Raw genomic sequence first — 137,872 nt, 5'->3', positions numbered from 1 at the left:
CAGTGGGGAGCCTGCTTCCTCCTCTCTCTCTGTCAACTTGTGATCTGTGTCAAATAAATAAATAATAATAAAAATCTTTTTAAAACATTTTTTAAAAAAGATTCTGCCTTTAAGTTCTCTACCCCCAATGTGGGGCTCGAGTCCAGGACCCTGAGGTCAAGAGCCGTACCCTCCACCACTATGCCCGCCGTGGGCCCCTCAACCTCTCCTTTCAATAACAACTCGTTTTTCTAATGACTCGCACCGTGGAGTGATGACTATACGGGCGGCTATGGGGAAACAATGACCGTGAAGTCCGACTGTCCATTTGCGTAGCTCGGTCTGTAAAAACATTACAGATCTTGCATGATTTGGGTGGTTTTACAAAACACCTGTGATACAGGCAGAGCCAGTAACAACGTTCCCATTTTCCAGAACCAGATGAGAAACTGAATGTTCCAGAAGTTGGGAAAGAACTGCTCCAGGCCCCACAGGCAGCATCTTGCCCGCTGGAAGACCCAGAGGCACTCCGAGGTCCTGGGCAGAAAACACAGTGGTCGGGTCCAGGTCCCGGGGCCCCGGCAGCTCCGGCCCCACCCCGGGGAGAAAGGATTTTCCACGGACGCCCTTACCTGACGTGTGGCTGAAGAAGTTCGTGGGTCTCGGGTGTTCTTGAGGCAGGAACACAAAATGCTCTTTTCTCTTTAATCAGAGAATGCTACCATCACGTACGTTAAAATGTGGTTTCATTTTGTTGGATATATTTTTTCAACTAAATTTTTTTATCTTGAAAAATGTCACACTCATAGAAAAGTTGAAATAACCGTACAAAACCTGTAAACTCTGTACCTACATGCCCCCATTTTAGACCTTTTTGTACATTTTCTCTCTCTCTCTCTCCCTCTACACGCGCGCACAGATTTTTATTTTTTTTAAACAAAGGCCAAAATGTCAGAGGACGCCCAGCCATGCACGAACGCATATACGTACTGCTTTAATGCAATATTTGACAAGAAATTGGAAGTGAAGAACTCAGGACGGGCCACATATCAGCAGGCTGGAGTGGGGCTACGGACCCCTTGGCCTCAGGCCCCCTCAGCATCCGGCACCGCCGCCCACCCAGCTCCCCGGGCCTCCGCCGTCCATCTCTAGGTGACAAGATGTTCCCACAGCTGTCCCTCGGGGCTGCATGGGACAGGGGCCAGCCACAGCCCTGGCCAGCCCAGCGTCTTGGCAGGGCCCCGGGCCCGGCGTGTTTCTCCTTGCGTCTCTGTCCTAAAGTGGACTTTTGGGAGACGGGAAGAGACGGGTGTGGGGGGGCTGTCGTGTCACCCTCCCGCACCCCCGAGGCGCCCTGGACAGTTGTGCCCCCGCCAGGAGACCTCACAGCCATCTCAGAGCGCTCTCAACTGTCGGTGGGATCCCCGCCTCACCGTGGCCAAGGGATTTTCCAGTTACTTAGATTTTCGGCTATTTTCTCTTTTTTCTTCCCAGAATCACCTGTGGGAACTCCCAGAGAAGACCAGACAAGTGAAAAATGCCAACTTTTAGGTCTTGGCCGTTTTTTATTTATCTGTCGCAAAATAACAACATCCGTGGGGGAGCTCTGAAAGCGGCGGGCGGGGAGGGCTGCGCCTCCATGAATTTAAAAATGAATGAGAGTAATTCGGTTAAACTATAAAATATGAATTTAGACAAAGAACTTCAGGCTGAAAGTAAGCATCTGTGGGTCCTTAAAACACCAGGGGCGCAGTTAGGGGAGGTTTCCTCTCTTAACTGCCGCGTTCACTTTCCAAAATAGAGACGCCCTGGGCAGGGCACGGAGCGCGCAGCCAGGAGCGCCCCTTCTGGGCGGCCTCCCCAGAGGGACAGATGCAGTGACGATCTGCGCGGAGCTCCCCGACAGCTGGGCGCCCCCCGGGTGTGCTGGGCACATGGCGGCTTTTACGCTTTGTACAGTTGGTGGCAGAAACTCTTTTTTTCCCAAATAAAATCTGACCCTCATCACACATGCCCGGTGGAGGGAGCGGCCTGGGCCAGTCTGAAGGGTCGCGGGCATCGCCTGTCCCCTCTGGAGTCCAGACGGCGGTCAGTGGGTCCTCTGCCCTGGGGGAGGGGCACGGAGGACTTCCCCGAGTGTGCCCCTGACCCCCCCCCCAGAAGCACCACCACGGGGAACACCCCTTCCCAGTATCCCCCCAGGAGCATCTCCCCCAGGGATATCCTCCCTCCGGAGTAACCCCCAGGGACATCTTCCCTGGGAACAATACCCCCCCTGGAACATTCCCTCCAAGTAGTGACCCCCCCCAGGAACATAACCTCCCTGGGAGTGTCCCCCAAGAACATCGCCCCCAGAAGCACCCCGTTCCCCTCTACAGGGGGGACGTGGGCCTTCCCACCTCTGGTGGTGACCACAGAGCAAGAGGCCGTGCACCCGGGTTCTCTGTGCATGAGGACGCCCGCCGGGGAGAGCAGATGACCCCGGGGCAGGGCGGGAGGTCCAGGAGCAGAGGCTGGTCCTCCTGCCCGCAGCCGGCCCGCACCTCCTGCTGATGTCCCCGCAGCAGGACGCCATGTGGCCTCTCTGGGGGCATCAAACGTGGGTCTCTCAGGCGTCCTCCTGGCTGTGGTCCGCCTTTGCTCTGTCTGTCCCGGAGCCCTCACTGCTCAGCACAGCCTCCCCGGCTTGTTCCTTGGGGGACCCACAGCATGACAAGCTGGGGGCACCAGGCCTGGCAGAGCCACCCCACTGGGTGGCAGCTAGTCTCGGTCTCAGGTCTGATGGGCAGAGGCCTCGCACGCACGGGCCGGCGGACCGACAGGAGAAGCTCCTGCGAACGGACAGCTGGGGTCCCCCCGTCGTCAGATGGCATCAGGCAGGGGCGCCTGGTGGCTGAGTGGGTTAAACGTCTGCCTTCGGCTCAGGTCATGATCCCAGGGTCCTGGGATGGAGGAGGGCGTGAGACAGGGCTGGTGTGCTCGTCAGAACAGGTGTGTGTTACGTGTGCGTGTGTGTGTGTGTGCACGTGGGCGTGTGTGTGAGTGTGCAGAGCACGCGTGGAGTCGCTGGTGTTTCTTTTCTCCCGATCTCTGTGGGCAAGTCTTCTGCGCCCAGATTTCTAGGCCCACCTTCTTCCAGAGGACTCAGGCCCCGCCCACAGCTTCCCGGCCGTGTCACCTTTTACCCTTGTCATGCGGGCCCTATCGGGCAGAAATCACTCCATATTTATGAAGCCAGAAGTATCAGGGGCCCCTGGACGCTGGTACAGTTTAAAAGCTTTCCAGTTTCAACGTTGTAAAGACGTCTCTGATTTTGAAAGCCATTGGAACTGCCTGCACAGAACGGTGTGAGGCTCCGCCCGGGTTCGTGCGTTCCCTTCTCCCGACGGCCTCGGTGACAGACCCCAGCCCGCAGTGAGCTCACCTTCAGCCAGGCCGCCCCGTCCCGGGCACACACCCCGGGGACGCCCGAGACCCTCTCTGCCACCTTCGGCAGCTTGGCCTGTCCTGCCTCCGGAGCGCCAGCCCTGCTCCCCACCATGCCCATCTCCCAGCTTCGGGGAAAGGCCTCGTGCACACTGGTTCCCCTACTTGCTGCTTCTGGAGGATTCTGGGGGCGCTACGGCTCTACCCAGGCTCAGGACATTTGCCCTTCCAGCCTGGCCCTCCGAGGGCCGCCGCATCTCTGTTATATTCACACATTCCCAGGACGTATGCTCCCTTTTATGGTGAGGAGTGGAGACCTCTGCTTTGTGTCTGGGGGCCGGAGCTGTCAGTGCGCGCGCGGGTCTAGGCTGGGCGCGAGTCTGGCCCAGACGAAAGGCAGCCCCTCTCCCTCACCCACCCCATCGGTTCCTTTAGAACAGGTGGAGGGGGTCAGAACCTGGAGGGGGACCCAGGACGGACACACAGATGCCGGGGGGAATCTGCGGAAGGAGGACCCCTGCCCCAGCCAGTGGTGGCGGGAGGTGAGCAGAGCGCGGGCCACCGGGATTTGCATTCTGGCCAGGGCCAGCTCTCCCTCCCCCGACCGCCTCTCTGCTCCCTGGGCCAAAAGCGTCACATGGCCTCTGGCTTCCCCAGCAAACACAAAGAAGGATTTACAAGCCAGTGACGAAGAAACCAGAGTCTGGCAGAAGCCCGTCGGCCTTCAGAAGGTGAGGCCGGCCCTCCTGGCGCCCCAGCTCCGGCTGGCACAGAGAGGACCTGGACCGCACGGCAGAGCCCTGGGGCGCATGCTGCCCCCCACGGCCCAGGACTGGGCCCCCACTGCACCGGACTCCAGGCTCCAAGAGCACATGGGTCCCGTCTTCTCTCACTTCCTCAGTGGCTTCAACGCTTGCCCCGTCCCGCTGGCTTCCTCCTCGGACGCCGACTCATTGGGACAAGCTGTGTTTTTGTTGGAGATCGTAACCACATTTCTTTTCTCCCGATGACAGAAATATGCGCCTTCGCCCCAGTCCGTCCTGCTTCGTAATTACTCTGTTGTTGAAAGGACTCCACCTGTGCTGGGACAAGGGTGTCAGGTCCCTGACTCCTGCCCGCCCGGGACGTTGCCAGGCAGAGCTGCGCCACATCTGTCGACCCCACTCTCTGTGCTCTCGGGGTGCAGCCGCTTTTTCCCGGACCTCACGTCGTCCTCTTGCCTGCCAGTTCCTTCAGGTCAGAAGGGACACATGTGTCCTGAGCTCTTGCAGGTCCAAACGCGGCTCTCCTTCTCCATCAGTCGTGCGGGACTGCTGGGCTGGGTATAAAACTCTGGGCTCCTTGTCGGGATTTCTCAGAAACCCCAAGGCCCTTCTGCAGAAGCCTAATGGCAGCAGCACCATTCTGTTCCTTCATAGATAGCTTGTTCTTCCTCTTGCCAGACTTCCAGAATCTTCTCTATGTGCTTGCGTCCAGGACGAGAGCCGGTAGACGGGGGTGGATGTCCTGTCCTTCACGCCATGTAAGGCACTTGGGCTTCGCCGTCTGTGTTCAACCCCGGGAAACTTTCTGGTACTCTCTGTCTGCATTTCCTTCCTGGGATCTCAGGTTCCTCACTCTTTCGGGTGGGTTTGGAATACCCAGACTCAGAAAAATGGACTTTTCCGTTTTTCTCTCATATACCCATGTCTTTGTCTATTTTTGTGCATTTTAGAAATTTCTTGCTCTTTCTCTCCCAGCCTTCCCACTGAGTTTTCACTTTGAAAACTACCTTCCAGATGTCAAGGCTTCTGCTCTTCTGTCCTTGTTTGCTGTGGCTTTCGGGGTCCAGGGTCTCTCCCGGTAACTATGGCTTCCCGACCTCTTCCAGCCCTTACACCTGCCGCGTCCGTGAGAACCCGGGCCCCGTCCCGAACTGCGCTGCCTGAGAGTATGTGGGGCTGTGTCGGGGGCTGAGTCTGTCCCCGGTCACTCTGCCTCTCCCGAAGACGGCTTCTCTCCCGCGTCCCTGTCAGCTCAGGGCCACACAGCCCTGGAGCCCTAGACTTCTCTCTCTCTCACACCACGTGTGACCTCAGCGGACCTTCCACACACACCTTCAGAGTGCCCGGGTCCCACGACCTCCCGCTACCTGCTGCAGCTCCCTGGACGGCCATCACCCCCGCCCCCGCACTCCTCAAAGCCTCCCCCACCCCCAGGCCTCTGCTCAGGGCCATGCTCTGCTCCGCAGGAGGCTGGTTCCCAAGCACTGGTGAGGCCCAGACCCTGCAGTGCCCAGCGTCCCTTGGCCTGTTCTATGACCCTCTCCCCTCTCCCCCTGCCCCCACCACCATGCTGCCCTGGCAGAGCCCAAGTTTCCCACTGCACTGGCCACCAGTCAACTGGTTTGGGGTACGGTTTGCTGGACTGGTCCCTGGCCTGGCCTGTAAGCTGAGAGGCCCTCACGGCCATATCCCTAGGGGAACCTAGGGGCTGCCCTGTCCCGTGCATGCTCTATAGGCAGCTGTCGAGGGACCCAAGTAAGCGAAGGCTGTGACTTGAGGACTAGAGGGGTTCAGAAGGGGCGGCCGTGAAACATAGAGGCTCATCATTTATGGAGAGTGTTGGGAGGAGGGACAGGCCGTGGGGAAGGAGTGAAGGAGTGAGTGAGTGGAAAAGACATTGGGATGACCTCTGTCTCCAGGGAGCAATCACAGGCCACAGGAAGTCCCCTGAATCACCCGGTATGGGAGTGCCAGGCAGTCTCCATGAGTGAGAGGAGAAGCAGCCTCCACGACAGCAGGTACCCGCACACCCCTGGGTGAGGTCGCAGGGCCCACCTGGGCTCTGGCTCGAGGTGGCCTCCTGAGGTCCTCTGTCCAGGTCCGTTTGGGGTCAGCACTGGCCGCATAGAGCCTGGGGCAGCTCCGGTGGCTGCATCAGGTCCCAGCGGATCTGACAAGGCTGCTCATTCCCTGTCCCTAGGTCTGTCTCCCCTAGCTCGTGCTCGTGTCCGCGGAAGGCCACCTCCCAGAAGGACGGGGCCATCCCAGAAGGCAGCGGCTCTGTGCTCCCAGGGACACCGGGGAGGCCGAGTAGTGCTGGCAGTAGGAGGAGGCTTCCTGAGTCCCGGCCCGTGCAGTCTTGCGTGGGACCACGTGATTTTCCCACATCTTAGACATTCCGTAAAACACGACAGAAAATGGCCGCGAACCCACGGGGACGGCGCTACTCGGAGCCTCACGGTGCAGCGCCTGGACCACACGGGCCGGCAGGGACGCTCTGTGGGTCCCGGGGGCACGGGCACCTACGTGGGCACTCGGCCCCGATGGACCCGGAGCTCCCCCAGCGCAGCATCCCCCCCGGCCCCTCTCCCCGGGAGCCTGGACAGCATCCACGGCCGCTGGGGGGAGGCTCCGCACGCAGGGAAGTGCGGACAGGCCGAGAGCTTCCTGCAGTGGCCCCCGACGGCCTGGGAACGTGGACGACCCGCCAGCCCGGTGGTCTCCAACACCCACTCCAGCCCCAAGACAGGCCCCAAGACACCGGGGCTCCTGGGAGCAGCCACAGCGCCAGGGCAGGAGGTGCCCAGGGTGGACCCGGCTGGAGCAGGGGGCAGGGTGGCGGGCGGGCCTGGTGTGACTTTGGACACACAGTGGGTGGGACTGGCTGCAGGATGACCAGAGCCGGTCCCCCTGTCGCCCAGAGCACTGGAGACCCTTCCGGAACACGGCGGGCAGCACAGAGGCTTAGTTTTCAGAATGACTTCAGACATTTAAAAAATTCGTTCTCTAAATTATGAAAATGTTACAGAAAATGTGGAAACCCCAGAGAACTAGAAAGAAGAGAGAAACCCCCAACGCCTAGCCGCAGCCCCCGACGCACCAGCGGGTTAAAGAGCATCCTATGAACAATGAACGGGGCGCCCGGGGGCGCGGTCGGTTAAGCGTCGGGTCGTGGTCTCAGGGTCCTGGGACCGAGCCCTGCATCGGGCTCCCTGCTCAGCCGGGAGCCTGCTTCCCTCTGCCTGCTGCTCCCCTGCTTGTGCTCTCTCTCTCGCTTACTCTTTCTCTCAAATAAATAAAATCTTCAGGAAACCAAACAAAGGCACACACGAAACGGAAGGCCCCCTTGGCTCTCCCGACGTGCACAGCTTGAGGGCTTGTTGCAAACAGAGACGAGCTCGTCCAGCACCTTTAAAACCATCCCATGCCGGGGCACACGAGCCCCCACGGCTCCTGCCCGTCCAAGCGGCAGCCTGGGGACCGCCCTCCATGGATGGGATTCTGCCCGGCGGTACCGGCGCCCCACAGGCCACATGGGAGCTTCGAGTGTTCCCCTGCTCACCTGCTCATCAACATTTATGAGCCCCTCCTGTGTGCTGGGTCGGGGGGCTCAGAGAGGACAATGGTGTCCTGGCAGGGACAATGGTGCTGGTGGTGGACAGGGACACCAGATCACAGAGAGGCCTTGGTTTCCACAGGGCTGCCTGGGAAGCCCCTCCCCGGCCGGCACTGGGTCCCCTTTCCTCTAAGGACAGGCAGCCAGGGCCATGCTGCTCTCCTGGGGCTTCACCAAGGGTCGGCGGGCCCCCATGAGCCACATGGGCCCAGCACACTCCACCTAATCTTGGAGAAGACTTTAAACTTCCCCAAATCCCAGTGAAATGGGGAAGAAGCAAAGCTGTTGTAGAAGTAAATGCCCAGAGACACGAGCACTGGATTTTGAATGTCAAAGAGACGCGCTGGCCCCAAGCCCGCAGAGATCCGTAGCAGATGCGGTGCACCCCACCCCCAACTGGAGAGAAAGGCCCAGCCACCTGCCTGGGACCAGGGGCCAAGGGCCACTCTCCGCTCTCTGCCAGGACGGGCTTGGGTCCCGCCGCAGGACCGCTGCCCCACCTACAGGCTCATCTCTGAGCAGACAGTCCCTTCGGTCCTAAACCTTCGGGCCCCAGGATGTGGAATGGCAGGGAGACCCCAGACGCCCCCGCTGCTGGGAACCGGTTTTCCCGGGAGCACTTCCTAGCCTTGCAGCCCCTAGGCACCAGCAGGAGGGGAAGCAGCAGGGGTTGGGTCGGAGCGACAACCAGGCTGTGGGCCTGAGGGGACTCCACAGGCCTGACAGGGTGAGGGTCCCATGCCTCCTGGGGCCCCTGACGCAGGCTGAGTCAAGGGAGGCGCCTTCTAGTGCCAAGCACCTCGGCTCCGGGAGACCAGAGTGCGCAGACTTAGCAGCGCCTGTCGGGGCAGGAGGGAGGGGCTAGAGGGAGCCCTAGGCAGGGGCCAAACCTGCTAAGCTCGTCCTGGGGAACCCGTTCCCTTCTCGGCAGGAGTTGAGACTACGGTGACTGTGTGACTTGCCTGGACAGTCGCTGGTGCGGAACCAGGACGCAGACCAAGGTCTCCACATCGAGGGCCATGTCTCCCCAACGTGCTGTGCTCAGAAGTGACCACCACGGGCACAGAGGCCACGAAGCTGGCAAGCCCAGCAGTGGGCTGGACTGGGCCTCCAGACGGGGGACGGGAGAGGCGCTAAATGGGGCGTCTGGACATGACCTGAGGGCTCAGCAGCCACGGCACGACAGGGACCCCTGGCATGGGGGTCTGGAAAGCTCCCGCTCTGGCTGTCAAAACCAGCCTTCTCCTGGGCCGTAACTGAGCCACGAGAGGGAGGTGCGCCTGAGAAGCAGGCCGCGCATCCCCGGAAAACCCGAGGGCCGGAAGGAGCCTGCGTGCTGCGGGCTCAGCCGTCCGCCCCAGCCGGCCGCCTTCCTAGGTCTGCAGCCCATCGCCCTGCCGGGGGAGGGGGGTCACCACTCCCAGAGAGGCCCCTGTCCTCCAGCCTGGAGACTTGCTTGTTTTCCTGACCCCGGGAGCCTGGGACAGTGACACAGGGGTCCGGCACACCAGGGACCCTTGGCGAGAATGTCCCTACAGGGACAGAGCACAAGACGGCTTGTGTTTTCCGTGTGGAGCCCCGGCCCTCTCTTAGCCTTAGGAGTGTTCCGGGATTGGCACGGGGTTAAGGGACATAGTTCTCATCTTAAAGTTGGCCCATCTCAAAAAACCCAAATAATATCAAGCATCACATTCCTGACGCTAAAAATAAAAGTGCAACCCAACATTTCCTAAGACACAAATGTCCTGGCCAAGAACTTTCGTGGCTGCAAATCCCACTGCAATGCACGGTTCAGACAGGAAAATAAATCACTGTGGTCCCAGGCAGACGTGCCGGACCGGCCGGGCGCGGCCGCGACCTCTGGTAAACTCTGCCTCTCCCCTCCACACGCGCTTCCGCACCGACGCGGTCCTCAGCGTCGCGAGGCGGGGGTTCTTGGGCGTCGGGCAGGCCTGGGCTTGACCGGACTCCCAGCCCCGGGGCCCGGGCAGTCCTGCCCAGAGCCGTGGAGCCTGCCAGCCTGGTGGTGGGAGTGTGGAGAACAGGGCCTGGGGCCTCAGCCGGGCCCCCTCCCTCCGCTCCCCGGCTGCTGCCATCACAGAGAGTCACGTGGGAGCCGGGGTGCTGTCCCACGGGAGAAATCAGAGTCTCTAGAATACACGCACAGCCCGGAGGGAGCTTGACCCCCCCTTGGCTCCCCCCCACACGGGGATGCAGAGGCGGTTGGTGGAGGCCCCAGCAGGGGTGAGGAGGGTCCCATGCGGGTCCCACCCACGGCCCCTTCCCTGGCCCAGGAGGTGCCACAGGGCGGTCACCCCGCAGAGGGGCAGGGCTGGCCTCGACCACCACCCGCAGACACAGACGGTGGGTCTGGGCAGCCGCTGCCCTCCTGCCCTCTGCCCAGGGGGGTCGGGGGCCCCCGAGGCAGACCAGCCAGCGGCAGGTGCCATCCACCCTCCCGCACCAGGGCCCTGGGAAAGCCACCCCGACCTCAGAGGAAGGAGGGGCCGGTCTGGGCACACGGGACCCCATCCTCTGCCCTGGCCCCTCGAGGACCCCGGGGGGCTAGAGGGCCCACGGCAGGGGGCCGGAGCTGCCCGGGGTGGGCCGGTGTCCTGGGGAGAAAAGATGGGTTTCTCGGCCTCAGACACAGTGAAAGTAGCAACGGCGGCTTGGGAACCCCCCAAAACGAACCAGGAATTTGGCGAGTTCGGGAACCCCCAGGACTGACAGACGTAAGGGACGCAAGTGGCCGGAGGGGCGGGGCTGGGGGCGGAGCAGGTGACAGGCACGTGGGGGGTCACAAACAGGCCTGGGACCTCTCCCCACGTTTCACAGACGTCTCCTGCCCTCACTCTGCAGGTCGCAAGAGCCCACAGGGCAGCCCCCGCCGTCCACCCGGCCGCGCACGCTCACGGCTCCCCCAAGAACCCGGCACCGAGGCCCTTTCTTTGTGCTTCGGTTTCTGCTATTGAATCTCCCCTTGACTTTTTGGGTGGGGGCGGGGCTCCTGGACACATGAGAGGCATTTCATGGGGGGTCACGGGCACCTGAGACAGGCCATGCTGGACGTTGTTTGGAACAGGAAGGACAAGAGCACCAGGTGGTCTGGGGGGGGGGGCAGGGCAGGGTGGGGAGGGCCTCGCGAGGGGGCCGCCGTCGCAGCAGGGGCCAGGCAGCTCCCCACCGCACCAGGGCCCCTTGCAGGGGTGCTGAGACCTGCTGTCCTGCAGACAGAGCGGCCTGGGGTTGTACTGGTCCGTGGGGGCCGGGGAGGTGGGGTGGGCGGCCGGAAGGCACAGGGTGACCCGGGCCGGGGGGGCCTCAGCTCCTGCTCCGGGTGCCTGGAGACGGGAGGCATGCACACTCCGACGGTGCCACGGGTGCAGACACGGGGCACCCCGCGTCCTCGCCTCGCGCAGGCGGCACCGTGACTGAGGCCCATCCGCCTCCTTGAGGGCGGGCGCCTCGCGGGACAGCCACAGGCAACAGTGCGGAGTCTGGGGCGCGCGGTGGAAGCTGCACACTCGTCCTCGTCTGCCAGCCGCCGAGACCCCGGCCAGACCAAGGGGACAGAGAGGCCCCGGCGGTGTGCCCCGGCATCTGCACGCCCCCGACTCCCCTGCGAGAGCTGGGCCTTGGCGCTCGGCTCTTCCACTATAAATACTCGTGTGAGTCAGAGAAGAGACGCTGCCAGCCGGCGGCCTCTCCCAGCGGCGGCCCCGCGCAGCCCGTGTGAGGGTCCAGGCACCCCCTCGCTCGCCAGGCCTCAGCCTACTTTCCAGGCCAAAGCGAGGTTTCACTGGAAAATGATTAACAAAGGAAGGAGTTCTGCTTCTCGTCTCCGGCTCCAGCCAGGCTGGGGGCTGGGGTGACCCAGGGCCCTGCGAGCTGGGGGTTGGGGGCCCCCGGGAGGGCCTGAGGAACCCCCACCAGCAGGCACTGAAGACGGGGACAGGCCAGCCGGGCTACCTCGCAGACGGGACCCCTGGAGGGCCCAAGTGTCTGCCTCCCGCCTCCCACCTCCCACCTCCCGCAGACGCCAAGTTCTTCCAACGAGTGAGTTCAGACCCGACTCCGTCCTCGCCAGGAGCCTGTCCTGCAGCGAGGGGTGGCTGCCAGATCCAGGGCAGACGGGGGGCCAGGACCCCACATGGGGCCCCACCTGTCCCACTGTGGTCTTCATTTCCTATCCCCTCCACCAACTCCGGCAGCGCGATGGAGCCCCCGATGTCCAGCAACCCTGACTCCAGCCCCTGACCCCTGAGCCCCAAGGGGGCCCGTAAACACAAGATGGGGAGCCCTGGTGGGGGGCTCCTGTCCTGGTCCTCTGAGGAGCTTTTCGCAGACTTTGGAGGACGCTCGAGGACTCCCCGTTAGCTGTCCCCCGTCTACGGGTCCCCAGAAACAGCTCTACTCCTGTCCCTCCTCTCCCGGGCCTCTGACCCCAGGGCCGCTGGCTCCAGCCCGAAGCGCACAGGGGCTCCCGCCTGGGTGGGACCCGCCTCTGAGACCGAAACGTCAGGGCACTGGGCCTGTGTTCGCGGGCCGGTGTGCGTGTGGTGGGCTTACCCCCTGCCCCAAGGCTCGGCCCCAAGAGGAAAATAAAGTCTGGTAAGTGTGTGGTTTCTTTACCTATCTCCGTGGGTTTCCCGCACTTTCTACGGGGAGCGCCTCTCCTTACAGCCCCAGAAGGAGCACGGGGGGCCCGTGGGATCCTCCCCACCCCCTCCCTTCCCGTCCCCCCACTCCCGGCACGGCAGCCCCACTGCTGCTGGACAGGACGGCGCGCGTGTCCCCGGGTCCCGGGACGCAGACCCTGCTGCATGAGAAGTCCTGGCGATTCAAATACCAAAACCCTAGACGCTTGTGCTGTTCTGGGAAGCAGGAAGTGAACATTTGGGGGGTAAAGACACACAGCACTTCCGGGGAACACTGGCCAGTATCCGAGTGGGGGCTCCCCTACCCCTACGGGCAACGCAGAGACCGCGGGTCGTGTGCTGCGCCGGAAAGTGTGTTTCATCCCACACGGAATTTCTCCCTCCGAGTCTGCTCTGTCCGCGGCCATTTCACGTGGGCCCCGGCCGCCGACCCCGCAGAAGCCCACCTTCGTCAGTGTTGCCGGGACGCCTGGACACGGCCTTTGCGTGGCCCACGAGTTCCCCGTTCCCGGGGCTCACACGTGGCTCTCGCTACACTCATGACGCGCGTGGAGTCCCAGGGCACATGGGGCGGCGGCAGGCTCCCCTCCCGGCACACACTCGAACGTGGGGCCTCGCACTCAGGGGTGAGACCTGTGCCCTCCCACGGGGACCACCCCCCGTCCAGCCTCACCGGGGGCACGTGGGGGGCCAGGGCGCCTGGGCCTGGCCATCGCACATGGGCTCTGTCTTCAGAGGGAGCCCCAACGCCGGGAAGATAGCGCCTGCCTGACCCGCAGCCTACTTGGGGGTCAGAGGCCCCGCGCTGCCCCTTGGTGATGGGGAAAGCCACTTCTGTCCACCCCGGCCCGGCCAGGGGGACGGAGCTCTCTGAGGTCAAGGGTCAGCCACAAGGTCCCCAGCGGCAGTGGGTTCTTATGGAAGGTGGGGGCGGCGGCCAGGGAGGCCACAGGGGCTCCATGAACACGGGCTGCGCCCCCCGGGCTCCAGGCTTGTTGAGGGGGGCAGGACCGGCAAGCCGCAGCCACCGGAGGAAACCCGCTGCTTCCCCACTCCGGACGCACCAGCCCCACCACACCCTCACGGCCGGCCGAACAGTGGCCCCCGCAAAACACACGGCACGCCAGGAGCCCAAGCGTGCGGAAACAGGATCTTTGCAGCTATGGTTGAGGTGGGGGTCCCGAGGTGGGCTTCGATCCCCTTGGGAGGCCCTGAGACCACGGAGCAGCGTCCCTGTAGGAACAGCAGTGTGAGGTGGCCCGTGGGGAGGGCGGTGAAGACCGCAGGCCCATGGTGAGGCCAGCGGGCAGGGTCCCCGGCACCCCCACCCCCGCCGGGCTCAGAGAAGACAGCCTATGGCGCCCGGCCGGGGCCTTCCTGCTTGGGGAGGGTGAGTCCCAGGTTCGAGTGGCCGAAGCCCCCAGCCCCAGGGAGCTCTACTCCTCAGCCCAGACTCTGAGCGTGTGCACCCCAGCTCGGGGTTCAGGGCCATGAAGGCACCTGGCGGTAGGAGCACACAGCCTATAGGAAGGAGGCAGCGGGGGTGCAGGGCAGCGGGGTCAGGGCCCCACTCACCCCATACAGCCAGCCGGAGGACCCTTCCCCAGGAAGACACTGGGTGTCAAGCTGTCCTTAACGAGGGGGGGCATCACAGAAGCCCCCAACAGGCCCCACCCCCTTGTGCAGGCGGCCCCCCTGGGGGCCGGACACCCTGGAGAGGAAAGGGCACGAGAGGACCCTAGTGTACCTGCCGCTGAGACCCACGGTCCTGGACACCCGGGCGGCCAGCTACGGACCTCCGTGGGCTCTGGTCTCGTCCACCCACAAGGGCAAGGAAGGGGTCCCCCAGGGGGCTGAGGGCTGGGCCACAGGGGCTGGGGCAGAGGGTGTGTGTGCACTGGTGGATGTGTTCTGCCCTCCCGCCTGTCACACGCGCGTGCAAGCCACGTGACCGACCGGCTGCACAGCGGGTCTTACCCTAACACGGGGCCTTGAGTCTTCGGTCTGACCCTGTGTCCTTCGCAGACTGGTGGCGCCCAGTCTCCTCCCAGCAGCCGCGGTGGGGACAGCCCTGCCCTGGAGAGCGCCTGTGGGCCCGTGGTCTTCACTGCCGCGTCCCCAGCACGGCCTCCCGGAGCTGGATGTTTGCGGCCCTCAGCCCCCGCAGACCCCACCCGCAGAAGACACTCGGACCCGTGCCCGTGGTCCTGCTGAGAGCCCCCCGCCCCGCACCCTGCCTGCGGGTCATGCTGGCCCCATCCTCCGGGCTCCTCCCTTCTTGGAGACGATCTCAGTCGGGGTCTGCTAGTCTGGGTCCCTCCTCCCTCCTGCTGCAGCCGGGGACCGAGCGTCCTACGGAGCTGTGACGGAGCTGTGACCCAGCCCAGAGCAGCTCCCGGCCCTTCCCCTGCTCCCCACACCTGCCCCTTTTACCTCCAGCTCGGAGCCCCCAGGCAAGGGGCAGGAGGAACTCGGCTGTCCTGCCCCTCCCAGCAACCACCCCTCCTCCCAGTAGACGACCTGATTGCTGCCCAACCCTCCCTGCTCAACCGTGTCCCCCGGGACTCTAGCTCCCCCTCCCCGCCACCCCATGGCATCTCCACTCTTCTCTGCTGATGCCCTGCACGGGCTCTGTCCCCAGCATGATGAGGTTCCAACACTCCTGAGCGCATGCGAGTGACCCCTGAGACCTTGGGGCTTAGGCTCCCTGGGGGATGCTGTCTGGACAGTATGGGGGCTGCGGCCAGTGCCTGGGCCCTGAAGGCACCTCTCGGCTTCTGAGGACGCACCGTCAGCTTGCTCCTGAGTCCTCGAGCTAAAAATACACTTGCTGAAATTATGACAAAACATAACCGTGCTCTGCAAAATTGCTAAACGCCCTCCTGCCGATACACAGATCCGGGCGGCAAACGGCTGTGCCAAGAGCCTTCTCTGCAGGTGACCGTGGGATGAGCAAGGTCACACAGCATCCCGCATCCCGGCCAGGGTCCTGCACCGGCTCTGAGTGGGTGACGGCTGCCCTGGCTTTCTCTCCTGCCTCCCAGGGGGCTGGAGCCTGGGCAGGCTGTGGACGGTGGGGGGTGGCTCCTGCTGCAGGGGACCACCTCTAGTCTCAGCCTGGGCCACCGGGTGCCCCTGGCTCGGGCTTTCCCCTCAGCCCGAGGCCCTGGGCCCACTCTCCACTTATTCTGGCCTCATGGCCATCAGGAGTCAAGGTCTGACCACATACTCTGGCCAGAGAAATGAAGGAGAAATAGTCGGGTGCCTCTCAAGTAACGTCCAGAGAGCAGACACGTACCTTTCTCAGGATGGCTGGAATGCAGATACAGGGCCTGGCACTCAGGCATCCCTCTTAGGCACTGAGTTAGCAACCAAGCCCGGAGGACGGCTTCTGCAGAAGGCTAAGGGGGTGGTGGGGTCTGAGTCCCAGCCCTGGGATGCCTACATTTAGGTAAGAAAATGAAAATTCTCTGTGTTGGAGCCACTGTTCATTTCTTTTCCAGTCTTCCCTGTGACCCTTCCTGGACAGGTATGACACGGTCTAGGATGGGGGCAGCGGGCATCTCCCCCCGACACTCGTCTTAAAGGGAACGCATGCAAGAGTTCACCACGAAGACAGGCTAGGAGTTGGGCGACACGGACTCACCGACTCACCAGGTCACCGCACACGCCTAAAGCCGACCAACACGTGTGTCCCATACACTTCAGTGTACAGAAGCTTGGGTAGATGACACAGACTTCTTAAAAAATCTTTTTATATACTCTGCAATCACTATTTCTTAATTCTTTCTTAAATGCTGGTAAAAGCCTTTGAAAGGTTTTTACCTGCTGATGCAATCTAATTTGTTATTGGATCATTCAAGTTAGTTATTTCTTCTTGACCTGCTTTTGTTAAGTCTTATTTTTCTAGAATTGCATGCACTTCACCTAAGTTTTCAGGCATAAAGTTGTTTGTGATGCCCCATTCTGCCTCCCGGTCGGACAACAGAGGCTTGTCCGTCCGGCCAGTCACCCCCAAGTCATTGATCCCCACACGTGTTTGTTTTGTGCTCGACACTTGTCTCCATTCCCGTTTTCTTTCAACACCCGTCTCACTGTCTCTGGACAGAGGCTGTCCTCTGTCCCTGCCAACATCCTCTCACGACTCCATCCTCGGTCGGTAGCTCGCCTGGCCGACATGCCGGGGTCCTAGCAGGGCTTCCAGCTCCACGTGGCCCTGTGGTATGGTGACCCTTCACGTGTTCCATGCTTTAGTTTCTACCAATCAGAGAGAATTCCTGCCGACCGCCTTCCACTTCTCTGGCTCTCTTTCTAACTACGTCTGTCGCGGAGTTGATCTGGCCGTGACTGTTATCTAATACTCTTTATTTTCTAATTCATGGGTTTTCAGCTCCACTTGTGTATTCCGTTTTTAGAAATTCTATTTGGTTGTTTTCAGTGTGGCTTGACTGGGTTTTCACAGTCACATGCTCCTTATTCAAGCCCTTTTTTACTTACTTAATTATCAGATATTCTGCCCTGAAAATCCCACCATGGGCATATCTGCGAGCCACGCTCTGCTGCCCGTGGTTTCTCTGGCTCACACGTGGTGCCTCGTGGCCTTTTCAGCGTGTGATTACTTGCCATGATTTCACGGGTCTTGGACTGTGCGTCCATGGGAGCCCCTTGAGGTCAGGCTGAACTTGGGTTTTTCCCACAGTCACTGCCCGCCTGAAAGCACTCCAGTCAAAACTCTGGGTTTTGGGTCCCTCAGGGAGTGTGACTGTGGGGTGAGGGTCGGGCAGGTCGGCCGGCAGCCACAGATCTCCAGGGAGGGCCGACATTAGAGGCCGGCAGCTCCCTGCGTGGTGGGGTCGGGCTGCTGGCGTGGCCTGTCTTTATATGGAGATTAGGGGTCTGGTGTGGGCCAGATCTCCCGCCGCGCTGCTCCTCTAGTCGGCCCAGGGCTGTGTCCGCCTCCTCCACGTGGGCCTCCAGGCCAGGCTCCGGCTCAGGCCCGGTTCCCGCCCACACCCCAGGACCCCGCTGGCAGGGCTCATTCCTCACCTGCACGTTCAAGTGTCTGAGGAAACACTCTTCATGTTTTATTCAGCGCTTCTGCTTCCAGAGGGAGTGACGGGCAGGGAACCAAGTCTCTGTCGTCCAGAAATAGAAGTCCTCTGTGTGTGTGCTAGGAGGGCTCCCCTGCCTGGACCGGGGTGGGGGCAGGGAAGGCAGGGACGCCTCCGGCTGCCTGCAGAGGAGCCTGGCATGCCCGGGGCAGGACTGGGGGACCCACGGTGCTCCTGGACCAGTGCTCTCGGCCTCTGCTGCGTGAGAACAGGAAAGGCGTGTCCCATGGTGTCTGCCAGGCAGGGCCAGCTTTGCTCTGGAAAGTGTCCCTTTCTGTCTGCTCAAGGGGGTGTTCCTGTCGCTGCCCACACCTCGCAGAGTCTGGGTGGCCTGCCCCCTAGTCCCACTGGCAGGGACAGGTGCTCCCCTCGGCCATTCTGTTCCCGAGATGGCCCAGTGAGTCACGAATGACCTCGCGCTGTCAGCCTAGACAAGGAGAACGAAGGCCCCACGGTCGGGGGGTGGTGGGCGACTCTGCTGAGCGGTGAGTGAGCCGAGGGGGCTCTTGCCTCCAGCGGACTCCCCCCTACTCTGCGGTCCGGTGCTGCACGGAGGTCTTGGAGGGCCCCCCCACCTGCGAAATCTGGGCAGAGCTGTCACAGGCAAGGACGCCACAGGTGACCTGCTCAGCGGGGCCCTCCCAGGGCTTTAGGTTTGCCGCCCCACCTTGCAGACGCCCCGGGACCCCAGGTTTGTGCTGGCCTCGGGTGGGCAATCCCGGAGGCGAGAGTTCTCTCCTCTTGGCTCCGCTGAAGCCCCGTGCGGGACACTCGCCAGCTGGGCTGAGCTTCGGCCGCAGGAGCCTACATGTGTGCTGGGGCTGTCCTGGGCGCAGGCCGCCTGCCGGTCCCGCCGGCCGCCTGTTGGTCCGGGCCATGTGTGCAGTGTCTTCCCCTCTACCCCGAGCCTGACCCTGGCCGAGGGGTCCTGACACTGCGTCTGGAGCCTCCCCCCCGGGGCTCCCAGGCTGGAAGAGGCAGGCAGAGGTCAGGGCTCAGGGCTGCACCTCCAGGCAGTGGCCTGTCCTCCAGGAACAAGCAGGAGCAGGCCGTGTGAGGACGAGGGGCTGTACCTGCTCAAAGCCCCGGAGCAGGCCCTTCCCCTGGGGCGAGGCACCCAGGCCCCTCCTGTAGGTCCCAAACCCCAATTCCCACGGGGCCGCTTCCCACTCTCACCGCGGTTCCCCTGGGCAGACCCACCCCTCCGCTCCAAGGGTCCCAGCCCGGCCAATCAGGGCCCTTCACGGCAAGCAGAGAGATGACCCTCGCCCAAGGGCCTGGTGACCCTGGCAAGAGCAGCCCATGCCTGGGCCGGCGGGAGTGGGGTGCCTGGGGTGCGTGTCCGCCGGGTGGGGGCTCGTGGCTCAGCAGTCAGCGGGCCGGGGCAGAGACACCTGTGTCCCTGGCCCTGCCCGGCGCTCAGCGGCTGCGAAGAGCTCTCCTCTGGCAGGAGCAGCACCAGCTTTTCTCAAGTCACGTAATTTCTGCAAACTCGTTACGGGAAAGCGAGACGCCCCAGGCAGGCAGACAAAATCACATAAACCACTGCCGCTCCCGGCAACCGGAGCTGGACGCTCGCCCTGCCCGGTTCCAGACGTCTTCCTGAGCCACACTCCCACCCGTCGGGGTCGAGGTGGGTCCCTACCCCATGCTGTTTCCCACCCACGCTCCTCCCTTAGGAAGTCGGGACATTCCTCTGCGGGTACACAGAAAACCGCGTCGCTGCTAACGGCGACGGGTGTTGCACGCGGAAATCATCGACGGTTTCGACCCACTGGTGCCTCTGGTTTCTCCGCTTTCCTTCGTGTTTGCTTTCAGTGTCTTGTCGTGCGTGGCTCTGCTTGCGCAGTGACCCGCTACCTGCTGGAAGACCACGGACGCGGCCTTCTGTGGCAAATACGTCCGTGTCTCACGGCGGCCGCGCGGCCCAGACCACGCGCGGGAAGGACAGGCGCACGGGCTCCCGCTGCCACGGGAAGGTGGGATTCTCGGAGTCCCCAGCCTCTCCCACAGACGGACCGTTGGTGTTTCTCTTTTGCGGACGTTTCCTCACTTTGATGGGGCTACGTCCTGGTCTGATTCTCTCCGAACCAGATCCGAGTCAAGGATTTGCGTGTGAGCGGTTTATTTGGAAGGTGGTCCCAGGACCGGCCCAGGGAGCCAGCAAGTGACACGGACAGAGAGCGCGGCCCGGGAGTCCTCAGCCACCTGCCCCGGTCCTTTCCCGAGACGGACAAGGCGATGGCCCCAGCTCCCTGCGTGGAGGCCGCCGGGCAGCTGAGGCCCAGTACAGGCCGCAGAAGAGGTGCGGGGAAGCTGGCGACCAGTGCGTGGGACGGAGGCATCTGGCAGGGTCGCCGCGGGAGGGACTGGTCTCTTGGTCACTTGAACCCTCTCTTAGTAGCTGGAAGCGCTGCCTACGTCACTGTGTCATGCGTCCTCGAAGCCGAAATGCCCGCCCTCCCCAAAGTCGTTTGCCATTCTGGTTTGCTCAAGAACATTTTTTGCTATTAAAAACAAATTTAATTCTTCCATTTTAAAGATTTTTATTTTTTTAAATGTTTCATTTATTTATTTGGCAAAGAGAGTGTGTGCACGAGCAGGGGGAGGAGAGAGAGGGAGAGCGGACCCTCCACCGCGCAGGAGCCCGACGCAGGCCTCGGCCCCAGGACCCCGAGATCGTGACCTGCGCTGAAGGCACAGAGACCCCCCGGGCGCCCCTGAAATCTTAATTTAGTTTTTAATCCTTATAGTTTCTGTCTTTGTGATATGCTTAGAGAATATTTCTTCAGTTTGTGAGAAAATAAACATTATATTCACTTACTCTTCATGTTTTAATCACTTTGATTTAAAAAACATTAATCTTGGGGCGCTTAGGTGGCTCAGTGGGTTGAGCATTGTCCAGGGATGTGAGGGGAAAACACACACAGAAAAAAGAAAGTGAAGTAAATCTAGACAAAAATCGACAGAATAAGAGACCCCTACGGCGAGTAATGACGGCAGACTTCCTACCAACCCGCTCACTTGCACAGGCTTCCGTGGCCAGGCCGTGGGCCATTGGCCACGTGGATGGGCCCTGGGAGCAGGTGGCCCCGGCTCAGGGGGACAGAGGCCCAGCGCTGCCATCGGCCAGTGCGGGGTGAGGGGCTCCGCGGGGGTGAAGCCAGGCAGCACCGGGCGCAGAGCACACGCGTGGGCTCCCGCACCGTGGGAATCGCCCTCTCGTGGCAAACGCTGCCTTGACCCCAGACTTTTCCTTCAGGGCAGAAGGTCAGGACATGGGACTCGGTCGGCCACGAGGTCTCTCGAAGCTTCTCCTCACATGTCTGCCGCACAAAGGCAGCTGTGCGCAGTGCACACGTGATTGTCCCCAGCGGGTACCTGCGTGGCCTCTGGTGCTGGGAGCTCCTTCTCCAGGGACAGACCCTGCGAGTGGGGCCCCCCGGGTCCTCTGCAAACACAGAACAGGCTCCAGGACACAGGGACAAGTCCTCGAGGGGTCAGCCCTCCTGTCCCCTCCTCACCCCAGCTGGATGTGCCATAGCTGGGGGGGCCTGGGGGCCCATAGGGCTGGCCTAGGGGGGTGAGGGGGGTGCCCCGCAGGGCCTGTCCCCACAGGCTGCTTGTGGACCACACAGAGCTCAGACCACAGGCCAGCCCCGTGCCATGACCCCCACACGTGTCCGAGAAACTGTCCGCCTCTCGGGGCTGCACGTGTCGGGGGCACTTCTGCCCGGGGTCCTCACGTCGATGATGTGGGCTCAGCCGCAGGCTGCTTCTCCTGGGCCCCGGCAGGTTGTGGAGCATCGGCAGGTGGGGGGGGACATCCCGGGCCCCAGGCCCCGCCCCCACTGCACACAGGTGGGCGCAGACCCCACGGGCGGCCGGGAGCACCTGTATCCTGGTGGCCCTGCAGACATGGGCGGCAGACTTTCCTGCTGGGCCCTTCCTCTGGGGCCAAGGCCACAACATCTGGGCCACATCCAGGGTTAGGAAGCTCTGCCCGGCACCTTCTAGAACTTGTTCGTTTGGGGTCTGAGCTACTTTCTGTATGTGGTGCTGGGCGAGGGTCCGGCGTCTTTCTCCTGCCTGTGATGCCCAGTTTTCCCAGCACCACTTGCTGAAGGGGCCGTCCTCCCCCAGAGAGTGACCCTGGCCCCCGGCAGAGGGTCACTGACCATACATTTGCGGGTTTATATTGGGGCTGCTCTAGTCCGTTGGTCTGCACGTCTGTCCGTGTGTCAGCTCCACACGGCTCTGGCCCCTGCGGCTTTGTAGTAAGTTCTGAAACGAGCGCGTTGGAGGCCTCCCAAACCTGTCCCTCCATGCACCCCAGGAAAGCCACTGGGCTGCGGGAGGACACGTGGGGCCTCGCCAGCGCTGGCTCGGGTCTCCCGGGCTCCTTACCCGGAGGACAGGGCGGCCGCGGGAGCAGAGATGAGTCCCTCCCGCCGTGAAGAACGGGCGAGCAGGTCTCCCGGGTCTTCCCAGAGCCTGTGTGGGCCCCGGCACGTGGGCGGCTCTGTCGGGCGCAGGGCGCCTGTGTCCCTTTGTCCCTCGCAGTCCGGCCGGGGCAGCCTCCCACGGTGACCTACTGCCGCCTTGTCTCTCACACCGTCATGTCCTCCCTCTCTGCTCCCCGGCGCGCGGGTGGACGCCATGGCCTCTCGTCCTGCGGGCTCCAGGACCTGGTTCCACGGCGCGGCTGCCACAGGTGGCCCGTGGCTCCCACGCCCATCAGGGTGATCGCAGGCGCCATCTCAGGGGCAGCCACGCGGCCGAGTCGGCCCAGCTCCGGCCCACGTCAGACGACTGCGGCCAGAGACAGGCAACCACGGAGCAGACGGGTCCCTGGTGGAAAGCCTGAGTGGGGTGAAGCGGCGGAGAGCGATGAGCAGGCGGGGTCCGTGCTCTATGCGGGGGGACGGGAACAGCCCCCACAAGACCACACTGGGGCAGACGGTGGGAGGGGGACAGGCCAGCCCCAAGGACCAAGGGGTACGGTGCTGTAGGTACCTGGCAGGCAGGCGTGTGGCCGGAGCAGGGGGAGGGCAGAGGGGTGGCAGGTCCTCGGGGGCCGGGACAGGGGCACCTCTGGCCGTGTGTCCAGGTTCAGACGGGGAGGCAGCCGTGGGGAGAGCCGCGGATTTGTTTTGGAGGTGGAGCCTGTGACCAGTGCATCTGTCAGGTGGTTTCCGAGGCCCAGCGACTGCCAGCCAGCGGCAGTGCCCCAAGATCAGGGAGAGGCCCCAGAGCGACCTGTTGGCCGCAGGTGTGGGGGCTGGTGGCGTCCTCGGGGCCCTGAGCCTGTCCACCAGTCCTGGCCGAGCTGTGCCGTCTGGCTGAAGCCAAGTCTCTGGTGCGCTCCGGGCCTGCCGACCCTTCCGGACCTCCGTCCCCTCCGGCCTCGCGGTGAGGCCTCCAGGCAGCTGTGCAGGCATTGCCCAGAGCAGGTGAGCCATGCGGCCCCTGGGCCACCACAGCAGAACCGGCCTGTCCCCTAGGGACCTGAGAGTTATGCTGGAGAAGCCTGGCTCCTCGCCGCCAGGAGCCTGCCACAAAGACTCCCTGGCGTCGGTGACAGGCTGCCTGTGGTCCCGGCGTGAGCAGCCCCCCATAGGGACAGGTGCGGCCTCTGGGTGCTGTTCACGCTCCTCCCCAGCCCACCACGCTGGGCCCTCTGCCAGGTCCCCCGGCTGGCCATAGTCCCGACATGGCACCAGGGGCACGTGAGGGAGCCCCCAGTGTGGGCAGTCCCCAAGATGCCCACGGCCCGATCCCTGTGGACCTATGCACATCTACATGCAGGCTCTCCTGCATTTCCCGGCCGGTCCCAGAACAGTCGTGGCGTCCTCGTGTGGCAGAGGGAGGCGGGGGGGGGGGGGACAGAGGGATGTGCAGTGAACTGGACAGCCGGGGGGCGATGTGGGAACAGCCCCCAGGGTGCGCCGCCTGCAAAACCAGAGTGGTGACCAACGGCACCGCCTGAGCCCCAGCAGCAGCGAGCCAGCGACGGGCCGCTTCCCAGCCAGGACGCCGGATGCCAGGAGCTTAGGGCCGAGAGCATGTCTGGGAACCGTGGGTGGCGGGCGGGGCCCCGCATTTCCAGCCAGCCAGGCGCGCGAGCCTTGAGGAAGCAGATAAGAACCCGCTCTGTCTTCCCAGGCCGGCGGCTGACTTTGGCACCGCTGTGCCCACACAGGACGGTGCAGAGACACGGGGTGGGGGTGCCCGGCCTCCCCCGTCCAGATCCAGCCTCCAAGGAGGACCGGGCCTCCTGCTCCTGGGGCCCCCGCGGTCTCCGGTGCCTGGCGTTCATCGGGGGGCAGAGACCTTGCGGACAGGCCAGCCCGAGTAGCCAGCGCAGGACAGACCCCAAGGGGTGGGTGTTCCCTGGCTTTTCCTTTCTTTACATTTTATTTTCTGAAAACCACTCCCTGTGGTCCCTGCTGGCCGTGGTCTCCCGCTGCCGCAGGGACAGCAGCCCCAGGGCGTGGGCCCTGAGCCCCTGTCCTCCAGGCCTGGATGCCGTCCGCTGGCCGGCTCAGCCCCATCAGGGCGCCGTGGGAGCACACGGTGCTGCTGCCATTCACCCCTGCCCGTGCGGAGAAGCGCCCGCATCAGCCGTGGGGACTAGGGAGCAGGCACCTCTACCCACTAGCTCTCTGGGCTTGGACTTTGCACCCCGGCCTGCGTCTGGGGACGAGCATCTCCGTGCACAGCTGGGGCTCCGTCTCTCTCTGCCCCCACAGGCACTGAGCAGGGGCCCAGGCAGCTGGAAGTCTCTGGGAGGTGGCCAGGACAACCCCGCAGCTGGGGCTGGCCGCGCACGTCGTGCCACTGCCGGCACTGCCCCCGGCACCATCCGGGGCAGCGGCTCCCTCCCACCGCCATCTCTGCTCCCGATCGCACAGGCTGTGTCTCCCGCTGCATCAGACAAGCACACAAGCACGACAGCTGGAGCAGGACACTGCCGTGGGCCCTGCCAAGCCAGGTGTCCAGGCCAGTCCCCAGGCCACTGTCCCTCTCAAACCCATGCTTGGTTCCTTTATGCGGTATCCGGAGGGGACCCACGGCTGTTGGGCCCCAAGAACGGAGGAGGACGCCCCTTTCTCCGGGTGGTGCTGATGCTTGGCTCGGGCCACAGAACCATCCCTGACCCGGTCCCTCAGCGGGAGGACGCGTGGCTCCTGGCGGCCAAGCCAGAGCCAGGGGCGGGGTCAGCCCCACCAGGCCACGTGCGGGCATGGGACCCCGTCAGGCGGTGGCCAGATGAAGGCACGAGGCCTCCACAGGTGTCCATTACTGTGTCCTTGAGGGGACGATAGAAAAGTGACCGAGTGACCCAGAAGGCGTTGGAGCCCAGAGCACGGAGCATCCAGTTAACATGGTGACACTGGGAGGAACACACAGAGGCTCCCACGCGGATGGAGAAGAGTGCAGAGCGACAGAAATAGCGCGGTCCCACATATCTGAGATGCCATGCGGTAAAGCAAACACCAGCGGCGCTTTATCAGAACACCAGGGAGTCGCACGGTCTTCCTCTCGCCGATCTGCACTTTCTCAAGCTTCTAAAAGAAACACGCATGAACTCCATAGCGCCGGGCAGCAGTGCTATTAATAACACATCCCGGGTGTTCCGGGCCCCGCAGCTCCGACGGGGCAGTGGGAACGGGGTGACCCCTGCTGAGCTCACGGTGTGTGGGCTGCAGGCCTGGGGGCTCGCCCCTGAGTGCTCAACTCCCGGAGCTCCCGCCAGCCCAGGGGCGCTCACGGGTCCCCAGCTCCACCGGCGGTGAGCCCAGGCCCTCACACCCGGGTCCGCTCCTGGCCTCCCTGAGTCACCCGGCCAGGCCCTCCGTCCCACCTGAACCTGCGGTTGGGGGCTCTCCTTACCCGCCCACCACCCATCAGCCACCTGGATGCATCAGCAGAGCCCGCCATCCGCGGCCCGCACAGGGCCGGACGGTCACAGATCCCCTGGTCGGTCACCAGAAACGTGCCCAAAGACACAGAGCGCCTCTAGCCAGGGCCCCCCAGTCCAAGAGGTAGTCACCCCACAACCTGGCTGGCTGCGGCCTTGTGCTCTCCAGGAGCGCCCCGTGAGCCCTGCTGCTCTCGCCTGCCAGCATTTACTGATCCTTGTAGAAAAACAAGAGCTCGGAAGCCAAGTACCAATCTCTTGGGATGTTTGGCCCATTTCCCTATGAATAATTCACTCTAAAGCAGAACCACTGCTTACAGTTAAGGCTTGAATTCCTCTGATCAAACATCCATTAAGCAAATGGATAGAAATACTTAATTTGAGCACACGTGCCGTCCGCGGGGACCTGTGAGCCGGGCCTCCACGTCCCCATCTGCCCACTGCACAGTCTGGGGGCTTCTCTGCCCGTGGGGTTCGCGGGGACGGTCGCCGCCTCTGCGGGGGATCCCCAGGTGCCAGCCTCGCGGCCCCCTCGCGTAGGGGCTTTGCTGGTCCGCGCAGCCTGCCCGCAAGCGGCAGGGAGAAGGGAGCTTGGCCCTGGCGTCACAGGCCCCCTTGCAAGAGCTCCAATCGGGTCCGGCCTCAGGAACCCCAGTGGACTCCCAGGGAGCGTCCAAAAAAGGACCACAATGTTTAACCGGCACCGAGATCCAGACACAGAGCGAGGTCGGTGGCCCCCGCCCCACCCGGGACCTCGATTCCGGCCTCTATCCCCACTGGGCCTCGCCCACCAGAGGGGGGTCACACACGTTCAGACCCGCGCAGAGGGGGTCACACTCAGACCCACGCAGAGGGGAGGTCACACGTTCAGACCTGTGCAGAGGGGGTCACACGCATGCGCTCCAGCCCCAGGCTCCCTGGCTGCATCCACAGGGGACCCACTCGGAAACCACCCCCGAGGTCTGCGAATCGAGGTCAGGGGTGACTGGGGAAGGGCGGGCTGGGCTGTGACCCCACATGTAGGACAGCGATCGCCTCCCTTCTCTGCCGTATCTTCCCTTCCAGGAACAGAACAGGAGACCCTCCTGGCCAAGCAGTCAGACTGGTCAGAACCGGGAAGCTCCGGGGATGCGGGGGACAGGCGGGTCTTCCCCCTCTGCCTGGCTACAGGGGTTCCATGCTGACTGGAGCCCAACCGTAACGTCAGGGGAAGCTCCGCTCTGCTGGTCTTAGGCCACTTCGGCAAGAATTCTGGAAAAATCCCGAAAGGCTAAAGGCAGCAGGTCTGGGGGCCTTCCAGACCCGACCGTGGGGCTGAGCGTGAGCTGAGGGGCCCTCCGGCCTCTCCCTCCCTTTCCCTGCACTGGAAATACGGATCGCTAGCGGATATATACTATTATGCAAGGCCAGACGTGCTCCCCCTTCTAGAACTTTCCAGGGGCTTTTGTGGCTCACAGAGGCCAGCCCAAACCTCCAGCGTGGCTCAGGGGCCCCACGTGGCCCTCTGCTCCTCCTCCTCAGGCCCTCAGTGCAGGCTCCGGCCACACCCACAACTCCCGCCAACACACCCCCAGAGCTCTTCCCAGATCCCCGGGGGCTCCCCCACCAGCCAAGGTTCTGCTCTCAGCTCCCGCCAGCCCCGCTCCTGTTGCCGTCACCCCCGCAGGTCCCTGTGCTTGTTCCCCTGTCCACCCCCAGGCTCCCCCCAGAACGGGGCTCCGAGTCCCCACCAAAGGACGGCGGTTGCACTGGACCCGGCCGCGCAGAGCTGGCGGCGAGCAGGGATGGCCCGAGAGAGTGAGGACCACCTGAGAGCCCCGTCACCTCCTGCTCCCACCGGTGCAGCCCTGAAAAGAAGCCATCCATACAGGGGGCCACACATCGCACAGAGCTGAGAGAGCACTGTGTCCCGTGGACCAAACACGCGAGGCCTGGCGCAGACCCCACAATACCAAGGCCGTCTGCTGCGGCTGTGCTGCTGAGACCTCTCCCCTGGTCACCTCTGTCCCCGGGCCCTCACCACCCATCCAGGCCCGCACGCCATCTCCCGCCAGCCAGCGGTCACATGCGCCGTGGGCATGGAAATCAGAGTACAAGGCACAGCTTGCACAGCTGTACGGACACTGGTCCCCTTGGGTCTGGAGTCCCCGGCCCCCCATCCTTGCTGTCCACGCACGGAGGCTACCGCCCACAGAGGTGCTCTGTTGGCACCCAGGGTCAGGGATGGGGCTGCAGACCCAGCATCCCCTCTGGGGAGAGGGGGACAAGTCAGGCTGTGGGTGTGTCCCCAGACCACCTCTCAGTAGCCTAGTCGCCTCCACTGAGGTCCTGCCCCACAGCTGTGGACCCAGGACGGGCCGGCCAGGGGGACCTGCATCCGGGGGAGGAGGTGTGGTTTCCAGTGGCAGCCTGGACTCAGAAGGGGGTGACGCGTCGGCGGGGTGCCCATGGACCACAGAGGGCCGGCAGGCAGAGCCAGACAAGGCCCAGGAGTGCGGTCTGTGGGGCCTGACGTACCCCACGCGCCCTCTGGCCTCTGAGCACGGCTGTGTCGTCTGCTGTTACATGGTCAACATGGCCACCTCCCCCGACGGAGATCTGCCCGAGTGTCTCAGCGATGCCCACGCACTCGGACCCAGAAATTCCACCTCGGGAGCCACTCTGAGGACAGACCACGCCACGAGACTCTCTGAGAGAGACCAGAAGCCGCGGACAGCTGCTGATCCAAGATCCACTCGGGACACCGTGCCCCCCAGGATTCCGCGGATCCAGCGGGTGGAGCCCTGCTGGTGGCTTGTCCCGAACTGCGGGGACCCTGGCGTCAGGGCCGGGCGGGAGTCTCAGCAGCAGCTGCAGATGGGGTGGGGGCGGCCCTCGGCCGGGCGGAGCACGGCAGGACAAGAAAATACCCAGCATCAAGGAGCCCACACGTTAGCCCCAAGAAGCTGGGCTGCGATTCTCACTTTGTTCCTCCTCTACGGCTGCATCGTCTAGATTTGTTCCAGGAAACACATAAAAACCCATACAGTAGACCTCCACGTCCAGCCCATGGACTACAGGGCCTGGGTTTGCTTTTCCCGCCAGAAGCAATGGAGCGCAGACAAGACACATGAGGCCGGGGGCTTCAAAGTGCTGGCGTGAGGGCACGGATGGCCCACGGAAGGGGACACAGGGCAGGTGGGCTGGCCGACTGCCCGGCCAATGGCCGGGAGGGGGCTTCCAGGCTGCACAGCTGCACGGAGACCCTGGGGACATCCTGAGCAGAGGGTGTGAGCGTTCCCGGGGCCCGAGGCAGCCACGGTTTGCCGGGCGAGCACCCACGGGGAGAAGCCGCAGGGAGACCCATGGTTGTCCCCAGCAGCCCAAGACTGATGAGTAAACAGAGTCTGTAAGAACCTGCCCGTGAAGACAACCCTGCGGGGCGGCCTCAGAGCGGGAGCTCGGCCTCCCAGGTAAGAACGGACAGCGGTTCCTCACGGCGCTGCTGTCAGACCGAGAAGGAAGGAAGGAAGTCATTCCATGAGGCCGGGGGTCTCCGGACGCAGAATCGGCCAAGATACACAAGAAAAAGAATACAACATCTTCCATAGGTGAGAAGTTCTATAAACATTTGTGTTTTTTTAAAGATTTTATTTATTAGACAGAGAGAGAGATCACAAGTAGGCAGAGGCAGGCGGTGGAGGGGGGGCAGGGGAGCAGGCTCCCCGCCAAGCAGAGAGCCCGACGCGGGGCTCGACCCCAGGACCCTGAGATCATGACCTGAGCCCAATGCAGACGCTTAACCCACAGAGCCACCCAGGCGCCCTCTATAAACTTTTGTTAAATTGAATTCAATGATGAATTTTTAAAAGTGCTACATTGTAACCAAGTGGGATTTAGCCCAAGAATCCGAGGCTGGTTACATTCAAAATCCAATCAATGTCATTCACCAGAGGAGCAGAGTAGAAGGACAGGGTTACCGCCACACACAGCAGACACCTGACACCGTCTGGCGTCTGTTCTGACAAGAACGGGGCAAACCCAACAGAAGGGAGCTTCCTCCGCGTGCCCAGGGCAGCTACGAGAACCCACAGTGGACACGGAGGATTATGATGAGAACAAACGCTGTCCCCTCAGATCAGGAGCCGGGTCGGGAGTGATGTAAAGTCAGGAGAGACCCAGGCTCACGTGGACAAAAATTTGACAAAAATGTGGTCAGCTCAGGGGAGAAGGGAGTTCCTTGAACAAAGGTGTCGGCAGGCGGCTGGCCACCTGGGGAGCATGGACACGCAGGCTGCGCACGGACTCACGAGCTTGCACGGGACACCGGGCACGAGAGGTCCACATCGCACTTCTACACGGAAAGCCTAGACTTAAAACTCCCACATGAAAACACAGAAGAAAATCATTGCGGCTGTGGGTTAGGCAAGGATTTCTTAGACTCAAAACCCAAAGAATGATCCACAAAAGGACAAATAAGTAAACGGGATTTCATCAAAATGTAAAATACCTGCTTCTTAAAAGACGCTGTGAGGAGAACTGAAAGAAGCCACAGGCTGGGAGAGAATATCTGCAAACTACACGCACGGTAAAAGTCGTAGCCACAATATATAAAGAGTTCTCAAAACTCAATAATAAGAAATTAACCCCTTTGAAAATGGGTCATGGATTTGAACAGACAATGCACCAAAGGCAGTTTACAGTGATAAATGAGAACACAGAACGTGATTCACCATCGTTAGTTATTAGGGAAGTTAAAACCACCAGAAGATACCGCTATCCACCAACAGGCCAGAAATAAAAGGCCCGACAACATCAAGAACTGGAGAGGTTGCGGAGCAGTTCCTACGCTGCCGGTGGGAATGGAAAGGGGTGAGCATCGCCCAAACAGCTGGACAGTTTCTTTTAAAATCACACACATCCCTTCCACACGGTCCAGCCATGTGTCCTCCTGGAGAGAGGAAAGCACACGCCCACATGAGGCTTGTGCAGGAATGTCCACAGCAGTTTTATTTTTTTTTTTAATAGCCAGAAACAAGAAGCAACCCACATGTCCATCGACAGGCATGGCTCAGCCAGCCGCGGCGCGTCCTTACAAGGGAACTGCGTTCGGCAGGAAACGGTGCGCACGGCCACGGAGCTCGGTCTCCGAATGATGATGCCGCCTGACAGGATGATCGCGCTGACATCAGACGGGAGACAAGCGCAGCGCATCTGCAGCGACAGAAAGCAGGTCAGTGGTTGCCTGGAGATGGCGGGCCGAGCAGAGGGCAGGAGGGAGCGCTCGCGGATCACACGAGCCTGGCGGGTGCTGGGGGTGTTCGCTGGGGCCACACAGACGTCAGACCGTGTCAAGCATGAGCTTCAGACGTGTCAACATTATGAGGCTGTTTCTGGAATGACGACCCTGATAAAATGGCAGAGGAAGGACATCTGAAAAGCCTCTTCTCTGGTTAAGCAATGACGGCGGCAGCCAGAACGCTCCGATGACGCCCTCAGGCCCCGGGGAAGGGCGTGGATCTGGGTGGGAACCGTGAGCTCGGGGCACCCTCACCGGCCCCAACCCCATCTGCCCACCCCGTCTCCATGGCAACCCTGGCAGCCGCGGGAGGGGGCAGAACGGAGCTGGGTCCCCCCGCCCGAAGCCCACCCCCAGACCCGTGGCTGGCGGTGCCCGGCACACCCGCCCGCTGAGCAGCTTCACGCGACACGACCCGGAGCTCACCCCAGGAAGGAAGCGCCGTTTCTCCACGGGAATTCGCTGGAAGAAAGGATCAGAGGCGGCTGTGTAACCCGGCGGCCGCCTGAGGCAGTGGACAGCGGTTGTGGCAAAAATAGACCAGCAACAAGCTTAACAGCAAGCGCTGGGGACTGAGATGTGCCGGGGGAGACCGGGGAGGCTCCTACACGTGCCCGGGAATCTGGGAGGCCGTGCGCGTGCCAGAGCTGTGCCCGCACTCCGTACGGGCCTGGGGAGACCCTGCACGCGGGCCACCTGGCCGGGGGTCACAGCCACACGAGGGGCCCCTGCGACAAAGCCTGGGGCACGCACGGGCTCCCAGAATTTGGGAAGCTCTCCTTCCAATCCTCGGCTGACCACCGGGCGAGCTGCAGACAGACAAGCTTCCCAGAACTCGTTCATGAAGTCACTGTACAAACAGCAGCAAAACCACAGAGACGGCGAGACTAGGGCTTCCACATCTTCTGTCAAGTGTCTAGTTTTAAAATGATAAAGACACGCAGAGAAGCGAGGGAAGCTCTCCCCCACGCACGCAGGGCAGATGCGATGCACAGACACCACCGGTCCCTGACCCACATTGGTCCCCGACCCGCACCGGTCCCCGACCCGCACCAGCCTTCACGGAAACCACGTCTGAAGAGCTAAGAAGCTGCCTGGGATCAGCGTGTCGGCAAACAGGGAGGGTCAGCAAAGACACAGAAGGCAGAGGAGATTGTGGAAGCCCAGTAACCGCGGGCAGCGGCCTCGGGTGGGGAAGGTTGGGGAAGGTCAGGGAAGGGCGTCGGTGGAGCCCAGAGCAGTCAGGCTCGTGGACACCTGGACCCCAGCAACAGGGAAGCACGTGTTTTGATATATGCCGAGAGGGTATTTGGAGACACAAGGCCCCGAACGCACCGGATGGGGTGAGAACACTCGTCTGCCCGGTGTAGCAGCTCACCAGAGCCCACAGAGGAAAACCAGGACGCCGCTGTGCCTGGACACGCTGGGGTTGAAGCCTGAAGGCAGAACACCGGGCGAGAGAGGGCCGGGCTCCCTAGGAGCCCCGGAGGACAGCTGCAAAGACCGCCAGGCAAGGACTCTGCACACGGAGACGGTCCCTCAAAAATGAAGGTGAAATCGGGGCGCCTGGGTGGCTCAGGGGGTTAAGCCTCTGCCTTTGCTCAGGTCGTGACCTCAGGGTCCCGGGATCGAGAGCCGAGTCCGGCTCCCTCCTCAGCGGGGAGCCTGCTTCCCTCTCTCTCTGCCTACTTGTGATCTCTCCTCTGTCAAATAAATAAATAAAATCTTTTTTTATTATTCTATTTTATTTTTTTATTTGTCAAATAAAGAAATAAAATCTTTTTTTAAAAAGTTTTTAAAAAATGAAGGTGAAATTAAGACACACGAATGAAATCCATAACAGAACAATCACGTGTAAATAAACGTATGAGAAAAAGAAGCCAGACCTAGCACATCCCTCTGGAGCAGCCCCATGTGGCCTCAGGCCACGTGGGAAGAACCCAGTGGGTCCCCTAACCTAGCATGCAGGGCAGCGGGCGGGGAGGGCGCTGGGCGCTTCCGCCGGGATCTCCGCCGGGTGGGCTCGGAGCCGCCGTGTGACAGGAGCGTGAGGACACACGTGCCCACGGCCCACAGGTGAGCGCACACCCAGCGTCCGCGGCCCGAGGAGTGGTCGGCCGTGGTGTGGAATGCCGCCCCTCCAAGACCGGGGACGGACGGCCTCCAACACCAGGCGTGGAGCTAGGCGGCCACTCAAGGTCACTGTCCAGGGTCCGCTGGAAGGAAATGCACAGAACAGGGAGACGCACAGATGGGCGGGAGCCGTGAGGAGAGGCCACGGGGGTAGCGAGCGCAGGAGGGGGCGGGGCTTCTGGTGAGGTGACTAGAACCTTCTGGACCCGACAGAGGAGACAGGCGGCGGCGCAGAACCGGGCCCGTGGACTCAGTGGGGCTGACCTTCATTTTAAACGGCAGATTTCAAGAAACACGAATTAAATCTCCATGCTCAGAAGTGCTCAGACGGCACGTGGGGCACACCAGGCTCGTCCAGCTCACCAGGCTCGTCCGGGCGACCGCGCCCGCGGCCCCAGGGGAAGGCGCCTGCCTGCCCTCAGGGATCCAGCCTGTGCGCACCCAGCGGAGACGCAGCCCAGCGGGGCCACTCAGGATACGGGGGACCTGGCCGCACCACTCCCCGCCGCGGGTCTCCCGGAGCAGCCCAGCCCCGTCCGGGCCCGGACACCCTGGGCTGGGCGCCCTGGGCTCTGGCCACAGCAGTCGGCAACCTCGGCCGGCTGGCAGCGCTCTCCCTGCGAGGCCTCGTCTTCTCACGCCCGCCGGGACGTTAAGGGTGTGGTTTGTGGTGCGTGGGCTGGGTGAGCGGGTCTCTACGGGACATTCTAGACGCCAGCCCTCGGGGTCAGAAAGCTGTGTGCCTGCTCTCGCCTGGCCCTTGGTGACCATGCCCGGCGTCCGTGTCAGGGCCAGTGGAGAGGCTCCAGGGACCGGATCTGGCACGCAGACCCCATCTCCTCTTGCTGGGAGGAAGCAGAGGTGGGCGGGGGGAGCTCGGCCAGGCCCTTGCTACTGGCCAGAGACAGCCTGGGATCCAAGCCCCAGCGCCCGCTCCCGAAAAGTGGGACAAGCAGGACGCAGCAGACTCCTGCCTTGTCACACCTCCCCTTGCTGGCTGTTGAACAGCAGGGTCATGTGGCTCCTGGAGCACTGGACCAACCCCAGCACGCGCGTGACCACCAGACCCACATGGACTTCGGTTCTGTGGGATACTGGACAGCCCCGCGACTCCCTCTCAGGACTCCCTCCGGGCCGTGCTGCCTCCCACTCCTCAGGAGGCCAGCTCAGGACGATGGGCATTCTCCATGAGCACCACAGGGCGTGACCGTGACGTCAGGGCCACTCCTGCACGAGTGCCAGGACGACAGGAGATCCCAGGGCCGGGGCTGCAGTCACAGATGTCCCCAGGTCCAGAGAACTTGGCGGCTCTGGGTTTCGGCTCCCAGGGGCGTCCAGGCGGAGCCCAAGCGCCGACCAACAGAAGCGATTCGCATCTACTCACCACCACCGGGAGCTCTGAATTTTCTGGAATGCCCCGTAACCAGGATCGCACGGTATCCACCCCGTTGCGTCAGGCTGGACACTGCCCTGGAGACCCAGAGCGCCACCAGAGTCACAGCTGGCTCTCGTCCGTCCCGTCTGACGGGTGCTATGGGTGCGCACGTCTGCCGCCGTTCACCTTGAAAAGTTCTTCCGGGGTTTGGTTGACCACGGAAAATGGCCGTGAACGTGAGCTTCCAGTTCCCGGGGATAAATACCCAAGAGGGAACCAACACATTGCTGCGCCCAGGGCCCCCTGGCTGGAGGCTGTGCAGGGGGCAGGCAGGAGGCCGGCCGCCCCAGGGGCTCCTGGACACACCTGGACAAGGACGTGATGCTCCCCTTCAGCCCTCACGGCAGCCACCCTGGAAACAGAGGCCTCCAGCGCCTCGGATAGCAACGAGGGTCAGGCCACGCCCCCAGCGGCCCAGGCCCCTCTGGCCACAGTGCTCAGCCGAAGCTCTTCTCCGTTCCAGGTAATCGGGCGCAGGCGGGAGGCGAGGCGCTGAGCCCGCCCCCCCCCCCCAAAGGTCTCCTGATTCCCTGTTCCCAACCTCGCGCCCTCCACCTGGGATCACAGGAGAGCCGGGCAGGGGCATCTCCCGCCAGCTAGCGGGCGAGCCGGGAAGGCCCTCCTGCGCTCCCGACGGGGTGCCCCCTCCCCGGAGGAGGCAAGCAGGGGCACAGGCCAAGGGGTGTCCTCTGTGCCTCCCCTCCGTGCACCACCCGAGGCCCCTGCCTCTCTCGCAAGGACCCCTGTGGCTGCCTTGGGGCCCAGCCAGACACACAGACCCACCTCCTTACCCTAAGGCCTTGACCCCATCACACACTTAGCCACACACGGGGATACTCACGGATCCCGGAAACGAGAACGTGAACACAACTCGGGGGGGGGGGAGGCATTTTTCAGGCGAATACCCAGATTTCTCTATTTTCTAAATGGATGACGTTGTTGTAGAGGAAACTTCTGGGGTAAGACACCTTCCCCGTGTCTCGTCTTCTGCAGGGGCTCCCCCGCCCTGGGTGCGTACGGGGCACCGCCGGACCCGAGCTGGACAGGACGGGTGGCTGCGCTGCCGTTGGACACGATGGAGGCCAAGAATCGGGGTGGACTTTCATGAGCCGTGAAGGGCGTCCCTCCATGTCCACCTTCCTAAGGTGGTTTGGTTTTGTTCTGCTGCACTTTTTTGGGCAGAGTGAAGTTACCGGGGCAGGAAGTCTCTTTACTGGGGACAATCCCGGGAATGAGCCCTTTACTTGCACAACCTTGAAACTGACACCCAGGGGTCCCCTGAAGACAGCTGTGAAGTACCCAGGAGCCCGCCCACAGACGCCCCATGCCCCGGCACCCCAAGGGCTGCCCTATGTCTGGCCTGAGGGGCACATCCGCAGGGCTGAGTGACCAGGTCACAGGGCCCGGGCATCGGCTGGGGGGACAGGTGGCCTGCAGCTGACCAGCTGGCTGCAGGTCCCGTGAGGACGCCGGGACAGAGCAGGAGCTCATGCAACGTCTTTCCCACGAAGAGCTCAGGAGAACCGCAGGCAGGCGTTCCCGGGATGGGGGCCAGTGCACCGCCGCGGCCCTGCTGCAGTGGCCTCGAGCCACACACATGAGGGCCGCTTCCTGCCACCTGCCACGTCTGCAGGACCCGTGTGGGCGAGCAGGGCACACACAGCTCCTGTTTACTCTGTGCCTCCGCGAGGAAGCAGCCAGGGCTGCTGGGGGACGGAATCACCAGGAAAACGTCCCAGTGAAGACTAGCTCGCTGCTGCGGGCTTTGCAAACATCACAAGAGAACCAGAACTGTCCTGGCAGACAGGAGGGCGCAGGGGCCCAGTGAGGGCCTGCAGGGTCCATGTGGGTCTGGCCCACAGCCCGGCCATCTCCAGATCGGAGGTTCAGCCTCCACACAGGTGCGACCCCCCTGAGAACCCCCAGAGCCCAGAAATGCCAGTGGCCGGCTGGGTGAGCAGCTAGGGCACACAGACCCAAGGATGCCAAAGCCCTGTCATGAACTGAAGCCCTGAACCCCAGCACCCAGAACGTGACCGTAGAGACGGGGTCTACATGGAGGGGACTGAGGTAGAATGAGGTCACTAGGGTGACCTTGATGCTATCTGACCCGTGTCCCGAGGAGATCAGGACACAGCCCAGAGGCCGCCTTGAGGACATGGGGCAGGCGGGGGGATGGCATCCATGCAACTGAGACAGAACAACCTGGGGAGAAGCCAGCCCTGGCCACGCCTGGACCATGGCCGTCTGTCCCCCAGCCCCGGACCAAGGACATCCATCTTCCAGCTCTGGACCCCAGACGTCCAACACTGACACTTGGACCCTCGGTGTCTGTCCCCCAGCCCTGGACCCCAAACGTCCATCCCCCAGCCCCGGACCAAGGACGTCCAGCCCCAGCAGAGCAAAAACAGCCACGGGGGCTGGTTCTCATCGTGACAGACAGAGCAGCCCCCACCCCAGCTGCTTGGGGTCCTGCAGGGAGAGGCGGGGGCGCGGGCTCGGCCTCTCACACCACATTTCGGTAGCTCAGGAGAGAGCATCATGTGGGCAGGAAACCCACACTCTCCCCGAGAGCACAGTCGCTGCACGACCCGATCCGGAGCTCCAACACGGGGCAGGAGGACACAGTCCAGCCCTGGAGATGTAGATGGCGAACTGTAGGCACCACAGAAGCATCGGGGACCAGGGCTGCAGCCCGCAGGGGTTAGGGAAACTGAGCTCAGAGGTCAGAGGGGGGACACCCCCCAACACTCCTTTCAGAGTAAGCCCCATCCTCCTGACCACCCCCCCCGCCCGCCCCACCGCAACTCACACCCCAGGGAGGCTGAGCAGCGGCCGACGGGAACCAGGGGCAGGAGTGGCTGGAGCCCCATGTCCTGAGAGCACAAGCCGGCTGGCCGGGAGCCGGAGAGCCGGACGAGGTCAGGCCCTGCCCCGGGTCATGGGGCCCAGGTCTGGGGGCTGTGGAGGAGCAGGGCCCGTGCCAGCATCCCGTGCCCACGTCTCTGCATGTCAGGACCCTTCCAGCTTTCCAGAGTGGGGGGTGCCCACGGAGGCCAGGCCCCCGCCGTCTGCTAGAGCCAGGCCTTCGGCTCCCTCGGCAGCCCCTCCCTCCCCAGCTCCCGGGACCCGGCCGGCCTCTGCTCCCCCACACTCCTGCAGACCTCAGGGTACTCCCTGTGTCCGGGGGCATGGGGACCAAGGGTGGCAAGCAGGAGGTGCCCAATTCCTGATGTCCCCAGCCTCGGGCAGGGAATGAGGGCTGCTGGTGGGTCCTGTGGGGGCCTCGCACAGTCAACCGCTGAGCTGGGGTGGGGGTGGGGGCCCTGCGGGGACAGGCAGCCCAGTCCCAGGGGCGGAGGTCACTCCTGCGTGGGGTTTTGTCGGTGACTGCCCCATCATCCAGTATGCGTGCACCTGTGCACACAGGCCACCCCCCGCCCCCTCGTCCCTTGGGGAGCAGACGGCTCCGTCCGCAGCAGTGTCCGGGGGAACTCACCAGCAAAGTTGAACCTGAAGGTAAGAGGGGTTACTCCTGCAGGTGACAGGCTAGTCCCGACCCGGGGGGACAGAGGGGCCAGGTGGAGGGGCTCCGGGGAAGCCTGTGACCAGGGCAAGGAACGTCCGATCTGACGCGGGGGCTGGGAGGGCTGGCCATGGACCCACCGCCCAGCAGGCCTTTCCTCTGCACCTGGGCCAGAGGGCCTGGAACCCCGCTGCCCCGGAGAATCACCTGGGAGAGGGGTTCGGATCTGCACTTCCACCCCCACTCCCGCGCCAGCAGATCGGGACCTCCGGGCTGGGCAGCCTGCGGTGCCGCTGGGAGCCAGGGCCTTAACCCTCTCTTCTTCCCCCAAGTGTGGGACTCAGCCAGAGGCCGGGCGCAGGGACAGGCTGCTGCCCAGCACCCCTGACCCAGGCTGGGCCGCCCCTCCCCCTTCCCTCCCTGGCCCCCCAGGAGGTCCCCTCAGCAATGTCCGCCCTGGAAACTGTGCGCGTGCAGAGCACCTCACTGTTTGCAGAGCCTACCCCGGGGAGGGGGGGTGGCCTGGCTCATCCTTCCCGTCTGTGCGGCAAGGAGCAGAGCTCCACCAGAGGCCAGGCAGGACAGGCAAGGGGCCTGAGGGTCCAGGAGGAGCTAGGACAGCAGGGGTGGAGGCGGGGCCTCTCCTGTTTCCACAGCCTGCTCGACCCTGCCCACCAAGGTGGCCTCAGTGGACCCGTGGCTCCTGTGCAGACGCGGGAAGAGCAGATTCTAAAAAGCCTCCTGGGGGACCAATGGGCACAGATGGCCCTCCCCTGTCCCACGTGCACGCCACCCCCACCAGAGCCTGCATGCAGGCCCCTGGGCATCCCCAAGGCTGGGCTCCAGGCCCCAAAAGCAGAGCTTGACGCCTGTTTCCAAGGGTCACTTCATGTCCCCGCCCTTCCTTCCTCCGGCCCCAGGGGACTGACTGGGAGAGCCCAGAGCCCAGCCAGGCCCCAGCCACACCCGTCCATGCCCCGCCACAGAGAGGCCCTTGGTGTCCAGACAGCAGGCCTCGGTGTACAGGCCGCTCTCCCACGAGGCAGCTCCCAAGCTCAGGCCTCCCCCAACCCGGCCCGCACCTGGGTGGCCTCCAGCTGTCCGGGTGTGGCCACCGGCACCCGCTTGTTTTCCTTCCCTCCTGGGAGACAGGCTGCTGCTTCCGGAAAGCGTGTCTGCTATGTGGCTCCTGGAAACACCATCTGATTAAGGCGACTCAGCCCTACGCGGCCGGTCGGGAGCTGCAGGCACCCAGGGCTCACCACCAGGCGGGAGAGGGAGGCCACTCAGCTCTGGCCCAGGTGAGGACCTGGCTCTAAACGGGACGATGAAAGAGCCCGGGGGCCCCTCCGGGAGTGGGCGGCCTCCCCGCACCAATCAGCCCCACGGCTGCACTCCGCCCGACACCAATGGACACCTTGGACACGAGAGTCCAAGACCCAGGGAGACCCTTCCACACACACGCACTCATGCACGCGCCCCAGTAAGACGCAACACTGGGAAAACACGTGCACACACAGCACGCTCATGTGCACATACATGGGACACGTATGCACGCATGATGGGCCGGTCTGCACCCACAGGCACAGGCGCACACACAGGCCCTAGTTGCAGCATGTGGTGCAGCTCAGAAACACCGGCTGAACGCCTAGTAATCAAGGAACTGAACTAACACGGAAATCGTTAGAACGTCCTGTAACAGAAGTCCCTGGAACTCAGCTTCCTGCGCGCAGGAGCACAGCCGCTCTAACAGACCCATCACCAACCCCTCTTCCCCTCCAGCCGCCCTGAGCCCTCCCAGCTCGCGGCCCGGTTTTGGGGACACAGCCCAAGATGGAGGACGGACCACCGGGCTGGGGCAGCCCAGGCTCCAAGGGAGGGCCCAGGGCTCCCCGGGGCCAGCGCCGTCCAGCCGGCCAAGGCTCCTGCGTGCAGTGCCTGGGCGTCTCCCCAACTCCTGTCATCACACATGAGGTCCTTGCTCCAGCCCCGGGGTTCTCCGAAGCGCTGTGTGGGGAGTGAGGTGTCCAGGGCACAACCTCTTTGCCGGCTCAGGACCCCGGACCTTCTCAGGACAGGGCCAGCTCGTTCCCTGGTGGCTCTTGGGGCTGCAGTTTCACTCACTGCACCTGCCGCCCCACTGCCAGCCACCTGGCTCAGGGACACGAACAACTAGGGTTGTGTCACCTGAATGGTAGCTACCGAGGGCAGACACCCGACACGTTCACCAGGGCTAGGACAGGTGTGTGGGACTAGGTTTGGGGGGTGCAACAGTGTCAGAGATGATAAGTGTGGGAAATGGGACAGGTGTGGGGGATAGGACAGGTGTGGGGGATGGGCCGGGCGGGAGGGGGGGGATGCGTGCCGGGCACGGGAAGGCAGCAGCGGAGCAGGGCACAGCCTGCACGGGTTCGGAACACGCCAGGCAGGGCTGGAATTCATGTATTATTTTAGGGTTGTTTTTTTTTTTTTAAGATTTTATTTATTTATTTGACAGACAGAGATCACAAGTAGGCAGAGAGGCAGGCAGAGAGAGGAGGAAGCAGGCTCCCTGGCAAGCAGAGAGCCCGATGCAGGGCTCGATCCCCTGAGACCACGACTTGAGCTGAAACCAGAGGCTTTGCCCCCCAGGCACCCCGTCTCCCTATCTTTACGTAGACTCATGCCCAGCATGGAGCCCAACACCGGGCCTGAGGCGGAGACCTGAGCCGAGATCAGCAGTCGGACACTCAACCGGCCAAGTGCCCCGGCGCCCCGATTTTGATACTCTCTGGGTTGTTTCAAGGCCCTTTAAGATGACCAGCTTTCCTCAGAGTGCATTTCTGGCCGCCTTCTAGAAGCTTACGTGGGCCCTGTCTTCTGCACTCAGCAGTCACATGCTATTGCCGACTCTGACTCAAGCTGGACGCAGAGCATTAGAGTCATTTCCCGCTGTCCCGCCAGCCCCACCGTGCCAGAGAGAAGCCTGCGTGCGCGTGGGACGGCGCGCGGCTCGCTGTGGCGGACACCTGTCGTCTCGGTCTCCGGGTGTTTCTGGCCTGGCCGAGGGATGGCAGCCAAAGTACTGCTGTCTGTTCCCTTGTCTTCTGGCTGGTGCGGCCGTCACAGGAAGGAACATCCATGAAGGGGCAGTGGTTTCCGCTGCGGTGGCCTGGGGCTCCCTGTGGTGTGCACAGTGGGAGCCCAGGCTGCCAAGAGGCCACCATCTGTGGCCCCGCCGGTCACCACACCAGCACGGTGCACCACACATGGACTCCGGAAGCATCCCCCAAAGTGGCACATGTCCCTCACGCCTGAGGCCAGACTGGGAGCATGGCTGTGCCCAAATCCAAGGGCGGGGGTGCAGGCCTACCACAAGCTGGGGATAGTGGGGAGGGTTAAAGCAGGGTGTCCCTGCCCTGGCAGCCTTGACACTGGGGATGAGGCCACTCGGCCCCAAGCAACCCCGGCGGAGCCAACACAGCCAATGTGCCCCCAGTGCCCCAGGCTTCTGAGAATCGGTCGTCAGGCCCCTGGGCCTCCGCTGGAGGTGGCCATGGGCACACGGTCCTCTGTGGGTCCTTCAAGGCTTCCCTCCTGGGGCTGCCCATGCCCCACGACTCTCCCCTTCCACATCCCCAGAGATCAGGCCCCTGAGCGGACACCTTTCAAGCACAGTTACAGTCAAGCCCAAGGGGAGGGTGGGGGGTGGCATGGGGGCAGGCCATGCCCACCACTGTTCTGGCCTTGTCTCCCGGGTGTCCTGCTCAGACGGGCTCAGAGGCCCCACAGAGCTTGCCAGGAAGGACAGTGCGACTCAGGAAATGTTCCTTATGCAGCGGGACTTGTCACAGATGGCAAGGAGACACCAGCAGGCTACAGCGCCAGCAAGGAGTGCAGGCCTGGCCGTTTAGGGACCAAGCAGAAGGCCCATGGCAGAACCCCAGAGAGGGGTGGTGGCCACAGCAGTGACCTGCTCCTTCTGGAGTGTGAGGAGCAGTACATGTGCGGGGCGGGCCAGGCGGGGCCCTGCAGGGCCCATGGTGGCCTCTGCAGAACCTCAGGGCTCCCTCCCCAGGAGATCGGGGCTGGAGGCTGCGCTGAGCCACCCCACCCCCACCCCCACACACCCGGAGCTGCAGCACCAGGCCTGTGCGGTGGGCCCCAACCTCGGGGACCCATGGCAGGGAACACCTGCCTCCTCCCGCCACCCCCCACGCCCCCCCGAGAGCGGAAGCTCAGAGACACTGAGCGGAATGCTGCCTGGAGACCCGCGGGTTCTCCAGAAGCCCAGGCTGCACCTCTTGCTCAGGGACCCCAGCAACAGAAACATGACCCGAGCCAAGCACATGACCCCAGGAATGCAAAGCTGAGCAGGCTGGGGAAAAGTAATCACACCTAATCACACCGTTCGCCCCCCAGCAGGAAAAATAATAACAAAATAACACAACACATGACTTTCGCAACAGGAGCCAAAAAGGAATTCAGTAACATTCATCCGAGTCGCTACAAGGGCTCCCGAAGCAGGAGTGACAGGAAGTTATGCGCAGGAAAGCACACGCCTACCGGGAACATCTGAGTTTGCACACGGAAGCTTGTATGCTGCACACACACACGCACGCACCACACTACACACACGTCCACCCATGCACGTTATGTGTGCACACGTGCAATATAACACATGCTGCGTGTACACGTGTGCCCGCACAAATGCACATAACATGCTATGTGTGTACACACGCGCACACGCACGCTCACAGTCCCACACATGTGCCCCACAGCAGGTATGTCCTTAAAAGTGGGACCAGGTGTTCCAGAGGACGGCCCTATCCCCCACCACCCCCAGGTTGTGACCCCAGCAGCAGCAGCATCTCCTGGGTCAGACCATGTGTTCCTGTGCTGCCTCCCGTCCAAATCTGGACTCACCAGTGCCCCTCTCCTGGGCAAAACTGACGGAGGAGTTTTGCTGACTCAAGGTCAGCAAAGTCTGTTTTTTGCTGAATTTGCTGAGTCAAAACTGACTCAAGGAGCACTTGGTCCTAGAACAGGAATGGCTGAGGGTCAGGGGCTGTTACTGCCCCTCACCCTCAGCCAATGCCATGGACTCGTCAGTACCCTCGGTCAAGCAGGACCAGGGTCACAGGGTCCTCTGAGGGCTCCTGGCCAAGCCCGGGAAAGTGAGCTGTGCCTGACTTCTAAAACCAGGGCCGTGCAGCTCAGCCCGCACTCTTCTGGAAGAGGGGAACCCTCATCTGCTCCCAGGGTCAGGCCTGTCCACAATGTGGGGCCCAAGCCCAGCCTCTGGTCCCCAGAGAAGGTCCCCACCCCAGGGCTGTGCTGTCAGGAAGGGCAACCCCCTCCAGGGTCTAGGCAGCTCTGAGAGAAGAGACAGGAGCACCGAGAGGGGGAGTGCGGACTGGCCACCGCCTGCGGCCCTGACAACGATGTGGGGCTGCGGCCGGCCGCCCGACCGCCTGACTGCCCGGCCCTCCGCTCCCCCTTTCACTGCAAGTCCTCCCGCGCGGTCCCACGCCGGTCCCACCCCAGCAGCCGGGGGGCCCAGCTGCGCAGGAGCCAGGCACGGTGCCCAGCCCAGGTCCTCCAGCTGGGCTGCCCTGCGGTGGCCTCAGGGTCTAGGGGCACTGGCAGGACAGAGGGCAGACGGCGGCCAATTCTAGAGGAACCTCGAGACACCCAAACCCTCCCAAACACCTCCCTCCCCAGCCCTCCCCAAGCCCTTCACACAGGAGGAAGACTCTTCCTTTTGAACGCCCTCTGAGCACGCGAGAGGGCCGCCAAAACAGCAGGCCGCTCACCAGGGGTTCCAGGAGGCCGTCCCCAGAATGCGCGCCTATCCGCACGCACAAACCCGCGTTGTCCACAAGCATGTGCCCGCGTGCGAGCACCATGTGTGCACCTACCCACACACGCGCGGGGCTCTGTGCTACTCCGGATAGACGTGCACAATACACACGAGTGTTAAAAGACGAGGGGCCCCGACCCTGCACCCATCAGGACGATCCCTGCCCGGAACCCAGGCGCTGTCCACCAAGGCTGCCTCCGTGGCTGAGCCGGGCCCCGCTCGGACCCTCCCCTCCTCCAGGGGAAGCTCCAGCGGAAGCCCGGGACCAGGGCGGCCGGGAGGCGACACGGCTGCCAGGACAGGGCTCCTCATCAGACACGACACGTTCAACGGCCCAGCTCCAGCTGTCCCCAACCCCAGCGCGGGGGCCCCTCAACTGACTTGGCTGAAGCTCCGGCCCCTCCCTTCCTGCAGCGCCTCCGCTGTCCCGCCGCCTCCGGGCTCCGGGTGCCTCTCCCTCTACCCACACCCACCCCACCCCCACCTGAAGGGTCAGAGCGACGTGGGCAGGGCTGAGCCACAGCAGGACCACTAGCTGCCTTCTTAGGGGCACCTGTTGGTCCTGCCCTTGGATGTCTGGCCTGGGCCCAGGGCCTGCGGCATCAGACCTGCAGAGGAGCCGTCCCGACCACCCGGCCACCAGCAGCCACCGACCCCTCCCCAGCGCTGCTGCGCGTCCGGTCAGCAACGAAGAGCTCACCGTGGCCCCAGGTCAGGGGGCAGCTCAGACCCCCAGGCAGCAGGACCGGCAACACGAGGACCTGGCGAGAGGACGTGCTGCACACATGAGCTCACTGGGGGACGTGGTGGACGGCTCTGCGCAGGAAGCCCAGGCCTTGCCCTGCCCTCTGCAAAGGAAACCACCATCTGCCCTCGGCCTCCCCGTTTCCTGACTGGAATGTGGACGTGATAGCTGGGGTGCTAGCAGCTGCTTAGCAGCAGGAGGAGTAAGAGACCGGGCTGCTGACCCAACATCTTGCATCCAGCTTCCTTCTGGGAGGGACAACCCACCCTCTTGCACATGATGAGCTGCTGTGACTTGCATTCTGTCACAAGCAGCACAGCAGGAACTAGCAGATGACCATCGCACTCCCTCAGGCCCCCCACCAGACGGCATCCCCAGCCTGTTCCGTAGTAATGCTGGGTCAGCCCCAGGCCGGCCTCTGTGTACCCCTCACCCACCCGCCCGGGACCTCCAGCACCGGTTTGTGTTTGGGACAGGAGCTCAGCCGGCAGGAGGCAGGAGCGGACATCTTCCTCACTCACACCTGCCACTGTCCCCTCCCCTAGAGACCTCCTAGTGCGGCCCAGGGCCCCCCACTGAGCTACGGCGGACAGCTGCCCCCACCAGACTGCGCTTCCATGGCACGTGCTGGGTGGGGCCCAAGGACCCGCCACAGATGGCGACAGAAAGGCTGGCTGGGAATGAACGGGGTGGGGGGCAGGCTAGAGGATGGGGCACTTTAGCCTGCTGGGTGGGGGGCATGATGGCCAGGTCCATCAGACCCAGGGGCATGTGTCTGCAGGAGGCAGAGGGAGGGCCGCTCACACAGGCACCCAGAGCCTGGGGGACTGACCAGGACAGATTCTCTAATTACACATGGTGATGTAATTAGAATCTGTTCCCAACTTAGGAGCCCAGAGGCGGGAATAATTACTGCTGTGCACAAGCCCTGGGCACCCAAGCAGGGAGACGGGCGCCCGACCCCCGTGCTGTCCTTGTCAGGCACTGACCAGAACCCAGAGTGGAAGTCAAGGGCCTCAGTGGGGGTCCAGGGGCGGTGGGGGTGGGGGCTGGAAGCTCTGCATTCCCCAGGACCTCAACCTCAGCAGGGAAAGCACCTGCTACCCCAGCTCCAGCCCCAACCTGGGGGCACTCCCCTCTCCGGGCTCTTGGGCTCCCTCCTCTGCAGACCAAGTCCCAACCCTCAGGGCCCCCTCTTCTGCCGGCAGAGACCAGGAGAACAGCAACAGAAACGGAAAAGGCTCCAGCCCGGCAGGAGGCCCCGCAGACTCCACGGCCCAGCAGCCTCTGTGGCACCAGAAGACATCTGAATTCAGATACAAGTAAGCACTATTTTCACCCCAGAATCTGAAAAATCACATTTCCCAATCTTAACAAAGCCTCAACACAAGCCAACATCACAAACACGTCTGTGATTATCACAGCAACCATGTTATTTCAATAATTTTAGAAGAAAGTGCAGTTTATTGAGTCTGTTTGACTTCTAAATAAGGAAGCTGTCCACGCAAGCCATGGGTCTCAGGTCCAGAAGCAAGGGACCAGCTGTCCCGGGAACCCGACATCAGAGAGAGACCGGAAGGCTGGCGTCTTGCTATCTCTGGGAGCCGACTGGCTCTCCCGGTGTCCTGGAAACGAGCACTGATAGCGGCACCCTGGAACCCGGGTCATGGGGTGGCAGCCAAGAACCCACTAGGGCCAGGCGGGGGCCAGACCCCAACATCTCAGCACAACGTGACCAGCCTAAGCAGCCGTCCCGAGCATTACCACCGCCTGAATGGTATTCCAGAAGCAGCCTGCGCGACACCGACTTCCACGCAACACGGGGCCTTCACAGGCAGCGCTGCCTGTGCCTGACTCACCATCCAGCGGAGACGGCCCCGCACGGACACTGGTCTCTGCCCAAGGAAAAGGCTCTGAAGCAGCCAGGGAGCCTGAGCCCACGTGAAAGCCCGCACATGGAGGCTGCGGGGCTGCCTCGGGGCCACCGGTCACCATCCGCCTGGTGCCAGACCCAGGCCCCTCTTGGTGCAGCCCAGACAGCAGAGACAATAAGCCAACGTGAGCCAGTCCTGCCGGCCTGCCTGGAACGGAGCGAGCCCGAGGGCCGTGCGTTGACACCAGCGCCTTCCTCCCCTGCAGGTGCTTCGGAGTCAGGGCCCCAGGAACCCTCTTCCCGCTGCACACTCTGTGCAGACACGAGGCCACCCCACCCAAACGCGGGGCTTGGTCACCTGGGTCAATGCAGGCCACCGTTTCCTGTCTCTGGTTTATTCACAGACTCACTGCCACACCCAACAGGGCAAATCACCCCCTGCCCTCAAGCGTTTCAGTCCTCAGGAAAGCCAGGCAGCTCTGAGAACATAAGGTTAACACCAGGCAGGACAAGGGCTGGGTGCTGAGGTCTGGGGGCACCAGGAGGCCCTCATCACCATGAGGGGACCCCCAGCCCACCGCCCAAGGCCCCAGCGCCGTGCTCTGCTGCCCACGGCTGCCCCACGCCTCCCCCTCCTCCTCCCGCATGGCCGTCCCACCGCACGAAGCCTCGGTCGCCTAGCGTCTACCCCACAGGCAAGGTCACCTCCTCCGTGCCTCACCTGGTGAGTAGCCGTGGACTCTGGATGTGGACCTGCGGTTCACCCGGGAGCTTCCGAGAACGCCACTGCCCTGACCCTCCCCAGACCCAGTGTGTCTCCGATGACTCCCGTCTACCTGGAACCTCAGAGCACGACTGTTTTTGGAAATGGAACCCGCGGCGGCATTAGCTGACGGGAGACCATCCTACAGGACGGCGGCCTGACCCAGTGACTCCCGGGAGGCAGAAGAGCGACGGGGGTGATGCAGCCACCAGCCGGGGACGCCAGCGCTGCTGGCAGACGGGACCGCCCTGTCTGGAGGCCTCCGGAGGCGGCGTGGGCTTGCCAGCAGGGACCAGACTCCATGGGAGAACGCATTCCCGGTGTCTGAAGTCACCTCATCTGCTGACGTATTGCCCAAGACACAACTTTGGTGGGTGCTGCAGGCAAGCGTCCGGCCCGGCCCACACTTGTGGGGAGAACAGGCGGCGGCACGTCCGGGGGGGAAGTCTGTTACACGGGTCCCACGGCGCCGGTACCGTGCACGTGCACATGCACACACACACACACACAGCAGAACGGGGACAGCAGACGCGGCAACCGGGACCCCAGGGGGAAGAGGAGAGGGTCCTGGGGAGGGAGCATCCCTGTGGGTCGCTGGGGTCCTTCAGAAGGGGGTCCTGACGACGTCAGGCTGGGACCGGGGGACCTGTAGAGGTGAGCCTGCGGGCCCCATCTGTGCCAGAGAACAGACCCACGCAGCCCTGCACGAACACAACTGTTCCGCTCACCGCTTACCCTGCCGTGCCGTCACGCCCACGCCGTGCACACCAGAAACCACGCACGCGCACACACGCTTCCCTGCCTGCTCGGCGGCAGGCGTCCGGCCATACCCAGGGGACACCCGGAACGGCCTCTCCCGCCACAGCAGTCACCGGTGTCCGGCACTCTGTTCTGGGGCTGAGGTCCCCACACATTCGAGGCCTCCCGGGGTGGGGGGGGGTTCTTCAGAGGTCAGTGGTCGGGGCAGCCTACCCTCCACGCACCCTCCCCTGCCCGGCACAGGCTCCCCAGGCACACCCTGGGGCCGCGGGAGGCCGGGAACTTTCTCCCTTCAGGTAACACGTAACACGCTCGCAGTCACTGCCACCAAACTCGGACATTCGGACAAGCGTGATGGAGAAACAAGACGGCGGCCGGGCCCCACTGGGGTTCTCCCGCACGTGTTTATTGCAAACGCGAGTCGATCACAAACACCACATTGTAAACAGCTCGTCTCACTTAAGGGGAACCAGTGTCCATGCTGAAGACAGGAGAGCACCGTCGCTCTGAGGCTGGCGGGCCTGTCCAGACGGCCGTGCGGACCTCCGGCCAAGGGGACTCAGGCTCCAACGCGCAGCCTCAGAGGCCACACCTGTCCCTTTCTGTGTCCTGTTCCTGGGGGGCGTGACGCTGTGTGCTATGGTGGCAAGAAGGGGTCCAGGATGCCCAATGGCGGCAGGGCACAGGCTTGGATTCCCTTCAGCCACCCGTGCCCGGAGAGTCCTGGGAGACGCTGCTCCGTGTCTGAGAGCCGCAGGCACACCAGCCGTGGCACCAGAGGTCGACGACCTTTCCAGAGCTCACGCCAGGTCGGCCACAAAGCCCAGAGCGCCTGGCTCCTGGACGCCCCGCCTGCACACCACAGCTAGGCAACGGGTACTGGGTATCCCGGCCTGGCCCCGCGGGTGATGGGGCTTCCCTGGGTCTGAAGCTGCTGCCCTGGGTGCCCAGGCCCACACACCGCACACACCCCGGACAAGCCCAGGCCCTTAGGGGTGAAATCTGCTCTTGCAGCCTGGCCTCCAAACCCCGGGCTTCGGAAGGGAAATGCCCATCTTGCTCCCAGGTGGGACCAGGTCTGCTGTCTCCGACCGCTAGACGACGGCGGCCCAGCTCACCTCGATGCCAGGCGCAGGTCGGGAGCGATGCGGGCTTAGAGCCCAAGGGTTGTGGCATGGGGGCCACGACCCAAGAGGAGCAGACAGGAGCCCCTGGGACCTGGGAGGGCAGCAGCCGCCCACAGAACCCGCCTGGACAGCATCTTGGGCTGCAGAGGAGCTGGGAGGCACAGAGCCAGCCGGGTGGGGGGTTGTGCCGAGGGACCCCAAGCAGCCCGAGAGCAGTCTGGAAGGAAGCCCAGGGACTGTGGGGAGCAGAGGGGAGTGCCCTCACCCCAACACCTGGGACCATGCCCTCCCTTCCGCGGTGGGCTCTCTGGCCAGGTTCGGGGCACGGACGGCAAGGGGCGGGTCCCTGGAGCTCCTGGGACACCTCCGGGCTGCGTCAGAGCTGGCCGCCGCCGTCCAGCTGCACCTGCCGGGCCAGCTGTTGCCCGATGGCCAGGAGGGGGCTGGCCCTGTAAGCTGGACTGGCCAGCAGCTCCCGAAACCGAGCCCTTTCTTCATCCCTGAAAGAAGCGAGATCAGAGCAGGTCAGCAAACCCCGTGCCTTCGCATGGGGGGCAGGGAGAGGGAGTGTATCAGCAGTACCCCAGCCCGGCTGCGCTGTCTCTGGGCACCTCGGGGCAAGCTAGACACTGGAGTGGGTAGGCCAGGTGCCAGAGGTTACACAGGGCAGAGTCCCTGGGGCCTGAGGGTGGCTTCAGGAAGGTGGGTGGGGGCAGTGGTGCCATGGGGATGGGTGGGGAAGGCAGCAGGGCAGGGAGGGGGCTCAGGAGCAGCCTGAGGCCCAAGGGGGACTGACCCCGGCAGTGGGAGAAGGAGTGGCTGCCCTGGGGCCCCTCAGGATCACACAGGCTCTGGAACCACTGTACCTAACCGCAGCTTTGAGGGACTGGCACCCCTGCCCAACCCCAGGACATGGGCTCCGGGCCCCCGACCCCCAACTCCGATGCGGAGCTGCTATTCAAGGCAGGAAAAAGAGGACACACGTGGGGAGGCAGACGCAGCCTTACGTAAGAGACGCCCTCTCTCCCGCGCTGCCGCACCTGGGCCCGAGACGGGCCGTGCCCACAAACAGGCGCCTGGCGGGAGCTGGAGGGCTTCCTCCGGCAGAGGTCCGAGCCCCAGTGGTCCACAGAGGTGGCCGCCACTAGCGCCACATGGGTCTCTATGCCCAGCCAGCCCCCAGGTGGAGCCTGGGGTCACGCCGCCTCTCAGAAGCACAGGGGCGGGGCGCCTGGGCAGCTCAGTCAGTGAAGCCATGGCCATCGGCCCAGGTCAAGATCCCAGAGTCCCAGGATCAAGCCCCACATCGGGCTCCCCGGCCCAGCTACAAACAGGCTGCTTCGTGCCAATGAGGAGCCACTGGCCAGAGGCCGGCCAGCCCCGGGAGCAGAGGGAGGACAGGAGCGGGTGCACGCAGGCCCACCGCGGCGGCGGCCATACTCACAGGAGCTGGAGCCTCTCCGCAGCGCTCATGCGGCTCAGCTCGGCGGGCCGGGGCCTGCGGCTCACCCTGCGGGGGGGCACAGAGAAGCAAGTCAGCATAGGCTCCCCCCGACCTTCTCCCAGTGCGACGCCACCGCCGCCAGCACAGTCGGCCCCCTGCGGAGCGGTCACCAGCAGGCACACGAGGCAGCAGGAAGGGTGAGAACACCAGAGCCCCGGGCCAACACCTAAATTTAGCCTCCTGCCCGGGAGACCTCGTCCCTTATTCATGGTTTCCGTTAAAATATGGATGAGAGACTCGTCTCCCGTGTCCATGCTCACCGCAGGCCTGTGGAGACAGCGGCTCAGAGCCACACATTTCCCTGGGCCACCGCGGACGCCCTGCCCGCGGCCAGCCGGTCACGCGCCACCCACAGCCCCAGGCACCGGGGCTCTGCTCCTCTCACCGCCGTCCCTCCCGTGCTCACCCCGAGCAGGCCCCTCTCGGCAGTGGCCGGCATCTCCAGGCCCTGGATCCGAGCCCCCACCCAACACCCCTGCACCCCATCCACAAAAACGTACAATCGGACTGTCTGGGTGGCTCAGTCAGTTAAGCATCCGACTCCGGATTCTGGCCCAGGTCGTGACCTCAGGGTCATGCAACTGAGCCCTGCATCGGGCTCCGCACTTGGCAGGAAGTCTGCCCCACCAGCACTGGAGGCAGTGGCTCCGGACACCAGCTGACGAGGGATGACCCTTGGGACAACCTTTGTACCCCTGAAACCTCAGCGTCCCTGTCACACCGGCAAATGCTCTCCTGCGGGAGCACCCAGGAAACTCCCAGCTTTGCGGCTCTCCCGCAGGCAGCGGACCCAGCCCCAGCACTCGCCCGCTGATGTGCGGGAGCCCACGTGGCATGTCCCACCCCCCGGGGCCTAGCAAACCAAGCAGGTAGAAACCCCAAATGATGCAGACTCATCCAAATCCACAGCTTCAAGTGAGGCCGTGACGTCCAGCCGGGGACGGCCCAGTGGGTCCCGTGGTACTATTCCTAGCCCGCTCTCCTTAGCCGCTGCTGGTCTGTAAGATCCGGGGGGGCTGAGCCGGCAGGAAGCACCCCCGACCCTGGTGGCCGACCAGGGGCACTCTGAGAATCCATGGCTGCAGCCTCAAGACGTGGCCAAGGCCACCAGGCCCACATGGGGTCCAACAGGTGGCTGGCCTGGTGGCTCAGCTACCCAAAGCTCCCCGGTCCAGTTTCAGAAAAGACAAGGTGACCTTGGCCTGATGCTCTTCGCAGAGAACGGGTTTCCTAGAGAACTAACCTCCCACCGAGGAACAGTGTCACTGTGTTGGTGCAACTGTGCACTGTGGTGTCCCCCAGATGGCAGGGACACCGCCTGGGAAGCTGTGCTCAGACGGCTCGGACCCCAGGCTCCCTGTGGCCCCCGCCCCACGAGGCCACATCACGGGTGTGGGATGAGCTTAGAGCGGCCCAGGGCCTTGGTCAGGGTGGCCCAGTAGGTGACTGGTGACCCTTGTGCTTGGGTCTGGGGGTCCAGGGCCACAAGGCCAGCCCCCTCCTGTCCCATCCCAATGCTAGGACACACCCAGAGGAGGGGGACAACACACACTAATCAGCAGTCACCTGTGCCGTCTGCCTGCCTCCTAGACTCAGCCTCTGCTGTGGCCCGCCCAGCGCGGAACCTCCCCCTGGCTCCAGGACCCTGCCCCGGTGAGGCAGGAAGGGGACCAAACGCTCCTGTGACCACACTGAGGGCTTGGCCTGGGCTCAGGTCCGCAGGGCTGAGGGGTGAGCGCCGGGGACTCTACCCCGCAAGATGGGGCTGGGGGCTCTCAGCTGGGCCTCAGCCGGCTCGGAAGCACAAGGGAGAAAACAGAAACGGAGGCCAAGCTCACCAGCCACCTGGGGAAGGGGGCACCGAGCTCGGGGAGCACGGCTGGTTCTGTCCCAGCACAGTCCCTGTATACTGCAGACGCAGACACGGGCTGTACCCTCACCCCACCCCGTGGGGACAGGATGGCAGGAAGCTCTGCATTTGGACCATCCTGGTCCCCACCCAAGGGCCTCTCCCGTGGCTAACTCTGGCCTGTTCCCTTCAGCCTGCTGAGTTCTGAGTCTAGGGAACGACTAAAACTAAGGTGATCCTGGGGACCCTCAGACTCCAGGCCAGTGTTACAGGGAAGCTGGTCCTGAGGTGCCCGGCTGGCTCAGTCAGTGGAACATGCGACCTGGTGTCAGCATCGTGGGTTTGAGCCCCACAGTGGGTGTGCACATTGCTTAAAAATAAAATCTTGGGAAAAAAAACAAACAAAAAGGTTGGTCTTGTAAACCACTGTGGTACTTTTGCAGGAACGCGCTGGGGGCACACAGAGCTCCTCACTCCCACCGCAAGACAGACCGGGCCGCTCGCAGAAACGCTGATTCCAGGATCAGGCAGGACCTGCCCCGGGGGGGCCCTAGAGCACCAGGCAGAGCCAGAAGGGAAGGAGCCCCCACCCTGAGGGGCGTGTCAGAGGGACAGAGGAGCCACCTGAAGGGGCTCCCGGTGGCCAGAGCCGGACCCGTGCCAGCCGCGGAGTGAAGTCGTGCTGGATCACAGCCCGCACGGTGCGTAACTACCCACGAGTCCGCACTGACATCGTCTGCGGCTCACGCGCGCTGCTACCGAAACGGCATTTCCTCCTCCGAAGGAGACCCCCCAGTGTCCGCACAGCCGCTCTGTCCTCGGGAGTGGAGTGTGCCTCCCCCTCCTCAGGTGTGGGCTGGGCCCCAGGGGACGGTGCAGGGAAGGGAAGGAGCCACGTGGGGGGGGGACACCCGGCAGACCCAGCCCCACCAGGTGACCACGGCCCACGTGAGCAGGGACGGTGCCCCCAGCGCCCGGTCCCCCTCCGCGCAGTGTGGATGGGAGGAGACGGACACTTGCCCTCTGCGGTCCTCCCCGCCACAGCCCCTGGCCCCGGTCCACCCACGAGGAACCGCCATGCGGACCCCAGCGAGGGGCGTCTCCCCAAAGGCCTGACTGGGCCTCCGCCCAACGGTCGGGGTCCTCGGAGGGACGGTCACAGCCAAGAGGAGACGGAAAGCGACGTGACTGATGTCGCGTGGTGTCCTGAAGGGATCCTGGACAGATGTTCGGGGAGACTGAGGACATCTGAATAAACCCCGAGCGTGATTCCATCGCTCTCATCCACGCTGGCTCCGTAGCGGCGCCCGGCGCATGCGGAAGCTGCCGCTGATGAGGGGCTGGTGTCGGGGCCGTGGGGCCTCGCAGTGTTTCTCTGTAAACCTGAAACTCTTCCACAGTAACGTTATTCCAACAAACAGCCTCCCGGTGCCAAGACACACTCGAGGAGGGACAGTGACCCTGTCCAAAAGGAGGCTCAGCGGGAGACCGGCTGGGGACCTTCCCACACCCAGAGTGCCGGAAGCCACCTCAGCTACGGCCCAGCTCGGCACCCAGGCCGCGCGAGGCCACGCGCTCTCCCCTCGGTGGCCGGCCGGGTGCTGACGCGGCTCTTCTTCCCCGCCGGGAGCCCCGAGCACACTTTTCAGAGAAAGCAGAAAGCAGGGAAAGGGGTCTCATTTTTTATGGAGAAATCCGGGGGGATTTCTCTCTCAGGCTCTGGCTCCATCCCTAGTCTCAACCGTGAAGGCCACTCCCTGACTCCGTCCCGACCAAAGGTTCTGGGTGCTTCCATCCCGGGGGCCGGCCCGGGATCTTCCGACTCTGTGGCCTAGTGGCCCTGAGCTTGTCGGACACCCCCCTACCAAGCCAATGCAGCGGGGCCCAGGGAGGGACCGCAGAAGGACTGGCTTCCCTAGAGCACACGAGCCCCCGGGAGGCAGGAAGCACTACAGGAGCGCGTGCTTCCGGGACGGGCAGCTGAAGGCCGCGGGTGTGGTGGCAGGCGGGGTCCCTGCGGGTGAGCCCCGAAGCTGGAAGGACCGCGGCCCTCCCGGCTAAGCCACTCCGAGGCCCGCAGCGGAGAAGGCCGACAGGCGCCCCTCGCCCACACGCCAGCCGGGCTGCTCGCCTCCAGAGGCCCCAGGGCTCCCAGCCCCACGCGGGGGAGTCACCACACCACATGCCTGCCTTGAGGCTCGGGCCACGGGAGCGAGGGCTTCTGTACCAGCAAGGAGGTCAGGCGCTTCAGCGGCCTCTGCCTCCCCCTGGCCCCCTGCCGGTTCTTCTCGGGGCTCTGGACACAGGTTAGCGGCTGCCACCCCGGAAGGGCCGGCCCCATCCTGGCGCCGCAATCCCCAGGCCGCAGACGGACACTCACCCCCGGGCTCGGGGCTGCCGCGCTCCTGCCTCCAGCTCCAGCAGCTCGGGGAGGGCGTCTCTCAGGGGCTGCAGGTCCCCCACCACCGCTGCGGCCCTCCGTCTCCGCTCCGCCTTGCGCTGCCGCTCCGCCAGCTTTATGGCTTCGATTTCTGGTGGGACGGAGGACAGTGGGTTAACGAGAGGAGCAGAGAGCAACGGATGAGCACACGAGCGACCGGCTTCTTCCCTGAGCAGGGCCGGGAGGTGGCACCTCCATTCGGCCGGGGAGGCCGGAAGCAGGCCGGCAGCCTCACGGCAAAGGCCAACACCGAGCTGCACACACGGGCGCTCCTTCTGAAAGGGACGCTGGCTCGGCGGCCTGTGCGTGGCTGCTGCATCAAAGGGGTCGAGGGGCGGACGACAGGAACGGCGGGTCACGGAGGGTCACGCACGCCCCTCTGGGGACGCACCAGCAAGGAGAAAGCGGGTCCCCACATATGGGAGCAGGCATCACGGGGCTCCCAGAAGCCGCTGCACGGCAGTCTGGGCCTCTGAGGGGGCAGCGCAGCCTCTGGGAAGGGGGCTCTGGGGTAGGCTGGGGGCCAGCACGGCTGAGTGGAGAACAGGGAGCTGGAGGAGGAGCCTGCACCGGCAGGCAGGGCATGGCCTCCGTGCTGGAGGAGGAGTGGGGGCAGGGCCTGTGTGGGGGCACGAGTGGGGCAGGGCAGAGGGAGGGGGAGGGGAAGGCGCAGACTCCCTGCTGAGCGTGGAGCCCGACACAGGGCCGCGTCCCGGGATCCTGAGACCAGGATGTGAGCCGAAATTGAAAGGTGGACACTTAACCGATGGAGCCCACCAGCTCCCCAAAGCCTGGGGATTTGATTTTCATTTAGAAATATCTTTATTTTACAACTGCTAATAAAGTACGTGCCCCAACCAGTGTGGCTGGAGGCCAACTCCCAGGCAAGGCTGCGCCCCAGTCACTCCCCCGACTCCCGTGTCCACACCTGCCGGCCGACGAGAAGCCCAGGGGAAGGTCCCCAGAAACCAGGTGTGCGGCGGACAGCACGTGACCGATGGCCCCTTGCATCATGCACAGCACAGCTGGGTCCCGGCCCCCCCACTCACACCCCTTCCATCACCGCTCCCCAGAGGCTGGAGCCCCTGCCCGACAACAAGAAGACATGAAACGTGAGGTGAGGAAGATGAAACGTCCTCTCCGTGTTTGGCGCCGTGATTTTCATGCAGAAAGTTCTAAGGAAGCTACAGAACAACTATCAGGACACACGACTTTAACGCCGTCAAAAGGACACAATATTCTTAAAAAGCCGTCTTACTCCCTAAGAGGGCTGCTGCGGGAGGGGGTGTGGAGAGGGCAGTTGGGGTCGGACACTGGGGAGGGCGTGAGCTACGGTGAGTGCTGTCAAGTGTGGAAGCCTGACGGTTCACAGACCTGCACCCCTGGGGCCGATAATACGCTATATGTTAACAGAAACAGTAACAAAAAAGCCAGGTTATTTACTAATAGAAAACTAGAAAATGAATCTTTCAAGAATCCCGTAACTATGACTATAAAACTGTCAGGAACAAGCTTAACAAAACAGGACAAAGACCCAGGCAAGGCCTCTACCGTGAAGACTGCGTGACGTCGGCAATGGAAATTAAAGAAAGTCCATGTTAAGTGGAGAAACAGACCGTATTTGTGAATGTGAAGATGCGGTTGTCAACACGGCAACGCTCCCCAAACTAACCTACACACTCAAGGCGCCGCAGCCGTAGCCGGCAGGGCTGTCGGTGGGGCGGGAGTCACGCAGCCGGGGCGCCCACGGCGAGCTCCACACGGAGCCACCACGGACGCGGCCCCGCACTGAAGAACCACGGAGGAGGACGTGGCCACGTGACCCCACGGCCTCCCCCACAGCGGCATCAGCCGACAGCGGCCGCCGTCCTGCCAGCGGCGAGGAGCGAGGAGCAGGCGTCCGGCAACAGGAAAGCGGCCGCACACGGCGCACCCAGATAAACCCTCCCGGCGAGAGAGGGGCCCGGGCCACGGCCACACGCGGCGGTGCGGAACCTCCAACCATCCCGCGGAGGCAAGAAACGCGCGCACTCACCGAGCACACCCACGAGGCCCGCTTGCCTGCCGTCTGCCGCCGTCACATCCCAACCGCGGACTCAGAGAGGCGGCAGCGGTCACCACCGGGGCCAGGGACAGTGGGGACTAGTGGGGGACGCAGGGGGCTTAGCGGGGCTGCTGCTCCGCCTCTCTCGGGGACTGCTGGCACCTGTGTGTGCGGCGGCCCATGGCCCAGCCGTCTGTCAGAGGCTGGCTTCTCCCCAAGGTGAAGAGAACCGCCAGCAGGGGCGGAGCTGCAGCAGAGTCATTCGGGACAAAGCGTCCTGACGTCTGCAGGAGTCCACGGAGCAACGTGTGGGAGGGACCTGGGTGGTGGACAGATGGGCAGGAACGGACAGAGGAACAGATGCGGTAAAGAACAGTGTCCAGGGGCGCCTGGGGGGCTCAGTGGGTGAAGCCTCTGCCTTCGGCTCAGGTCATGATCTCAGGGTCCTGGGATCGAGCCCTGCAGGCTCTCTGCTCAGCGGGAAACCTGCTTCCCCCTCTCTGCCTACTTGTGATCTCCATCAGTGAAATAAATAAATAAAATCTTTTTATAAAAAAAACCTTCAGGGAAAAAATTAATTCTAACCATGAGAGAACATACTGGATGTAACAATTTTAAAAAGTCAAGAAAACAAAAAATATTATAAGCAAATAAAAATAAAAGTGAGCAGAACCACACTAAAATGAGAATAACAAGAACAATTGCAAAGCCTCATAGGAAAGCCCTTAGCCAACCACCGGCGCACATTCAGCAGCAGGAAAACGCTCCAGACGGGACACCCGGTGCGGTGCGGCATCTGCCGGAGGCCCGGGACCAAGCCCCATAGACAGGCCGGGGGAAGGAAGGAGCAGGCCCAGGATGGTTCTGCCGGGAGACCCTCACGACAGCACTGTCCCCTGCGCGCTGACGAGGCAGCCCTGCACACGCGGAGCCCAGAGCCACAGTGCTTGGGGAGGAGGGGTCAGGGCATGGCTCCGGGCCATCAGCCACCGGCGCAGGGATGGGGGCCATGGGGACAGGGGCACAGGGGCTGGACACGGACTTACTCTGCAGCCACCTCTCACGCCGCAGCTTCAGCTTCTCCTTCTTGGGTAAAACCGCCCTGGGCTCTGCACCTGAGGACAGAGAACACACGGGGGTGAGCCGGGCGCTCCGTGCCCACAGCGGGGAGCTGGTGCTGTGCATGGCGGCCCAGTGTCAGGCAGGGCCCCTGACCCCAGGAGGACCTCCAGCAGGCAGCCCAGAGACCCCACACAACTCACCAGGAGGAGGCATGCACTCTCCGCTCGGGAGAAGCCTAGTGGCACGGAGGAGGAAGCCGACTGCCCTGAGCCCTGGCACCCTGGAGTGGAGGCTCACAGTTCCACCCCCCACTTGCAATTTCGCCCCCACCCATTTGCACGGGCGCTGCCCAAAGCCAAGGGTCTCAGGTGAGTCCTGTCGAAGCAAGAGATGGTCCCAGATCTTGTCACTGATTCTACCAAGACAGTAAGAAAAACCCACTTCCGGGGTGGGGGGTCGGGGGGGTTCAGCGGGAGGGCAGCACCTAACGTCCCTGACCCAAAGCGGACCCCCAGCTGGACAAAGCCGGTCGGGAGAGCCCCGAGGGTGCTCGGGCAGGGCCTGGGGGTGCCTCAGACGGCACTGCGCCTCCCCTTCTCCAGGCCCCTCCTTCTCCAAGGACAGGACGTCAGGATGGGCCTGGAACCACACGCCGGGCAGCGGGACCCCCACAGAAGGAGGGACCTCTCATCAGGTACCGAGCGCCTCAAGCCTCTGTGTTCGAGGGTGAGCTGGTGGCACAGACAGCAGGGCTGCTTCGGGCACGATCGGGACAGTTACGACGCAAACCCCGAGAGCCCAGCGGTTAGCCTCTGGGATTCTTCCAGCCGCGGGAAGAGAGGCTGCTCACATCGCCAGGGCTGCCACGTGTGAGACACGCAGGCGTCCCTGGGCTCTGTGCACCGGAGCCTGGCCCGACCTGGGTGGGGCAGGGGGCACAGCGTGGCTGCCAGGCTCCGGTGCACAGAGACAGAGTGGTCTGACTGCTGTGTGCCCCACAGCAGGGTCGTGGCACATGGAACACAGGCACGTCTGCCTCCCGTGCGCTCTCAACACAGTGCGGTCCCAGGCCGGCTCCGCTTCCTTGGCCTTCACGGGGCCTGAGCCCAGGGCACACGCCACCCAGGGCACAGACTGAGTCACGCGCGTCACCGATGCAGCTCGACTTCCGCCGCTCTTCTGGCTCACTCGGCAGATCTGTGGCGTCTGACGAGAGCACAGACCAGAGCCGTCAAAGAAAGGGGTGCGTCTGCTAAACGAGACTCTTCACCTCAGAACCCGGGGCTCCCAGGAGGATTTAATCCCTTCTCCAAGAGTAAGAGCCTGCACGCTCTGGCCTTGCGCCAGAACTTCCAGACTCACGGGAGCTGACCTACATTCCTCCTCGCGGCCCTGACACCCCCAAGCCCCTGCCGAGAGCGGAGGCATTGTGTGACTTTCCGGTCACCCTCAGCTGCTCAGAACAGGGCGGGTGCGACGGGGCGGAGAAGGGGCTGCAGGCGCAGGCCCCGGGTACCACTGCTCCTGAGATGCCCCAACCCTGCTGTGCTGTCCAGCCCCACATGCGGGCCTGCTGCGGGCCACGGAGGGCATCTCTGCAGCCCCATGCAGGCGTCAGAGGCCCCTGGGGGTGGGGGGAGACGTCCACATGTCCCAGTGCCATGTCGAGCCACAGACGGGTGGTGATGGTACCCACTGTGGGGTCAGAGAGCACCTGACTGGGGTGTAATCCTGGGCAATGGAGGCCAGTGTTGGGAAGAGCTGACGCACACATCCAGTGGGCAAACGCGGGCAGGTGGCCTCCCAGGGAAGCCTCTGACCGCAGGACGTGCAGACAGCTCACTCTCACACGACCACGGAAGACGGGGCCTCCCAGCCGCACGGCCTCTGGCTGACGCACAGGCCACGCACACGGTCCGGGGCGCCTGTGCCTCGACCCCACCCCAGGGGCCTCAGCCCAGCAGCCTGTCCCCACGGCACCACGGAAACAGGAACCAAACATGCCCTCACTGTAAGACAGCGGAGCACCTGCAGAGGGAGGCCCCCCAGGGCATCTAGAGGGTTCCAAAGCCCAAGCCCCCAAGGACTAGGCAACGCGCAGGCTACAGCCCTGGAATGACACAGACCAGAGCGCAGGAGGGGAGTGGTGGCCGGTAGGCCAGGGGGACAGACCCTACGGACAAGGCATGGCAGCACAGGCCTCAGAAAAGGTGGCATCTGGGGGCATCGGGATGGTCTGGGCAGCCAGAGCCCAAGGCTGAGGGAGGCCAGACAGCTGCCCGGACACACCTCGCTGCCCCTAAACGGTGTCAGACCTGGAGCAGAGGCTGCCCCGGAAGAAAGAGAAACACCGATCCTGGGGGAGAGGCCTCCGCGGCAGCCTTCTTACGGGAGACCGTCACACACGTGCCGGAGAGGGAGGCCGTGAAGAACCCTCGAGCGCCTCCAGCTGCGTCCACCCCGACCCGGTGGCTTACAGCACACCTCCGTCCCCCTCTCGTGCCCTCCGCCCCCAGGCTGCCGGTGTCTGCTCACCAGAGCGCCCCCGGGGGCCAGAGCCAAGAGCTCAAGGGGACCCACCCTCGGCACGGGCACCAGGGGAACCGGCTGAGACGGATCAGGAGACGCTCAGGAGGACACGGCGGCCTGTGCAGGCCTAGCACCAAAGCCCTACCACGGCCCCACATCGGGGCCCCCCTGGGCTCAGCCCTGGACACGCCACCCTCACGACTCCAAGCAAGGACACCTCCCCGGGCAGACGGGAATCCCCAGAGCTGCCTGGCTGTGACTTCTGCACAGCGGCGGGGCCTCTGCCACAGGGGCCGGCTCTCGGGGACACTAGCTCACATCCTACCAGAGCACCCCCGGTTCTGCTCTGGCTCAGTTACTCCTGCCCTCCTGCAGCCGCAGGGCTTAGAGGATGCCGGTCCACAGGCCCTGTCCCTCCTGACGCCCAGTAGGCTGCTGGGCCATGTCACAAAGGGAGACATGGAGGCCCAGGAACTGCCCAGAACCAGGCGAAGGGAGTGCAACAGGCACCCCGGGGCCCACAGACGGGAGGTGCCCGTTGCACGCCCTTTGCCTGGTTCTGGGCGCGTGACCCAGCGAGCAGCGAGTTCTCACCTCCAGGGTCAGAACCTCTCTCCAGACCAAAAGTCAACACTCGAAACAATCAACCTGCTGACCGTGCTGAGCAGGAGGAAGGGCAGCCTCCCGCCCTGCTGCGCCCCCAGCTGCCCTCCGGGCCTCGCAGCCCCAGGGTCGTGGCCTGAGCGACACACCGAAAGGGCTCTGGGCACCCCCGGGGACAAAGTGCAGGCACAAACTGGGGCAGAGGCTGCTCCGAAGAGAAAAGCTGACGGTAAGATGCGGCTGGAGCCCTGGGTCTCCGGCGGCAGAGACACGACGGTCTACTCGTCCGTGTGAGCCGCTCGGGCACCACGTGCTGGTGAAGCCCTGGGGCAGAGGCAGTAATGCCCGATGGGGAGCCCAGTCGGCCGGCCCAGCACTGCGCTGGCACCCGTGGCCCGCGCCACCGGCGGTGAGCTGAGGGGACAGGACACAGTAGTGCGTCATCCCAGGATGGACGTCCCAATGGAACCGGAAGCTGAATCGATACATAATTTGCTTCTCCACAAACGACATCAAGAACCCGCTCTCTCTCCACCGACAAGGATGTGCGAGATCCGGGCACAGGGTCCGCAGCGGCTGCAGCAGTGACCGGCGTGGCCGAGGCCTCGCACGAAGGCACCCGCGGTGGCGCGCACACCTCCCCACCTCGGCGCGGGCTGCCGACAGATGGGGGGGAGGGAGCGCGGCTCCCTCCGGTCCCTCTGTGCATCAAAAGAAGGTCCCAGGGCATGAAATACAGAAACCACAGCACCATGAAGGATCCATAAAGAGCACAAACGAGCCACGAAACACAAAGAAAACGTCCATCAGGCCACATACGAGACCCGTGGTGAAAAAGCTCTGTGACCTGCCGGGGCCACCTGCCGAAAACAGGCTGCGTCCTTGCTGTGTAAAAAGCTCTTCTGGAAAATAGGAAAGACAGATAAAGAAACGGGAGAGGTGCAAAGCGGGTGCCTGCAGAGAACCACGGCTCACAGAACCTCGAAGGAAGCGCACGTTTTACAGACTGGCCCCCGCTGTTCGCCCTTGACGTTAGCAGAGACCTACGCGTGCGCCCGCCAGCTCAGACCAGAGGCAGACGCCCACACGCAGAGCAGGGGCTCCCACGGGCAGCGCCTTCAGAGGGGGACGAGGCAGCGCCTAGTGACCTCCGCTGCTCTACGGGCTCCTCACGCGCAGGCTCCAATCAGAGACGCGCCCTCACACCCTGGGCCGCCGGCGGGGACTTGCAATGCAAACCCGGGGCCAAAGGGGCCATCCAGCTCCCAAAGCCACTGGCGGGTTTTCTAAATGCTGCACGTGGTCCCAGCAATTGCCTGGCTACATCTGCAGAGGGGGTTAACGAGCACACACCGTGGCCGGCAGACACGACACGCCCCGCAGCCCGGGGCCCATCATACGACAAACCCCGACAGCCTAGCACAGGAGTGGGCATGCCGCGTGCTGCAGGGCCACACGCCCACGCTCGAGGACGCGTGGGGCCGGGGCCAGCCACACGTGCAGACAGAACAGAGAAGCCTGCAGGGGGACAGCCACGCCAGAGTGCCTGCACAGAGTGTCCACGCTTGTGTGTGTCACGCCAGCCAGAGGGCAGTGGCGGGACACCAGCGCGAGGAAGGGCAGCGAGCTCTCGGGGGCACGGGCGGGTGGGCACTGGGGGCTCTGCAGGAGGGAGAGGACGGGCCGGCGGCGGGAGATGCAGCCGGACGTGGACCCGCGCTCCCCACCCCAGTCTGAGACAGGTCACCTACCACCGACGGTGAAGATAGATTCTGTTTTCTTCATTTTCCGTCTAATTAATTATTGACACTGCACTCTGCGAGCAGCTGGCCCTGTAGAATTCTTTTTAAAAAACAAAGATACAAAAGAACTGGGGACAAATTTCCCTCATCAGAAACAATGTCTGGGAAGAAAAGTGACAAGACTGTTCCCCAAACAGGCCACATCAACGTATTCTCAAAAACACCCCCTGCCAAGTTTTACTGTTGAAACACCCGTTTTATTGGGGAAAGCCGTCTCCCACGACGAACTCCCAGATGCCCCAAACTGTTGCAAATGTCAAAGAGAGACTCAAAACCCTTAGGACCAACTTCTACCCTAAAGACACATGGTGACGCGGCCGTCGGTGGCGTCGGGTCTGCAGCCGCAGAGCTGTCCTCCTTCAGGGATGACCCTGCCAGCCCAGAAGTCTGACAGGAGGGAACCAGGGCAGCACCCACGGGCAGACGGGAGAGGCTCCTGGGGGACTCGGGCCAACCTGCGGTGTCCCCTCAGGGCAGACTGTCCTGCCAGCGCCCGGGCCCCATCCCCGGCAGGACACGAGTCTGCTCCTCCGTCTGCTCCTCCCACGACCCCTTGTCCCACCTCTGCCAACCCGGCCCATGTCGCCATCACCTTCTGCAGGCCGCTGTCAGGGGAGACCTGGTGGGGGACCCTCCACATGACCAGGCGCCAGAGGGCCAGCGGGCAGCACGGCTGCGCTCCGAGGACGGAGGCAAACGGCTCCTCCTCATGGGCTCCTTTCTCTGCGGGAAGGAAGCCTGCAGGGGGGCCGCCACCCCGAGATGCTGCAGCCCAGCTCGGCCTCCTTCTGGCAGGAGCAGGAGGCCTCAACGTCTGCCAGGGAGAAAGGGGCCAGTGGGAGAGGTGCCCCAAGGACACCCCACGCAGCCCCCGCCCGACATGCTCCGGGGCGTCCCCCCCCCCCGCCTCCTCTCCACAATCTACGACCGTCCCACAGCGGGGACAGGCTGGGCCCGGTCCAGGCTCCTTGCCAGACAGGCCCAGCAGCCCCTCCCTGAACGTGGCGAGCACCGAGCCCGTGGAGCGGACGGGGACGTCACTCAGGCTCAGCGGTCACGGCACCTTCACCGGACAGTACCTCTCTCTGAGTGGTAGGGACATGAGGACCCTTCGGCCCCAGGAGACCAGGAGGGCCCCGACCTCAGCGTCCTACCTGAGCATCTTGAGTGGGCTTTGAAAAACCCAGCAGCGCGCAGGTGCTCACAGGGGGACGGCCGCCGGACCCACGGCTCCAAGCACTGACAGAGCTGGACGGTCCACACTCAGCCACGGGGACGTGAGTGACAGCAGACGGCCCCACGAGCAGCAGACACGGCCCCTTCCCACCAAGCGCAGAGCGCCGGGTTAGAAAGCGTGAGCCGCATGCTCGACGGCACCTCTCCAGCCCGTCTTTACCAGTACGCGACACCCCTCGGGACACGATGAACCCCCAACGGCCAGAGAGCCCCACATGCCCCAACGGGTCCAAAGACCATGGCCGGAGGGCGGCACCATAAAGACCGCGTCCCCTCTCAGTGGGAAGGTTCGGGAGTGGCGGGAGCAGAGACAAGGCTCTCAGGCGGTATCCGGTGACAGAGGAGCTCCGAGGACCCGCCGGCGACCACAGCCAACTCCGCTGACGGAGGAGCTCCAGGAGCCGAGGTGGCGCACCGTCCCGACACTGGGCCGCCACCGCTCCGCGGGCGCAGGCCAGCCCCCTGTGCCGCGCATGGAGGCAGCGGTGGGCGAGCCGTGCAGGGGGCGAGCAGGGCGATTCCGAGGGCCGCTCCCACAGACGGGGCCGGCGGCTCCCCCAGCCGACGAGGGACGGAGTGGCCCATGTGCTCAGAGAGCGGGAGACCAGCTCGGCCAAGCAGCCACCGGCCACGTCCGGGAATGGGGCAGGTGGCACCTGCTCTGACCAGGTCAGTGCGTGGGCACGGCTGAGTCACAAACACAAAACCCCCACAGGGACACAGAGATCCAGGGAGCGCGCGCTGGGTGGAGAAGGAGGCGCTGACTTTTCCAGAACGCACACCAGCTTCTCCCCTTAGGAAGCGTTACCGTTCACAAAAGCGGATTCAGAGGGAGGCCAGGCCCTGACTTGCGCGCCTCCGCCTGGGCTCCCCTGGTGGCTCCCGGGGTGGCTCCAGGCTGGGGATCGGGGCATTTGCTCACACATCAGCTCAGCTTCACGGAGCAGGGACCTCAAGTGGCACCTAGCGAAGGGGCCTCCTCTGCAGCCCAGCCCCTCCCGCTCCCCCCGATGCCAGAGTGAGCCCCAATCTGCCTTCCCGCCCGACTATCCACGCTCTGCACCCCCAGGCGTGGAAAGTCCCGGCAGCGAGACACTGGCCCCCGAAGGGCTGCCTGTTCTCCCCCCAGACACGCGTCAGCCATTCCGACGACGGACAAATCCAACAGCCTCCTCCGGGCCGACGAACGCTCAGCCCGCTGCGCTGCCGGGAGGGGCCATCATGACGCGCTCCGCGCTCCGGGACAGAGCAAGGGTCGTCCTCAGCGCTCCCTGTCACTGCTTGGGCCACACCCTGCAAGCTGAGCTCTGCAAGGATGACCTCACAGGGCCCCCCGGCAGCCCTCCTGCCAGTGAGGGAGCCCACCGCAGGAAGAAACCGGTGGGCAGGACGTGACAGAGCAGGCTGGCTCCCCCGACTGCCCGACAGCGGGTCACCGGAGCACGTGGGGGCCGGGACAAAGGCAGCAGCCCTACAGACGGCTGCCCAGAGATACACAGCCCCAGCCCCAGCACAGGCCGGCCCAGAAGCCGCGGCGCGCAGCCCACTCCCGCGTCCCAGCCCTGAAGGGACAGCCTCTCATGGCTGCCCGAGGAGATCTCGGCCTCCCAGGTCTGCGACGACGCGACCACAACAGCAGACTCCGGGCGCATCCTCATACCGGCCACTGCCCACTGGCACAGGAGGCGGCTCGGGCGCATGTCGGGGTGGGACGGACACCCAGAGCCTCCGAGGAGCACAAACACGAGCACCGCCAGGGCTGGAGCCTGATCCGGACCTGGACCTGGGGCCTCAGCCAACAGGCACAGCAAGGCCCCGCAGCGAGGCACCCCCGTGGCCCGACTGTAGAGTGGGGGTATGGTCCCCCCAGTCCCAATCCTGGTCCTCTTTCCCACTGCCAGGCGGGACCTTGGACCCTAGTCCTGCGGGGGGGGTGCCGGGCTCACCCCGACGGTGCCCTCTGCTTCCCCGAAGGTAGACACAGGGAGACACGGACTCCGGAGCTACACTGGGCCAAGCCAGGGACCCCTGTGACACGTGGGGCCTACACCCTGCTGTGGCTCCCACTGACTCTGGGAGCCCGGTGAGCCCAGCATCCCTCCCCCACCCGCTCTGTGGGCTGTGCAGCGCCGCTGCACTTGGGTCATCACGGCTGCGCAACAGTGAGGGACAGGGCTTGGGCTGGGGCTCTCCGAGAGGGACGCCCGCGAGATGGCCTGGAACCGGGCAGGGAGGTGCCAGCTGGAGGGCTACCCCAGCCACCTGCGGGGTAAAAACAGGAGCTGGCCAGGCCCTGCCCGCCGCACGCCCTGAGCCCAGGCTGACAGGCGTGGGTGTCCTGCAGACACTCACCGTCCCACACCTACCCTGCTCTGGCCCAGGAAAAACACCTCCTAAGGCTACCAGGCCTCCTCCAGCGCGGATCTCAGACCCCAACCCACGCTCAGGGCTGACGGGGTGGGCACAGAGGTTCCGGCCGCTCAGCCCAACACAGGCACAGCCCACCCCCCATCAAAGCACAGGAACTCAACGGGTGCAGGGCCAGCGGCCACTCCAGGCTGCTGGGACGCTGCCGTGCCCCCAGCCCCACACCTCAACCCGCTCCGCACAGACGGCGCACCAAGTCCCCGCACGGCCGGGCTGCAGGTCGTGGGCATCAGCCAGGCCCCCCACGCTTCGCCCCCCACGAGCAGCCCGTCTACAGGCTAGAAGGTCCTGGAAGTGAAGCGGCCGTGGCTTGTCCCAAACTGGGAAAAAGGGGATTCAAGCACAGCACCGAGGCCTCCCACTTCCTCCTCCAAGCACTGAGGACGGAGCGGGACGCAGGCCCCGGGCCCCACACCGTCTCCACGCCCTCGGAGCAGGCCTTTCCGGGCTGCCTCCTCGACCCTGCCCTTCCCTGCTTCCTGTTGTTGCAAAGAACGGGCTGGAGGCAGACCAAGCCGCGGGCAGCCCGACGGCGGGCCCCTTCCTGCGGCAGCAGTGCGCGACCGTGACCGCAGGTCGGGTGCCGTCAGCACTCCAGCTCCGTGGCCCCGTGGAGACCAGGGGGCCCAGGGCCGGAGAGCCTGCCTCCCCGTCCTCCGCACGGACAGGCACACAGACTTCTGGGCCCCGTGAGTCACGGTGCCTCTGGAGGCAGTGGGTGCCCCTCCCTGGGGCTGGGCAAAGGCGCTCCCGCCCCACAGGTCACGGGAGACGCGGCCGCACTCCAGACCGCCCACAGGCAGGCGCCACGCACAGCAAGGAAGCAGGACGGCCCTCTGGCTCCCGGACCTGGCAAACACCGCCAGCCCCTGCAGACCTCCGGGACGCCCCGCAACGGTCTTCAGGAGGGCCACAAGGTCACGGGGGAGTCGGACACCCCCTCGGCCAAAGCAGCCCCTGTGCGGCCACCAGCAAGGCCCCAGCCTGGCCCAGAGCCGTCCCACGCGGGCGGCGTGAGGCGAGTAATGAAAACCTTCCCGGGGGGTCGTCTCGCCCCTACCTCACAGCTGGACAAAAAGCTGTGAAAGTCTTCGAAGGGGAGAGCGTGACAGAATCCCGGAAGCCTGGGAGTCCGTGCACAGCCAGGGTCCCCGTCTCCCTAAGGCAGGGCCAGCCGCCCCGAGCCAGGCTCGGCCTCGGCACACGCGGCTCTGCCGCCCTCTGCTGAGCAGACCGCGCGCCTGCACCTGCTCCAGCCTAAAGCCAAGGTCGCGGGCCTCAGACCCACCAGCCCGCAGGCTGGCCTGGTCTGCTCACCACAGCCACCTCCAGACCCTCTCTCCGCCACAGGCAAGTGGGCCCCCAGAGCACGTCCGGGCAGCCTCCCCACCGCCCAGCGCCCTGGCCTTCCAGTGGGCTGACCGCGCTCTCCGGCGACGCGGACACCTTCCCCCCATCCACTCCCATCCCCGACCAGGCCTGCCCTCGGGCGCCTGCTCCCTTGGCTTGGGTCTGGGGGCCAACACCACCCACCCCAGGCCACACGCCCGAGTACTGACCCAACACTCTGCGCGCTGACGTGACAGCAGACGGGGCCTGCACCTGCACCCCTCCAGCACAGAGAGCTGCACAGGACAGAGAACCGGAGGAGCAGTGTCCTGTGCGGGGGAGGGACGCAGGAGCCAGACGCCCCGCCCCCCGGACCAGCCGTGGACCCTCAGACAGACATGGAGGAGCTTCGAAGCCACGTCACACACAGGTCCAGGAGCCCACAGAGCTGGACCCCCAGGCCACGCCGGGTTCTGCTACTGGCAGACGTGGGGTGCCATCTGCAGCAGGAACTGGGGTGACCTCTGGCTCTGCACCACAGCCTCCTGCCCCGGGGATGGGAGACGAAGCCACAGCAGCACAGGAACCCCACAGCCCACGGCACAGAGTCCGGGGGGAGCTCGGCATCCCTGCCGGGAATCACAGGGCGGCCCACGGAGGCAGGACCCGGCTCGCAGGCCAGCAGGGTTCGCAACGACGCCACGTACAGGCTCCGGGGAGGCGCCAGCCGCAAAGCCCCCACAGGGTCGAGGCCGCTTGGCTGTGAGCACAAGTGCGCACCAAGGCAGGGAGCTGCACGCGCGCACGCGGTGGGGACGAACGCGGTGGGGACGAACGCGGGGACACGGTGGGCCAGCCCCCCGCCCCCAGCGCCCCCCGCACGGGGACCACACCCGCCGCAGGGCTCCCGCGGCAGCCAGACAGGCAGCACTTCTGCTGGTGACTCAGCCCAGGGCAAGGACTCTGGAAGGACCGCGTCTGTGCTGATCCGGGCCGACAGGCACCCGTGCCCTCGCGGCCCAGCACGTGACTGAGCGGCAGCCGAGTCCTCGGATGCCACCTTCCACAGAACCCGCACTTGCCTCAGGCCACCAGCCCCGGCGCAAACCTGGGGAGCCACAGAGCGCGCCAGGACCCAGGGCGCCGGTCAGTCGGGAGACAAGGGGATTCAGGCCAAGACGGAAGAGCTGCCGGCAGGGAGGGAGGCCGAAAGCCGCCACCTGAGCCGTCTGGACGTGCCAGGCCGGCAGGGAAGGGGCCGCGGCTTCGGCAGCCCCAGCCGGGCGGCGACAAGAATCAAGCGCCCTGTCCAGCACTTCCCACCTGCCCACCTGCACCGAACCAGGCAGGACTCGGAGGGCAGACAGCACGGCCGCCTCCGGCCTACAGACCTGCAGACCCAGCGCCCTGCTGGAGGCCACCAGCTCACGAGGCCCTGAGCACACACCCCTGACCGGCAGCAGCTCGGCCTCAGGCGATGTCCACGTCAGGGTCCCAGGACCCGGGCTCTACCTGAGGCCCCCTCGGCTCTGCTGACTGCAAACACCGCAGAGCTCCCGACACAGCCCGAGCGCTGAGCTCCGCACCCCAGAGCCCAGGCCCTCTCATTCTGCTCGTGTTGCTTAGTTTCGGTGTATGAGGACGTGTGACATCCTAAAATGTCACCCTCCTGGCCGGGGAAAGGCCACGGACTAGCCAATGCCCGTCTTCCGTCTCCTAACCAACCCCCTCCCCAGCACTTCTGCCCCCGAGGCCCACTGTGCCGTGCCCCCGGCTCGAGGACCCGAGAGCAGAGCTCACGTTTCTCCCAAGCAACTCCTGCCTCTTCCTGGGACCCCATCTGACTGCCCGCCCCATAAAGACACGGCAGCACCTTCCCCGTGGTGTTCCGGCTCACACCACCCGGATGTGCACTGTGCTCTTTGCTGGGAAGGAACGTGGTGCCCTTTCTGGGTGGCCACGCTTTCCGCGTGGTCCGGCATTTTCTACCGAGCCCTCGGACTCAGCTCGAGACACGAGGTAATGGAGTTCTTCCCCGTGAGCACAGACACGAGCGCAAGGCCCCAGCTCTGCGGGCGGACCTGCGGACGTGCTAAAGGGCCGCCACTCTGGGGGCTCCCGCGGGACCCCAGCAGCTGCCAGGACCCCGTCAGGTCAGGAAGGACGTGCTCACGCAGAGCGAAGAACCGAGAAGACGGTCTGGGCTCTACGGTCTGCAGGAGGGCCCAGGAGAAGACGGGAGGGACTCCTGTGCCCTACAGCTGCCAAACAGGACCCAGAGGCTCCCGGCCAATTCCTTGATGTGGAGAACACTGGACGGCGGTGGCAGCAAGGCCCGGCAGGTCCGGCTGGGGTCCCCGTGATGCTGTTGGGCACGCGGCCTCAGCAGCTCTCGCTGCTCAGGGGAGGAGGAACACGGAGGGAGAGGCCACCGTGCCCTGCGGGGAACCCCAGAGGGAGGCGCTGCTGTCACTCTCGCTCCCAGATGGGGCTCGTCCCTCCGAGCTCTGCAAAGGGAGGGTCCGGCGCCCAGACCAGCACTTCACCTCCTCCTGTATCATCCACGAGGGGACACGGTACGCCAGCCCCTCGCAGGCACGGCAGCACCGCCTGGCCAGCACGGTGAGAGGCGCCCCAGACCCTCCCAGGCAGGCCACGTGGCACACCTGCCCGGCAGGTGCCACGCTCAGCTGACCCCTAAGTTCAACGGGTGCCCCGATCGCCGGCAGCCGCCACCGTGGACCGGCAGTGGCCGAAGCATGGACCCTCCTCCCGCCCTTTGCCCCGGGTCCTCACCTGAAGCCAGCCCCTCACAGAGCCCCCACAGAGCCCCCAGTACAGGCAGGCCGGAGGCGGGCGCAGGACTGGGGGCCCCGAAGAGCCCCGCCGACCACCCCCCCCCGTCTCAGGTCAGGGGGAGCCAAGGTGCGCGCGTGGACGCGGCTGCTGCTGACAGCGGTTCGCCCGCAGCCACGGGAACAAGAGCCTCCACCGTACCCCGGGACGGAACAGACAGGGGCCCAGGGCGCGTCGCCGCGGCAACAGGTCTGGCTGGGTCCAGCCGCTCCGCTCCAGGCTGAGTGCCCCTTGCTACCTCGGGCCGCTCCGCTCCAGCCACCGACGGGGCCGTGAGGAGCACATGAGGAGGTCACAGCACGCGCCGAGTGGAGCCCATCTCCCGCCCGCTGCCCGCCCACCCCGGAGGGCTCAGCCCATGCGGACCGGACTGGGGCCGGACCAGGACGCCTGAGCCCGCCCCACGGGCAGGAGGCAAGCAGCCGCACAGCCACCACGGAGGCAGGCAGAGCAGGGGAGAGGCCACAGGGTGGCACAGGGTGGGGGGACGTGGGAAGACCGCGTCTGTCCGCTCTCTGGAAGCACAGTCCACGCGGTGACTCAGAAACCCTGAGGAGCAACCCTGAACACAGAGCTCTCCCCCAGGGCCGAGCGAAGGGGAGAGGCCGTCCACGCAGACGAACGGGAAGAGAGCGGCGTACGCGCTGGTCAGCGACGAGGCCTGAGAGCCCGTGGCCCCCGCGTCCCAGCGGCTCACACCGGGGCAGGACGCGGCCCGGGCTGCAACCCACCGTGTGGCAGGCGTCCTCCAAGACAGCCGGGGGCCTGTGAGGGACGAACCCGCCCGTGGGCCGCCATCAGGCGTCCCGCAGCAGACGCGGAAGGGAGCCCTCCCAGAGCGCCTCTTCCCCGACTCAACGCAGAAAATCCTGAAAACGACTGCAGGGGTCCCTGTCCTGGGATGTCTTCTGGCTGCACCTGCACCAACGACCCTTCCTCCGCTAAGTTCCCCTGGATTTACCCCTCTTCTGTGCCCTTGGAAGCCTGAGATCAGCCTCCACGCTAAGACGGCCGAGAAGCCGCAGTTCCGACGGCCCCGTGGGGCCACCTCTCACGGAGGCTCCCCCGGGCGATACCGTCTTCCTCTCGTCTGTCGTCTGTTGGTTTACTCAGCTCCTGGCCGAGAACGCAGGGCCGGTCCCCCACAGGCGTCCGTGTACCGAGAAGCCAAGGAGATGGGGACGGCCCGTCTCCCCGTGGAACAGTAAGGACCACACGGCACGGCGTGCGCAGCCCCAGGCTAAGGGCCCGACACAAGCCACAGCTGCGCCACTCCAGCTCACCAGCCCTGGGAAAGGCGGGCAAGCAGGAGGTGGAACCGACCGCTGCTAAGACCCGAGGCCACGCGGTCACCCGACACGAGAAGAGTTCAGAAACGCGCGCGTCGAACGGACAGAGCACCGTGGGGCCGCAGGGACCTGCGCTGACCACGGCACGACACAAAGACCGGCAGCTCTCACGACCGAGGCAGAGCAGGACTCCAGCAAGGTGAACCGACGGGCGGACCCCAGCAGAGCAGGATCCGGTCTGCGCAGGCAGCCCTGCCCTGCACGGGTTCACACGCCGCCATCGCCCAACCGCCCCGCTGTGCGTGTGCAGCCCCCGGGGCAGCGGGGAGGCCTCCCTGCAGGGGGCAGCGGAGAGGCCTCCCTGCAGGCGGCGGCGGTGGCAGCGTGCCCTGTCCAGGCCGGAGCCCACCGCGCCCAAGGGCTGTGACCCGCAGCAGCCCGTCAGAGGACACCCAGCAAAGTCCCGCAAGGGGCAGCACGCTGGGGAAAGTGACCTGCCCCACGCCGGAGACACGGCACGATACAGCCGGGCAGGAGCTGGGACGGGACGGGGGTCCTCGGGCGCACCCACGTCTATACGGACATTGTGAGGACATCGCGAGGACGCGAGCACCGCGTGCTTATCTGAGGATGAAGGATGCATACCCGCCGAGGGACGTGTGTGCATCTCGACAGCCCTGCAAACGCGCGGAAAGAACGCAGGAGCAGCACCGCGCGTCAGCGTGCGGCGGAGAGCGGGGCGCACCGGCGTCTTTACATCGTCCTTCCTCCTTCGGTGCAGCTGAAAACGCTCCCGTTCCGAAAACACGCACGGCTTCGCTGACCTGCCCCTGGCCCACGCGTGAGTGTCTCAGACGTGGCCTGGGGCCAGAGCTCCGAACAGCCCGGCCGCAGCCCCGCGTTCTCACCTCTCCTAATGGAGGCCACACTCCTGGCGTCCGGGTCCAGCTTCTGCACCAAGGCACTGGGGTCTATCTTCGTCCCGGCGAAAATATCGGTGCTCACGAAAGCCCATTCCTAAGGAGGAAACAAACCCTAAGATTTCTCCAAGGCTCCCGAGTCCACGCGTGGCTGGTCACGCCGCAGAGAGAGCCCCCAGTGGGGTCTCCCAATGGACCAGGCCGGGCCAGCTCCTCCATGGAGAGCCTGGGGAGGGAACCCTCGCCCCCCAGAGCTGAGCCCTGAGCCCTGGGCCCCTAAGGCAGCACTCCCTCCCACCAGCCTCTAACAGGCTTTGCTCCTGCTGTGCGGACCCTCCTGGCCCGGGCTCCGGACGGGCACGGACTGTGGACGGAAGGTCACCATTCAGAAGCACCGTGCCAGGAGCCGGCTTTCCTCTGGACCCGCACCCCCCTCTCCCCACGGCTCCCTCCCGTTTGGCGACCACCGTCCCGCCGCGGCCGTCTCTCCCCAGGCCTGCCTCCCCCACGTTCTGGCCACAGGGAGACTCCAACACCTCCCAGTGCCTCCACGCACACGGTGCCGGCCAGAGCCCACCTCCCAGGCTCCCCCCTCCACCGGCTCATTCCAGGACAAGCATGGGGGGGGGGGCAGCATCGGCCCCCAGGGGAGTCACAGACCAAGACAGGCCTGTGGGGAACACTGACCAGCCTGAGCGCCAAGGTGCAGGCTGGCCTGCAGCCCAGAGCCGGCGCCTCGGAGCTCCCGGCGGGAGGGAGACCGTCCACAGGAGACGTCAGAAAATGCACAGGGACAGCGCCGGGGCCCGGGAGGCAGCTGGGAGGGGGGCACGGGACGGCGGCCAGGGAGCCCTCCCACCAGGGAGCCGCGCAGCCGGTGAGGGCCGCCTGCGGACCCGCGTGGCCGGGGCACACACAGCCAAGACTCCCGTTTTCCCACGCGGCCATCCGGACACCGTCACAGGGCAGCGCCGCGCTCACGGCCTCGGACGTCGGGAACACCCTGTAGCAGGCTCGGGCTGCGCGGCCGACCGTCCTCTGGGACCTGCGGTGCCGCCCAGTGACCGGAAACCGCGCGCTCCCCGCCGGAGCAGCCCCTGGAGCTGCGTCTCCACAGGCCCACAGGCCGCCCCGGGTCTGCCCACCGTCCTCCAGGTCTTGTCCGGCCCCCCGGCACACTCCAGACGCGGGCACCCACAGTCTGCACGTGACAGCTCGACGCTCCGCCGGGGGGTCCGGCTCCGAGGGGACAGCGGCTCTGGCCGGGCCCTGCAGCTTCCTTCCGAGCCGGTCGGCATCAGCAGGACTCGGCCTGCGGGGGCCCCTCCGGCCTGGCCATCGCGGGGGTGGGGGGTGGGGGGGATGGGGATGGAGCCGGGGCTGCAGGGGCGCCGCCCTCCGGCCCAGGTCAGCGGCTCCCGGCTCGTTGGGGAGCCTGCTTGTCCCTCTCCCGCCCCCTGCTTGTCCCCCCGCGCCGTGTCCCCGTCAGGGACGTAAGCAACAGGGCGCACAGAGCGCGACCTCCGCCTCCCCAGGCCGCGCGCTGCCCCCACCGCCCCCAGAAGCCCCTCGGGAAGGGCCGCGGCGGCCAACGACCGCCCCACGAGCGCCGGCTCAGTCCGAGCCGAGAGCCGCCCCCGCCCTCATCGCCGCTCCGGCCGCGGACTGCAGGGGCCGCCCCGCGGGCTTCTGTTGCGGTGACCCACCGTCCGGCCGCCACGCGGACCCCGACGCCCCGGCGCGCGACCTCCGGCCCGAACCGCGAGCGCCCCGACGGCCGGGCCGCGGGCAGGACCCCGCTGGCCCCGCGGGCCGGACGCTGCCGCGTGGGGCGGGGCCGGCGGGCGCTCGGGCCCTGGACGCTCGTTGACCGGCGCGGCCCGCGTTCCCCCGGAGACCGCGCGGCTCGCAGGCGCCCCAGCGCCTCCCACGACCTGGGCTCGGACCGCGCTGCGGGGCCGTGCGGGGCCGCGGCCGGCGTCCGCCCCGGCGAGAGGCGCCGACCCCCGAGCCCCCGGCCCCGGAAGCGCAGGCGGAGCGCGTCCGCGCACACCCGGCCCCGCCCCCGCGCGACCCCGCGCGACCCCGACCCCGACCCCGGCCCCACGCGACCCCGACCCCGGCCCCGGCCCCACGCGACCCCGGCCCCGCCCCCGCCCCCGCGCGACCCCGACCCCGGCCCCGGCCCCACGCAACCCCGGCCCCGACCCCGGCCCCACGCGACCCCGGCCCCGCCCCCGCCCCCGCGCGACCCCGACCCCGCCCCTGCGCGACCCCGACCCCGACCCCGGCCTCACGCGACCCCGACCCCGCCCCCGCGCGACCCCGACCCCGACCCCGGCCCCACGCGACCCCGGCCCCGCCCCCGCCCCCGCGCGACCCCGACCCCGGCCCCGGCCCCACGCGACCCCGACCCCGACCCCGGCCCCACGCGACCCCGGCCCCGCCCCCGCCCCCGCGCGACCCCGACCCCGGCCCCGCCCCCGCGCGACCCCGACCCCGGCCCCACGCGACCCCGACCCCGGCCCCGCCCCCGCCCCCGCGCGACCCCGACCCCGACCCCGGCCCCACGCGACCCCGGCCCCGCCCCCGCGCGACCCCGACCCCGACCCCGCGCACACCCGGCCCCGCCCCGGCCCCGACCCCGCGCGACCCCGACCCCGACCCCGGCCCCACGCGACCCCGGCCCCGCCTCCGCCCCCGCGCGAGCCCGACCCCAGCCCCGCCCCCGCGCGACCCCGACCCCGACCCCGGCCTCACGCGACCCCGACCCCGCCCCCACGCGACCCCGACCCTGGCCTCACGCGACCCCGACCCCGGCCCCGCCCCCGCGCGACCCCGACCCCGACCCCGGCCCCACGCGACCCCGGCCCCGCCCCCGCGCGACCCCGACCCCGACCCCACGCACACCCGGCCCCGCCCCGGCCCCGACCCCGCGCGACCCCGACCCCGGCCCCACGCGACCCCGACCCCGACCCCGGCCCCGCGCGACCCCGACCCCGACCCCGGCCCCGCCCCGGCCTCGCCCCGGCCCCGCGCGACCCCGACCCCGATCCCGGCCCCGCCCCCGGCCCCGCCCCCGGCCCCGCCCCGGCCCCGCGCGCCCCACGCCACGGGCGCCCACCGCGCCGCCGCTCACCTTCGCGCCGCCCCCGCCGGCCGCCGCCTGCGCAGGGGCCGCCTCCCGGGCCGGGGGCGCGGGGCCGCACGAGCCCTGCCCCGCGGGCCTCACCGCCGCCTGGTGCACGCGGGCCCGCAGCCCCCTCACCTTCCCCATGCGCCCGCCGACCCCGCCGGCCGCCGGAAGCCGGTGCAGCGCGCCGCCCTGCGGCCGGAAGCTGGTCCTCCGCGCCCGCGGCCCGGCCGGAAACAGGAGCCGGGCGGCCGGGATCCGCGCTCCTCCCGCGCAGGCCGCCGACGGGGGCGGGGCTAGCACGCGCGCCCCGCCCCGCAGCCTCCGGCCCCGCCCCACCGCCGCGGCGGTCCTGCGATCTGCGGCCGCGATGGACGAGGTGCGCCGCGGACCGAGCCTGCTGGAAACACAGCAGTGTGTCGGCCCCACGGCCTCGTGCCTTTCAGAAACGCGCCGGGGGAGAGCAGGACTCAGAGGCCGGGGCCGTGCGGGCCTGTGTGTGCCGACCAGCGGAGTCCGGTGTGCGGGGGGACCCCCGGACACCAAGGGGAACCCCAACAACCCGTGGTCCACGCGGCGCGGCTGCTTTCATCCGCCCTGACCGGACAGTTACACCGCTCACTCACTCCCCGGAACGGGCCCTGGAAACTGGCGCAACCCGCCCCTTCCCACCCCAGCTCCCCCAGCCCCGGTAGGGCGCGGCAGGGTCGCAGGCTGGGGAGCCCCGCTCTCCGGACAGCCCCGGTGCTCCGTGCTCGGGGCTGCAGGGCCTGCGGCCCGGACGGCCGCCTTCAGGAGAGCAGCCTGGGGGGACTCCCATCCCCAGGGAGCCCGTTGTGCTGCTGGGGACGCAAGGCTGACGAGTCCAGAACAAAGTTCAGCGCAAAAAGGGCTGCGGTGGGGGCCACACGGGAGCCCAGACTCAGCCAGGACACTAGCCACACCGTGTCCCCCCACAGTGGGAGTCAGCACCACGGCTCAACCATGGCCGGAGCCCGGGGGAAGCCCACGCGCACCGATGAGTCTGGGAAAGGAAGAGCCGGCTGCAGGCAGGGCCGGGTGCCGCTGCTCAGGAGGGACACAGAGGGGCTCCCCAGCAGGACACTGGACAGATGACCACATCAGCCGCTTAAGGCCAAGGTGATGGGGTCTGTGATTGACTCAAGGCCACGTAAGGGGCTGGAATCTGTGTCCGTTGATATATTCAAGGCTTTACTGAGCACACAGTGTGCTAGAAGAGGCAGGACTATGGCAAGTGGGCACGTCCTACTTGTGGGGAGAGCAGGTCCCTTCAGGGTGTCTTTGGCCAGGCTGTGCAGGAGCCGATCGGTCCCGTTCCAGAATGGCCCAACAGGGAACCAGGCGGTTCATAGGTGCAGAAGGAGACACCAGGCCTGAACATACAGGGGTGACTTCACAGCATGGACCTGGGCTGAAGCCACAGAAAAATATCCCGGGAAGAAACCCCAGAAGACCCTCTCAGGCGTGACATCCCCGCGGTAAGAGCTGCCAGCGTGGGTCTCTGCTCAGCATCTGCCGGCCCAGGTCGGTGGAGAGGAGAGACCGGCTTCCTCTGGAGAGGACCTCCTGCGAGGCGGTCAGCGGCGCGGTGGGCACTCAGCACTCGGTCAGCCCTGGGCGGGGACACCTTCAATTTTAGGGCCTGCGTTTTGCCTCCTCTGGGCTGTGCAAGTTTTCTCCACACAGAGACAATCGTGTCGGACAAAACGGATCAGCTAGGAGTTTTCCAAAGTCCCGGGGCCTCTTCTCTCTCCATCTGTCCCATAGTCCGCCTGGCTGACCTCCTCCTGTCCACACTTCCCACGCCTGACCCTGCTGTCCTCACATTTCCCTGTGCAGCCGGATCTCCCCATCTCCACCCGAAAATGTAGTAAAAATCTTAAAACAGAATCCTCCCCCTCCTCCAGCCCCCGCCCCGCCGGGCTCTGCTCTCGGTCCGGGAGACCCCGCCCCATCCGCTCGGCCCTTCGAGGCGCTCGGCGGGGACCGCGATTCTTCGCTTTTCCTGCCTCATTCTTGGGTCACCCGAGGGCGCTCGCGGCCCGCTCTGCGCGCATCCTGGGCTTCTGGGTTTCCGGGCGGAGCTGGGGGGCCGTGGGGCTGCCGGAGAATCCGCTTCCCCAGGGCCTGGAGCCCCTTCGGCCTCCGCCCTCGGACTGCGGACGGGCCGTCTCCAGACCGCCGCGCGCCGAGGCCTGGGGTCCCACGCAGCCGCGGAAGGATGGACCCCAGGAGGTGCAGACTCCCCCGCGGCCCTTCCCTGTCCCCCCCGGGCCCTCAGTGAGGGACTTCCTAGTGAAGAACCCGTTCCGCAGACCCCACCAGGCTGCGCGTGAGGGTGGCCAGCGACCGCTCCCCATAGGGCAGCCCCTCGCAGCTCGGACGCCGCCGGTGCCGGGTCACGGCCCCGGAGTTGGAGTTGGGACTCCCAGCCCTACCTGGCCCTCGGCCGCTGCCCTAACCCTGCCCTCGCCAAGTGCCCAGGGTCAGGTCTTCCTTCCCGGGGTATCATGGCCACCCCTTTGCCACCAGCCAGGGCCAACCTGGGTCCAGATAAATTCGCCCACCGCTCCCCACTCAGCCCTGGGACTGTGTCCTCTCAGCCGGTTTCGGCCCCTCTCCCCGCACACTCTGCTCCCTCCAACCCCTTCCTGGCCTGAGTCCCGGTCTCAGGGTGCCCCCAGGCCCCACTCCCGGCACGAAGGTCTTTGCGCGCGCCCCTGGGGAGCTGTCCAGGCTTGGGGTTGACTTGGCAAGGGAGGAACTTCTGGGGCTGTTTCCCCATCTCCGCAGTGGGGGTGCCAGCGCGGGGGTCTTGGGGAGACAGAGCCCCAGGCGCCCGCAGCAGCCGGCTCAGTGGGCTCCAGGGCCCTGCGAATGTAGGCAGCAACTGTGGCCTGGCTCGCGGCTCAGGGTCGGCGTGGGGTTGGCAGGGCCGAAATCCTGAGTGCGACCCCAGCCCGTCCTGCCCCGCGCGGGTGCTCGAGGGCGAAGGGACAGGAGAGCGTTTTCCCTCCCCTCCTCCATCTCCCGGACCCTCCCCAGCGTCCGGCACCAGCGACTCTGGCAAGGAGCTGCCGCGCCGCAGGGCGTGTGGCTGACACCCGCCCCACTGGGCGCGCAGTGCGCTCGGTCGCCTGCCTGCAAACTGGGAGACTAAGGCAGGCGCCGGGTCCCGGGGTCCTCCGCCCGGCCTGGTCTCTGGGCGAGGAGCGCCGAGGCCACGCCCAGAGCCTTCTCCGCGACCCAGAGGGCACACGCCCGTGCTCTTTGGCTTGGCTTCGGGCATTTCAGGGGTTAAAACGATCGGTTTGAATCTCTGCGGGACCGCTGTGGTCTGAACGTCTCCGTAACCAGGGGAATGTCCGGGAGTCGGGCCGCACGCGTGGCTCCTGGACAGTGCGGCGGGGCCCCGGGCCGTGCGCGCGTCTGCGGGCTGGACCGTCCGCGCCTGCCCGCGCCCGGGAATGCGACAGGAAGTTCAGATGCAAACGCTCTGGGGCTGTGCAGTTCCCGAATTTGGAAACTTTCTGGGTAAAAATAACGCGTCCAACTCTCTGCGTGATGCCAGGGTTGACCGGAGGAAGTGGTGAGCCAGGGGTGGGGGGGAGAGGCCCGGGGAAGTCGCGATTTCGCCAGCGCGCTCTGCCCCCAGGGGCTGCGGCGTGGGGCCCGCCCTCGCCCTCCCCGGGCGGCCCCAGAGCCCGGGCCCCAAACGTCCAGCTCGGTCTCTGCACGGTCCCAACTGTTTATAGTTAACGTCCTTTTCCGATTCCAGAGTGAACACCTGCACGTCGGAAACGCTTTGGAAAACACAGAAACCTACTGTAAACAGCTACAATCCCTCTGACCCCCTTGCCCAGAGGTGCTTGGCCATGACGTCCGTTCCTCCCAGCACCTTTCCCCCACCTGTTTGGGTCTTGCCGCCTTTTTAAAAATGTGAAATTTTCATGTTGCTCAGGCGTGAGAAGGGGTAGGTCTCCCTGGAGCCCACCCAGCACACAGCCCTGGGTCTCAGTCCGCCCCCCACATCCTACCCATGCAAGCTTCAGTGCGCAATTCCCAGGGTGGCCAGGGTCACACCCAGATTAGGGCAAATGATCCAACCCTCCCTCCCCCCTCAACCTGAGCTTCACCGCAGCTTAGGCGGCTCCTGGGTGCTTCCCCACGGGAATGGGATTTTCCTCTCCTACCCTCTGCTGGATCTTATTCACCAGCCCTAGTGGGCTGGGCCCTGGGCGCTGGGCCCTGACCCCTGCCCCACCTCCCCCTTTCCAGGCTCTTCATCTCAACCCCACCTTTCAGGAACTGGGCTAAGGCCTCACAGCCACCTGCCCAGCGGGGGCCTGGCACTGCCTTTGGGGCTTCCCAGAACCCAGTGGCCCAGCACTGCTCACCTGCCTGCTCCTCTGCGGGCCACAAGCAAGACTGACCACGGGCCCGCACGCTGGAAAGGTGCTCCTGTTCTCTTGAGAGAGAAAACAGGAAGAAGCGGACGGAGAAGGCTGCCTCCAGCCTGCAAGGGCTTCCCAGGTGGCGGAGGGTGAGATCTTCCCAGATAGCTCCCTGTGGGAGCGCTCTCGGTGGGGACCCCAAACCAAGGCGGGGACGGGAAGCAGGTGGGCAGAGCTGGAGCACTTCACGGGAGACCGGGAAAGGAGGCCCCTGGCCCCAGCTGGCTGCCCAGGAGGGTGATGTGGACCCAGGGGGGACAGGCACAGGAACACCAACCTCTGGGGTTTGGGGGGTGCTGGTGGGGAGCTGGGGAGCGGAATGAAATGCCTGGGTCTCCTCTGCGGAGGAGGAGGAGTCTTGAAACTGGTGTGGGAGGCCAAGGGAGAAGCTTTTGGAGAGAGAAAAAAGGCCCCTAGGATTGACTTCAGCTTCATGGGATCCGGGTTCTGTCCCGGCCCTGAGGCCCTCCGGTCCTTCTTCCCCAGCACCGAGTGCCTTCCTAGTGCAGGCCCAGCAGCCGGGGGCTCAGAGTCTGCTCGGGGCTCCAGACCCAGCATCCCATCAGACCCCCGGAGTGGGTGAACCAGACACTCGGGCCCTGCCCCCATCGGGATAGAGATCCTCGGGCTGAGCGTGGGCCCCGGGTCTGCGTTCCTCACACGGGCCCTGCCCAGTGCTTAGGCTGGGATTTCCAGGTTCCTGCGTGTACTTCCTCCTCTCCCACCCAGCGGCCTCCCCAGAGAGCCCCTGGTGTGGAGCAGGGTTCTGCCTGCTCTGAGCCCAGCTAAGCTTGCTTACGTGCAGTGGGTCCGAGGCTTCCCTGGTGTCGCAGAGCAGTTTCCGCGGCACACGTGACACACGCCGCCTGCTATTCCCGCACTTTCTCTGGGCCAGGCCTGTTATCTGTCCCCGTTGGCCCATAACCTCACACCCACGGAGGGGAGGCCAGTGATCACTGACGCCCATAACCTCACACCCACGGAGGGGAGGCCAGTGATCACTGACCTCATGGACGAGGGGGAGCCCAAGGCCAGAAGCGACTGTTTGTCACCGCAGCCAGAGGCTGGACAGCAGGAGAGGGAGAGAGAAGCTCAAACAGACCCTGCCCTGAGCACAGAGCCCGATTCGGGGCTCGATCTCACAACCCTGAAATCATGACTTGGGCCGAAATCAAGAGTTGATGCTTAACCAACTGAGCTATCCAGGTATCCCCAAAAGAAATTTTTCTATAACTTCAGGTATAGACACTCCCCTCAACAACAACAGAAAAATCTGCTGTAATTTGATTGAGAGCTCCATGCTTCCTGGGACCTTGTGGCTGCCATCTTTCTGATGATTTGCAACTTCACACGTATTGGGCACTTGCTGTGTGTGCCAGGCCCTTTGAGGAACCCTTTCATATGTCTTCATTTGTCCTCACAGTGGAGGGGAGGGAGTGAGGGAAACGGGGCCCAGGGAAGAAAAGGGATTGGCTGTCTGGAGACGACTACCGCTACCAGTGCCCCGTCTGCCGGACCCCAAGTCCATGCTCCTCTCTCAGCCTGGCATCCCTGCCCCCAAACCAGGTACCAGTTGGAAGGTACAAAGTTGATTTGACAAAGGCAACCGAGACGTCCAGTGGGCACACGTCCCTAAAGATGTCCGAAAGGGGCTTTATTTGGCATTGGAAGAAATGACAGATTGAACAGGAAATGGCAATCCGGTAGGTGCCGTAAAGAGAGAAATGACCCTGGGACCTGGGTTAGGGTTAGACAGCTCGCCTGACCTCCTGGAACCCCCACCCGTCAGCCCGGTCTTCATACTGAAAGGAGAAATTCAATTCCAGGGGACCGGGAAGGCATTATGACCTTCCTGTTGTGGTAATGAGGATGTTAGCTTCTCACACCCCAGCCCATCACATCTCTGTAGAACGATGAACAGTTTCATTTTTAAATTATTGTTTTTAAAATAGGCACCATGTCCAGCATGGAACCCAAAATGGGCCTTGAACTCATGACCCTGAGATCAAGACCTGAGCTGAGGTCAAGAGGCAGATACTCAACTGACTGAGCCACCCAGGTGCCCTCCAACAATTCCATTTCTTTCTTTTTTTTTTTTTTTAAAGATTTTATTTATTTATTTGTCAGAGAGAGAGTGAGTGAGAGCGAGCACAGGCAGACAGAGTAGAAGGCAGAGGCAGAGGGAGAAGCAGGCTCCCTGCGGAGCAAGGAGCCCGATGTGGGACTCGATCCCAGGACGCTGGGATCATGACCCGAGCCGAAGGCAGCTGCTTAACCCACTGAGCCACCCAGGCGTCCCAACAATTCCATTTCTAACCTGGGCTCAGTGCTTTGGTTATTCTGACAGTGTAACTGTGCGCTACTGAGCCAAGGGAACATTCTAGAATTACATTTTCTTCCTTATACAACTTATGGCTTTCCCCAGCGTGGATAATTGCTTAACTTTTTCTGGCTCAATCTCCTTTGCTGGAGCCAAGTCTTCTGCCCTCCAGCAGGTCCTCAGTGTGACCTTCCACAAAGTCAAGTCTGTTGGTTAATCTTTCTGTTCTGGTGAGGGTTGGGCAGTCCCTGCTCAGGCCATAGGCCAGCCTCTGCCCCGGCCTCCTCAGGGTGTCTTTCCTTTAGCCGGGTTGGAAGGAGGAAGCCAGAAAGAGGAAGACTGAGGACAAAAGACCTTCTGCTTGACCTGAAGGCGTAGTTGGGCCATGAGTGAGGATGAGAACACAGGCCGCGTCCAGGACAGCAGGTGGCTGGAAAGGGCCCAGCCCTCAAACATCCTCCCTAGCTTCTGCGCTCGCCTGGCTGCCCTAGCACCCGTGTGGCCTGGACTACAGTAAGGATCTCTGTGGCCCTGGCAGGGTGACTTTCTGCTTGTCGGTAAGGATTTGTGGCGGCCCCAGGGAGAGCACTGTTCAGAGCCCCTGGCAGGGCCCACAGTGTTTTCCGCTCTGCTCTGCCCACCCCCTGGGAGCATGCTCGGGCCTCCTCTGCAGCTGCAGCTGCCTCTGCCGGCTCCTCCACCCCCTTCCTGCCCCACAAAGGGAGCAGCGGCTGAATCAACATTGCAGAAGGAAGTTACTGCGAAAGAAATGAAAAAGAAAATAAAAGTGAAGATCGGGGAGCGGTCACGAAAGGACAAGCGCTGGGGCAGACAGAAGTCGCAAAGGGACGCAGGATAGAGGGTGTCAGCTGGGAAATGGTGTCACCGCCCTGCTGCTGGCCCGAATGCCACCACGCCACGGCACCCTCTCAAGGGCCAAGCTTGTTCTGTGCCCTTTTATTTTTTTTTTAAGATTTATTTATTTGAGAGAGAGAGGGAGCAGGCAGGGCACTGCTCAAGCAGAGGGAGGGGCAGAGGGAGAGAGAATCCCCAGCAGACTCCCGGCTGAGCACAGAGCCTGGCTTGGGCTGGATCTCAGGACCCTGAGATCATGGCCTGAGCCGAAATGTAGAGTCAGACGTTTAGCAGACGGAGCCACCCAGGTGCCCCTGCTTTCTGCCTTCTGAGCGCTGGGTTGTGTTTCCCCGGTGCCTCCTCTGATGAGTGGGTCCCCTGTTCTCGGGCTGGCGCGTCACACCCGCACAGCACCATGGGCTGCGCTGCCTTGATCTCCAGACTTCTCCCGGCTTCGGCTAAGACACCGCAGCGTGCCTGAGCGTCTCTATAAAGGGAGCCTCGCTTTGGCCATCATTAAACTATGTCTTAATCTTTGAGACCCCTTAGTGCTGTGTATTGTGGGAATGTGGCTGGGGGTGGGGAGTGGGGCTGCGGGTGTCCCGGCCAGCATTCGGGACAGCCAGAGAATGGAAACAGCCTGCCTCTTGCGTCTCTTTCTCTGTTTTACATCAGTTAGGCTGCCCGCTTCCCCCCCACCCCATGCCCAGAATAATCTGAGGGACCGCCGCTCTTTCTGCCTTATAGCACTGTGACATGCTCGTCCCTGAACTGGGCCATGGTGTCCTGGAGGGAGCAGGCTACGTGCCCTCTGGGCTTCTAACACAGCACTGGGCCAGGCAACACGTCCTCAACGAACACTGGATGAAATGGAGTTGATTTACTAGAAGGCTAGAGGGAAGTGGCCACAGATGGAATTTATTGGGACTTTGGGGAAAAGATTTTTCCCAGAATTCTGTTCTTCCACCCCTGGCTTCAGCTTTTTTCAAAACACCAAGCCTCGTCTCTCATGCTCACGCCCCACAAAGGCTTCCGCTGGTTGGACCATCACTTCCTCTGTTTCACACCATTATTCCTGGATGGAGAAACCCCTTGGCACGCACCCCAGGACTCCCTGTCTCCCACCTCGCTGCCCTAGTCACTGGCACCACACCCGGGTCTCGCCTGCTCCATGGTGTTGGGGACTGGATGCGCCATGGTCTTAGCTAGATGTTTCCCCATTACTAGATGTAAGTTAATTACGTTATAGATGCTAATGACCCAGTAAAGACACAGACACTTTGTGGTCCTGGTTGTGGCCACCAGGAAGAACACACGGTGTGCATACTAATACTAACCGTTTACATAAGTGACGCCAACTGCCCCCGGGGGCACCGACATCTGCAGCTGTAAGTGTGCATTCGCCTCATTCTCCTTGCAGCTCTGATTGTGTTTGTGTACCATGAGCCTGTTGTTAGGTGTGTGCCCATTTACAAACCCTACATCTCGTGGAATTGGCCCACTGCGGTTAAGTAAAGCCCCACCAGACTGTCGATGGTTTTCACTGCTGCGACAGCTACGGTGATTGAAATCAGCAGAGAACTTCCCTGTTTTCCACCGATTAACATTGCTGTGGTACATCTCCTTCTTCCTTCTTCTTCCTCTATCCCTATCTGTTGCTCTGTCTTTATTCCTCAGTATCCATATTTCCAGCATCATTTCCCTCGGAAATCTTAAGATTGCTTTTAGAGCTTATCTGCTGGAGACTAATCTTCTCACTTTGCCTCCATCTGAGACTGTATTTACTTCTTCATTTGTGGGAAATAAGAGAACTGCAGGAGAATCCAAGGCTGGCAGCCCTTTTCTTGGAGCACTGTGCCACTGTATCCAGGATCTATGATATTTTTTAAAGATTTACTTATTTATTTTTGAGAGAGAGCAAGTGAGTGGAGTGAGAGGCAGAGGGAGAGAATCTTCAAGCAGACTCCCCACTGAGCAGGGAGCCTGATATGAGGCTCAATCTCACGACCCTTGAGGTTATGACCTGAGCTGAAACCAAGAGTCAGATGCTTAACCATCGAGCCACGCAAGTGTCCCTGCGCCTATAGTTTCTGATGCTGCAAACCTCTACAGTTTGCAGTTACTCAATGCTTGCTGCTCTGCATGGAATGTGTCATTTTTCTCTGCTTGGTTTTAAGAATTTTTGTTCTTTTTTTTTTTTAAGATTTTAATTATTTATTTGACACCGAGAGAGAGAGAGAGAGATCACAAGTAGGCAGAGAGGCAGGCGGGGGGGCAGGCTCCCCACTGAGCAGAGAGCCCGATGTGGGGCTCAATTCCAGGACCCTGAGACCACGACCTGAGCTGAAGGTGGAGGCTTTAACCCACTGAGCCACACAGGCGCCCCTCAAATGCTTTTTCTATCAACCGTTCACTTCTGTCCTTCTGGGACTTCAGTCATGCAAATGTTATCCAGACTCTGTCTTTGCCAATCTCTTGGTCATTCATAATGGTCTTCAAGTTCACTCACTTTCTTCCATCTCACCATTCTCACATTAAGCCCATTCGATGATTTTTTTAATCTCTGTTACTGTATTTTTAATTTAAATCCCATCTTACTCTTTTTCATAGTTTTTTTTATCTCTGCTGAAAATTGTTACCTTTGTATTTGTTTCAAGAGTGTTTTCCTTACTTACTGGAGCATATTCATGAGAGCTGATTTAAATGCTTTCTGTGATAGTTTCAACACCGGATCATCTCAGAGTTAGTATCATTCATAATTTTTTCTCTTACAAATTCCTGACATTTTCTTTGGTGTTATTGTCATGTGAGTACTTTTGGACTGTATTTTGAACATTTTGAGTATTACCTAATAAGTCTCTGGATCCTATCAAAATCTCCAACCTTGCTCATTTTGTTTTTGCTGTCAGATCAGCCTGATTAGAAGCAGATCACAAGTTCAGACCTGCTTCCTGTAGGCTGTGGTTCCCACATGAGATCAGTTTTCACAGTCTTCACAGTGTTATTTGGATACATCTCACACTTGCATGCCCCTGGGTCCATTCTTTGACCTTGGCAATGGTCTGTACCATGTTTCAATGCTCAAAGCCTTTCCACACATTTCCAGCTCAAGGGTGAGTCTGGAACATCATACTAAACTTCATGGGATCTTTTTCTAGACCTCCTTCTTATCCCCTACACTCTTTGCCTCCAGAGGCCTCCCTCCCTGCTCCTCTGGTTGTGAAGTGGGGGTTGTAGTCCCCGCACACTGCTGAGTATCTCCGGTGGCTACATTATCCTGGGCCACAGTGAAGATTGCAGTAGCTTCTGCTGAAATAAAATAAAATAAATAAAATAATAAAACAAAATAAAATAAAATCTTCTGCTGCTCCCACCCTCTTGGGAGCACAGGTTTAGGGCAGGAATTGCCTCTAGGGTAAGACTAGGACAAAGAAAAGCAGGCATTTCTCCCTCTCTCTCTATCCATCAGGGCATCTCTTCCCAGCCCAGAGTCCAGAAAGGAGGGCTTCTCTTGGCCATATGCACCATGCTGTTCTGGGGTGCAAGAAACCTTGAATTAAGCCAGTGGTTTGGGGGGCAGGACACCCCCATATCAGTCTTTCATCAAGTTTTGATATCTTGTCCCTATCTTTCAGAAAATTGTTCTGTTTCATTCTGTGTGATATTTTTAATTGTGATCAGAGATGGAGGGCAGTGTGCTTGTTTGGTCTCAGGAGGGACTGGAAGCTCCTGGTGACTTCTTTTTACTCCTAAATATTCTTCATTTTGTTTCATTTGTTACAGCTTCATTAAGGTAGAATTTACATGCCTACATTCACTAACTTTAGGTATACCACTTAATGATTTTAGCAAGTTTACAGAGCTGTGAAATCATCACCACAGCCCAATTTTAGCACATTTCCGTGATCCCACACTCCTCTTGCTCATTTGTAGTCACTCCCTGTTAGTTCCTTAAAAAAAAAAAAAAAAAAAAAAACTCAACACTACAGCAAAGTGTGAAGACCAACATCATCAAACACACATACCCACTGTCCTAGTCTGTCAGATCTTAACGTTTTACCTTACTTTGCCCAGCATTTTTTCTTCTTAAAATGATAAAATTGAAGGTCTCTGTACTTCTCTTCCAGGACCGCTGTCCCCTGTGCCTTCAGAGGTGACCACTGCCCTGAACTTAGGATTCATGGGCATGTGGGTGTCTCCAGCATCACGCAGGATACGTGGTCACACCATACAACCTACTGTAACTCGTGCGTAGGTCAAGGTTTTGAGATGTGTCCTCCGGATACACACAGCTCCAGAAAAATACTTAAATTCCCATGCATTATCCCGCCATATGAACATACCATAGTGTGTCTACCGGTCCTACCTTAGGTTTGCTGCCAGTGTCTCAGGATGCTGGGTTTTTTCTTCAATGTCACCCTTTGGTTAACACCTGATTTTCTTATACTGTGCCCATGAATTTGCCTCCTTGTGACCTTTGTGCTTTAGGGCATGTCGAGATGTCCTTTGTGGCTTAATACATGGTCTGCTCGTCGGTTACAGAGGCCGTAACCCTCAAAGTGTTCACAAGCCTCCTCTGCATCTGTTTCATCTGTTCATTTCTGAGAGAAGGACATTAAAGATGTTTGCTGCGTTTGCATCTGGGTCCTTGGCTTATGTGTTTGTCAGTTTCTGTTCTATGTGTTTTGCAGCTATTTTTTTTCTTTTCTTTTTTTTTTTAATATTTTATTTATTTATTTGACAGTCAGAGATCACAAGTAGGCAGAGCGGCAGGCAGAGAGAGGAGGAAGCAGGCTCCCCCCTGAGCATAGAGCCCGATGCGGGACTTGATCCCAGGACCCTGAGATCCTGACCCGAGCAGAGGGCAGAGGCTCAACCCACTGAGCCCCCCAGGCACCCTTGCAACTATTTTTAATTTGTGGATGATAAATTCCATGACCTCCGTCATTCCTTAAGCATTTATTACTTTTTGCCTTGAATTATACCTTTTTTTTTTTTTTTTTTTTTTTTGAGAGAGAGAGAGAGGAGAGGGGAGGAGCAGAGGAGAAAATCTGAGGCTCCACGCCCAGCGCAGAGCTCAGTCCCAGGACCCTGAGATCGTGACATGGGCTGAAATCAAGAGTCAGAGGCTTCACCAACGGAGCCCCCCCGGGTGCCCCTTGAGTTACACCTCTTGATATCATGTCTACCTAATTGTTAGTATTCCCTGGCATGTGATGTGTCTATCATCCAGTCCTTTATTTTTGACCTTGAGTGTCTGATTTAAGTTTATCTGATAGACAGAATTTTTGGCACTTTTTCCTTTTTAACTGTGGTAAAAAACTAAAACAAAAACGTAACATAGGGATGCTTGGGTGGCTCAGTCAGTGAAGCATCTGCCTTTGACTCAGGTCACGATCCCAGGGTCTTGGGATGGAGTCCCGCATCGGGCTCTCTGCTCAGTGGGGATCTGCTTCTCTCTACCTCTCCTCCTTGCTCAAGCTCTCTCTCTCTAAAATAAACAAATAAACAATTTTAAAATCTTAAGAAAAAAACACAAAACATAAATTTAACCATATATCCCACCATCTTTTCCCAGTTTTGAGTGTGCAGTCCAGATGTTCTGTCCACATTGTGAGCAAACAATCTCCAGAACTTTCTCATCTTGCAAAACTGAAAGCATCCTCCTTCAGCAAATTTACACTTCTTTTTAAAGTTAAAATAAATTTTACTCCAGAAAAATGTACAGTCACGACAGTTGACAGAACAGTTTCATGAATCCAGATGCCCTCAACATTTGGTTCCACGATCATCAACTTGGCCAGTCTCGTTTTCTTTATAGCTTTACCCACTGCTGGTGCAAAATGAAAAAAACTTTTTAAACATTTTAAAGAGAAAGGAGAAGAGGTTGACTGGAGCGCGTGTGAGGGCAGCCGCACAGGTCGACCGCGCTCAGGGACCCGTGTTGGTGCGGAGTTATGTGTGTTTTTACACGGAGCTCCCCATGACCACGACGAAGTGCATTCCAGAAAACAATAGACTGTCTTATCTTTAACCCACTCCTAGGTGCCATGATTCCTGAAACTCAGGAATATTCTAGAACATTCTTAGTGTATGTGATGCTATGTGACTTCAATCTTATAGGAGTCAGGGAGGGTTTTTTTTGTTTTTCTTCTTTTTATGCTTAGAATGCTCCTTTTTGGTTATTTTTTCAACGAAGCAGATATATGGTATGTGCTTGGGGCAGAATTGGAGCAAAAGTACAGCCCATGCTTTGAGGTTTTGCTGAGTCATTTTGAATCCCCAAAGCGATTCATTTTGATCTCTGCACTCAGCAGGGAGTCTGCTTGGGATTCTAGGGAGTCTAGCTTCCCTGGGGCCCCGGCGGCGCAGGGCCTGCGTGTCTGGAAAGGCGGCATCTCCTTAATTCTCCCTCCCCCTCCGCCCCTCCCCCCACTCATCATCTGGCAGCAGATCCGGAACACGGCACCGCGTCCTCTGCTGATACTTCAGTGTGTGACTCTTAAAGGCGACAACTCTTGAGTATAATCACAAAATCTATCACACCTAAGAAAATCAACAGCACTTTTCTTTGAAGATTTACGTACTTATTTGAGAGAGAGTGAGCGGACACAGGGGAGGAGAGGCAGAGGGAGAGAGAATCTCAGCAGACTCCGTGCTGAGTGCAGAGCCCGGGCGGGGCCCCACGCCAGGACCCCGAGCTCACGACCTGAGCTGAAATCAAGCGCCACATCCTTAACTGATGGAGCCCGTCGGGGGCCCCAACCATAGTTTCTTAATATCACCCCCTCCGTACATTGCGATTGGCTGATTTTCTCCTAAATCTCTTAACCTGTGGGTTCCCGAGCCGGGTCTCCTTCCCCCACTCTCCTCCCTTTATGGTTTGTCTCGCGGGGTTTTGCGGGTTGAATCCCTGTGGTGTCATTTGACACATGCCTCCGTCCCCTGTTCTTCCTGTAACCCCGTAGTAGATCTAAAGTCTTGGTCCGAGTTCGGTGCGGAAGTGACAATCGTGATGTCTACTTTATTAGTGTCTAAATTTGTACTGCCCTTCACCCAGGTTGCACCACAAAGGCGTGTGCACAGTGCGTGGTATCCGTCTCTGTGGTGTGGTGGCCAGTGACAGTCACTGCTCTATCTAGTGAGGCCGCGCCGGGTGTGGCGTGGGGACATGCTCAGTCTGTGCTTCTTTGTTATTCTCTAATCGTACTGAACGGTCCGGATTCCCTTGATAGAGAGCATGTAGTTGGAACTCATCTGTCTCTTTATTTTTAAAACCCAATGCAATAATTTGTTTATTCGAAGTGGGACACGGTAAGCCCCTCCTGGGTGCTACGATTCCTGAAATTCTAGAATATTCTAGAACATGTGAAGCCATTCCTGGGTTGCCTGGGTGGTTCAGTCGGTTAGGCATCTGACTCTTGATTTTGGCTCATGTCATGATCTCAGGGTCGTGGGATCGAGCCCCGTGTCGGGCGGGCTCTGCACTCAGCGGGGAGCCTGCTTGGGATTCTCTCTCCCTCTGCCCCTCCCCCCACTCTGTCTTTCTCTCTTTCTCATAAATAAATAAAATCTTAAGAAAAAAAACCTCATTCCCAATATCTTATTGTATGTTTTTAATTTATAATCTTATTTTTTCTATTTCTCTTGTCTTTTCTAAAACAAAAATTGTCATATTTTCTTTTTTTACAGATTATACATCCTATTTATATCCTTAAGAAGGCTTTTTGATCGTTCTTACATATAATATTAAATACTTCCTAACAAAACGTCCGTTGATGCGCACCAGAGACGGCAGCGTGCTCCCTTGATCCTGCGGGATTTTTGTTTCAGATTCTTACTATTTTTACGTCTGTTTTAAAACCTGTAGTTACTAGGCGTCCTCATTTCTGCTTGCTCCCTGCTCACCTTTGTGTCCCCCAGCCTCCCGTCCCTGTCGGATCTGTCCATCTGTCCGTCCACCTGTTGCTGGGGAGCGTCTGTGCACAGTGCAGGGAGCCGGGTGCCGGGTCCTGCTCCGGCTGGAGACGTCCGGCTTACCTGATCGATCCGTGTCTCCTCTCCTTGCCCCCGTCCCCACTCGAATCCCCCCCACCTCGTGGCATTTTCTTGCTCTCTGTTCTGTCCTGCGAGGGCACTAGAAGCCCCCCGAGGGCAGCAGTGGCCTGTCGCTTGGGCCGCTCGTTGGGGGCCTCTCCTGTCACGGGGTGTCTGGTCCTCTCTGTCCCCGGGTCTCTGCTCTTGGGCGCTGCCCGTCGGATGGGCATGGGCTTTGTGCACCTGCGTCCGTCTTGCGTCCTCCTGCCTGTGTTGGGGCCGATTCTGTCCTGCTCACGGGCTCACTCCCAGGGTCACTGTGCTCCTGAGGCCCTGTCACACTTGTTGTTCCCTGACCACAGCCCTCAGTCCCAGCACCTTGTTCTCCGATGGCTGCAGTCTGCAGGCTGGGCCCCCGTCCCAGCGTGCAAGTCTGCCGTCCTCTGTCCCTGCAGGGCACGGCCCCCTCTGCCCGCAGGGGCGAGTCTGGGTGCCACCCTAGGACCATGCCCACAGTACTCATCCCTCACTGCTCCTCACGGGAACATGCATAAGGAAGGGCAAGTCCCTCGCGGGCTCCTGGGGTCCTCCTCAGACACCCGTGGGCGGGGCGTGCGGGGGCCGGGGTCTGACGGCCACCTGTGGTGCAATCGCCCCATGTAAGCACTTCCTCCAGAGCAGCTTGGAACAGGAAGCACCGTGCCCTCCCCATCGGGGCTCGCCGGCTCGACCGCTCAACCGTGCAGCAGCCGGTACCGACGAGGCTGACGCCCCTCCCTGCCCAGCCAGAATGCCTCACCGAAGTCACCAGGGCATCAGCGGGGTGAGTGGATGGGGCTCCTCTGTGTCCAGGCTCTTTTTCTAGAGGGGAGCAGTTGGGCCCTGTGGCTCTTCCCCGGGGAGTGGCCCAGCCCTGGAGAGGGCCCTGCAGACCTGGTCCCTGTTACCCGCCCTGGACTTGTCTGCTCCGGGCTCCCTTTCCCGGAGATCCAGTAAGGGGACTGCTGTGTCCACCGTGGCCAGAGCCCCACAGAGCAACAGGAGCGTCTGTAACCGGGGACAGGACCGAGCATGGCCGGAGGACGGGCCCTAGGCTCAGTCCTTCGCCACTGGGTCTAGGGTCTCTTGACAAGTCCCAGACACTTACCGAGCCCCTGACGTGGGGGCTCTGAGGCCCTGCAGGGCCAGGAGGAGGCCTGGGGGGGGCAGGCGAGAACCCGCCAGAGGGGCCAGAGCGGGTGGAACCAGGGCCGTGCGGGGAGTCTGGGGGCCCCAGCCCGCCTTCCTCTTCCTGCTTGGGACCCCTCCCCACCATGCCCCTAAGGTCGGCCGTGGTGGTCTGTCCCCCCAGAGTCTGTGTGTGTGAGTGTGTGTGGAGGTGTGCGAGGGTGGACATGCTGTGTGAAGGCCTGTGAGTGTGAGATTGTCTGTGAGCACGTGTGCACAAATGTGCACAAATGTGCGTTAGAGGATGTGAGCTGTGCAGGTGTGAGTGGGTGTGTGTGCGTGTGTTGTGTGTGCGTGCGAGCTCTCCCGCTGCTGGGCCCGCCTCTCCTCTTCAACTCTCAGAGGGTCTCAAGCTCCGGCTTGCTGCTGTGAAGGTGTCACAGGACAGCTGGGTTTAGGGGACAGATGTCAGGTGTGTGACTGCACAGCTCACTGCCAGTCTCCTGGGAGCCTGTCCCTATGTCTCCTGGGAGTGGGGGGCAGAATCCTGGGGTCAGCCGGGACCCTGACACGCCACACGCCACAGCACCGCCATCTCACCCACTCCCGGTGCCCCTTCCTCTTTCCCTGACCCGGGCTGGGATCCCGCCGGCTTGCCCAGCTGGGCTTGCCACACCTGGAGGTGGGGGACTCCTGGGACCCTGCTGGACAAGGAGGAGGGGCAGCTGGGGGCGGGCCCCCCGCAGCCTACGGTCCTCGCAGAAGGTTCCAGTGCTAGCTGCGGAGCCCGCGCTCCGTCCCACACCTGGTGCAGGCACGAGGCTTCACTCCGGGGACGCCAGCTGTCCAGGTAACCGCAGGCTGGGCTGCTCCGAGTGGCCCGAGCTAGGCTTCTGTGACAGGGAGGGGACCAGCTCTGCCGGGGTCCCTGCACCGAGGCTCACACCTGTTTCTCTGCGGAGCTGGTAAGCAAATCCAGGAGGGAGGAGAAACGGGGAGGGGCTCAGCATGGCCCCTGGGCTCTGCCCTGGCCTTGGGCCTCCAGGAAATCTGGGTGGAACTCCTGGCCCTGGGCAGAGGCCGCAGGCCCCAGGCCAACGTGGGCATTGCCTAGAGATTTCATGAGGGACGGAGTGCCGAGACCGGCAAGGGCCTTGCAGACCACTGTGTGGAGGACGCTGCCCGCTCTCTGGGGCTGGAGGGACTGGCTGCACCCCGGGAGAAGGCCTTTCCGCAGCAGGGGGAGACCCGTAGCTCAAACTCCCTTGGACGCTATAATCACATGTATGATTCAGAATCCCCTTCCCTGTGGGGTCGGGGACCAAGCAGACCCCGGCTTCCGCGTGGCTCCCCTGGCGTGGCTCCCCCGCTTGGTGTAGACATCCCCGTGTCAGCGCCCAGACAGAAATGTGGGTCCTGGTGGACAGTCGCTTTTCCTTATTCTCATGAAAGTTGAGTTGTGCTCCCACACTTTCTCTGCTGTCAGGGGCCCCCTGGGAGGGCCTCCCGGATGGGAGAAATACTTTCCAGCCTGACAGCTGGGCAGGCAGCACCGGCATCTGGGGCCGGAGTGGGCAGCAGCCAGAGGGCAGCCGCTGGGACCACCACTCCCGCCCATGGCCCCCAGGGACATCTGCCTGTTTGTTCCTGACTTCTAACACCTCCTTGTCACGACACAGCCCTGCCCTTCGACCCTGGATTCATTACACGTCCTCTGTTTTAGGTACAGATCCGTTCTTTTAGGATCCATCTGTCTTGACATTTTCCTCCGCAGTCTTGAGGTGCAGAAGCTTCCCGATTCAGATGTACATGCTCTCCTGGTCCTTGCATCATCCTGTGTCCCCACGCGGAGCCTACGTGGGCCTCTGCTGTGAAGGGCCCCTTCCTGGGGAACCCCCACCTGTGCTCTCCGCCTTTGAAGGCTGGGGCGCAGCCCACTCACAGTCTCTGACGCGGCCACGGCCACGGCCGCGCCGTCCACGCCCGCCGTCGCGGGCCGCCCTCTGACCGCTCTAACCGAAGCCGCGTGGCCATCCTTCTCCTAATTTTGTTGCCTTTTTCAAGGAAACAGGTTCTGGCGGGTTTGTTGATTTTAGCTTTTTGGTTTGTTTTCCGACTCAGACGCGCGCCCATATCCACGCGTTTCCGCCTCCCTGTCCAGAGCTTTCCCGGTCTTGCCACCACTTCTGAATCGGCGTCCCGTCCCGTCCCCTCCGTCCGCGTCCGCGGCCAGACGCTCGGGCATCGGCCGCGGACACAGGCTTTCCGCCGCCGGGGCCGAGGCTGCTCTCTGCAAACACGATCTCGATTCCTCTTCGACGGGCGAGATGCTCTTTGTCCGATCAGCACGGGAGCGCGTCTCACCGGGTTCCCACGGTCACGAACCGTGCTCGGCTCTGGGGCCTCTTGTCCTGGACACCTTTCGCAGATGCCTGTGGGGCTGTGCAGAGGACACGCAGGTCACGCCTGCTCCGGCCCCTGCTCCTTCTGTCCCTGTGTCTGTCCATCTGTCCTTCTGTCCAGAGCCTCGAGCTCTGAGCACCGGGGGTCCAACACACCCCCACCCGTACCATGTGGCTTCTGTCCAATTCTGTGTTTTCTTTTTTTTTTTTTTTTTAAGATTTTATTTATTTATTTGACAGAGAGAGATCACAAGCAGGCAGAGAGGCAGGCAGAGAGAGAGGGGGAAGCAGGCTCCCCGCTGAGCAGAGAGCCCGATGCGGGGCTCGATCCCAGGACCCTGAGATCATGACCTGAGCCGAAGGCAGAGGCTTAACCCACTGAGCCACCCAGGCGCCCCGGTGTTTTCTTGTGAAAAGCCGAAACGACCCCATCTCCACACTCTGTCTGTGGCGTAAACAGGCTGATGCCTTGTTCAGCTCCGTTGTGCGCATTTGCTTTTTTCCTCCGTGAAACAGCCCTGAGTCGTCCAGCTCCCGGGGTGAGTACGGACCGAGCACAGCCTGGGTCCCCTGTCCCATCTTTTTTCTTTATCGTTTCAGCGGCTCTGAAGTTCATTGTTTCATCAGTTGCATGTGACACCCGGTGCCCATCAGGCCAGGCGCCCCCTTCATGCTGTCCCCCAGTGCCCCAGCTCCCCACCACCTCCCTTCTCTGCCTCTGATCTTCAAACTTTCCCGCCAGCACCTCCCCCCACCCCCCAGGCTGCCCCTGTCACCTGATTGGGCATGTCCCTTGTAAGCCCCTGGGGATTGGCCCTCTGGCCCCACAGGCCTGCAGGTGCAGTGAACCCTTGGAGCTGACAGTGGCCTGGTCTGAGGGTTTGCACTTTACAAAACCTTCTTCTTTTTTCTTTTTTTAAAAGACCTTATTTATTTATTTGAGAGAGAGAGAGAGAGAGAGCATGAGAGGGGAGAAGGTCAGAGGGAGAAGCAGACTCGCTGAGCCAGGAGCCCAATGTGGGGCTCCATCCCCAGACTCTGGGATCTTGGGCTGAGCCCAAAGGCAGTGGCTTAACCAGCTGAGCACCTCCCCAAGGCGCCCAAAACCTTCTTCTTTTGATTCGATGCGAACCTGCGGTCCGGAAAGGATTCTTGGCAAGTTTTCTGTGCAAAAAGATGGTTTTATGAAGCACGAGGACGGGACTCGTGACAGAAAGAGCTGCCCTGGGGGGTGTGAGGAAGAGACGGTTATGCTCTTTTATGTTGGGGGCGCAGAGAGAAAGGAAATTTCTAAAGGGATTTTCTGTAAGACTTAAAAGGGTCCTGGAGATCAGGCTATTAGAAGCTAAGGTTGCTTCTTGCCTCCAGCAAAGCCTGAACGATCCTGCTGTTGTGAGCTCCTGGAGGACCCTCCCGTCTCTGTGTTTGTCCCCGTCTGTGCCCTGTTCGGTGGAAAGGGGATTTCATTGTTTCTGCATTTGTTTTGTCTTCGTTCCCTTCCTCCTCCGTTGGACAGGAAGCCTGGTCTGACACCAGCTTGCTGTCCTGACTCAGACGCCGCGCCCTCCCTCTGCCTGCTGCCCACGGTGCTCTCTTTCTTAAGTTTCCGCTTTTCCTTGTCTTTTACCAAATATGGGCTGTGTGTGCGCGTGTGTACGTGTGCATGTGTGTGTGTGTGCGCGCGCGCGCGTGTGCGACCCGGAAAGCCGCTCCTGTAACGCTCCCTCAGCTCTCAGACCCTCGCTGTCCAGACCTTCTGCAGGCGACCCTGCTCCACTGCATTCCTTTGGGGACGGTGGGGCCGGGGCGGGAGCGCACTTGGAAGCCACCCGCGGGGGACAGACCCACGACTTCCGGCAGTTGCCCCGAGGCTGTGCCAGCGTCCCCACCGCGGATGGGGCGTGCAAGGGTGGCTGTGTCCCCAAGTCCTCACAGCCGAGGGCGCTCAGGCACTGTGGGTCCCACCCTGCTCTCTGGGGAGACAAAAGCCAAAGTGCGGGCGGAGCGGGGCACCCTCCCTCAGAGGTAGGGTGGTGGGGAGCGCCTGAGCTGGGCCAGAGGCCCGGCCCACCCTGGAGCCTGCGTCCCTCCCCCTCCCCCGGGCTCAGCCTAGGCCTCCTGCTCCCAGGACCCTGTCCCTACAAACAAGTCAAGGGCCCCTGGCGGCCAGTCCTGTGGTGCTGCAGACACACGTGCTCCCGGCCGGTCCCCCACTGGGAGCCGGAGGCTGGTCCCCCACGGAGGAAGTCAAGGCAGCAGGTTCTAGCGAGGCGGGCCGCCATCCAGGTCGGGTACTCTGTGCCGCTGCAGGGCGGCCGGCAGGACAGGCTCCGAGGGCCCTCGGTCTGTGCAGCTCCACGACATCAGTCTCGGGCAAGGCCCAGTCCCGGCCACTGGGCATGCCTGCCGCTGCCTGAGGGCAAGGAGGGAGCCGGCCTGCCCACTTGCCTGGGGCAGAGGAGGACAGGCCGCGGGCTCTGCCTCTCCGTCCTCCCTCTGAACGCCCAGAGCCGCCGTGTGTCCGGGCATCCTGCCCCCAAAGGCTGGTGGACACGCAGACTGGGGTGCAGCTGTCCCCATGGCCGCGCCGTCCCCGTGGCCGCCCCAGTGCTCCCATGGGCAAGGAGTGCTTTGGGACAGGGCAGCTCCCCACCCCTGCCCAGCTTCCCAAGGTCAGGGTCAGGACCTCGCAGTCTGTGGGTTAGGAAGTGAGGTCCCTCCCTCTCAGTGGGAGGAGTGTGCCTGCCGAACCGGCACCCGGGTCCACATCCTGCTGGTGCTCAAGGCCCACAGAGCATACACGCTGGTTGTTGGGAATGTTTGGGGCTCGGTAGTAGGGCAGCCGCTGCCCCAGGAGCTTGGTACCAGCTCACCCTGCCTGAGCACGGGTGTGGCTGGGGTGCTTGGGAAGGAGCCTCCCACCTTTACTGGGGACAGCCTTGGGGCAGGGTGGTGGGGTTCCCTGGAGGCCGACGTGCCCTGGACAGTGGCCAGGCAGGCCCAGGGCTATGGGGGGAACACTTGAGTCAGCACGGGCAGTCAGCTGTGAACTTTGGAGGGACCCAGATCGAAGCTGGGACTGGCCACAGCTGGCCTCGGCCTGAGCCCCACGCACCAGGCTGGGAGGCAGAGATGGGGCCTGATGTGTACCCGAGCTGTCCGCCCCCCGCCCCCTTGGGCCCATCGGCCGCTGCTCTGACCCAGGAAGCCACTGCGCTGTGTGGTTCTGCTTTTGACCCCAAAGGGGAAGGATGGAGCATTCTGACATTTTTGGGTCCTGATTATAATCTTGGTGGGGACCAGGGAGCAGGACGGTCACCTCCAAAAAGATGGGAGCCCGAGGCTGGGCAGGGCTTCGAAGCACAGGAGGCCCTCCCTGCGAGGCCCCCGCCCCGGGCACGGCACAGAGGCAGGCGTTACAGGAGAGTAAAGCAAGGCCCACCTACAGGCCACGCCCAGAGCCCCACAGGCCAAGGTCGGTCTGGGTTGTGGCCTCTGCTGGCCCTGAGGATCCCCTCCTCGGCCCTCCCCAGGCCGTGTGATGGGCTGGGTGGCCCTGGGAGCCTCACAGGCCTGCTGCAGGGGCAGGAGCCGGCATTCACATCACCTTCTCCGGTCGAGCAGGCCCCTTCCTCCTGCCACCCCTGATTCCTGGCTTCTCCGCACCGGGCTGCTCTCTGGGTCGAATGAGAAGACCACAGCCAGCTACAGAGCTCTGAGACGGGGGCGCCTACCTGCACGGGCGTTCCAGCTCTGGGCCCAGCCCCTGACCGGGGGCCCTGTAAGGGGAGGGCGAGGTTGCCCACGCTGACCGCAGCCCAGCAGGCCGTGGGTCGGAAGGCGCCCCTGTCTGCCTTGAGGACCCGAAACAAGAGCCTGAACGCCGGGCCTCCCCCACCGACCGTGGCTCTGGGGGCGTCGGGATCCGTCCGAGCCCAGCCGATCCTCGCCTTACTGCAGGTGCCGGGTTTCTGAGGACAGTAGGTGTGCCCAGAGAAAATCACCGTCACCTAGAGCCATGGCCTTGGGCCAGGCAGGCCTGGACTCTGTGCTCGCCCTCCGGCAGGGGTCCAAGCCGGTGGCTGGCTCAGGCCTCGCACCTGGGATGTGCTCGGGCGATTTCTCGTCCTTGTCCTGGTTCTGGGGCCACCAGGAGGCCTGGGCCGGGTGTGGCTCTGCTCTGAGCCCAGCGCTCAGTTCCTGGGGCTCAGGCGTGACCCGGCACGTGCAGCCCCACACGTGCGATGTGTGCGTGTGGTGTGTGATTGTGATGTGTGTGTGAGGTGGGCACCCACACGTGTGCGTCCTGCTCGTCCTCTGAGGGCCTGTGGGCACCCGCCACACCACTCGGGCTGTCAGGGAAAGGCGGTGGCTGGGGCTCACCCCAATTCTCCCCAGCCAGGGTGGAGGGACATGGGGCCGCCCAGTGCTGCGTCTGGAGGCCACAGCCCAGCATCCGGGGTGCAGGGCCACATCAATGAGACCCCTTCCCTCCACAGGACATGCTGTGCCAGCGCGCCCTGCTGCTCACACTGGGGGCTCTGCTCTGCCTCTGGTCGGGTGAGTTCTCCGCATCCTGGGTCGGGAAGAAGGGGGCCGTCCCCGTGCTCCTGGGCTGGGTTCCAGCCGCTGTGGAAGGACTGTGCCCCAGGGAGCGCGTCCCAGACCCCAGCCCCCCCGGTCCCCACGCTCTGCAGCTCCTGGAGGCCTGGCCCCAGGCCGCCGGCCTCCCTCCTGCCCTCCCTGGTCCTCCTGCAGAACCCCCTCCTCCCCCGCACCCCATTCCCGCTGCCCAAGCACCCGCAGCTCTGTGCTGGTGGCCCGGCGCTCACGGAGCTGTGTCGTCTCCCCGCAGCCCTCTGCCAGGAGTGCACCAAGTACAAAGTCAGCACGTGCCGGGAGTGCGTGGAGTCGGGCCCGGGCTGCGCCTGGTGTCAGAAGCTGGTAAGAGCCGCCGGGCACCGCCGGGCCCCTGACGGGCCTCACGCCCGTCCTGCGGGCCCGTCCCCGAGCTGGGCGCCCTCTCTCTGCCTCTGGAGCTGCTGGCACCCGGGGCGCCACCACTCTGTTCCCTGGGAGGGCGGGAGCAGCCTGGGGCATGGCCTGTTCGAGAGACAGACAGACAGACCCAGCCTCACCCCAGGGTGGCCGCGTACCCCCGACCAGGCAGGAGCCCTGCCCAGAGGTCACGGGTCGCGAGGAGGCATCCAGGGAAGCGAGAGGAACAGCTCTCAGTGTGGAAGGTGTGGGAGGCTCCACGTGGGGAGCCTAACTGTGCTGCGGTCTCCTGTCCTGCCCGGCTGTGGGGCCTTCCCGGACGGAGAGCAGAGACCTCCCTCCCGTCCCCTCCGGAAGGACAGCCAGGGCACGGCCCGCAAATGCCAGACCCACCCTCCTCCTGGACGGAACCCCCAGATGCCGACCCCGCCCCCTGCCCTGGGGGGGATCCCTGAGGTTCCGGCGCTGCAGGCGTGGCGGGAGCCCCGCACAGGTGCGCACACTATGATTTTCTCGCGAGCACTCGCAAGCAGACTGCGGCCCCGAAGCCCGTTTGTTGAAAACGTCCCGTGTCCTTCTCACGCACAAGAGGCCCGCCGGAGACCCACAGTACGCTTTTCCAGGACGGGACAGCTGCCCCGACGCTCAAGCCTATCTGCCCGCCGTCCGCAAACATTTCCAGCTGTTCCAGCAGTGCCTTCGGCAGCGTTTGCGAGGAGCCAGGCTCCCGCTCTGCCGGCGGCGGTCCTGTCCCTTTAGTTTCCCAGAACCAGGACAGAGGAGCCCCCGCCCACATCACGCACCCTCGACATTTCTGACCAGGGCGGAACGGCCACCGTGTCCACGGCCTGGCATCTCCTCTGCTCCTGCCCAGAAGCTCCTGTGTCTCGGCCAGAGCCCCGCACGGGCTCACACCGTCACACCGTTGTCCCAATGCGAGTGACGCTAGCTCGGCCCACTCAGCTGATGTCACTGTTCCTCTACAGTGATTCCGTACTTTGTGGGGAGCTGTGCCGGGGCCAGGAGACCCCCCCTTCCCGTCAGGCTCACACCCCTCACGTCCGCACCCCGGGGTGATCGGCGCCGGCGTCGCTCAGTACCGCGAGGAGTGCTGTGGGGTCCATAAACTCCCGTAACGGCTTCCGACGTGAGGAGGAGTTTGTCCTTCTCCGCTGTCTCTCTCTCATCTGAGCGGCCCCACAGAGGGTTAGAGTTCTGTTTTATTCCGTCACTGTCATCGGAGGCTCAAATACTTCCAGCTTGGTCCACGGGGAGCCCCTGCCCCGGCTGGCTCTGTGTCCCCCCAGCACGCTCCTCGTCGCTCTTTTGAGCGCTTTCTGACTCCAGAGTCAGTCGCCCCAGGCCCAGCCCTACGTCCCGCCCCAAGCCTGGAACTCCTGTTCCCAGGTCCCTTTCAGGAGAAGCGGCTCCTGACACCCGCGCGCACTTCCTCCATCTCCCCCCCATGACGCTCCACGCTCCGATGGGACCTTCTGAGCGGCCACAAGCAGCCCACAGAGATGCTCAGGGTGTGGTCTCTCCCCTTGGATGCGGTCCGGCCACAGCGGGGGTGGGGGGACGTGTCCTCCGGCAGGTCGCAGCTCCCCTGCCCCTCCGTGAGCATATTCGATTCTGCGGAACCTCCGTGAGGTTCCCAGTGGATTCCACGGGAGGCTTTGTCGGTCCCCGGGAAGTTCACTTGATTTCTCGAGTTCTCCGAGCCTTAATGGAGTCCTGCGGGGGAGCGCCGGCCGCCCCTGCCCCGCGGCCCCCCTAGCCAGCCCCGCACTTGCCCTTCCCGAGTCTCCTTCCCCTCAAGGAAGCAGAGACAGGTGTCCGTGCCCATGGAATGAGGGGCGAAGTGGGCATGAGGACACTGCCCTGAATCCAGGACCCCCACACTCCTCTCCAAACAGCGAGGGGCTTGGCCCGGAGTCCGGGCGTGTGTGCCGGGTTCTTAGGTCTCATGTGTCTTCTCTCAGGAGGGCACCTCTACCAAAGCGTCTGCCGCTGGAGGGGACAGCCACCCCGGCCGCCCCGGCCACTGCTATCCTCCCTGGCCACCCTGGCCACCTCTGGCAACCTCAGGCCAGGTGCCCCAGCCGGCGGCTCCCGGCCCTGGGACTGCTGAGCGACCGCATCGGCCAGCCTGGGGCTGGACACATGGGTCCTTCAGTCACTGCTGTGGGAGGCAGTGGCGGCAAGCATCCCGTCCCCCCACTGGGGTGATCTTGGAGCCTCACGGGGAGGCCGTCAGCAGGTGGCTAGCTTCCTAGCCGCCCAGCCCCCACCCCACTCACCCCCGTGAGGACACCTGTCTGGAACCCCAGGTGCAGATAAGGAGGGACAGCCTCTTCGAAGGACCCCGAGGGTTGGACTTGTGCAGCCCTCACAGTGTGGCCCCCACATGTCCTCTGCCCTCTTCCTGACCCCTGAACGCCCCCCCCCCCCAGAACTTCACCGGGCTCGGGGAGCCGGACTCTGTTCGCTGCGACACCCGGGAGCAGCTCCTGTTGAAGGGCTGTGTGGCTGACGACATCATGGACCCCAGGAGCCTGGCTGAGACCCAGGGGGACAGGAAGGGCAGCCAGCAGCAGCTGTCCCCACAGAAAGTGACACTCTACCTGAGACCAGGTAGGCTCGGGCTTGGCTGGGGGTGAGTCAGCGTGTGTGTGTGTCAGTCCCTCTGGGTGCCAGGGCCCACCAGTGGCGCAAGTGTCCACGTGGCCAGGCCAGGAGGCAGGTAGGTGAGCCCCGAAGACTGTTGGAAACCTCGAGAACATTCCCCTGTGGGCCTCTCCCCTCTGCCGGCAGGAGGATGCCCCCACACCTGGTGTCTGCTGCTTTTGCTCTGTGTCCTTCCCAAATGGGAAAGGGAACCATCTGGGGAACACTATTCTGTCCCACTCTCGGAACGCCAGGTGTGCTTGGCAGAGTCAAGGTTCTGATAAGTCCTGCAGCCAAGCAACCTGAGCGACTGTTTAAGTCAGTGTTGCTCAAACTGATTTGACCCCAGAACCTTGCCTGTGCTCCAGGAGGCGCCCTTCAGGAAGGGGACGGGGACGTGGTGAAGAGCAGGACCACGGGGACAGGCCAGGGTAGGGCTGGGGTGGAGCCTGCCCTGTACCACTGCCCCTGGGCTGGGAACCAGGCCCGCACCCGGATTGCTGGGGTGCTGGGCGGGGACGGAGCAGGCTGCCCAGGCCGCCAGGCCCACCTGCATCTCAGCAGTGCTGGGTGAACTGGAGCTCTCAGTGGTAGATTTATGTCTGGAACGTTCTGTGGGGGGGATGTGGTTCCTTCCTGAGGTGCCCTGTGACTTGTCCGCAGGCCTCAGGGAGCAGTCGTGAGCATTTGGGGACCCGTAGGAGGTATGTCAGTGCCCCCAGACATCCTGACTCTCCCGTCTCTGTCGGCAGGTCAGGCGGCTGCCTTCAATGTGACCTTCCGGCGGGCCAAGGGCTACCCCATCGACCTGTACTACCTGATGGACCTCTCCTACTCCATGCTGGACGACCTCATCAACGTCAAGAAGCTGGGGGGCGACCTACTCCGGGCCCTCAACGAGATCACCGAGTCCGGCCGCATCGGTGAGGCGACCCCCCAGTCCCAGTCGGCCCTGCCGCTCACACGCCTCCCCACGGCCACGCAGGGCAGGGCACTGGCGGGGGGAGCTCTGCCAGGGACCCTCATGGGGAGGGTTCCAGGGGAGGCCCCCTGGGGAGGCCCCTCCTGGACGCTGGCTCCCCTGACACCGTCATGCCACGCGAAGGTCTGTACCTGCACGGCGGTCACACCATCGAACACACGTGCCCGCCCACGGACCCGGTGCAAGTCAGGGGCCAAGGGGACACCCGCCTCTCATCTCGGCCCCCTCCCCGGCCGTTGTCCCCGCGTGCAGGACACGCACACGCTTGTGCTCACACACTCGTCTGCCCCCACGCTCATGCATGTGGGTGTGCGCCGTCCCGTTCTCTCGCCTGCCCTGGTGCGCAGCAGGGAAACCGAGGCTCGTGGGCAGACCCCCCCCGCCTGGGGCCGCCCCTGCCTCCCGACCTCACCCCGCCCGCCCCCCAGGCTTCGGGTCCTTCGTGGACAAGACGGTGCTCCCCTTCGTCAACACGCACCCCGAGAAGCTGAGGAACCCGTGCCCCAACAAGGAGAAGGAGTGCCAGCCTCCCTTCGCCTTCAGGCACGTGCTGAAGCTCACCAACAACTCGAACCAGTTCCAGAGGGAGGTCGGGAAGCAGCTCATTTCCGGAAACCTGGACGCCCCCGAGGGCGGGCTGGACGCCATGATGCAGGTCGCCGCGTGCCTGGTGAGGTCCTGTCCCCGGCCTGGCCCCCGGCCTTCCACAGACCTCCGCCCTGCAGCCACGGGGCTGGCGGCTGAGGGTGGCCCCGTCGGACTCAGAGGCCCCCATCGGCCCCGGGGTTTCCGGGCGGCCGTGGGGCCTGCCGCTTGCCCACACATGTCACTGTGGGCCTGTGACACTGGGCCACCGTCCACACCTCCGTCCGGTGCATGATCTTGCAGGGCGAGCCCACGGAGCAGTGTGGCACTCACAGCTCCTGAATGGCATCACCCCTGCCATGGCTCCCCCCCAGGGAAGACGGCATCCCCCCCAGGCGTCCCCCTGTGTGGTTTCAGTGGTGGGTCGCCGGCCCCGCCCCCAGCAGCCCTCCCCTAGCCTCATCACCAACCCCGGTGGTTGCCCCATTCCGTCACACCTGCTGCGTTGGTGCTGTAGGTGCTACGGTCGGACCGCTCCCTGGCTTCTCTGTTTGATTTGTAAAGATTTTATTAATTTATTTGTCAGAGCAAGAGAGCACAAGCAGGGGGAGCAGCAGGCAGCGGGGGAAGCAGGCTCCCTGCTGGGCAAGGGGCCTGATGCGGGGCTTGATCTCAGGACCCTGACACCATGACCTGAGCTGGAACAAGTCAGACGATGAACTGTCTGTGCCCCCCAAACGCCCCTTTTTTGGTTTTGTTTTTAATATTATTATTATTTATTTTTATTTTTGTTTTATTATTATTTTGTATGACATGCTGTTTTAACCCTTCCCAAACCAGACTCCAGGCTCCTAGCCTCTCTGTGGGCCCAGGCACAGCGACCGTGTTTCTGTTTTTGTGCCCTGCCTGCTCTGTGACCACGCGAGTGTCGCTAGTGTCCCCATGTCACCCGTGTCCCCTTGCACGTCCCCCAGTTTCTGTCATCCTTTGTTCTACCGTGTTTCATGTTGTAATATGCATTTCTGTGAGCATTTTCTGTTTTGGGAGTATTTCCCTAGGATTGGTCCCTGGCCGGAGTGGCCAGGGAGGCCATGGGCTGTATTTCAGCCGACAGTACCCCCCCACCCCTGCCATGTGCGAGGGCATTTCTCCAGCAGCCCCGGTGCTGGAATCCGGACTGGACTGCGGACCCCGAGTCCCGCGGCTGGTCCCGGGAGGGGTCCTCCTGTTCCCAGGAAGAGCAGGTGTGGGGCACAGGCACGGCCCGGGCCTCGAGGCTGCCCCACCACGCTGTGCCCACGGGGGAAACTGAGGACGTGATCCTGCCGTCTCCCCAGGAGGAAATCGGCTGGCGCAACGTCACTCGGCTGCTGGTGTTTGCCACGGACGACGGTTTCCACTTTGCGGGTGACGGGAAGCTGGGCGCCATCCTGACCCCCAATGACGGCCGCTGCCACCTGGAAGACAACACATACAAGCGCAGCAATGAATTTGTGCGTGGCCCTCCCTTGTCCCGTGTCCCGGCGCCCCCCAGAGGAGCGGACAGCAGGGGGTGCTCGGGAGGGAATGCCAGGGCCGGGCTGCAGCCTTGGGGGGGCTCTGCTGGCGGCACAGGGTGCCCAGGGGGCTGGGGGCAGGTCGGCGTCCCCTGGTCTGGTCCCCGACCCGTCGCAGGAGCTTACCTTCACCCGCTGCGACCTGACGCGGCAGCCTGGAATTGTTCGGGGGTGGGGGTCCGGGCTCTGGGCCCCGGGTGGGGCGGACAGAGGGCCCGGGGCTCTGGCCCTGACCCTGGGCTGTCTGACCAGACCTCCCCTCCAGGACTACCCGTCAGTGGGCCAGCTCGCACACAAACTGGCTGAAAACAACATCCAGCCCATCTTTGCAGTGACCAAGAGAATGGTGAAAACCTACGAGGTCTGTGGCGTGGGGGTCCTGAGCAGCGGGGGCCGGGGGAACCCGCAGGCACTGCAGATGCCTGCGCACAGCTGGGCGGAGGGCAGGGGGCGGGGCGCAGGAGGGCGGGGTGACAGGGGGAGGGGCATAGGGGCGGGGCGCAGGGGGGCAGTGGGTGGGCGCCCGGGCGCTGCGGCGGGTGAGGACGCGCGGGCCTGCGGGGGAGGAGGGATGTTCTGCGGGTGGACTGGACCGCAAGGAGGCGCCGGGTGTCCCTGTCCGCTGCGGCGCGCGAGTGTCTCTGCTGACCCAGGGCTCGGTTCACACGGGTCACACGGTTCACACGCGTGCACCTGCCCAGCCCTTACGCCCCAGGTCGGGTGTGTTCCACGGGGACGCGCCCCCACACGCCTGCGCCCGAGCCGGTCCCCACGGGAACCAGCTCTGCACGCCGACCGCACTTGCGTCTCTGCTTTGGGAACCCTGGTCTCCCGGGACTTCTCGGGGTGACCGCCCTGCTCGACTCCGCAGAGTGCGGGGACCTTTCTGTTCCTCCTCTGCCCTTCCCACCCGCTGTCTGGCACCAGGTTTGCGTCAGGCCTTCCCAGCACACCCGGTCTGGCCTCCTCTGGGCTCTGGGGGGGCTGTGAGGGCAGCTGCTTTTTCCCCCACCCTTGGTCCTGGTTGTCACCGTGGTGGGGCTTGCTGCCACTTCCGTGGGGGGTGAGATGCCGGCGGGGGGCCCAGCCCCCAGACGTCAGCAGCTCCTGCTGTGGGTTTTCCAGGCTCTGAAAGAAGACAGGACCCCGCAGGCAACACAGCGGAGGGGGAGGGCAGGGGTCCAGGAGAGCCCCTGGGGTGGGCCCCGAAGCTTGCCAAACCACAGGGACAGGGGTTAAGTGCGGGGCTGGTGACCGGGTGCAGGACCTGGCAGGCCACCCGAGGGGCCACTCGGGTAACTTGCTGTCGAGGCAGGACAGTGTGGGGATGGGAGCGGAGGCAGGAGATCTGAACACAAAGCGCCAGCATGGACAGTGCCCTGGAGAGTCCCAGGCCTTTCTGAGCCTGTTTCCTGATTTGTGGGGCTCCTGGGTGAGGGGCATCGAGGCCACCCAGAGCCTGTCAGGAGAGCATCTGCTGGACTGTCCTTGGTGCCACACACTGAGGGACAGCAGGCTGGAGGGACAGGAGGGGGAAGAGCCCAGTTTCCCAGAGCCATAAGGGTGGGGATCCTGCACCCGGGGTGGAGGGGAGAGGGCGCTGGAGGCCACAGGGGCTTGATGCCCGGGCTGTGGCGGGCCTTGTGGGCTCCTTGGAGGTACCTGGATTCTATCCGGGGAGTCATGGGGGGCTTTGGGGCAGAGAAGTGACCCAAACATCGGTTCTGTAAGATAAAGCAAGGATTCAGTCTTCTATGGACCACAGAGCGAGGGACACGGGGGCAAAGAGTCATTGGCCTCCACACGCGGCAGCCTGCCTGCGCGGGACGCCCGGCCTGCCCCCCACGGGCGTTACTGCGATTACATCACATCACTATGGAAGTGCTCACCACCCACCCCTTCCTGATGGTGTCGGCACATTTTGTGATTTTCTGCCCTGGCTGTACCCGACGAGTCCACTGGGCAGGGACACCCGGTCGGGGCGGCGAGGCCCAGCTTGTCCCAGCAGGTCACAAGCTGGAGATCGGCCACGGAGGAGTGCTCCCGGCAAGGAAATGGGCTTGTCCCGGGCCACTGACCAAGTGCTGTCTTAGCCGAGCGATAAGCTATCTGGGGGAGACGGTCTGAGCCATTTTATAGCGAGAAATAAACCCTCTGGGTGTTATGAGCTCCAGGGACGCCGTGGCTTCTGTGGCCCCAGGGCCCCGGCTGAGACGGGTCTGGTCTCCTGGCCCAACAGAAACTCACCGAGGTCATCCCCAAGTCGGCGGTCGGGGAGCTGTCGGACGATTCCAGCAACGTGGTGCAGCTCATCAAAAACGCCTACAACGTGAGAGTCCGGGTGCCCGTGGGGTCCCTGGGGCGGGCGGCCAACCCCACCCCCCACCCCGCCCCCGGCGCAGGCCTGTGGAAGGGTGCTTTCCGAGTGCATCCTGGACTAGCAGAGCCTGGCTCTTCCCACGGCCCGTCAGGTCCTGCCCCAGGGGTGGCCTGTGTGCGCCCCGCCCGACCCTCGCGTGAAGCGCGGCCTCCCGTCTCCTCCTCGCCTGCGGTCCAGTGGGCGTCCTGGCTCCGCAGGCTGAGAGCTCCTGGGAAGTGCCCTCGGACTGAGCTAGGGCACTGCTGAGGGCTGCTCCTCGTGCCCTTGTGGGGCCCGAAACCCCCAGGCAGGCCCTCCTGCGTCATCACACCCACCACACTGGCCCTGCTCACCCACCAATGACTATCTCTCTGTCTCTCCCTCTGGCTCTGTCTCTCTAGTCTCTGTCTCTAGCTCTCTGTCTCTCTCTGTCTCTATCTCTGTCTTTGTCAGTCTCTCCCTGTCTCTCCCTCTCTATCACCGTCTCTCCTTCTTTCTCTGTCTCTGTCTCCCTCTCCCTCTGTCTCTCTGCTTCTTCCTCTGTCTCTGTCTCTCTGTCTCTCATTCATTTACACAGTTTCCCCATCTCCTAGCCCATGCCAGGCACAGGGCATGTGGTGGTGGGTGACTGCCAGGCCCCATCCTCGTGGCTTTGGTCTGTCCCTGTCGGCCCCTCCCCAGCCTGTCCCGGGGGGCCCCCCAGCTCCCCATGGGCATGTGGACAGAGGGAAGGATGAGCAATGCAGGGGCGTCAGCACCTCGGCCGGGAAGCCCCGGGGACAGCGGGAGGAAGCCCCCTAACCCACAGCTGCTCTTTCCCCCCAGAAACTCTCCTCCAGGGTCTTTCTGGACCACAACATGATCCCCAGCACCCTGAAAGTCACCTATGACTCCTTCTGCAGTAATGGGGTGTCACAGGTGGACCAGCCCAGAGGGGACTGCGACGGCGTCCAGATCAACGTTCCGGTGAGACTCCCCCCCCAACCCTTCCGGAAGGTTCTCCCTCCGGTGAGAGCTAGGAGCGCCCAGGCCCACGGCTAGCACAGGAACAAGCAAGGACAAGGGCCAGGGTCACGGCCAATTCAGCTCTGTCCCCAGGCACCCAGTCGCTCCTTGTGCAAGAGAAGCAGGTGCGGGCTCCCCAGTGTGGACGGAGGATGGGGCATGGCAGCAGCCCCTGGGGCGGAGGCTGGCCAGCGCATACCGACAAAGAAGGAGGTCCTTTGTGCCTGGTTTCCTGATTCCAGGGTTTCGGGTTTGGGGGGTTCTCTTCAAAGGCGCTATTTTGTTTACTTATTTTTAAGTAGGCTCCGCACCCAGTGTGGGGCTTGAACTCGTGACCGTGAGATCAAAACTCGGGGGCTCTACTGAACCAGCCGGCGCTCCTCTTTCTTTCTTTGACAAAGATATTACAGCACGGGCCACACGGATGATTAGAAGTAGCGTTGTTTCTAGGAGTTATCTCCATAACATTGTGATATTATTATGATCATAAAAATTAAGTTTTTCCTTTTTCTGGCTGGAAACCAATATTCAGCAAAAACACTTGCTGTTCTTGCGATTTTATTTGATTTTATTTTTTTTTTAAGATTTTATTTATTTATCAGAGAGAGAGGGGGAGAGCGCAAGCACAGGCAGACAGAATGGCAGGCAGAGGCAGAGGGAGAAGCAGGCTCCCTGCGGAGCAAGGAGCCCGATGTGGGACTCGATCCCAGGACCCTGAGATCATGACCTGAGCCAAAGGCAGCTGCTTAACCCACTGAGCCACCCAGGCGTCCCTGTTCTTGTGATTTTAAATAGGACATTGGAATGCCTTCAAGTATGTCACTCGCTCAGGGTCGCACCTAGACTCTCACAGAACTCTCTCTTCCTCCCATGGGGCGACCCACTCGGGACTTTATTCAGTCCTTCGGTGGGCTGATGGCTTCTTTCACGCTTCGCTGTGTTTCTGCTCTGCGTGAGTGTCCCCCACAGCCCTACAGCAGGTCACTGAAACTGATCTGGGGTGTGGCAGCTTTTGACACGTCGGTGCTCCCTGAAGCCCGAGCTGCTGACTTCCCGGTGCGGGGGGCGGGGACTCCGCTCTGTCCCACCTGGTTCCCCCGGGGCACGGTCCCCTACCCTTTATCTGGGGTCAGAGCACCCCTCCATATCCAGAACTTAGAGCCTCCTGAGGGATTCTGGCGTCGCAGTATTCCAGTCACGGAGAAAATCTGTGTCCTTTCCCAAGCCACTGAGGCTGCTTTCCAACGCGTGAATGTTAAAAACGTTCCAGCAACACCCACCCCGCCCTGGTGTAAGGCCAACCCAGAAGATGACGGGTGTGGGGGCAGCTCCGGCGGGGCAGGAGCTGCCGCCCCCACGTTCCTGCGGGTCCAGCTCTGCTGACCAGACGCCGTTCTCTCTCTCCTCGTGTTGGGTGCCAAGTCCTGGATAAGCGTGGGGTGTTCGGTGTTCTTCCCTCCGTCCCCTCCTGGGGTCCGGGAAGGGCTGGGTCCTCCCCCTGCTCCAGCCGGGCTCCTGGACAGACCCCGAGTCCAGGCCTCAGGGCGAGCAGACGGGGCTGGTCTGGTCCCGCCGCCCCAGCCTGGCCTGAGCCCTGCCTTCCCCGCACAGATCACCTTCCAGGTGAAGGTCACCGCCTCGGAGTGCGTTCAGGAGCAGTCCTTCCTCATCCGCGCCCTGGGCTTCACGGACACGGTGACCGTGCACGTCGTCCCCCAGTGCGAGTGCCACTGCCGGGACATGAGCCAGGACCGCCAGCTCTGCGGCGGCAAGGGCTTCCTGGAGTGTGGCGTCTGCAGGTGCGGAGGGGGTGAGGCCTGCCTCGGCTGATCCAGCGGCGGCGGAGAGAGGGCCGGGGGCATGGCGCCCCCCTCGGGACCTGAGCCCGGCCGCTCCTGCCGCAGGTGTGACGCTGGCTACATCGGGAAGAGCTGTGAGTGCCAGACGCACGGCCGGAGCAGCCAGGAGCTGGAGGGCAGCTGCCGGCGGGACAACAACTCCATCATCTGCTCGGGGCTGGGGGACTGCCTGTGCGGACAGTGCGTGTGCCACCAGAGCGACGTGCCCAACAAGAAGATCTTCGGGCGCTACTGCGAGTGTGACAACGTCAACTGCGAGCGCTACGACGGGCGGGTCTGCGGGGGCGAGGGTGAGTGCGGCGTGGGCGGAGGGACGGGGGAGGGGGGGCTGCAGCGGACAGACAGGCGGATGGGCCTAGCGGGGCCCGTGGGCAGAGGGACGGGAGGGAGGGGCTGAGTCCCTCCACCTCCTGCAGAGCGGGGCACGTGCGACTGCGGCAAATGCCACTGCCGGGAGGGCTTCGAGGGCTCCGCGTGCCAGTGCGAGAGGTCCACCCGGGGCTGCCTGAGCGCCGAGGGCTACGAGTGCAACGGGCGCGGCCGGTGTCGCTGTAACGTGTGCGAGTGCGACGCGGGCTACCAGCCGCCACTCTGCCTGGAATGCCTGGGCTGCCCATCGCCCTGCGGCCGGTACATGTGAGTGCCCCCGCCCCCCGCGCCGCTCGCCAGCCCCTGCGGCTCCTCCACCAGCAAACACCGCTTCCCCCACCCCGGCCTCGGCCTCGCAGCCCACGTCACCGCAGGGGGCCCCTCACACCCACCCCCCAGCAGACCCCTCCCGCCACTGGGCACCGAGCTCTGGGGCGTGTGCTCTCACACTCACGCTCACGCTTGCATTTGTGCTCGCGCTCACACCACACTGGCGCTCACACTCACACTCGTGCTCACGCTCACATTCACGGTCATGCTCACACCTGTGCTCACACTCATGCTCACATTTGTGCTCGCGCTCACACCACACTGGCGCTCACACTCACACCCGCGCTCATGCCTGTGCTCATGCTCACATTCACGATCGTGCTCACACCTGTGCTCACACTCACGCTCGTGCTCGGCGCTCACGCCCCTCTGCAGCACCTGCGCCCAGTGCCTGAAGTTCGAGCAGGGCCCGTCGGGGAAGAACTGCAGCGCGGAGTGCGGGAACGTGGGTCTGCTGAGCGCGCCCCCGGAGAAGGGCCGCCGGTGCAAGGAGCGGGACCTGGACGGCTGCTGGGTCACCTTCACCCTGCGGCAGCGGGCGGGCCGGGACAGCTACGACATCCATGTGGACGACAGCCGAGGTGAGGCCGGCGAGGGTGTCTCTCCCCACTCAGATGGCTGGCCTGGGGGTTAGGCAAGCATCCACAGCCACGGTCCTGGCCTGCCCCCTCTGCCTTCCCCACGTCGCGACCTGTGAGAGGCGGTGCATGGCTTGTCCCTGCACGACAGCGCTGTTCCGGCCAAGGGGACACGTGGGGGCTGGGTCCCCACCCCCGGACCGCTGCCTGGGGCTCCCAAGAGTGGGTCCACAGAGAGCTGTGTGAAGGCCACCGTGGGCTCCGATCTCAGCCCTGGAAGGGGGCCTGGGGCCAGGAGCCCAGGCGGCACGCCTTCTAAAATGCTGCTTGCCTATCCGTCACTGGGCTCCGGGGCCATGCCTGGCCTGGTAATGGTTGAAGACATGAGGACACCAAGCCTGTCCTCGTGGGGCTCACATTCCAAAGGGGTGGGGCACACTTGGCCCGTACCAGAGACAGCGTGGGACTGTGGCCAGGGTCATGAGGTGCAAAGATGATGGGGGTGCTGTGTGGGCCCCTGACGTCAAGGTCAGACAGTCACTCGGAGGGGGACCACTGCTGCCGAGACCGCGCAGGGGAACTGGAGGGCATGGGGTCAGGGGCCCTTGGCTCTGGGTTTCGATGGAGCCCCTGTGAGGCCTGCGATGATTTGGGTCTCCCTCCAAACGTACCAAAAAGCCATGAGCAGTTTGGGGAAGTGCGAGGGACACATTGGAGTCGTGTGTTCGGAAGCCGAATACGGACCCACGAGGGGCCCCTGCCGGACACGGGCACAGTGGCGTGCAGAGGGACATGTGTGGGGGTGGTGGGGGCATGGGGCAGCGTGGACAGAGCCTGCCCTTGGATGGAACACAGGCATGGGACCAGGGGGAGCAAGAGGCAGACCCATAGGCCCCAACAGGTGGTGTGGGGGTCAGGCTACTTTTTAGGAGGAACACTGGGTGGGTGATAGTGACGGACACGTGTGGGTGCCGAGACGTCAGGAGCACAGACACACATTGGGATGGGCCCCAGGACTCTGGACAAGCAGCCTCCAGGGGTGTGCGGGGCACCCAGATGTTCAGCTCCCCCTGCTTCCTGCTCAGAGAGGCTGAGGGCAGGGGAGCTTGGGGCCAGGGGCCAGGGTGGATGCCGCAGGCCTGGGCAAGCCGTCCCCCGAGGCCCTTGCAGGACGGAAACCTGCTCCCAGCTCCCCTTCCCACGGAGGGAACCCCGGGGAGGCGGGTGGGGCTCAGGGCTTCTGTGTGGCCAGGAGCTCACGGCCTGTGCCCAGGGCCCGCACAGCGCAGCCTGCCAGCCTGGAGCGCTGCCGCTGGCTTTCTCTGACCCCAGATTGGGTCCTGTCTGGGTTTGTGCTGCTGTGGCCAAGTTGTTCAACCTGCATAGGACACTAAGGCCCCCTAGAAAGGCCAGTATGATGGAGGGAGCACAGGGAAACATGGGTGTCCAGGGGCAGGCAGATAAGGGCTCCATCCCTTGGTCAGGGGCTGAGGTGTGACACAGCCCAGCCTAGCCCTCAGGGAGGGGTCAGGTCGTTTGGACCCCACCCGGGTTCCCTCGGGAGGCTTTCGCCCGCTGAGTGCTCATCCCTAGACTCAGGGAAGAGGTTCTGGGGGCCCTGGGGGCCCTTCCTACTCTGTCTCTGTGAGTTTCAGGGCCGGGGCCCTCGGCTGTCCCAGCTGGGGGCAACCGAGTCGGGAGGTGGGTATCTTGTCCAGGCTCTGCCCTGGCTAGGGGCATCCTGGGCCCCACTTTCTTTCTGGGTAATAAGGGTTGTTTAAGCTTCCTCTAAAACCACAGGAGGGGGTCCCTGGCTGAGGGTTGGGGGCTCCCTTCCCCACCTGTTGCCGTGATGGCGAGCACGGAGGTGGGAGAGCTCTGTTCGCCTCAGCAATGGGCAGTGACCTGGGGCAGGGCACCCATGGGGCCCGGTGAGCTGGGGTGGGCCTGACACTCGCGTGTGTACTTCTTCCTTGCCTCAGAGTGTGTGGGGGGCCCCCAAGTCGCCCCCATTGTGGGTGGCACTGTGTCTGGCGTTGTGGCCATCGGCATCCTTCTGCTGGCCGTCTGGAAGATTCTGACCCACGTGAGTGACCTCCGCGAGTACAAGCGGTTCGAGAAGGAGAAGCTCAAGTCCCAGTGGAACAATGTGAGTGGCTGTCCCTGGGGTTGAGGCTGTCCCACATGCCCCCCACCACCACCACGCTCCCCAGTCCACATGCCCCTGTAGTTCATCTGCGGAGCTGGGACCCCGGGATGGTCACCCCCGCTCCTGGCTTTCTTCCCCTCCACTAATGAGTCGCCCTTCCCTCCAGGACAACCCCCTTTTCAAGAGTGCCACTACAACAGTCATGAACCCGAAGTTTGCCGAGAGCTAGGGCGCTCGGTGAACCAGGCGGAAACAGCCCAGCTCGCATCTCCTCCAGGGACGGGGTCACAGTCCCCGACAAGTTCACCCATTAACCTGAAACCCCACTGTCGTTTTCTGCTCTTGAGATAATAGGTATGGTCGGTGACAATATGGACGTGTCCGAAGGGACAGCCTCCCCCTTCTGACGCGTCCAACCTTGTAGTAGAGACTTGAAGAAGGAATCGCTTGGGTCTTACGAGGTTCGGTGCGTTTTCCTATAAAACTTAGAGTGGCAATCTCACTGTGGCACAGATTTATTTATGTTCGAACTTACTGTGGTATAAAATCACCTTCCGTTGGTGACGTGTTTCCCAATCGTGTGTATGGAAGAAATAAAGAAAACTTCAGGTGAGGCTGTGCGTGAAAGCTGGGCTCTGTGCACCCTGCGAGGGTCTGTGTGGCCCGCGGCCATGGCGCGCGTCTCTCTCCTTCCTCGCCTGTCGGCCGGGTGTCCACGGCCCTCTCCGCCCCACCCCTGCCCCACTTCCTAAGCAGCTGCTTCCCCTCCTTCTGGGGCCAGTGCAAATCCCCGCTGGCTGTGCTTCTGATGACCGGCCACGAGTGGATTCCGTGAATTTGCGGAGCGGCTCACTCGCTGGGTTATGGATTTATTACAAAAGATGTGGATGAACGGCCCCATGAAGATAGGTGTAGGGCGAGGTGGGGGTGGGGAGCTTCCATACCCGGGGGGGCCTGCTGGCCCCATGATGCGGACGGTCGGGGTCCAGAGGTGACGACCAGGAAAGAATTCTTGAGACCCCTTTGGTGCAAGAGGGGTCTTATGAAAGCGTGGGCCCGGGGCCACGAGGCTTCCAAGGGATCTGCTGAGTGACTTCCGCACTTCGGAGCGGGGGATCTAAAGACAAGGGAAGCTCCCAAGAGGACTTTCCTGTGTTCACGACTCTCGGGATCCTGGAGGCCAAATCCTTGTCAGATTCTTCCCTCTAGTGAGGGATGCAGACAGCAGGGAGCTTCCCAGAAGAAGGTGACCTTCTGCCCCCGTCAAGCACAGGTCAACGGTTACAAGGACATTCAGCTTTACCTGCGTCCCCTTCTGCCTCTGTCCCCCACGTTAATGCCACCCTGGCGCCCCTATCCTGCACAAACTGGCAGCTGGGCCTATGCATGGGGTACCTGGCGTTGGGTTCCAGACTTTGATCGTAAATTCTCTGTCAGGGGCTCTGCTCCGGCAGGTGGGGCAGCCAGAAGGGACTACGCCCCATCATGGCCCAGGCCGGCCGCCCGTTCCAGCTCCGTCGCAGCCCAGCCGGCACCTGGGGGGCTGGAAGCGACAGCGTCCCACGGAGGCGGACCTCCCTGCCCAGGGGCGGGCACTGTCACTGTCTACACGTGTTGCCTGCTCAGGTCAGCGTGCCACTGGGTTGAGACTCACGGACCCAGCCCCGCACGGCCCACAGGCCCAACCTCCACGGAGACTGTGTCGGAGATGCAGTACTGGTCTGGGTATAGACCCAGCCTGCTGAGCTGGGAGCCCCATGCGGGCTCTATCCCAGCACCCCAAGATCATGACCTGAGCCGAAAGCAGAGGCTTTAACTCACTAAGTTGCCCAGACGCCTCTGGGGGCACACGTCCAAACCCAGGCAGGAGGGTATTCATTTCTAAGGGCAGAAACTGGCCAGGCCACCATGCTAGCCCCAAGGCACCCTCCTCCTGGCCCTCAGATCTGGCACTCATGTAGTCCAGCCCCGGGGGTGGTTTCCCACACCGCAGGACGGGGCAAAGGTGAGGTCAAGCTGCCTCCAGCGTCGCCCGGACAAGGAGGCACACATACACAGTGACCGACAATCCTGGCACACGGGCCCTGGCACACGGGCAAGCTCAGTTCTAGGGGCGGTGGGACCTTCCCAGGGAGGGGAGGGAACGAAGCTTTAGAGGCCACGGACCGAACCGCTGCCCGACGGGGCAGTCTTGACCCCCGGATCAGACTGCAGCGCCCACGGCAGTCCCGCCCCCCTCGACGCCGAGGCCGGGGTGGGACGGCAGAGCCACCGGCCCGCGAACGGCATGGGGACCCCCGCACGCCGGGCTGGCAGGCGGACCCCGCGAGAGCCGCCCCAGCCGCGCCCCCCGCCCCCCGGGGCTGCCCCGACCTGCGGCAGCGGGAGGTGCGCGGCCCGCCCCCGCGGACGACTGCACGCCCCGGCCCCCGCGGTCACGCACACGGTCCGGACGCAGCGGCCGCCGGCGGGGAGGCGGACCCGGGCCCGGGGCGTCTCCGCGCGGCTTCCCCGACTCGGGCGCCCGCGGCCCTGCGAGCTCCCTTCCGTGCGCACGGGTCCGTCCGGCTGCGGGCGAGGACACCACCACCAGGTCCCCGGGCCACCCTGCAACCGCCGCACGGCCTCAGGGACCAGGTCACCGCACCCCTGCGGCCGGCGACACCCGCCGCGCCCCACCGCCCCCCGCCCGCAGCCGCGCAGGCGCACCGAGCCGCAGCAAGCCCCGCCTCCCACGGCCCCGCCTCCCGCGGCCCCGCCCCCGCCCCCGCCCCCGCAGCCTGGCCTTCAGCCGCGCACGCGCACTGAGCCTCGGGAGGCGCCTCGGGAGGCGGGGGAACACGGGCCGCGGAGGGAGGGCGGGTCGGCTGGGGCGGGGCGAGCAGGGACCCGCGGCTGCGCACTCGGCCGTACCCTCGCCCCGCCCACTTCCGGCGTGAGGCTCTTCCGGGGGTGGGGGGCAGCCCGCCGAGCCCCGCCGCGGAGGTGGACAGTGTCCGCCTGACGTCCGACCCACCGGCCGAGGGGCTGCGGCCAGCATGGCGTCCGGCGGCGCTCCCGGGCTGACGCGGCGCTGGCGGCTGCTCCTCCGCGGCGCCGCGCTCTTCCTGCTGCTGCTTTCGGCGGCCGCGGCGCAGGAGCCGTCCGGGGCGGGTGAGGGACGCGGGGTCCGGGGCGGGGCGGGGCGGGGGGGGGGACGCGGGGGGTCCGGGGCGAGGCGGGGCGGGGGGGGGACGCGGGGTCCGGGGCGGGGCGGGGCGGGGGGGGGACGCGGGGTCCGGGGCGGGGCGGGAGGGGGACGGCGGCGTCCGAGTCGGGGTCGGGGCAGGGAGGTGCTGAGGGACGCGGGGTCCGGGTCCGGAGGAGGGGGAGGTGGAGTGGGCGGTGGGGTCCGGGGCGGGGCGGTGGGGAGGGACGCGGGGTCCTGGGCCGGTGGAGGGGCCACCGTTTGTGTGGGTTCAGCGTCCGGCGCGGGGGGGGCCGGGCCTGCAGGGTGGTCCTGGCGCAGTACCGCTTGCCGCCCCGCTGTCCTCTCTGAAGGAGCGGGCGGTTGAGATTCCAAGTCTGGAGGAGCGCTTGCTGGCCCCGCAGCCGTCGGGTCGGGGTGTCCGGGTGCCAGGCCCTTGAGGACTGGGGGGAGGGCAGGTGGGGGTGTGGCGCAGGGGGCACCACTGCCTTCGGGGAGGCATCCCTGTGTGCCTCGGGGGAGGCGGGAAAGCAGGGTGCCAGGGGACCTGCGGTGTGTGCAGACGGCGGACCTGGGGCGGGTGTGTGTCCTGACTGTGCTGCCGGGGGCTGGGGCCGTGGTGGTCAACAGACAGTTCCTGGGGGGACCCGCCGAGAAACAGTGCTCTCGAAGGGAGTGTAGGACCCAGGGCCGGACTGACGTTTTAGAAGGTTCCAGAAGTGCAGTATTGCGGGAGGGTGGCCTGCTGTGGGGCCGTGGAGGGGGCCAGAAGGTGCTCAAATCAGCCTCTGGGCCTGGGGAAAAGGCCAGGAAGCCGGGCAGTGTCAGGGCTCGGCTTGTTTGAGGACTCTGTCGCTGCGGGGAGGTGCCATGTGATCGCTGTTCTGGCATCCAGCTGACCTCGGCTCCAGGGCCTACAGGTCGCGCTGCCCTGGGGCGCGTGTTTTTCTCCGCTCCCTGCTAGCCCAGGCGTTGGTGGGTTCTGCGTGGCACGGCAGGGCACCCTTCTTGTGTGACCCTGTTGAATGTTTATTTCCCCATGGACCGATCTCAAGTCTGCTTCCGTGTGTGTGTGTGTGTGTGTGTGTGTGTGTATCGGGAGGGATGACCCCATGAGCCAGCTGCCTGAAGGGCGCAGAAGAGCTCTGTGGTGGCCTGTCCCACCCCTACCCTTACTGTCCTTACCGAGGGCACTGGACTTGGAGGGGCTTGCTGTTCCTCTCCAGCCGGTCTCCTGCTGAGAACCAGGGCTTTCCAGACCTGTGTGAGGGCGCTACAGCGTGTCTCCACATGCTGCCTATTACTGTACACGCACACCGCCCCCGATTTACACGCGTCTTCCGGAGGACTTTGTGACTTTGCGGTGGTGCGAAAGCGAGAGGCATTCAGGACAGCTGGTGCTTGGAACTGGGGATGTGGGTCTTTGCCCAGGTCAGCAATGTGCAGTCCTGTCCAGAGCCGGGGCGGCCCTGCGGTCACACCGCTGTTCTGTGGGTCACTTGGGGTAGTGTCCGGTCATCCACGGGAGCTAGTCCACGCTCCCTCGGCAGACAGGCAGTGTGCGAGGTGGTTCTGGCCAACTGTCGGCCACCGGAAGCGTTCTCAGCATGGTTAAGATTGGCTGGGTGTAGGAACCGGGTTCGTCATGGGATCTTTTCCACGTACAGTGGGGTTCTTGGGGTGTAACCTGTCCTAAGCCAAGGGCTGTCTGGCACTCGTGGCTCTTTTGTTTCTTCTGAGATACGGAGATGAGCAGCATGTTTCTGTGAATGAACTTTGCACCCTTGTTCCTCATGTGACACCGGTGAGGTCGGTGCTCTGTCCCTGGACGGAGTGAGAACGGTGGCCTCCCAGGGACCCGCTGGTGCCGCCCTCTGGCCTGTGCATGTGACACACGCACAGGGAATGTAATCTTACTTGTTCCTTCACCTTTTCAAAACAGATCTCTCTACGCACACCAGCACGTGTCCTCTGTCCTGAACAGGCTCCCTGGAATCTCGAGGCCACAGTGTGACCAGGGGCCACAGGCTGACATATCTGAACACAAGGACCTTTCTTTTTCTTCATTTGTCTTTTCATTTAGTTTTCAAAGGGACCAGCATGTCAGGTTTTCTAACCATTGGTCAGTGGACCCTCAGCCAAAGATCCCAGGACTTCCAGAGCCAGGATGTTGACTCCTAGTGTCAGACGTAGAGACGGGAGGGTGGCGTGGACTTCTGTGGTGGTCAGCGCATGGTTTTCTGCACCCCGGTCCTTGAAGCAGGAGCTGGGAGTTAGTGTATGTCGCCCAGAGAGAGAGAGAGATCTGGAGAGAGAGAATCTGGAGATCTGGAGAGAGAGAATGGAGCTTTCCCCCGGCTGCTGGTTCCCAGGAGTGCCGTGGGCGGTTTCTGTGGGCATGGATAGCTGCCAGGTGCTGGGTCAGGGGCAGGAGGGCACTGGTGTCTCTGGACTCTGGCTCTCTGGTCCAGAGGCCCGGCGTGCACGAGGCCGATGGCGTGTGTCTGGGAGTGTAGTCCACACGAGTCCAGCTGTCAGAAAGACTTCAGAAAGGAAAAAAATCCCATGAGAGAGTTCTATGCCCCCCCAACGTGGCCGCTCTGTTAAGACTGATGAGAAGTCCACCCTTTCTTGTAGAGTTTTCCAGAAGGACTTGCGAGGGGGGCGTGTCAACAGCTGTGTAGACTTTCACGGCAGGAAAACGTCAGAGCTGCAGAAAAGTAGGAGGAAGGAGCCGTACAGCGGACCTGCCATGCTCTCTGTGCTCGGCGCTTCCCCGTCTGCGCGGCCGGGCAGCGCGTTACCGTCATGGCCGAACCGTCAGAACTTGGCTCTCTGCGGCCCTTCGCCCCGACGTCCCGCAGGGTGGGCCTCCCGAGGACCAGGGCATTCGGGGCTGCGGGGGAGCGCCCCGAGCCCAGTCTGGCCGGTCAGCGTTGGTGTGCTCCGCGAACGCTGCGACGTGGTCTGCGGTTTCTGTACGCGTTCGCTGGTGGTCCCGTAACGTCCAGGACCCCGCCGGGGCACTCGGCTCCGTTCCCCGGATACTGCCGCGGTCGGTCTTGTCTGCTGTCCTCTGGCGTGGATTCCAGGGCGTTGGGACCGGACTCAGCCGTGCATGGCCATTGTTCCCCTGCACCCCTCGGGGCCCTGCCGGCATCCGTCCCGCTGTCCTGTCCTCATCTCCTGCTAAGGAGACGCTTTGAGACCAGAAGTGTCTGGTCACCTCACAGACGGGCACGGTGGCCTTGGCCTCCAGGTTTACTGAGGCTGCAGAACGGCAGGCCTTGAGCCCTTTGCCACCGCTCTGCCCTGGCCGATTGGCCTCCCTCTGCTGGTTCCATGTCTGCGTGAGATCCTGGACCATTCCAGAGGCTAGAGTCTATTGTGGTCAGTCACTCTGTCATTGTCCTGTTGGACAAGGACGACCCCCCCCCCATTCAAGTGGGCTTCTGGGTCCTTTTGCATTGACCCCGAAGTTGGTGGCCCTCAGGTGCGGCAGTCTGTCCGAGGTCCAGCTTGTCCTTCTCTGTCCCGGTGCTGGGATCCGCTGTTTCTCCCAGGAGTCCTGGCTCCAGTCGGTAGGGGGACAGTGTCTAGAAACTAAGGCCCCTATGCTGCCGGGTGTCGCCCTCCAGACCCTCAGCAGCCAGGGTGAAGGGGTGGGTGTGGCGGTGGAGTCCCTGGCCTGGCCCAGGGGCCCAGGCCTGCTCTGGGCACGGCCAGTCCCGCTGCCCGGCGCCTGTACCTGCTGCTGTCGACGGCTGCCGCGGCACTGGGGTGCTTGCAGGAATCCAGGTGCTCCATGGGTCGTCCGTTTTCTTTCCTTCCTGGAGCCAGGTCAGGTGTGTGGTAAGAGCAGTACTTGGCAGGGGCTTCCACATACCGCCAGGGGCTCTGCGAGGAGCGCCGTCCAGCAGGAATGCGGGCCAGCAGGTGCTCAGTGGGCTTCCGCGCTGTAGGTGAAGCAGGCTCGTGTTGGGCTGGCAGACCATGGGCGAGTCCGGCCTGACCGGTGCCAGGCCGCTCTGTGCGCGTCCTGCTCAGCGGGCACGATGGGCGCATGCACAGCCGGGGGCTGGAGTGCTCGGCCCGCATCTCACACAGGGTTGTGGGCTGCGCACAGCCTCCCCTTGGGCGATCTGCTGTGTCTCCTCTGTGCCCGAGCTGTCCTGTGCCCTCCCGAACCCTCTGTGAGGCTCTGTGAAGCCCTCACTGTGAAATGCAGGGTCTCATGTGTACTGTGGGATGAAGGACACTGTGTCACCCTGGCCCCCTGTCCAGCTCTGGATGTGCCTCTCTCTCTGGAGGTTCAGGCCACCGTGGTCCCGTTCCTGGTTTAGGGGAGTTGCTCCAGGGCTGCGTGTCCCGGGAATCCAGCGGGATGGTCTTCGTGTCGGGTTTCCACGGGTCCCCGGACTACGGCTAAGTTCGTCCGTGTGTGAGGCGCCCAGTGCGCTTCTAGTGGCTCCGCAGTGTCCTGTTGCACGACGCGCGGCCAGACTCCAGTGCTGGGGCTTCTGGGCTGTTCGCAGCTTTTTGCTGTTGCTAGGAGGGTGCTGGGGCGTCTTGGCGGCTCAGCTGGCTAAGCGTCTTTCTGTGGCTCGGGTCATGATCCCCCTTCCTGGGGTGGAGCCGTCCTCCCCAGGGGGTTCCCTGCTCAGCGGGAAGCCCGCTTGTCCCTCTCCCTCTGCCCCCCCCCCCCATGCGTGCTCTCGCGCACTCCCTCTGGCTCTCAGATGACGTCTTGAGTGTTTCCGTGCAGGTCTTCCTGGGGCCTTACACCCTGACTTTCTTGGTGCGCTACCTGGGTGGGGGTGCCGAGCCCCCGGGGAGGCGTAGGTTTGGTTCACGAGCAGACGCCCTCTCTTCTCTTCAGCGGTGGAACCCTCTGCCCTCCCGCCTCCCAGAGTTCCCAGTGGCTCTGTGTCCGCGCCGACACTGAACGTTGAGGGTCTTTCTCGTTTTGGTCCCTCTGGTGGGTGTGGGGTGGGGTCTGCTTCTGACGTTCGCCGCGGTTCCTGCTGCCGGGTGAGCTCGCACGCAGGTTCCAGGTCCCCGTGTGTGTTTTGAGTCACGGGTGTGGTGCTACACGCCGGAGGAGGGACGGGCGCGTTTCATTCATATCCTGGTTCCGTCCTCGCCATGCGCTGGAGTTCCAGACCTGCTGGCTGCCTGCGCTTTGGCCAGGGCCATGCGGTGCCTCGGGACCGGCATCCGCTGATTGTGGAGCCTTCTCCTGCAGGTCTGGTGGACCTGGGGGGCTGAGGCCTGGCTCTGGTCTCGTGGGCCTGGCATTGCTGCGGCCTGGCGCTCCAAGGAGAGCGTGTGCTGAGGAGTCAGCAGGCCTGGGGTTTGTGGACACAGCCTCTGTGTGCCGAGGCCTGTTTGCCCCACAACCCCTTGCAGATGGGAGCCTAGGTGCTGGGTCTGCGTCCTCCCTGAGGCCCTGTGGGTGCCCCTGGAAGGCTGGGTGCCAGGAGACGGTGTGTGGCTCCGGGTTTGGGAGTGGAACCTTCCCCCCATCCCCCCAGCCCTGAGTGCACGTTTGAGCCTGGCCTGACTCAGTGATGTGTCTTCTTCCCCACAGCTTGCTCCCAGAACACAAACAGAACCTGTGAGGAGTGCCTGAAAAATGTCTCTGTAAGTAGCACAGCCCCCTCCTCGGCCCTGGGCCCCTCTGTGCCAGACAGTGACCTGCTGGGGCCGCCCGAGCTGCTCCGCACCAAGGACAGCCATCCTCCTGAGCGCCTGTGGCTTTCAGTAACACGGTTAGAAAGCTGGGAAGCTCTAGACACTGGAAACTTGCATTATTTGAAAATGGAGGACTTACCCAAAGTTGTTCTCCAGGACCAGGCTGCTGCAGGGAGGGTGGTCTCCGATGGCCAGAGCGGAGGGACCCGACCGCTGCTCTGCGCCGTGTACGCATGCCGTGTAGCCCTGGGAGAGCCCGGGCTCCGTCTTCCTCATGTCCGCAGTGGACTTGTCCCCTGGCCGGGGGCTCAAATACCTGGTTTTTTCTCCTTTTGAAAATCTCAGAGAAGACAAGTCTGTGAAATGCTTGCCCTTCGGACTCAAAGTACCAAGTGCAAGGCCTGACCCGAGGAGGGTCCGAGAGGGCTACCTGAGCACCCGTCCAGGCCGTGCGCGCGCCTGGTGCCGTGAGCGCCCGAGAGGGCCGCGGCCCGGGCTGCCGTCTCTGCACCGGCCTCATTGGTGTTTTTGGGGACTCAGGCAGGAGCGTCCGAGGGGTGCCCCCCAGCTCTGAGGTTCTGGGCCTGGGCCTTTGAGCTAAGATGCGCTGCTATTTGTTGTTTAATGTATTTATTCATCTGAGAGAGACAGAGACAGAGAGGATGGGCAGGGGAGCAGCAGAGGGAGAAGTGAACTCCCCGCTGCGCAGGGGGCTGGGTGTGGACTCCAGGCCAGGACCGTGAGGTCACATCCTGAGCTGAAGGGACACAGGCACCCCCGGATGCACTGTCTGTAAGATGGCCGGGCCCCCCATGCTGTTGGAGAGGCCAGTGTTTTCCAGGGCCACTAAAGCCCAGTGACACCGACTTACTGCGCTCCGCCTGTGGGCCCGCCGGGTCCCGCCTGCCCTCCTGCAGATGAAGGGAGATAGGCACCCCGCTGGGGGGGGTGCTACTGACGGGAAGGCGATGGGGAGGCGGGGTGGTGCTGAGGGGGCGCTCAGGGGAGGGCACACGTGTTTGGGGAAGAATGTTCTGGGCAGAAGGAGTAGCCGTGCTAAGACTCTGGGCAGGGAGCCACCTGGCAGCTTTGAGGACGTGCACCGAGGCCAAGAGGCCGGGCAGGGTGCCTGGTGGGAGAGGGTTTGTGGAACCTCAGCCCTGGTGGGCCACGTGGGTGGAGCTGATGGGGTGGGGTTGGGGCCGAGGCCTTCCAGCCCCGCACCCGAGGGGGAGCAGGAGGTGGGGGGGCCGAGGCCCGGACGGTCTGGTTCTTGGGTGCGTGTGGTGCACTTCTGACCCGTGTCGGATGTCCTTCTCTCCCAGTGTCTGTGGTGCCACACCAGCAAGGCGTGCTTGGACTACCCCGTGAGCAGGATCCTGCCGCCCAGCTCCCTCTGTAAGCTGAGTTCCGCACGCTGGGGCGTGTGCTGGGGTAAGTCTTCGTTCTCACAGCGTTCTGGCCAAATCTGTGCTGTCTGGGACAATCTGGTTGTGCTCAGTGAGTGTGGCTGCTGGAGCATGTGCTCTCCACGGGGAGCCTGAAGCCGGGGAGAGTGCGCGCTTCCCGGGAGGGCTGCTGGCAGTCCCCGGGGGCTGGACGCCTCTGTCCTGCCAGTCTGTGCGGCGACTGCGTGGTGCCCTGCAGGTGTCCACGCCTGGTGCTGCTGGGGGCACGCTGGCATCCCCGTGCTGCCATCAGTGGGCTCGTGGGGCAGCAGCCCACACTCACTTCCACGGGCACAGTCACGGGGTCCCTGCAGTAGGTCTGCGGACGGTGTCCCGGAGCGGCTGCGGGAGTTCCTGTTGTCCCCTGGCCCTGCCAACACTTGGGGTGGTCAGGCGTCTGCTTTTTAGTCTGGCTGGTGGGTGTGAAGTGGTATCTCCTTGTGGTTTTAATTTGTATTTCTCTGATGACTCCACCTTTTACGTGGAGGCACTTTTGATCAGTCTCCTGTGCAGTGAGGCTCCTGCCTCAGGGCCGTGGGGCAGGCTGAGTGCCTGTCACGGGTCAGATGAACTTTCATCTGGGGGGTGGGGAGCAGGGAACGAGCCAGGGGCTGCGGGAGGCGCGCTCCGTGGGTGGGACAGGTGCCCCTGCTTCCCGAGAGAAGGTGCACGTGATGTCATTTGTGCCGGGGCTGCGTGGACCTGAAGCGTGCCTCCTGGGACTTGGGTCAGTGGGGTTGTCCCCGGTCCTTGCGTGCAGTGAGGAGGGCTGGGGCGATGCAGAAGGGCCGGGGGCTTGTGCCGTGCTGTCTGGGGATCCCGGGAGGGCCCCGAGGCCTCCTAGATGTCCGGGCAGCACGGAACTGTAATTCCAGACCTCACACCACAGGAGCTCTTTGTTCTGATAGAAAACTTCAGAATCATCTTATCCAGGCGGCTCAGGCTCCTGGGAATGGGGGCCCACAGTGTTTTTTCCCACTACGATTGGGATTTCTGTATTTTTTAAAAGATTTTATTTATTTATTTGACAGACATAGGAAGAGAGGGAACACAAACAGGGGGAGTGGGAGAGGGAGAAGTAGGCTCCTGCTGAGCAGGGAGCCCGATGTGGGGCTTGATCCCAGGACCCCGGGATCATGACCTGAGCTGAAGGCAGACGATTAACTGACCTTCACTGACCCAGCCCCCTAGGCGCCCCGTGGGATTTCTGTGGTTGTAACTCATTTTAGCTGTTAGTCAGAAAAGCTGTTTGGGGGCAGACGTGTCTCCGAGCCAGGTATCTTGCTGACCTGCTGGGTGTTTAAGTGCAGTGTTGGAAAGTTCTGTTGTCCACACCTGCTGCCACCTGCCCGCGGAGGTCTTCCCTGATCACATGCCGGCCATGACGGTGCACTGTGCGGCTCTTCCAGAACAGGCGGCAGGAGGAGAAGCCAAGTGATTTTGGCTTGGAGGACACTGCATCAGACGGGACCCTGATTCTGCTGGTCGGAGGACGTGCACGGACTCGAGGCCAGCCTGTGAGGCTCACGGCTGACCTGTGTGGTGTGTCAGGCTCCCGGCGGTGGTGTCCCTGTGCATCCCGATGCCGGGCCCTCCCCTGGCGCAGCACAGCATGCGTGACCCTGCAGTCCCAGGAGACAGAGCAGACTCGGGGGACCTTGCCGTCTGGGGTGGAGCTCCCTCCCGCAGCTGCCTCGGTGGCCGTCTGAATGGGACGAGTGCACACATTGGCCAGATACCAGAGCTCTTGATGGCTCTGGTTTGAATTAAATAGAAAAGTATTGGCGGGTTTCGGTTTATTTTATTTTTTTTTTTTTAAGATTTTATTTATTTATTTGACAGAGATCACAAGTAGGCAGAGAGGCAGGCAGAGGTTGGGGGGGAAGCAGGCTCCCTGCCGAGCAGAGAGCCCGATGCAGGGCTCGATCCCAGGACCCTGACACCATGACCTGAGCCGAAGGCAGAGGTTTAACCCACTGAGCCACCCAGACGCCCCTTATTTTTTTAAGATTTATTTATTTGAGAGAGAAAGAGAGCACGTAGAGGGAAAGTGGAGGGAGAAGCAGGCTCCCACCAAGCAGAGAGCCCCACGTGGGACTTGATCTCAGGTCCCTGGGATCACGACCACAGCCGAAGGCAGATGCCTAATCGACTGAGCCATCCTGGCGCCCCGGGTTTGGGTTTATTATTAGCCTTTCAGAGAAGTTAGAATCGTGAAGCTTGTTTTAACTATGTGTTTGTCTGAGGAGTTGGGTTTTGACGGGAAATCATCACATCATTGGCAGCCGAGGAGGCAGCCGTCTGCAGACTCTGTGGCTCCACGGTCGTCCCTCTGACTGCCAGGGTCAGAAGCTGTCCCTAGGGAAGAAAATGCAGGCGACCTTGAACAGCCCAGGGGTTAGAGGCGCTGACGCCCCGCACTTGAAAATCCGCGCCTGACTGCTGGTTTCCCGGAAGCAGATGGGAGCCTAGGTGCTGGGTCTGCGTCTGCTGCTCCCTGCCGGGGACAGAGGCTTGCTAACGGCAGAGCAGTCACCTGTGCATGTGTGTGCATGTGTCCGTGTGTGCGTGTGCACATGTGTGTGCGCGTGTGTTACATGCACCCCGTGCTGTGCTCCCACGGGGAAGTAGGCCACAGAGAAGGAAACGTGCAGGAGAAGGTCATCAGGAAGAGACGGTGTCCATACAGTACCGGCCTGGATCTGGGGAGCCGATACCCACAGATCATGGACCCGCGCGGTGCAGACCGTGTTCAAGGGCCGGTGGTGTCGGGCTGTGGACTTGGGTTCAGGTGACGGGAGTAGCTGCCCCAGGCTTCACTTTGGTTTGCAAAGTTCCACAGAGTCTAGAAGTGTGTCAGGACGGTCTGCACGCCCTGCGGGGCTTTCTCCTCCCCGGCTCCTGTTGCTAAGTCACCTCAGGCTTACCGCGCTGAGAAATGCTGCCTTGTGGCCTGTGGCCCTGTGGCCTGGGGCTGTGGTAGTTCATTGAGAAGTTCTCGAGTCACACACCCACCCTGAGAGGCGATCTGGGGGCCGGCCCAGTTCTAGGACTGCCGTCTGCCCCCAGGGGTGGGGGGCTCCTTCGGGGCCCTGTCCTGACCCCCTGACTCCGGCTGACCTTGCAGTGAACTTCGAGGCGCTGATCATCACGCTGTCGGTGGTGGGGGGAGCTGTGCTCCTGGCCGTGGCCGTGTGCTGCGCCTACTGCTGCTGCCGCAGGAAGAGGAGCCGCAAGCCGGATAAGAGCGAGGAGAGGGCGGCGCGGGAGCGCGAGGAGCGCCGGATCCGGCAGGAGGAGAGGTGCGGGCTGGGCTGGCTGGCCTGCGAGGCCGCGGCAGGTGTCACTTGTGGGCCCGAGCTCTCTCCAGCTTTGGGGGGCCCGTGGGCCACACGCTGGGGTCGTGGGACAGCGCGTGGGCTCTTATCCTCCTGGGCGGCCACGGGTGGGACAGAGGCCCAGCACATGCCCGTCTGCCTGTGCTTGGGGCGGGCCTCTTGCAGCCAGCACGCTGAGACCCCATTCTCCCCTCGTGGAGCGCTTTGGGGGGGAGCGTGTGGGAGGCTGCCACGGGCCGGGCCGCTGTGGCAGGTGTGGCGGGTCCCCGGGCCTTGCCTGACGGGAGCGGGAGTGTGGCTTGGCGACGTGCTGCCGCGTCAGGTGCTGCCAGTGGGTGCTGTCCCCGCAGGGCCATCAGCTCTGGAGAAGGATGAGCACGTGTACATTCCCAGCCTCGTGCAGAGCGTGGTGTTAGATTTTCACTTATCAGCGTGGCTTCTTTACATGAAAAATATTTTAAGAAATCTTAGTATTGGGCATTTGAATCGCCTTTGTTAAAGCAACCGAATGACAGGACGTGGGAACGACCTCAGAAGACGGTGCCGGTCGTCACCCTGCCCGGCCCAGGGCCATCCGCGCCTGTCCCCGGCCTCTCTGGAAGGAAGTGACGAGAACGTCTTTTAGCGTCATGAGATATTCTGATGCCAAATGAGATTCTTTTGTTTTTTAGGAGAGCGGAGATGAAATCAAGACACGATGAAATCAGAAAAAAATACGGTAAGGGCAGATGGAACGTCCACATCCGTTGGGTTTGGTCGGGAGCGGACGCCGTGCTGGGGGCTGGGAGCGCTTCCCTCGTCCGCCCCCCGCGCTGGGCAGCTGGGCAGCTGGGCGTGCTCCGTGTGGGCTGGGACGAGCGAGCCCACGAGTGTCTTGGAAGATGAAGCCCTGGCGTGTTTTTCTCTCTCCAGACTTCCTAGTACTGCTTACTCCCAGGTGGGGGATGTGACCAGGCTCTGTGTGGCTCCTGGCCTGTCCCCACGTTTGGGAGACATGGGGTGTCCGTGGTGGCCGCAGGCCTCCCCCGCCTCGCCGCCTTGGGTGCACGCTGCTCCCACACCTGACCTCGCGGGCTGTGCTCCCCGTAGGGCCTTGGCCACAGCTGTCCATGTCCAGGCCTTCTGTCTGGTTTCGTTTGGAGAGAGTTCGGGGGCTGAGGCGGGGGAGTGACTCATTCTTTACTAAGCCTGCTCTTGCATGGGGTTAGCGGTTGGGATTGGGAGAAGGGGACTCACGGGGCCTCCCTGGCGACCGCCACGGGGCCTGCAGCCCTGGGCCATGGAGCTTCCCTTGACCTCGTGACCAGAAGATGAGATGCTCTGTGGTAGGTGGACCAGGCAGCTAGGCCAAAGGCTAAGTACAAGGAAAATTTCAAAATCCTGTCCAGCTGGTGCACTCATTGTGGAGTTCTCCATACGGAAGAACTGTTTCATGGTGTTTTAAGATCCTGGGCACTAAACAGTGCGTCCCCAGGGCTCAAGTCCCTCTGGCCCGGGCTGATGGCCACACGCCTCCACCTCCATCCACATGGGCCTCCTCTGACTGTCACGTCCTTGGGTTGGGTGGCCCGGGGTTGAGGGGACCCCACCAGCCTGCCGGTGTTGGTTCCCAGGCACGAGGCTGCCCCGACTGCCCCTCCTCCCGCCACTGGGTCTCGTCTGTTGAAGGTGAGATGTCCGGCCGCCGAGAGCCTTCTCTGGTTAGCGCCCTCCCGGCCTCCGCTCCGTGTGCCCCTGTCTCGGCCAGCCTTGCGTGTCTCTCTCGCTGCCCCTGGCGCTGGCCCTGGGGTCGGGGGCTTCCTCCCCGTGTAGGTGGTGACAGACTCCGTGTGGGCGAGATGACCTGTCTAGCGGTCTCGGCTCGGTGCCCTCTGCCCCCGGTGCCCACTGAGCATCTGCTCCCCTCAGCTGGGCCCCTTGGTTTTCCATGACGGTGAAAAGCGTGGAAGGAAGCTTGTTGGCGTCTGATTAACGCCAGTGTAAATAAAGACCAGACAGCGCGTGCCCGGGCACTCACACGGACTCATGCCGAAGTGCCTTCGTTGCCGGCACACGTAGCTTCCAGGCCTTCCCCTTGGCCCTGTGCATGCTGGGCCTGGCGGCGTCTCAGGCCGGGCTCAGGGGCAGACGCCGATCCTGTAACAGCGCCCCGGGGCGGCTCCTGCCAACCGTTTCATTGGTCCGGGGGGCCCATACTTGACTGATGAAGCTCGCTCTTACCTGCTGACGCGAAGCCCATAGAGCGAACTGGACTTCGGAAGGAGCTGGCGGGAGGGTTCCCAGGGGCCCACGGGAGCCGCGGATTGGCACGCGCTGCGGCGGACACACAGCCCCGGCACGGATGAAGCCCTTCTCTAGGCTCTAGAAGCCGTTCGACTTCTGATCGCATAACCGTTTCTCCCCCTCAACACTAGAAAAGACAGCTGGGAGCCGTTGGGCTTTGTCCTTCCCCAGCATGACGGCGTGTGTGGCGTTTGGCATCTGAACGCCCTTGACCGGACCCCGTGGGCCTCCTCCCCAGGCCTGAGGCGCGTAGTCCTCCCCCTCGGACAGACCTGGACCGGCTGCTCCACGTCCCCAGTGTCTCCCACAGCAGAGGGCTGTGTCCTACCGCCCCCGGGGATGGCGGCATGAGGTGCAGGTTTCCGAAGTGGGGAGAGGTGTGCGTTTGTGGGGTGCGGGGAGGGAGCTTGTCTTTGTGCATTTGGCACCTAAGGCTGATGACCAAGTACGTTGTGGTTACGTCGGGACACGCAACAGGGAGATTGAAGGTCACCTTGTTCTAAGTTCGTCCCACCACGAGGACGAGGAAGGGAAGGTGGTTTTGTAGGTCACCGTGGTTTGGCGTTGGGATCGGCGCGGCGCCCGGACGCCTGTCTCGTGCGGCCTCCGTGGGTGCGGCCGTATAACTCCGCCGTCCTGCTCTCCGCGTCTCGCTGCGTCCCGTGAGTGACTTTGTAACCGGGGCTCTGTCGTTCCAGGTTTGTTTAAAGAAGAAAACCCGTATGCCCGGTTCGAGAACAACTGAGAGCACCGCCCGCCCCATCCCTGCCGAGGACACAGCACATGGCCGCCCACGCCCGAGAGCTTCTGTCCCCTTCTCTGTATCTGTCCTCAGTCACTTGAGACACTAAGCCTGTCAGGGGTGGGGTGGTTTGGTTTGGTTGCTAATGTGAGGAGGAAAGGACATTCCGTCACTCATTTCCGACACTAAGCCACCCGCCCCTGCCTTCCCTGCTGATGGGGGCGGGGGGTGGGGGGGGCGGCACCTGTCCCTCGGCCACTCCCCTTGAGCCCAGCGGCCTCCCCAGGTGGCGCACAAACAGCACCAGGGTTCTGCTCACCTTGGGTCTGTGTTGCGTTTTCATTCTTTTTAAAATAATTCTTGGATTTCATTCTTCCACCTAAAACATTCCACCAAAAAACTTCACTGTCAAAGTTCAGACCACTTATTGGATAGTTTTTAATTCGTGTCTTTACCAGAACATCAAGATTTTTTTCCCAGTGGAAGCCCGAAAGCTGCCTCTCCAGCCAACTGCCACGAGAACACAGAGCCGTGGGGCCTGGACAGGCCGCCGCCCCGCTCGCCTTCCTGCCCGCGACAGCAGGTGGCAGGCTCTGTGTGTGCGAGGCTCCTGCCTGTCAGGCTGGTGGCACTGTGTCACTTGGGGACCCTGGGTTGTCCCGAAAGAGGGAGGGGCCAAGCACCCGCAGGCCCCTCTTTGGGGCTCTGCCCACCGGGGAGGCAGGGTGTCTCCCGGCGAGAGGGGTTTCCACGTGTTCGTCAAACGAGCCCCATCCCGGAACCCTGCTCCTGCGGGTGTGTGGGGAGGACTCCTGTGGAGGCCGCGTCTCGGGAGGCCGGCCGTGGCCTCTAGGCTCGCCTCTGTGCGATTCCATTCCTGTCAGATCAAGGTCTAGGACTTCAGGAAACAGACCAAGCATTTGGCGTCTAGGGCGGTAGCCGACAATGACGGGACCGTCAACAGCCTTTCTGAGCTCTGAAAACAGGCCCAGGGGCCACAGGGCTTCGGATTAGGAAGACATTTGGCTTTGAGAAAGTGGGTGGACAGGAACATAGAAGGACACATTCCGCTTTCACACTTGCGACCCCGCCGTCAGAGCCCTGTCCCTCAAGCGTCCCGTAAAGTGTGGCGCCGTCCCGGAATTCCCACGAGCGGGGAGCTGACCTCCGCAAACTTTGTCGCCTCTCAGACTTCTTGGGCATTTAATTGCAGTTTAAAGTACTTTGATACATTCCTAAGTCTTTTATAGCCGCTTGCAGACTTTGTCTTTCACTGTGTATTCATAAAAGAAAGTTTGTAACTGACTCCGGCAACCCTGCCTTAGCACAGTGGACTCTGGGCCCGGCCGGATCTCGCGTCGGACTGGTGGGCCCAGCCCGGTCTCGCGTCCGGGTCGCCGAGCCCCCGCTCTCCTACCATGTATGGAATCCCGGCCCGGGGTGCGGAGCCCACAGCAGGGCGTCTCGGGGGCTGTCTCAGTCCCTGTGCTTTTTCTGGAACAGGCCTAGGAGCAGCCGTATATTGTAACCTCAAGGAAACCACAAAGCTCAGAGTGCCTTAATTTTAACCAGTTTCCAAAAAACAGTTTAATACACACTTTGTTCAATACACTTCGTGTCCTCATGTCTCATTTCTCCATCGTATTAGGTGACTGCTTGAAGAGCGGCAGGTAGACATTCTACATAGTTTTTTTTTTTTTTTAAGGTTGATTTATTCTGAAGAGAGCGAGCCTGTGGGTGGGCAGGGTGGGCACAGAGGGAGAGAATTCAACCCAGGCTCCACGCCCAGTGCGGAGCCTGGCATGGGGCTCGATGCCATGGCCCTGAGATCGTGACCTGAGCTGAAACCAAGACAGCGGTCAGACACCGAACCGACTGTGCTGCAGGGGTGCCCTGCCGCATGGAGACCTCTGACCTATCCCACGTGTGAGAGCAATCCTGGCTTCGGTACCATGGCCAAGGGGGTGACTGCCACATCCTCAAGTTGTCTGTTACCTGTTACCCTCTCCCCCAGCTGTTTGCTGTGCATCCAACAAGTGCATAGACTCAGGCTGGTGTTCTGCACACCCCTGCCCCTTCTCCCACCCAGCACTGCTTTCCTTCGGCTTAGCTGCAATCAGACACAGAGAACAGGGAGAAAGCGGTTCTGCCTGGAGCTTCGTGTCCTTGCTGTAACTGCCGGCAGACTTCCCCCCCGGGGTGGGGGTCTTCAGTGCCCGGCCGGTGAGGAGCGCCTGTCCCTCTTCTGAGCTGCTGCGGAGCACCTGGGGCGGCCGCCGAAGTCGTGGGATCTCTGGGACTTCCTCTGTGCTGCAAACTCCGAAGGCCGAGACTGTCGGCACCGCGATCCCATGTGAGCCCACCTGGTGTCCCCCAGGGCTGTGCAGGAGCCGCACTGGGGCACTTCTGGGTCACAGGGCGGGAACCAGGCAGTGCAGGCTTGTCCTGGGACATCAAGGTCCAGGTGCAGTCATGGGGTATCTCTGTGCCCCTCATGTCCTTAGGGTATCTGGGCCACTCAGGAAACAGTCACCTCGGATTTGTTGAGAAAGTTCAAAGTCTAATTATGGCAAGACCAGTGCTTGGCAAGGACGGGTGAATGAAGTCCTTCCATCATGATGTCCGCTTTTGAGAAACAGTCCCCTCGCTGGGGTTTAAGAAGCACACCGTCGGGGGGGCGTCCGTGGCCGTTCCCACCCGTGCGTTCTTGCTGTCCTCCCAGAGCCCGGCCGTGTCATGTGCGGCTCTGCGGATGCCACTGAGCACGTGGCCGCCACCTCCCCGGGGGGCCTCGCCCCGCCTGGGCTCCCCGCCATCAGCCCGTCCCCGGGGGCCCTTCCGCCGCCCCCCATCTCACTGGGAGGCGCTGCTGTGCGGTGGGCACAGACGAGCTGCTGGGTGAGGCCGCAGGGGTGCAGCAGAGGCAGGACGGGAGGCGTGAGGCAGGGGAGGCCAGAGCGGATTCCAGCGGCGGGACCAGGCCCCTCTGGCTGCTGCAGGGTCTGCGGCTCCCCGCCCTCCTCCTCCCCCCCACTAGCCCCTTCAGACATGCCTGCTGCTCCTGCTGGTCTCTTCGGGGCTGTGCGGGGCCGGTCTCGGGCCCGGCTGCTTCAGCGGCAGTTCTGGGTGCCGACCCCTCCAGGAGGGGCGGCAGGTGCCCCGTGAGGCCCCAGAGCTGCAGGCTCCCGATGCCCAGTGCTTTGCAGATGCCTGCTGTCTCGTTGTCGCCGCCGCCACCGGAGAGCTGCTTCTGGCCCCACATCGAGGTGGAGGAGCCCGCGGCTCTGGCGGCAGCCACGTCTTTGTGGGGTGCCCTGGTACAGAGGTGTCCGGCCAAGCCTGGCGGGAGGTGGGGCAGGAGGCATGGACTCCCCCTGCGGGATGCTGGGAGGGGTGAAGGCGCAGTGTTGCTGCGCCCCCATCCCCGGTCCCACGCATTCTGCTGAGGACATGGCCCCCCAAGGCGGCCTGTGAGTCCAGAGGATCTGCCCAAGGATAGAAATGGCTTGAGGTGCACGGATATCTGTCACCCCGGCTGCAACTGTGGACAGATGGCCGCGCGTCTGGAGGCCCCAAGCCTGGAGATGTTCACTGGCTGGCAGGGCTTTCTTCCCCGGGGCCTTGCAGCCAGGGATCCCTGGGGCCCTTGGAGTCCTGCACCCCTGCTGGCAGGCAGCCTGGCCTCTCCGCAATGCCACCAGCAGGAGCTGGGTACTGGGCCTGGGAGTGCACCCCACCCTCACTGGGGCCCTCTCTGGCCCGGCCAGGGTCAGCCGCCGAGGCCATCCCAACAGCTCCGCCACGTCCCCCGGAAAGCGCTGGAGGACGCTGGTCTGGAGGTCCCACCCCATGCACAGAGCAGACACTGACCCTGCGGAGAAACACCAGGGGAGCAGCTCGGCCACAACGTACGTGATCTGGCGGGGTTTCTGCTCTCCAGAGCTGAAGGGTGCTGTTTACCCCGGTTCCGCAGCAGTGGCCTCATTGTTTGAACCCTGGATGCTAAGAACAGCTGCTCACCACAGATAAATCACTTTTTTTTTTTTTTTTTAAGATTCTATTTATTTACTTGAGAGAGGGAGAGCGTGTGTGTGCACCTGGTGGGGGGGCGGCAGAGGGAGAAGCAGGCCCCCCGCAGAGCAGGGAACCCAACACCCAGGATCAGGGATCAAGACTCGAGCCGAAGGCAGGCACTTGACCAACAGAGCCCCCCAGGCACCCCACTGGTTGGCCCAGCCACCTGCACCCCAAGTCCTCGCCTGGAAGTCCTCGGCAGGGTCTCCAGTCTCCGCCCCCTCCCCCCGGAACCGTGTTTTCCTTCGGTTTCATTAGGAGCCACTTCTTATTCTACTTCTGAGTGACCCACATTTGTTGAAATGAAGTCCCGGCGTCTCTCAGGCTGGGGACCGAGGTTCGGGATTTTCCGTAGGCCTCCTGATGCCGGACTTCATACCCCTGATAACAGCATTGCCTGTTTCCTTGTTTTCAGCATTTTGACGAAGTCATGGGGGCCACCTCAGGCTACTCAAGATGATCTTTGACTCTCTTGTTTAGACGGCAGGGGGCGGGGAAGGGGCGCTGCCGGCTGGGGGCCGTGCCAGGCCAACAATGGGGACCCAGGGAACTGGAAGAGGGAGTAACTCGGCATAAAGAATTGTTAACCAGGCATAAGGTACAGCTAACTCGGTATGAAGAAAAGTTAACCCTTAGGGTGCCTTTGGGGGCTCTGTCGGTCAAGCGTCTGCCTTCAGCTCAGCTCATGATCCTGGGGTCCTGGGATCGAGCCCCGCATCGGGCCCCCCGCTTCTCCCTCTTCGTCTGCCTTTCCCTACCCCCAACCCCATGCTCATTCTCTCTCGATCTCTCCAATAAATAAAATCTTTTTAAAAATTAAAAAAAAGCATAAAAAAGAATAGTTAAGCCGGTATGGAGAACTGTTGAGCAGGCAGAAAGAACATTAACTTGGTGTCGAGAATCGTTAACCAGGCATAAGGCGCATTTCATCTGCTCACCGTAGGGCTGCTAACTCGGTGCCTGACAGGCGGGGAGCGGGTGGGCAGGACCCCGGCTGGGTAGGGCACCTTGCCCCATGACCGTGGCTTCTCAGGAGCCCAGACTTCGGGTGCAGACCGCCGCGTGCTCGTCTCTGCTCTGCCTGCAGCCTCTTACCCAGCCTGGCCCGATGGACACCTTTAAACTGCAAGCTTCATGGAGGGACCACTCAAACCTTCCACAGCTCCTGCCACACTGAGAACAAGGCTCGCGCTCTTGGACGGCCTGGAAAGACTCCGTGGCCTCCTCCACCTGCATCTCCCGCTCCTCGTCACTACTCGGGCCCCCTTGGTGACCGTAACACACCAGCTCTGCTCGGCCTCAGCCCTCCCCTGCTTGCTACCGGGAGCTCCAGAAGCACATCCTCAGGCATCCTGGCAGCTCTCACCCCCATTCCCTCCCCCCATTCAGGTGTCTACACTTCCCCTGGCCAGTTACCTGAAGAAATGTCCTGTGCTGTAATCTGTCCCCTGACTCAGATCTACTGTCCTGTTCTTTTGGCCACCAAATGTAGCAGAGTTTGACTAGAGAAGTGGGGTCAGTAGGATATGTCTGTGTCTACCCACTTTTCTGCCCATACATTCACCCTCCACCCATCATCTTCCAACCGTCCATCTACCCACCCACCGCCCACCCGCCCATCCATCCATCCATCCATCCATCCACTACCATCTCCCCATCTCCCCCCACTCCCTCGCGTCCACTCGCTCCTCTACTCATCCACCCTCCTGCCCACCCATCCGGCTATGCAGCCTCCCCGCCCTCCACCCCTCCCTCCATCGGCTCGTCCACCCATCATCCCACACATGTTTTTATCATGAAGAAATTTTGTGTTTTTATGTGAATAAACATCAGTCTTCCTTTATGGCTTTTTCAGTGGTCGTACTTGGCCTTTCTTCATTCCAAAGTTATGAGCATACATTGTCTATGTTTTTTTCTAGTGCCTTAAAAAGAAAAAATTTTTTTAAGTAGGCTCCATTCCCAGCATGGAACCCATGGTGGGGCTTGAAATTACAACCCTGAGATCAAGACCTGAGCTGAGACTTGAGAGTCAGACGCTTAACCGATGGAGCCACCCAGGCGCCCCTGGTGCCTTTTTAATTTTGATTTTACATCAGAGTTTTCCATCTTTCTGGACTGTTCATTGGTGCAGGTGTAGAAGATGAATCCAATTGCATGTTTCCTAGGGGCTCCCCAGTCTCTCGGCCTGAGTGAAGGGCCTGAAAGAAGCCTCTCTTGGACTTGCGTCCTCTGGAGATGTGCATTCCTCCTTCAGACGTGTCCCAAGAACCCTAGGAGAGGGGAGAGGGACGTGTGTGCCACGGCCTGGTGGGGGGGCCCAGGCCTGGACCCGAGCATCCCTCGGTGGTGGAGCCTGCCACGGTCTGTCCGTAGGAGCCTGGGGGAAACTGCTTTGCCTGAGGCCCTCTCCTCCACGTTGCCTCCATGG

The 137,872-nt window shown here is 63.0% G+C and overlaps 3 protein-coding genes and 2 long non-coding RNA genes across 9 annotated transcripts; 2 read left to right on the top strand and 3 right to left on the bottom strand.

Moving 5' to 3' along the window:
- Positions 1-30,444: 30,444 nt before the first annotated feature.
- Positions 30,445-31,717, bottom strand: LOC131825475 (uncharacterized). The gene is made up of 2 exons (XR_009351265.1): positions 31,186-31,717; positions 30,445-30,867 (listed from the first exon to the last, which is right to left on the bottom strand). It is a non-coding gene; the product is annotated as an uncharacterized LOC131825475 (long non-coding RNA).
- Positions 31,718-48,220: 16,503 nt separating this feature from the next.
- Positions 48,221-76,155, bottom strand: SLX9 (SLX9 ribosome biogenesis factor). 5 transcript variants are annotated; one of them, XM_059164935.1, is made up of 6 exons: positions 75,992-76,155; positions 72,841-72,949; positions 57,846-57,914; positions 54,696-54,846; positions 50,407-50,472; positions 48,221-49,462 (listed from the first exon to the last, which is right to left on the bottom strand). In XM_059164935.1, exons 1-6 carry the CDS (start codon positions 76,127-76,129, stop codon positions 49,339-49,341), a joined length of 657 nt encoding a protein of 218 aa, XP_059020918.1. In that variant the 5' UTR covers positions 76,130-76,155; the 3' UTR covers positions 48,221-49,338. The 5 variants fall into 5 exon arrangements, with proteins under 5 accessions (XP_059020918.1, XP_059020920.1, XP_059020922.1 ...); XM_059164937.1 differs by having other exon boundaries at positions 76,121-76,144; XM_059164939.1 differs by lacking the exon at positions 75,992-76,155 and adding an exon at positions 73,998-74,495.
- A 16,181-nt stretch (positions 76,156-92,336) lies between these two features.
- Positions 92,337-115,292, top strand: ITGB2 (integrin subunit beta 2). The gene is made up of 16 exons (XM_059164931.1): positions 92,337-92,495; positions 99,741-99,801; positions 100,097-100,185; positions 102,693-102,873; positions 103,659-103,829; positions 104,317-104,558; positions 105,811-105,966; positions 106,295-106,390; positions 108,269-108,358; positions 109,214-109,354; positions 111,005-111,192; positions 111,298-111,542; positions 111,669-111,888; positions 112,327-112,532; positions 114,512-114,678; positions 114,845-115,292. The coding sequence occupies exons 1-16, from the start codon at positions 92,463-92,465 to the stop codon at positions 114,905-114,907; spliced, it is 2,349 nt and encodes a 782-aa protein (XP_059020914.1). The 5' UTR covers positions 92,337-92,462; the 3' UTR covers positions 114,908-115,292.
- LOC131825471 (uncharacterized) lies at positions 115,033-117,032 on the bottom strand. Its single transcript, XR_009351264.1, has 2 exons — positions 116,074-117,032; positions 115,033-115,883 (listed from the first exon to the last, which is right to left on the bottom strand). It is a non-coding gene; the product is annotated as an uncharacterized LOC131825471 (long non-coding RNA).
- Positions 117,033-117,605: 573 nt separating this feature from the next.
- On the top strand, positions 117,606-132,981 carry PTTG1IP (PTTG1 interacting protein). Its single transcript, XM_059164930.1, has 6 exons — positions 117,606-117,831; positions 123,456-123,508; positions 124,885-124,993; positions 128,135-128,309; positions 129,017-129,063; positions 131,327-132,981. The coding sequence occupies exons 1-6, from the start codon at positions 117,717-117,719 to the stop codon at positions 131,371-131,373; spliced, it is 546 nt and encodes a 181-aa protein (XP_059020913.1). The 5' UTR covers positions 117,606-117,716; the 3' UTR covers positions 131,374-132,981.
- Positions 132,982-137,872: the final 4,891 nt, after the last annotated feature.

Source organism: Mustela lutreola, chromosome 2 (genome assembly GCF_030435805.1).
Source record: "Mustela lutreola isolate mMusLut2 chromosome 2, mMusLut2.pri, whole genome shotgun sequence".
Classification (NCBI taxonomy): Eukaryota; Metazoa; Chordata; class Mammalia; order Carnivora; family Mustelidae; genus Mustela; species Mustela lutreola.
Note: the sequence above shows the minus strand (reverse complement) of the source record. Positions and strands in the feature narration are given on the sequence as shown.

Excerpts from the sequence above, each read along its gene's own strand:
- PTTG1IP (XM_059164930.1), top strand. The coding sequence starts at position 117,717 with ATGGCGTCCGGCGGCGCTCCCGGGCTGACGCGGCGCTGGCGGCTGCTC. Across the intron at positions 124,994-128,134 it reads ACGCTGGGGCGTGTGCTGGG|TGAACTTCGAGGCGCTGATC; the intron begins GTAAGTCTTCGT and ends CTGACCTTGCAG. Across the intron at positions 129,064-131,326 it reads TGAAATCAGAAAAAAATACG|GTTTGTTTAAAGAAGAAAAC; the intron begins GTAAGGGCAGAT and ends CTGTCGTTCCAG.
- ITGB2 (XM_059164931.1), top strand. The coding sequence starts at position 92,463 with ATGCCTCACCGAAGTCACCAGGGCATCAGCGGG. Across the intron at positions 111,193-111,297 it reads CTGGAGTGTGGCGTCTGCAG|GTGTGACGCTGGCTACATCG; the intron begins GTGCGGAGGGGG and ends CTCCTGCCGCAG. Across the intron at positions 111,889-112,326 it reads TCGCCCTGCGGCCGGTACAT|CACCTGCGCCCAGTGCCTGA; the intron begins GTGAGTGCCCCC and ends GCCCCTCTGCAG.
- SLX9 (XM_059164934.1), bottom strand. The coding sequence starts at position 73,800 with ATGGCCGCGTGGGAAAACGGGAGTCTTGGCTGTGTGTGCCCCGGCCAC. Across the intron at positions 57,915-72,840 it reads TGTGGCCTCCATTAGGAGAG|GTGCAGAGCCCAGGGCGGTT; the intron begins GTGAGAACGCGG and ends CTCTGTCCTCAG. Across the intron at positions 49,463-50,406 it reads GCGGAGAGGCTCCAGCTCCT|GGATGAAGAAAGGGCTCGGT; the intron begins GTGAGTATGGCC and ends CGCTTCTTTCAG.